The sequence below is a fragment of the Xenopus laevis genome, chromosome 7L, assembly GCF_017654675.1.
Source record: "Xenopus laevis strain J_2021 chromosome 7L, Xenopus_laevis_v10.1, whole genome shotgun sequence".
Lineage (NCBI taxonomy): Eukaryota > Metazoa > Chordata > Amphibia > Anura > Pipidae > Xenopus > Xenopus laevis.
Window position 1 is genome coordinate 14,821,141 of NC_054383.1, and position 121,896 is coordinate 14,943,036.

General features: G+C 40.8%; 4 protein-coding genes across 8 annotated transcripts; 1 reads left to right on the forward strand and 3 right to left on the reverse strand.

The window, feature by feature from the left end:
- Window positions 1-26,976: 26,976 nt before the first annotated feature.
- On the reverse strand, window positions 26,977-46,811 carry acadsb.L (acyl-CoA dehydrogenase short/branched chain L homeolog). The gene is made up of 11 exons (XM_018225138.2): window positions 46,663-46,811; window positions 40,390-40,552; window positions 38,748-38,848; window positions 38,293-38,499; window positions 36,639-36,809; window positions 34,369-34,494; window positions 34,131-34,223; window positions 32,016-32,105; window positions 30,492-30,629; window positions 28,396-28,495; window positions 26,977-27,449 (listed from the first exon to the last, which is right to left on the reverse strand). The coding sequence occupies exons 1-11, from the start codon at window positions 46,690-46,692 to the stop codon at window positions 27,379-27,381; spliced, it is 1,290 nt and encodes a 429-aa protein (XP_018080627.1). The 5' UTR covers window positions 46,693-46,811; the 3' UTR covers window positions 26,977-27,378.
- A 265-nt stretch (window positions 46,812-47,076) lies between these two features.
- Window positions 47,077-60,059, forward strand: ikzf5.L (IKAROS family zinc finger 5 L homeolog). 4 transcript variants are annotated; one of them, XM_018224453.2, is made up of 5 exons: window positions 47,077-47,266; window positions 53,560-53,727; window positions 55,042-55,224; window positions 57,342-58,265; window positions 59,620-60,055. In XM_018224453.2, the coding sequence occupies exons 2-5, from the start codon at window positions 53,595-53,597 to the stop codon at window positions 59,682-59,684; spliced, it is 1,305 nt and encodes a 434-aa protein (XP_018079942.1). In that variant the 5' UTR covers window positions 47,077-47,266; window positions 53,560-53,594; the 3' UTR covers window positions 59,685-60,055.
- Window positions 60,060-62,147: 2,088 nt separating this feature from the next.
- On the reverse strand, window positions 62,148-74,202 carry pstk.L (phosphoseryl-tRNA kinase L homeolog). The gene is given in 6 exon segments (NM_001092804.1): window positions 62,148-62,569; window positions 64,002-64,095; window positions 65,931-66,006; window positions 68,361-68,559; window positions 70,252-70,543; window positions 73,939-74,202. Coding segments are annotated over 6 exon segments (1,149 nt in total). The 5' UTR covers window positions 74,173-74,202; the 3' UTR covers window positions 62,148-62,315.
- Window positions 74,203-78,460: 4,258 nt separating this feature from the next.
- XB990656.L (provisional ortholog of ADAM metallopeptidase domain 9 L homeolog) lies at window positions 78,461-121,521 on the reverse strand. 2 transcript variants are annotated; one of them, XM_018225139.2, is made up of 22 exons: window positions 121,315-121,519; window positions 107,741-107,832; window positions 102,929-103,005; window positions 101,593-101,671; window positions 100,526-100,605; window positions 100,244-100,421; window positions 99,712-99,777; window positions 97,655-97,726; window positions 95,790-95,959; window positions 95,250-95,334; window positions 94,667-94,791; window positions 92,966-93,137; window positions 91,103-91,192; window positions 90,093-90,288; window positions 88,439-88,544; window positions 86,344-86,527; window positions 85,666-85,746; window positions 84,445-84,550; window positions 82,729-82,858; window positions 80,826-80,910; window positions 80,690-80,742; window positions 78,461-79,371 (listed from the first exon to the last, which is right to left on the reverse strand). In XM_018225139.2, exons 1-22 carry the CDS (start codon window positions 121,358-121,360, stop codon window positions 79,266-79,268), a joined length of 2,379 nt encoding a protein of 792 aa, XP_018080628.1. In that variant the 5' UTR covers window positions 121,361-121,519; the 3' UTR covers window positions 78,461-79,265. The 2 variants fall into 2 exon arrangements, with proteins under 2 accessions (XP_018080628.1, XP_018080630.1); XM_018225141.2 differs by lacking the exons at window positions 78,461-79,371; window positions 80,690-80,742; window positions 80,826-80,910 and having other exon boundaries at window positions 82,740-82,875; window positions 121,315-121,521.
- Between the last annotated feature and the right edge of the window lie 375 nt (window positions 121,522-121,896).

The following is a 121,896-nucleotide window of genomic DNA, read 5'->3' on the forward strand; positions in this document are numbered from 1 at the left end:
AGACAAATTACTTATGGGCAATAGCTGATGGGGAAATTCCAAATGTTTAGGCATTTTCCAGCTTGGTGAGTGGCCAACACTATGCTTGGTATTGCTCTCCAATCATTCCTATGGTCAAGGTCAGACTAGCGTACTAATGTGCCAGACCTAGTTAATCCAGTTCCCTAGGCACAGGGTGCCCTCTTCTCCTCTAACAATTTCTCAGTACCCAGAATCCTGGGCAAGCAGCTTAGTAAAGTAAGCAGTAAAGGCTTGACCACATTCAGCATCAGACTGGAGCACCAGGATACCAGGAGGACCCCAACCTTAGTGAGATTTGCCTCTATAGGTCCATTGGGCAGGACATTAAATGCACAGAAGATGGGGGTTTGCAGTGTTGGTGCAAGGGGCACCTGTAGTGGATTTTCAAGGGTCTCCATTCCAACACTGACAAAAGTATAGGAAAGCAGAGAGATGTTTTAGCAGCAGCAGCAGGACTTTCAAAGGTTACAGGGAAGGGAAGCAAACATTGGTGTTTCAGTCTAATAGTGCCCCTACTAGTGAGTCCCTAAATGGTTCCATTTCCTCCCTATCCCCAGTTAGGGAGATTTTATTAATGCCTTTAAGAGTAGCTTGGATAACTTATTGGACAGCACAATGTTACAGCGATCTCAGGATCTACAGTTAGATTAGATTAGTATATATAATGGGAGAGATCACATGCTAGTAGGAGGTGGTAGAGTCCTGCACGGGTCCATTTTTTGGAACCCGTACCCGACCCGCAGGTTTTTGCAGGTAACCCGCGGTGGAAGTAGGTCTTAGTACAGGAGTCTTGTTTTTAAAACCTAAGGAAGCCAACCTTTTAGTAAAGTAGGGGTACAGGGAACCTGGGGATGAAGGTCAGTCTTAAAACATCCAAAGGGTCTAAGTAAAACATGTCAGATACAGTGCTGGCCGGGCCAACTTACAGGTTGTGCCCTAGGCAGAATGCTCTCATCAGCTCCCGCTCTGGCACTCAACTCAAATGCGGGGGGGGGGGGGGCGAAGTGGGCCAGGAAGTGCCGCAAGGGAGTGAAAGTAGGTCCAAGATCCCCCTGGAGCTGCAAACTAGGAGGTAGGCGACCAGAAGAGGTATGTACCTGGTATATACCATAATATCAAAGGCTATTGTGATACTAAACTCTATAGTATAGGAGGGGTTGAACTTGATGGACTTTGTCTTTTTCAACCTGATTTAACTGTGTAACTATGGTTCTCCCACACTGTTGCACCCTAGGCACATCCCTCTTCTGCCTACCCCTAGTTCCTGGCCCTGGTCAGATAACAAGAGCAGTCCCATGCTCAACCAAGGAGAAGTAGTGGAGTTGGTACTTTAAAGCAACACCCACCTAGTGTAGGTACCACCACCTGGAAAGGGACTATATTTATCTCTGAGAAGCTTCCAGTGGAGGGGACCCATTACACCGAGGTGTGCCTGCACTGTGGTAGAGTCCAGCGCGGGTCTATTTTTTGGAACCCGTACCCGCAACCAGCACTCCGCAACACTGACCTGCAACCCGCATTCTTACCCACTATCCGACCCGCAAGTACCTTATCCGCAACCCAGACCCGCGACCCAATGACCATCAAGAATCAGGAAGTGCTGTCATTGTAAACTGGAAGTGACATCATCGGTAGTAGACGTGATCAGAAAAAAAAGAGTAAAACAGGAAGCACTGTCATTGTAAACCAGAAGTGACATCATCGGAATTCGACATGATCAGAAAAAAGGAGTAAATATCGATATCGAGAAGACCCACGGCCCAACCCGCAAACCCACAGAACCGACGACCCGCATCTATCCCCGAACCCGGAATTTCTACCTGCAACCCGCAGGGTACCGCAGGTTTTTGCGGGTTACCCGCGGGAACCCCACCACCTTACCGGACTCTACACTGTGGGATTAGACACAAACCCCCAAAAGTCATTTTAATTTTTTCGGTGTTAAGCGTTGTGGATTTTGCCACATATTTTACATAATTTCTGTAAATGGAGCACCCTGTATTTAAAGGTATATCCTTGCTGTAACTTGTAAGGATGCACCGAATCTCCTTTTTGGGATTTGGCCGAATCCCCGAATCCTTTGTGTAAGATTCGGCCGGATACCGAAACTGATCGAATCTTAAATTGCATGTGCAAAGTAGGGGCAGGAAAGGAAAAGGTGGGGAAAGAATTTTTTTACTTCCTTGTTTTGTGACGAAAAGGCACATGATTTCACTTCCCACCCCCAATTTACATAAGCAAATTCAGATTTGGTTCTACCAGGCACAAGGATTCGGCTGAATCCTGCTAAAAAAGGCTGAATCCCGAACCGAGTCCTGAATTTGGTGCATCCCTAGTAACTTGCATACTTATTGCAGTATGTAGAGGTGCTCATGCTGCCATATTAGTTTATTTTAATGTATAAAAATGCAAAAAAATGCAAGAATAATTACTAAATCAATGCTTTTATTTAACACAAACAATGACATCATTGTGAAGTCATAGAGTAATCAACCAATGGCATACATGTATCGGACCCAGTGCAGAATGCTCAGCCGTGTTGTTGATGATTATTCTGCTCTGCATTCAGTCTATAGGGAAAGGGGGGGGTGGTATAGATGTTTTTCATGATCAGAAGCCAACCCCCCACCTCTCTTTGTCCTAACTTCTACTTAACAGAAACCGAAGGGGGAAAATAATGTATGGGGGGAGTGTTAAATTATTAATTTCATAGGCCAGATATTGATTCCTCCTGTGTGAAAATGACAAATGGCGTGCACCAGTCACTGATTCCTATTAAAACGATGATGAGAATTGTAGGCTGCAGGATAGCTAAAGATTTCAGTTTAGGTATTTTTTATAGCCCGGCATCCATCACCATCTAACGGGTAAATGAAGAAAAATCTCACCCCACCAACAATTCTTTCTTCTCGACTTTTATTTGCAATCCTCAAAATAAAAAGGAGAGAGAGAGAGACTCTGATTTTCTCTCCATTCCTTGTGATTCTCTAATATCTATATATATAGCTGCACTCCCATTCAGGGCTCAGAACAGGCAATATTTTAGGTACAAATGAGAAGAGAATAATTATGCAGAGAGATATTTGTGCTGCTCTTAATTATCTGACTCTTTCTCATCCAACACATAAAATGTAAGGAATCATTTGCTTTACATATAGGGGGTTATTTATTAAAGGTTGTGAATCACAAAAATTTTGAGTGGGAAAAAAACAATTTTTCAAGATTTATTATACCTGGAAGCTGCAAAAAGCCCAGCTCTGAAAATTGTTGATCCTGTTGAGGTTTTATATAATTCAGTGGGAGAGGCACCTATCACAATTTGAAGCTTCCGTGGTCTGCACTGGGTTTAGCCCGAAAATCAGACTTTTTTGGCGGGTTTTCAGGCAAAAAGAAAATAGAATCAAACTATTCGGGGGAAAAAAGCCTGAACATTTTGAAGGATTCGGGTTTTTGCTAGATTTTATCGAGTTGTTCAGTGATCTGATTAAATCAAGTTTTTAAATTAAAAAATAATCTAAAATCGGGCATGGGAGTTTGGTCATGTTTTTTTTTTTTAGTAAAACATAAGATAAATTCGGATTTTAGTAAATAACCCAATAAAGGTGTAATGCATTATACATATAAATACATTTATATATATATATATACCTATATATATATATATATATATATATATATATATATATATATATATATATATATATATACACACACACACACACACAAATATATATTGATGCAAACACATATATACGTTGCCTTGATAAAGGTCCTTGTGTGGGACCAAAACGTTAGATCAATAAAGCTCTTTTTTAATGATATAGTTTTGCAATTGTGAGTGCTATCATTTTGGACACACTGGGGGTCATTTATCAACACTGGGCAAATTTGCCAATGGGCAGTAACCCATGGCAACCAATCAGATTGCTGCATTCATTGTTCTACTTGTAGCTGGCATTAAAAAGCTAATCACTGATTGGTTGCTATAGGTAACTGCCCATGGGCAAATTTGCCCAGTGTTGATAAATGACCCCCACTACGCATACACATATATCGATAAATACACAGCTTAACCCTTAATGACCCACCCCAACCCTTTTTTATATGTAACCTCCCTCTCAGCAAGTTCCTCACTGTGGTGAACTGAGAAAGGAATGGTGTAGTTGAACTACAAATCAAATGCTATGATTGAAGAAATAAGGGCACCAGTGTTTTTTTTAACCATGAAAGAGATCTATAAGAGGTAGTTTTAGAGCAGGAATATCAAGTAAGAGGTAGAGAGACAAGCTCAAGTACGAGAAAGTTCTCTGTAAAGTTTAATTTCACAAATAAATATACCTACTAGTGGTCCTGATCCTCTCCTGTGGAAGCCACACTGGGGTAAATTGATCCTGAGTCCCATTCCAGTCAAGTTTCTCTTTGCTTTAAGCAAGGTATTGCCTGGGAGAGTTAATGTTGGTGCCAATTGTTGCTCCTGCTAAGCTCCCTGACTATCTTACACCTCTGGGGTGTGCTATGACAGAAGCTTAACTGTGACCTCATTCTGCTCCTTGCCTTCACAAAAGGGTTGGTTCCATTTTTTGCTGGGGTCTCCTGCTCCAGGCTCCCCAGCAGCCTCCACCCAGTTAACAGGTGGAGTCCAAAAGAGAAAAGCTTACCATTATATTAAATATGGACAGGAAGGGGTGCCCACTGGAAAACCATATACCACTCCCAAACTCTCCGAATTTGTACTTTGCACACTACGCAGTGTTTGTAAATGCACTTTTGGAGCTACCGCATGTTCAGGGTGGCAATAGCTCCAGGGGACACCAGATTACACAGGCACACTTACACAAGTACAAAGGAGCACATTTGTCCCCAATTACCTTTAATGGATCTCATCAATGCGCATAACATTTGTGTCATTTATAGCTCAACCGCATTTACACCTCCAAGTCATAAATAACAGTTTTACTGTTCTTTTACTATCGTAGTAGAGGGTACATAACCTCATTTTATATACAGGGTTTGAGGGAATCTCCAACTGTTGAAGAAGAATTTTCAGTATTAGGCTGGTGTTATTCTGACATCAGTGACAACTTTATGACCCCCCCCCCCATGGTTCAAGGGCTTCAGAACTTGACAGAAATACTTGTTTGCTAAGTAACGGCAACTCTAAAAAACAAAACAGAGTAACTTAGGAGTAACTCTAGTAATGAATCCACCAGAACTATCCGTTCCTAAATACACTTTCACAATCGCCAACTCATCTGGGAGGTGGAACAGAATCTAAAATCAGGAATTTCAGTAAAAGATCATTATATCCACTGATAACTTAAAGGGACAGTATACACATATACACACATTTTCCAACATGAGCAAAACAATTACAACTTATGCTGAAACTACATTCTGCTATTTTTTCTAATGACAAAAAAGTCAAGTCCTATTTTTAATCTCAGTCCAGACCTGGTTTAGCGTTGACCTTTCTATCTAATTCATACCAAATCAACTCAACTCTTCAAATAGAGCATCTGCAGAGCTTGCCATTATTCATTATCCTGTTTCATCACAAGGGGTGCCCAGAAGGTATTATCCCAGTGTGTATGGCATGGAATATTGTGGCAACTGCTTTGATTTATAATTTATATTATGGAGGTCCCCAACTTAGTCAGGCCCTTTCATGTAAAGCTGGCCATAGACGTATAGCCATATCCTTATGTTTGACAAACGATCGTGTGGTACAATCTCCCAAATAGAGATGTGCGGGACGAGTTTCCTTCGACCCACACCCGACCGTAACCTGTCCCTCTAAACCCGAACCCGGCCTGCTCCATCCCTTTTATTTATAGACCTGCATCCACCACCCACGGTGACATCACAATAGGGGTGGGGCCAGTGTGAGTCTATAAATTCATAGAATGGAAGCTGGAAGCCGGCAGTGTGAGGTCGTGGGTGGGGAGAGCTGAAGGGAGCACTTGACCCAAACCCCCGAAGATTTTTGCAGTGGCCGGCCCAAACCTGCCTGACCCATGGGAAGTGTCGGACTGGGATGCCAGGGGCCCACCAGAAGACCTTAGGCTGAGGGTCCACTTTCCAAACTATTATTCCTCCTCTCCTCACTCAACCTCTTTATTCTCCTGGTCTCTTTTTTCTACATACTATACTCTAGTATTCCATTATTAAGCCTCTTTGTTCCCATAAAGAAATAGGGAATGACCACGATATAGGCTAAATAGTTAGAAGCAAGAGGCCAACTGATACCTGGGCCCACCAGGAGTTTTCCTGGTATCCCGGTGGGCCAGTCCAACACTGCCCGTGGGTCCCACCGGTTACGGGCCAGCATGCGTATCACTACTCCCAACCTACCACTAATCATTCAAATTATTTATATAGGTATGGGATCTGTTATCCAGAAACCTGTTATCCAGAAAGCTCCGAATTACAAAAAGGCCATCTCCCATAGACTCCATTTTATCCAAATTTTTAAAAATGATTTCCTTTTTCTCTGTAATAATAAAACAGTGGCTTGTACTTGATCCCAACTAAGATATAATTAATCCATATTGGAAGCAAAATCAGCCTATTGGGTTAATTTAATGTTTACATGATTTTCTAGTAGATTTAAGGTATGAAGATCCAAATTATGGAACAATAAATTATCTGGAAAACCCCAGGTCCGAATCATTCTGGATAACAGGTCCCATACTTGTATTTCAGGGCTTGTAAATTGGCAAACTCTCAGATTCTACATTACTGCTTTAATACAGGCATGATTCACCCATTAGCCATTATGGATAAAACATACAAAGGCAGAACTATGGTGAAGAGCCTAATTTCACTGATGAAAAGTCAATTTTTAATGACATTGTTCGGCATAAAATATAAGTCTAAAACGTTTTTTTTAAATGTATTTAGATATTGGTCTAGATATTCGTTGAAATTCTGCAAAAATTGCAAAAAAATAAATAAATAAAGTGTTCAGAAACTTTAGACTGGCAGTGTACATACCATGGGAAAGGGGTCCATGAGAAATATGCGTTCCACCCCCAGAGTTACTTAAAACTTCAAGTAAACCAAATGACAACCAATTCTATAGGAAATCAATAGGGGCAATACAATTCCTCATTGTCAGCATAAAGGAGAAGGAAAGTCCTTTTACACTTGGGGTGCCAAAAATTAGACACCACCAAGTGATCACATTTACCTGCCTGACACCCTGGGCTGCTCCTATTAGGAGAAATCTGCACCAGTCCAGGTTTCTTCCAGCGAGCACCATGGAGCGATTATATTCCGACTTCTTCTTTCTTCTCGCAGCTGTGCATGCGTAGTAGTGCGAAAAGCCAAACTTTCATCAAAATGCTGACTATTTCATTCTACTGCGCATGCGTCTGCCCTGGGAAATTTGACGAAAGAAAAAGGCGGAAAAGGATCGGTCTGTGGTGCTAGCTGGAATAACCCCGAGCCGGTGCAGTTTTTGGATGATAGGAGCACCGGCCCGGGGTGTCGGGTAATTAAATGTGATCACTTTTTTCTCCTATAAATAGATTTAAAGATACTGCGATCATTAAACAGTAAAGCTGCCCTAACATAAGGGTAATTTACAAATGGTGGGGCTGATTCACAAAGGGTCGAATATCGAGGGTTCATTAACCCTGAATATTTGACTGGGAATTAAAATCCTTCGACTTCGATTATCGAAGTCGAAGGATTTTAGCGCAAATAGTGTGGTCGAACGATCGAAGGATTATTCCTTCGATGGAACGATAAAATCCTTCGAATCGAACGATTCGAAGGATTTTAATCCAACGATCGAAGGAATGTCCTTCGATCAAAAAAAGTTAGCCAAGCCTATGGGGACCTTCCCCATAGGCTAACATTGAGTTCGGTAGCTTTTAGATGGCAAACTAGGGGGTCAAAATTTTTTCTTAAAGAGACAGTACTTCGACTATCGAATGGTCGAATGGTCGAACGATTTTTAGTTCGAATCCTTCGATTCGAAGTTATAGTCGAAGGTCGTAGTAGCCCATTCGATGGTCGAAATAGCCCAAAAAACACTTCGAAATTCGAAGTTTTTTTACTTCAAAATCCTTCACTCGAAGTTAGTGAATCGGCCCCGGTGTGTGTGGTCACGCTAAAATTGATGCAAATTTTGCATGTGCTGACACCATTCATTAATGTTACTTATGGACGAAATAGTGATGTGCGGTCAAGTTTCCCTCGATGCGCATCCAACCCTAACCCGCCCCCCGGCCCACTCTGTCCCCTTTATTTATAGACCCGCGCCTGGCTCGCCCCCACGGAAAAACTCAGGAAAAAAAAGTCTATAAATTCAGGGAAACGGAAGCCGGCAGTGTGAGGAAGATTTTTTGCGGTAGCCCACAGTCTTGTAAGAAAACACTCATGTCTGTATAGATTCAAGATTCAATGTTTTATTGTCATATGTACAGAGTATGGCGAACACACTACAGATTCTGACTTGAATGCTTTCTTTACAGACTAGATCATTAACACATACAATAATAAAATAAAGTTCTTGATGCTTGATTTAATGCTTAATGCTTGATGCTTGATTTAAATAAGAGACTGGAATATGAATAGGAGAGTTCTGGACAGAAAGATGAGTAGTAAAAAGTATCTATAACTATAAATGTGTAGCCTTACAGAACATTTGTTTTTAGATGCGGTCAGTGATTTGAAAAGCTGGAAAGAGTTAGACGAAAAAGGCAAATAATTAAAAACTACAGAAAATAAACAATGAAGACCAATTGAAACATACTAAAAGTTAGCTTAGAAGCAGGCCCGGATTTGTGGCTTGGCCACATAGGCCCGGGCCTAGGGCGGCAAAACTGTAGGGGCGGCATGCCGCCCAGCCGCCTGCATGCGCACATACGCATCTCAGGGGGAACAGGGGTTTCCGCGTGACGTTCGTGGGCACTAGGACCCATCGGTGCGCCATTGGTGGGCGCTAGGACCTTGCGGCGCAGAGCACCACCCCTTTAACTGCATAGTATAAAAAGTTTGTCTCTTAAGGGCAGAGACACGTAAAGATTCAGGGAGATTAGTCGCCCGGCGACAAATCGCCTCTTCTTCAGGCGACTAATCTCCCTGAACTGCCTTCCTGCCGGCTAGAATCTAAATCGCCTGTGGGATGGCAGTTGGAGCGATGCGTTTTCCAAAGTTGCCTGAAAACTTCGGAAAACGAAGCGCTCCAAGTGCCACCCCGCCGGCAATTTAGATTCTAGCTGCCAGGGAGGCTTTTTGGGGAGATTAGTCACTCGGAGAAGAGGCGATTTTTCGCCAGGCGATTAAATCACCCCGAATTTTCGTGTGTGTCTCTGTCCTAATAGAAAAAACCTGTATATGGGCGTGGCTCTTTTGGGATATATGTCTTTATGGATCTTGGTAGATAGCCGCATATAGATAGACAGAACAGGTGGATAGATATTTAACTTTTTCCTGTCTGACAAACCTTTTTAGGCTGCATTTGTTGTGGGTGAGGCTGAGCAGGAGTGACAAGGCTTTGTCCATCTGTCGAAACACCTTGTGTCACCCAGCGGGATGATATGTGGAAAGGGGTGTGGGAGGGCTATTCTTGAGCTGTCAGGCTAAGATATAGATATGGGCCAGGTTACAAATTGCACCAAGAGCAGCCGAGAGAGGAGCCATCAATAAGGCAATTTCCAATGTCATAACAGCTGTGCTTTTTGCAAACCACCTTTCAAAAAATTTCCTTCTGCAAATGCTAGCGCCGACCATTAGGGCTGGATTGTGAATTTAATGGATCTCGTACAAATAATATTCCACCGGAATGGAAAAGGTTGAAGCCACTGAAGACAGATGAAGCCATAAACACGTATAATTGAGAATCAAAGACCGATAAATTTTAAACTGCTATTCATTTTCCCTTTTAGATGATGATCTATGAGTTGGAGCTGCCGGGAAAATGGAGGAGATTACGCAGGGAAAATTATAACAATAAATTTTCCAAACATACACCTTGATTATGCTTCGATTTTTTGGAGGCCAGGATTGTTGAGGAGCTTTCGAGCTAAATAGGCCCATAAAGAAGAGAGTGAGCAGTGTGCTGGGAGCAGCCAGTGCCTGTAGGGAGAATCTCTCAGAGAAGCAAGGCTGTAATTTATAGCAGCGTCCAACCCAGTCAGATCAGGCCTCCATATCCCATCAAAGGGAGAACCATTCATCAAACTCTAGTTAACAGCTTGAAACGCATAAACCAGACCTGCTAATAGCTTTCCAATTTATTAGATTGATAGACTAATGTGCTCCCGGGGGAGGAATTAAAGACGCACACTCCTCTTTCCTCAATTCAGTGTCCCTCCCTGCCTCACCCTTATATCTCCCCCCCAGAAAAACAAAGATCAGGGTGCAACATACATGGGTGGGGGAGAGGGCAATCTTTTATATTACCAACAACAATATTAAAGGGTTCATTTCCAAATGCAAGTGCAAAAGATGCCATGTTTTTTTTTTCTTTTTAATTCAAACCCACCATGCTGTTTTTCCAAAAAATAAGCAGTTAGAATGTGACTTACCAGTGCAAGTGATAATTTGTGCCCACATTGTCAATCCACCGAGGCACTTAGGTATTCACCCCTTCATTCAGTGGCGTAACTAAATATTACTGGGCCCCACAGAAAATTATTTTCAGGCCCCCAAAATGTCTAGAGGTTGAACTTTTTTTACCAATATTTATTGAAATTGTATATGAATTAGGGCGTCATGGGGCCCCTATACCTCCCGGACCCCCAGTCTGCTTCCCCTGTAGTTACGCCTCTGCCTTCATTGTAACTAACATGCAAGTTGGGCAGCTCCAGTGGGCACAGACTGCCCTATACCAACACTGGATTTCTCATCTGGGCAATGGTGCAGAGCCCAGTTAGAACATCTACAGAAGCACTAAGGGCAGGGGTGATCCTGGGGCCAGGGTCGGACTGGAGCCTTGAGGGCCCACCAGGGCTGCAAATGAAGGGCCCTCCTGGCAGTCCGGGGGGGGCCCCTCCGAACTCTGACTCCCTGGCCCACTGCCTGTATACGTTGCAATGCACGCAGGCCCAAACATTTGGTGCTACGTAGTGTGCCTGCGTGAGCGCCGTTCATACCTTTATGGGGCAGCAGGAGGAGAAGGTCTGTGCAGTTTTTTTCCCGGTGTCCCGCCAGCCCAGTCCGACACCGCCTGAGGCTGCAGCAGATACCGCACCGCTACGCACTTTAGCGTCTGAGCAGGACAAAGGTGAGGCCACATTGCTAGTGCAATGAGCGCCCTGTCGCTCTCTGCACTAGCGGAGCTGAAGTTTTGTTTTAAAAAATAGAAATTGAGTTCTTGTAAATGCAAAAAAATAAAATCCCATTTTTACTTTCTTTGATGAAAATGAAATCTATCTCCATTATGCTTCAATTAAAAAATGTCTATCGTTTTTATAAGAAACCTGACTGTATGCAGTGAAATTCCCCCTTCATTTACTTGCTCTTCCCAAAACTTGAGCAGCTTTGTTTGTTTCCCTGTAGAGCAGTCGGCGACTGTGTAGAGATTCATATTGAATTTATTTTTTTCCTTTACATCCCCTTTAATGTTTCCAACTCCAGCTGCAGGGACAAAGATCACGGAGCCAGATTTAAACAGATAAACTAGGATTCTATTAAATCCATATAAGATTACATGACAACACAGGACCAGTGGCGTAACTACCGGCGGAGCAGGGGGTGCGATTGGGCCAGGGTCCACACCCCCTCAGGGCCCCCATGCAGCTCGCACGCCACTGACTCCGGCTGATTCTGGGCAGAAAATATCATACGGAGGGGGGCGCCAGTGCTGCACAGGACTCAGTGCAGTCTGTATATTCTGATTATTAATCAGTCTTGCTGTATCGGCTTCTGGCAGGTATTATTTGACTTGTGCTTTATGACGATCCCTAAGCAGCCCAGACCACACTGAGCATGTGCACAGTCTTGGTCTTGCAAATATGTTTAACAGAGTTAATAATGGTGGTGACCCCCTGTGGACAACTTTGAAAGTATAAATCATTTGTTTCATTAGGCTTGTGGTGCAGTAAGTTCATGTTTATTTTTAGTATACAAAATACAGCATTTCTAGCCTTATTCTATTTTAGACTTTAGTTCTCTTTATAGGAGGCAGCATATTTTGCCACCTCTGGTAACTGGCCATTTACTGTTGCCTGAATCAAGGTTTTCACCTTGCCTAGAGCGGCCCTTCACTTTTGCACCCTTTAGTGCTCTTGGGCTGGGTTTTTTTTATATGACTCCTCTCCTAACATCATGTTACGGTAGATGTTAATTCTAGGGCAACCATGCACCCTGTACTTTACACCTTATTCACCAATGAACCTGCATTCTGAGGCAAGGTGCAAGTCTAGAGGAGTATATATTGATTTGAGAACCTATTTAGATAAATGGATGCAATTTTGCCTGTGTTTCCATGCTTTGTACTCTCTATTGTGTCCATAAATGCCCCCTCCTGTGAGCAATGCAGAAAGCAGAGCTGCGGGGCAATCAATACAGTTGCTGCCTCTGATATATTTCATGTGTGTTAACCCCAGGCAAGTTACCTCCCTCAGGCTGAGGCATCTGCTGCTCTTGAGGTTATTATTGTATCTTTCAATTATAAAGCTTTATCTGTCTAGAGAGATACAGAGAGGAGAGAGTCTATACTTAGAGTTCATTAAGATCAACAGGGGCCCTAAACAGGGTAGTGATTTAGGGTCCAATCAGCCTCCAATGAAATGAAATATTATTACAATAACAATACTCAGCATGTAGCTTAATTGTATACTGCCCACAGTTCCAGTGCTGCTATTTCTGGGTCTCTTAACACAAGTGGGGCCCCTGCATTGGTGGGGCCCTTGGCAAAAGTCTAGGGACCCTTGTGCATATGCTCAATTTATTACTGCCGCCCACTTAATGACATTTTCATAAGTATCATCCAATTATCAGATAATCAGGACTGATCCATGGGTGGAAAATCAATCCGTTTTGCTGAATGTCCCTATTTCCACTAATATGAATATTTAAAAATGTTTCAATATTTGACTACAGCTCAACTGCATATTTGACCAACAAACGATGAAATGTATCAAAATAAATAACTGGCTTTTACATCTAAACAGGTTTTTTTTTATTACAGATATAACAGAAGAAACATGTTTTGTTTTTTTAAAAAAAAAAATCAGAATATATATTTTTTTTAGATTTCTATTTATAAAAAAAAAAAACCATAAATTATGTTTCTTCTGTGGGAGGGTTCTGCCAATGTAATAGCACATTGCAGAATGCTGGGAGGCATGGTTTCTGTGATGGAGGACTTTGCAGCAATGCCAAAAGGCAAGGATTTTTATAGAGCTTCCTCTGTTGCATGGCTTCACTGTATGCGCCCCCTAGTGACAGAACACAGAATCTGTTAATAAACAACCATCCAAGTGTCTTTATTTAGGTGGGAGGGCCTTTAAATACCCCTAAAGTGGGTGGGGTTTGGAGGATCATTCATCTTTGGCTTTTAAGTGGCCATGCAATATTTTGGGTTGCCAGCTTTTCAAAAGAAAAAAATTTGTCCTGGACTTAAATGGGGGCGGGACAGTGACAAGGGGAGTGGCCATAAGTGGACAGAAACAGTGACACAAAGGGGTCAATATTTTACCCTGAATTTTCTTTTTTTACTGACCTTCTGGTTTGGCTTTCAGGTGTATCTAGGAGAGCAACTAGGCATCCTCCCAAATCCTCACCTTTAGTGGTCTTCAGGCTGAGCCCCACCTGCCATTACTCCAGGTCCCCCAGGAAAGGCAACCCCACAGTTTGGGAATTGTAAATTGTAAAACATGATACCCTCTACCTCTTTACAACTACAATTCCCAGCATCCTCTGCGATCTCATGAGAAGAACCTGAGTAAAAAAAAAAACCTCTCTACATCAGCTATGTATCTATATTATAGATAGTAAAATTTTATATCCCATCCCAACCCCCCAACACCTTTTTAGCTTCAGCTGCTCTCCCGGCCCCTGTTGTAGATCTCTGCACTTTAAAATGATTTTCTTGATATTGGCTCGTTTGAGAACAGAATTACTGTTACCTCGCCTCCTTCTCTCTCCAGGTCTCTCATTCCCTTGATTTATATAAAGACTTTTTCTTCTCTGCCTGGATGTATTTTAGTATTATCCTTTTGCCTTTTATCGGCCTCAGTCTCCTGAAGCATTTCCCGGTAAAGGGATCCCCTGTGGGTTTCCCCAATTTATTTCAGCATTATGTTCTGAAAGCTTTTGCATGCTCAGTTACCTCTCCACTTTCCTCCGATTTAAAAACATTACTCAGGAGCAGGAGATCTCCCCATCACTATAATGGGATGCCTGATGGATGTATACTCCTAGGAGCCCCACCAGGGCTGGGTGTCTGCACCTATACTCAAGGGCATGGAGACCTTCAGGAGAGTCCTTTGTGATTATCACGGAGGGTGCAAAGTATTGAACGGGCTGTATAAATGTCACTGTGCCGGAGTTACTCAATAAATTAAGGTTTCTTTGATTTTTTTTAAGTGAAGCAATAAGCTCCTTTCCTCCCGTGTCTCTTGGCATTAGTCATGCTGTAAGGCTATATACCCAGGCCCTCAGAAGTACTTTTATTATACATTAAAGATGTGCTGCATTTAAGAGCCCCTTCAATGGGCAACTCATTGGGGGGTAGAATTTTTTAAGGTAGACTGAGGTGAATGGTAATCTGCCAGGGTAGGATAGGGAAGATATTTGCTTTGGGCGCCCAATATCACGCCCTCCCCATTAGGAAGACAATAACAATGCCATATTAGTTAATAATTTACCATGGGCAAGTCCTGCCTTGCCCAGTGCCGCATCTACTGTAATTATGACCCTGCTGAGCTAATGTTGCCTGTGGCCGCCATGTTTCTTTCCACTGAGTATCTTGAGAGTACAGCAGCACCTCGTATAACATCATGACGTCTTTATCAAAGTATCTGGTAGTTTTGGGTTTACTGAAAACACTTTCTAGGATCTCCAGCTGGACAGGACATTTAATTTACATGATTTGGGATATGCACAGAATTTATCGATGAGAATCCAAAATAAGCTCTGGCATTTCAAGTAGACCGAGGCCCGAAAAGCCCTTCACAGGCCCAAAAAATAGTGACTGTCCCTGGCATCTTACAGCAGCCCCTTTGACAGAATCAACAGATTGCCAGTCCAGGCCTGGCAACTAGTGATGGGCGAATTTATTCGCGGCGAATTTGCCCTTTTCGCCACCGGCGAATAAATTAGAGAATTTGATGCTGGCGACGGCGTCAAAGTTTTTTAGACGCAGGCGACGGTTCCGACACCGACGCTCATTTAGATCCCGCTGACAATAAACAGACGCCCATTGACTTTAATGGGCGTCGCCGTTTCGCAAGATTTTCGTCAGTTTCTCAAATTTCGCGAAATTCGTCGCGAAACGGGACAAATTCGCCCATCATGGCAACCAGACAGCTGAAACTGCAAACTGGAGATCTGCTGAATAAAAAGCTAAATCAAAAACCACAAATAATAAAAAATGAAAACCAATTGCAAATTGTCTCAGAATATCACTCTCTACATCATACTAAGGGGCAGATTTATCAAGGGTCGAAGTGAATTCGAGGGAATTTTCAAAGTAAAAAAATTCTAAATTCAAAGTAATTTTTTGGATACTCCGACCATCAAATAGGCTACTACGACTTCGACTTCAATTCGAAGTAAAAATACTTAGACTACTCGACCATTCGATAATCAGTACTGTCTCTTTAAAAAACTTCGACTTCAATACTTCGCCAAATTCGATGTAAAAAAAACTTTGATATTCGAAGTCGAAGTAATCCAATTCGATGGTCGGATTTCGAAGCTTTTTCTACTTCGAAATTTGACCCTTGATAAATCTGCCCCTAAAAGTTAACTGAAAGGTGAACAACCGCTTTAAAGGGGAGCTCCACCCAAAAAGACAACTGAGTTCTGCTACATTGTTTAAAATGTCAGAACCAGAAAACAGTAAGGGATAAATATGGATATCAATATAAATTACAGTTACAAATACCCATAAGACCACTTTACATTACTAATGAATGTGTACTGGAAAGTGGCTTAAAATGACATTTTCTTCTTTGGGGGCAAAAGAACAGTTTTGGTTGGAAATTCCATATATGTGGTTTAAGTTCCCCTAAACAAGGTACACAGGGGCGATCCTGCCCAATTTGCCACCCGAGGCGGCCTATGTTTTTGCCGCCCCCCGCCTCCCCCACGTCACTCGCCTTCAGCGCCAGACGGGGGTCCACGTCTCACAATTGCGCTCTCTGCACCAGAAGACCCGAATTTCCAGGTTCAAAAGCGGAAATTCGGCTCTTAGTTACCAGGGGCGGCATTTTTGGCAACCAGGGGGGCGCTGCCGCCTGAGGCGAGTGTCTCAACCCGCCTCATTGGCAGAATGCCCCTGAAGGTACAGGTATGAGACGTTATCCAGAATGCTCGGTATCCAGAATGCTCCGTAATTTGTATTTTCATACCTTAAATCTACTAGAAAAACATGAAATAAACCCAATAGAGCCAATAGAAGTTTTGCTTCTAAAAAGGATAAATTATATCTTAGTTGGGATAAGTGATGGGCGAATAAATTAGCCAGGCGCGAATCCGCTGGGAATTTCCCCGCTTTGCTGATGGTGAAAATCGTGAAATTGCCGCAAAAATTAGTTGACTAAAATTCACCTGCGTCAAAAAATTTTGAACGCCTGGCGGAAAAGTCGTTCGCATCACCATTATTCGGATGCCCATTGACTTTAACGCCAGTGTCAAAATTGACACGGACGTCAAAATTAGTGTTTCGCACCCCCTGGAAAATTTAGGCATTTAGAGAAAAATTTGTGAAAATCGAGAATGGACAAATTCGACGATCACTAGCTGGGATCAATTAATGTAAAGGAAATCATATTTAAAAATTTGGATTATTTGGATAAAATGTAGCCTATGGGCGATGGCCTTTCTGTAGTTTTGCGCTTTCTGGATAAGGGGTTTCCGGATAACAGATCCCATACCTATACATGACTTCATGCTACTCAGCTGAATTCCATTCCTCTCTCACTAGATAGACCAGCAAATAACTAAACACACATGTGTTCAAGGCATTAAAGCTGGAATGGCACCTTCATACTAAAAAAAAAAGAAGACAAATTGACACCTCAGAATATATTTTCTAAAATGGTAGCAGGCATTTAACGTGCGCGCAGACAAATGGAAGTGCTGGGCAGGTGTGACAGGGGCAGATTATATTTTTGATGAACAGGTTTATGAGATTTTTTTCTCTCTCTGGGAATGCTAGATCTGCAGCGATAACATAAAAATGACTGCAGGATTCAGATTCAGCACTGGGAGAATTGACCACATTCATAAGTAGCCTTTACTGCCCTTTCATTTGTATTAAAGGACCCTTACACATGGGGGCTTATTCGCAGATTTACCTGCAGTGGATTTTTTATGCATTCTAATGCACAGGAAAGCAACACTTAAAGGAACAGTGACACCAAAAAATGTATTATATTTTTATTACTTTAAAAAAAAAACTTTCATTTTTTGATGTTACTGTTCCTTAACAAATCCTGTATTTTATTGTTATGTCTGTACCCACAGCTCTGCTCTAGACCACCAAACAGAGGTGAGATGCAACCCAATAGCGTCTTACCTGCATTTGATTGTTGAGGAATACTTTCTGCTGAGGAACAGAGCAGAGAAACATCAAGAGTTTCTTCTTTTATCAGTAATATCATCCTCAGGGGCCCTCCTGTTATGCATTCAGCATATTATCAGGGTAAGAACAGCTGCTATCATGAAATCTAAAAAAGTTAGCCAATATTAATTGTCAAAGTGCCCAAATTTCAGGTTCAAGTTAGGCAACCTGTGACCCCCTCCCCCAGATGTTGTAAAAGAATCCAACTAATAACATGTAGGGCCACAAGTTGCTTATACCTTGCATGTTTAACAGAAACTTAGTTGTATGACTCCCTGGGTCTAAAACAGTATTCCAAAAAGAGGTGAGGACCTCCAATAATAAAATTTTATTAGGACATAAAAACCTAACGCGTTTCGTGCCTATTAGGGCACTTACTCATAGGCTTGGGTCCCCAAATATCTCCTGGCCTGTGTTGGTATGTCATTTCTCTTTGGTTTCCATGGAGAGCTCTATGGATAGAATCTATTCTGCCCCATTGGTCTGGGAAGCAGCTGATGTCTGCCCCCACATTACCCAGGTCCCATCTGATGCTCAGGATAGAGGGAGAGAAGAAGACCAGGGACTCGGCACGGCCAGGCTTCTCCCCTCGCCTCTCAGTCCCCCTCCGACTGGTTATTGATGGGCCCAAGACAAGGACTTTCCATTTCTCCTCAGCTGACCGGTCGGCAGAGCTCAGCTGTGTCCCGAGACTCCAATCAATAGAGGTCAGGGCCCAGTCACCGTTCCTCTCTATCAATTCCTACTTAAGGAGGTGCCGCAGTCACTGGGGGCTTTGTGCTGAACGCACTGGGGGCTGCACCCTAAAAATGAACCATTAATAACCTGTATTTATCATACTGTCAGGAAACCCTCTTTTCTTACAGAAGGGCCTAAATGGTGCCTCATGTGCACCGGTTATTATCTAATTGGCTATGATTGATCTGTACAAATAATTAGTAAATAAAGAACTACTAGCAGGGAATTCCCTATCTATCTATCTATCTATCATCTATCTTTCTATCTATTTTTATATATCTATCTATCTATTTTTATCTATCTATCTATCTTTCTATCTATTTTTATCTATCTATCTATCTTTCTATCTATTTTTATCTATCTATCTATCTATCTATCTATCTATCTATTTTTATCTATCTATCTATCTATTTTTATCTATCTATCTATCTATCTATCTATCTATCTATCTATCTATTTTTATCTATCTATCTATCTATTTTTATCTATCTATCTATCTATCTATCTATCTATCTATCTATCATCTATCTATCTATCTATCTATCTATCTATCTATCTATCTTTCTATCTATTTTTATCTATCTATCTATCTATCTATCTATCTATCTATCTATCTATCTATCTATCTATATATCTATTTTTATCTATCTATCTATCTATCTATCTATCTATCTATCTATCTATCTATCTATCTATCTATCTATCTATCTATCTATCTATCTTTCTATCTATTTTTATCTATCTATCTATCTATCTATATATCTATTTTTATCTATCTATCTATCTATCTATCTATCTATCTATCTATCTATCTATCTATCTATTTTTATCTATCTATCTATCTATCTATCTATCTATCTATCTATCTATCTATCTATCTATCTATCTATCTTTCTATCTATTTTTATCTATCTATCTATCTATCTATCTATCTATCTATCATCTAAAATAAAAGGCTCAGTTTCTCTGCTTGGCATTCCGTAAAGTAGTGAAGCCCTAGTTGTGCAGCTATTGTCACTAAGTTTCCCACAACAACTGAAGGTTTTCCTAATATGTTGGGAGTTATAGGCCAACGGTAGCTGTTAAGAAATATACCCTGGCCTGCCTGCAGATGGGAAATAAGTTCTGGGGTTCAGTTGGTACTGTCTTTGGCTGTCAAAGAATTCTGGGGGTTGTAGTTTTGCATTGGCCCTTATGGCTGAATTCCACAAGTGCTTTTGCAGGATGGTGTTGGATCTACAAAACGCATCCTACAAATTGGATTTTGCAGCCTGGGTTTAAATATAATGGGACTATAAAAATTAGATGCGTAAACTACATGTAAAACTTTCCATCCGACACAACACAAATGTTGGATGTGAACTCTGAATGCTGCGTCTTCATCCGACAAGATAAAAACGGATGGTCTCGGAAAGACTTTTTTTCCCTCATTGAAATATATTGACTGTCGGATGTAAACGCATGAACTAAAGAACTTGAATACACAGTGCACGTTCTTTAGATCTGACGCGATGAGAGGAATCGCATGCGACGAGACGGATGCGCCAAATATAATGTAAGTAATAGAAATATCGGATCTACAAGCTGCGTGCATCCTACACAACACAACTGTCGGATGAAGACACAACGTGCAGTGTTTGCATCAGTCGTGTCAGATGCACGCAGCTTGTAGGTCCGACATTTCTATTACTTACATTATATTCGGCGCATCCGTCTTGTCACATGCGATTCCTCTCATCGCGTCGGATCTGAAGAAGGCGCACCGTGTATTTCAGCCCATAGACTCCATCCAATTTATCTGATCCGACTTTACATTCTAACCTAGGGGCATCAGATTTTGTAACATGCTTGTGCTTTTGCGTGGCGTTGCGCGGCGTAGCGTGGTGTTGTGAGGTATGATCAGATAAAATCTGACCCACAAAATCTGATCTGAAGTGCTCCTGTAGTTCTACCCTTATACAAAGATACATTCCTGACTGAGTACATTATCAGAACTTTCCTTAGTAGTGAGAGACCCCCAAACCACAGCTCTGTTTAGTAAATTAGGACTCCCAGCATCCCCTGAAAACCAAAGACTCAACGAGTTCTCAACTAGGAGGCTGAATGGAGCCCCAATGCAAACCAACGCTGACATCATGTTTTATTTACTATACCCATCTTGCCTCTCTATACCCACTATCCCACAGTTACAGCTCCAATCTCTGATACCGTCTATCCTTTCCCTGGCTCACTCTTGCCTTATTATACACACAGCACCACAGCTACTGTAACAATATCTTGCCTTACTTTATACTCAAAGGGCCGTACACATTGAGATTCCCATACACCAGGCTGGCAGTTTTCCTGCTTCTACCGGCTTTTGTATGGCCACATTTTACTATACATAAAGGGGCACAGTAAGGGGCAAATTTACTAAAGGGCAAAGTGACTAACGTGGGCGAAAATTCACCAGCGAAATCATTTTGGTACTTCGTCGATTTACTAACGGTCACTGGCGTAACTTCGCTTGCGAAGCAGATAGACTCTAGCGGTACTACGCTCTCTAACGCCTGGTGAATTTGCGCTCTGGCGAATGGACGTAACTACGCAAATTCACTAAGATGAGGATTTTACTGAACGTTACCTTTTGCGCCAGACTTGCCTTCGCCACCTCAGACCAGGCGAAGTGCAATAGAGTAGATAGGACTTCCTCAAAAAATAGTTGAACATTTTTCTAAGTCCCAAAAAACGCTGGCGACTTTTCCTTTTTTCAGGGTGATAGGCTGCAAAAAGTGTAAACATTTTTTGGGGGAACCCTCTTCCCCCCTACATTTCTTAACATATGGCACCTAAACTATACATTGGGCTCATGTGTAGGGCAATATAACAACTTTATTTTATTTTATTAAGGTTTCTTGGGCTTGTGTAGTGTAATGTATTTGCTGCAACATATACATCTATTCAACTTTAACTTCCCACCATATGCAAATTAGGCAACGCTTTCGCAACTTCGATTCGCTTGGTGCAGTAACGCTAGCGCAACTTCGCCAGCGTTTGGCGTCCTGGATGCAACTTCGGATTTTAGTGAATTAGCGTTGTCCTGGGGAATCTACGCCTGTCGAGGTGTTGCGCTGTGCCTGTGAGTGAAGCCGTCGCTGGCGAATTTTCGGAGGTTAGTGAATTTGCACTTTATAGAGTCCACTCCCATGATAACATATTGGGGGTCATTTATCAACACAAATTTGCCCATGGGCAGTAACCCATGGCAACCAATCAGATTGCTGCATTCATTGTTCTACTCGCAGCTGGCTTTAAAAAGCTTATCGCTGATTGGTTGCTATAGGTAACTGCCCATGGGCAAATTTGCCCAGTGTTGATAAATGAGCCCCATTGTCTTACTACACAAACAATCCCAGAAAAGAAAAATCAATCTCTATTCCTGTTGTACTTTGGGGCCCAGGTGGATTAGCCTTGTTTGCACCCTCCGGCCATGAACAGAGAGCCCTGAGCACTTATGAAGGGTAGGTTGGGAGTTGTAGTTCCCAGACTATACAAGTTCTGGGGGGAATCAATCATACAAGGGGTGCGGATTGATACATTGAATGGAGTGGCCTAAAGAGTGATGTTCCCTGGAGCAGAGCCTTTGCAGCGTATCACTCAGCCACACTGGCTGCACTGCGGCCTCTGACAGCCCAGAGAAATACCCGCACTTTTCACGCTGTACAAATGGTAGTCGGACACAGTAAGTCAGCGGCCGACACCTCATTCAGAGTTTAAAGCGAGCTCACCACTCACCGGCGCCTCCTCAATCTTCTTTATTTGTGGAGCTGGCTTTTGTGCTGCTCGGGAATCAAATAAATACCGGCGTAATGGTTGCAAGGTGCCATTCCCACTGAAAATACGGCTAAACCCGCCAATACGTCTTTCCTCTCCTCACGCCCATAAATCCCGCCGGCCGGCAGAGTCTGTGTATCAGACAGTAACAGGATGCTTTACACATCCTCACCTTCATCCTTCATTTAGTCTTCTTCTTCCCCGCCAGCCTCTCAACGAGAAAGGTCGCCAAACTGTGTCGTTACTAAGGAAAGAAAGTTTCATGGCTCCGTCCTGTATAATAAAGTACTGGCCAGCTGTCCTTATGGGGTGCAAAGAAATGAGGTACATGGGGGTATGAACAATAAAATATAATAATAACAAATACACAGACAGTAGGGAAAGATGCCAGCACCAGGCTTCCACAGACACAGCAGATTAAAAAAAGACAGTTACATTTCTGGGCATATTTAGGAAAAACATTTTATCAGAGGGCAATGCCACAGCCCTCTATTCACTTATGAATGATTGTCGGGACATATTTATAAAACAGGGAAACCAGAGGTCACCTCCACTGTTCCCCAGAGGGGAATCCCACACAGCTCTATATATCACACGTAAATGATTTTCAGGGGTATATTTCACCTTTAAGTTGACGTTTAGTATGTTATAGAATAGCGAATTTTAAACATCTTTTCCATTAGCCTTTCAAATGGGGGTCACTGACCACATCTTAAAAACAATGCTCAGTATTGAAACTTTTTTATTACTCCTCTTGCTATTCACTCCCTCTCCTATTCATCTTACGCTCTCTTATTCATATCAATGCATGGTTGCTAGGGTAATGTGGACCCTAGAAACCAGATTGCTGAAATATTTGTTATAGTTTTCAAATGATTTGCCTTCTTCTTCTGTCTGTTTCCATCTAAAAATCAAGTGCTCTGTAAGGCTACACATTGGAGGGCACGTTTACTCATGGGGGGCGCCTATCAATATATCTGTCCAAAAATTAGCCAAGCATTAATCAGACTCATTCCCTTTGGGCGTGATGCACGTTGGTGTGTAAATGCACTCCTTGTCCAATGGGCTTCCGTAGGCCCCAGGGCCAATGATCAGGTCAGGATGAATTCTGTGCATAAGTGGCCAAACTGAGTCCAGATCTGTTCTGCGGCAAATTATCAGACATGCCAGAGTATTACGGTTATCTTTAGTGCTCAGTAGCCGTTTGCATCCAGGGCATGAGGATCCTAGTGCGTAAATAGAGGCAAAGTTCAGGCCATTGAGAAGCAAGATAGCTATGGTTACTACAGGTATAGGATCCGTTATCCGGAAACCCTTTATCCAGAAAGCTCCGATATTACGGAAAGGCAGTCTCCAATAGACTCCATTATAATCAAATAATCCAACAAATGATTTCCCTTTTTCTCTGTAATAATAAAACAGTAGCTTGTACTTGATCCCAACTAAGATATAATTAATCCTTATTGAAAGTAAAACCAGCCTATTGGGTTTATTTAATGTTTACATGATTTTTTAGTAGACTTAAGGTATGAAGATATAAATTAGGGAAAGATCCACTATCCAGAAAACCCCAGGTCCCGAGCATTCTGGATAATAGGTCCCATACCTGATATAATAAAACAGTGGCTTGTACTTGGTCCCAACTAAGATATAATTAATTCTTATTGGAAGCAAAACCAGCCTATTGGGTTTATTTAATGTTTATATGATTTTCTAGTAGACTTAAGGTATGAAGATATAAATTAGGGAAAGATCCGCTATCCGGAAACCCCAGGTCCCGAGCATTCTGGATAATAGGTCCCATACCTGTTATAATAAAACAGTGGCTTGTACTTGATCCCAACTAAGATATAATTACTCCTTATTGGAGGCAAAACCAGCCTATTGGGTATATTTAAGGTTTACATGATTTTCTAGTAGACTTAAGGTATGAAGATCCAAAATACGGAAAGATCAGTTATCTGGAAAACCCCAGGTCCCGAGCATTCTGTATAACAGGTCCCGTACCTGTATATGTCTGTATTGTTACAGGCAGCAGCCGCTGATCATAGTCTTAGAAATTGCAGGGACCCTTTTCTGTACCCCAACCCCCCGTTCGTCTTTTTACAGATAGCAAATTGTTTGGAGTTTTCAGCAGGAAATGAATGTGTAATCTGTGCATTGTCCCCAGCCTCCCCGCACTCTCATTCCTGGTTCCCCCCCGACACGCTCTTCTATTGTGCCAAATCCACTTGATAGGGGAATAATTAGAGGCGACAGACGCTGTGTTTAAAGAGAGAACCGCTTTGCTGCTGTAACGTGTGATCTGGATAATAGTATTTTCATGAAAGGCAGCAATTACATTTATTAACTGGGACAGGCCTGGCAGTGAGGAAATTAAGTAAAGGGTGAGTTTATAAAGAGAGGCACAATGAGACCCCCTCCCTAGACACACATATCCCACCGCGCGCCTTTCATCCCACTCTTCACAAGCTGCACGGCTCCTGCTGAGACATAACTTGAAAATAAATATCTGCAGCTTACCAATAAAGCCATCTTAACCTTTGGGAAAGAATGATCTGGGCTTGGGGCCTGTGGAGAAGACATGACAGGGGAGCGGGGCTAATGCACAAGGCTCTTGCTCAGTGTATTATTCGTCTCTTTATTAGATATTGCTTCCTATGTACGGCCAGCCATTTTTATTGTATTTTTATTACTTTGCAGCATTGCTTTGTGCATTGGCTTATCTCCTGCACAATGTAAAGGCCAGGCTTATCTAAAAGATCTACTGTATGAACTACAGAGTGTAGAAAAATGGTCACTTCAAAGAAGCCGGTTGCCAACCTCTTTATTCATGGGAAAGAGGGGGCAAATAAGGGCAGCCCTGCAGGCAGGAAGAGTGTCAGCAGCTCGACTACAGCAAGATGGCAGCAGCAACACTTTACATTTTATTAAAACACTTTTATTAAAGGGGACCCATCACCCAAAAAAAATATTCATAATCCTATTTTATCACATTAGTCAAGCAAAATGAACTTTAATTACACTATATAAATTAATTGAATCTTGTTTCCTTCAGTCTGGGAATTCATAATTATAGCAAGCAGGCAGCAGCCATTTTGTGGACACTTATTAAAGGGATACTGTCATGGGAAAAAAATTTTTTTCCAAAATGAATCAGTTAATAGTGCTGCTCCAGCAGAATTCTGCACTGAAATCCATTTCTCAAAAGAGCAAACAGATTTTTTTATATTCAATTTTGAAATCTGACATGGGGCTAGACATATTGTCAATTTCTCAGCTGCCCGAAGTCATTCGGGGAGATTAGTCGCCCGGCAACACATCGCCTCTTCTTCAGGGCAACTAATCTCCCCAAACTGCCTTCCCACCAGCTAAAATGTAAATCGCCAGCGGGATGGCACTTGGAGCGTTTCGTTTTCCAAAGTCGCCCGAAGTTTCCTCGTCAGGCAACTGAAAAAAAAACCGAATTCCTCGCTGTGCCATTCTGCCGGTGATTTACATTCTACCATGCGGGAGATCAGTCGCCCCGAAGAAGATGAGATGTCACTGGGCGACTAATCTCCCCGAATCCGCCTGGACCCTTAAAGCACCCACTAACACCCAAAGGATCATATGTTGTACAGCCCTTTAGATGGAAAAAGGGACCACTGCAATATGTTACCCTGGGCCCAACCAAAATTCACTCTCACACTGTAAACAACAAACAAAACAACGTTTTAGGAAACCTCAGTTGCCTTTTATTTGAATGCACCGACAGATAATTACAGACAAGAAATCACAAAATTACCTTATTGAATTAGGGTGAAAACAAGCAATTTACCAAAATCTGAAAAAAACACTGCGCTCTTTGCAGTCTTGTTGGAATCTTTTGGTAAACGGTCTGTTTACCCTTTAGATGCCCCATAAGAGCTAAATACACATAGGGGCAGATATATCAAGGGTCGAATTGAAAATTTTATTTTAGTGTAATATGACTAGGGAATAGTCCAAATTCGTTTGAGTTTAACAAAAATTCGAATTTTGGTGAAAAAGTTGAATAGAATTCGATCCTATTCCCAAGTATAAAAAAATTTGATTTTTTTTAAATAAATTTCGATTGGTCTTTTTTTGTGAATTCCGAGTTTATGCGAGTTCCATCAACTCGAAATTCGACCCTTTATAAATCTGCCCCATAGAGGCACATTTATCAAGGGTCGAATTTTGAATTCATACGAGTTTTTATTAAACTATATTAAATTAGACCACGATTATCTCGGAACGATCGTACGAATTGACCATCAACTAAAAAGACCAATTTGCCAGGAAAACAAAGGGGAGCGCCTGCTTGGCCCTGCAAACATAGATACATTGCACTGGGGCCAACAAAGATTTTTTAACCTGGCCGATCAATTTCCTGACAGATGTCGGCTGAAAAATCATAAGATGTACGATCACTTGAATCCCACTAACCGCACGATAATTTCGAAGGATTGGTCGGACTTCGCTGAAATCGGTTGTTCGGCAAGAAGAATCTTTGCGTCTATGGGGACCTTTATATATGAATTCGGCAGATTTTAGGTGGCAAATAGCCGAATTTGAAGGGCCAGAGAATGATAAATCTCGAAATTAGAATTAAAACTTGAATTGAGTTTGGATAATTCACAATTCAAATTTGAGAGTTTTCACCCAAGAAAAAATTTGATTTTCACTTCGACCCTTAATAAATCTGCCCCATAGTGTTCTATATTCACCTTGTCCCACACAGAAACGCTTCACATCTGATGGTTTCACAAACTGTAAATTGGGTTACAAAAGCAGATTCATAATGTAGACTGTAACTGTCCAGAACATCAACTCTGCTACGAATATATAAAATATATGAAGTATTCAGATACTACTAGAGTCTGAAGGAAGGATAGTAACAACATTGGCTCTACGTGGACAGGACAGGGCGCCTTATAAGGCCACAATCTGATAAAAAGTGCTACCATTTTGTTCCAATCTACTCCAGAAGATGAGACCTTATTGTACATTCCCCTGCTGTCTTCTTATTAATTCACACTGAGAGTAACAATACTCCCTCAGTACTCCTGCTCAATCATCTTGGCAATAGTAGTCAGCTGGATGTTGGACGTTCCTTCATAGATTGTACCTGGAATGGGAAAAAAAAAAAACATTGCTTAAATCTGCATATCTGGAGGAAGGTCTTCAGCATATGGGGGTGTAACTATTCCTATTTTAAAGGAGAACTAAAGTTAAACTAAAGAAGTAGCTAGAAATGTTGTACATTATGTTTTGTGCTTCTGTACCAGCCCAAGGCAACCACAGCCCTTTAGCAGTAAAGATCTGTGTCTCCAAAGATGCCCCAGTAGCTCCCCATCTTCTTTTCTGCTGATTCACTGCACATGCTCTGTGCTGCTGTCACTTACTGAGCTTAGGGACCCACTCACAATATACAGTACACATAGAATAGAAATGTCACAATATAAGGCTGATTAATAATTAATACAGATAATTACTACATGGCAGCACAGAAACCAGTGCAATTAGCATCAGAATTTAATAATCAGCCCTGTAGCATCAGTTTATATTACAGGGGAAACTCATTTTCTGCTGGATAATTAGTGACGAGCCCTAAGCTTAGCTTCTCAACAGCCAATCAGAGCCCACTGAGCATGTGAGTGTCACAGACACTTTCCAAGATGGTGACCCCCTGTGACAAATTTGAAGTCATTGCTGCTATTGACAAGCTCAAACTTTAGGCTGGTGCAATAAGTTCAGTGTATAAAATATGGCAGTTATAGCCATAATAATTTTTACGGTTTAGTTCTCCTTTAAAGGAGAAGTTGGCTTAAAATGAACGTGTAGAAGGTATGTTCATGCAGTTGCAGCTGATTAATACATTTGTATGGATGAACCTCTGAGATGTGAGAGATTTCTCAGTAGAAAAACAACAGGACTTTCTGTGGTATATCTGCAGTTAGACGTCACATCTTGGAACACATGTAATTAGATGTAATTAGCGAACACTTGGGTAACACTCCCCTACATAGTTTGCTGCTATTCAGAGAAAGACACCCATAGTGGGCTCTGCTTACCAATTTTGGAATCTCGAAAATATTTTTCGATGGGGTAGTCTTTGGTGTATCCCACTCCCCCCATCCACTCGATGCATTTGCTGGTGGTTAAGCAGGCCACCTGAAAAAAAAAAAAAAGAATTTTAATAGAAGTAACAGGTTTAGTCATTAGATCAACAGGCAATTGGAGCTTGGGCTGTTAAAGACCTACGTCAGTAAAGGAGTGTGGGAGCTCAGGCCCGTGTCATTTTAGGACTGGCAGGTTAAAGGAACAGTATCACCAAAAAATAAAAGCATTTTAAAGTAATTAAAAATATAATGTACCATTGTCCTGCATTGGTAAAAGGTATGTTTTTTGCTTTAGAAAGACTACTATAGTTTATACCAATAGGTTGCTGTGTAGCCATGGGATCAGCCTTTTAAAGGAGAAGGAAAGCTACCAAAGCAGTTTATTGTCAATAGATTAACCACAATAGTGCAAGTTAGAACACTATTTATTCTGCTGAATGCTTTACTATACCCGAGTAAACATTGCTAGAAGCGCTCTCTGTTTGTTTAGGATAGCAGCTGCCATATTAGCTTTGTGTGACATCACTTCCTGCCTGCGTCTCTCCCTGCTCACTCATAGCTCTGGGCTCATATTACAGCAGGAAGGGGGAAAGGGGAGAGAGGAGCAAACTGAGCATGCTCAAGCCCAAGCCCTGGAGGTTTAAGCTGAAAACAGGAAGTCTGATACAGAAGCCCATGTGTACACAAAATAAGAAGAAATGCTGTGTTTCTTTTGACTCAGAGCAGCATTACTTTGAGGGCAGTGGCGGAACTACCAGGGGAGCAGGGGGTGCGAGCAGGCCAGGGCCCCCCGGCAGCTCATGCGCCACTGACAAATGTGGGCAAATGCGGCTGAACGGAGGGGGGCGGGGCCCGGCTGCGCGTCACGCACCAGGGCCCGCCCCCCTCAAGTGACGCTACTGTTTGAGGGTTTACTGGTATTTATATAGACCTTTCTGATAAAGCTTACTTAATTTTAGCCTTTCCTTCTCCTTTAAGATGAAAAATGAGAAAAGGCACAGGTTACTTAGCAGATAACAGATAAGCTCTGTAATAGAATACAATGGTATTCTACACAGTGCAAACAAAACAGGGATTGTTTGTCCATATATTGCAATATATTTAAGCTGCCAACTACGTCAAAGTCATCCCATATCTGGCCAGTCCTACACTCAAATTGAATCGGATTCATCAATCCCTGTTTTATTTAAAGGGTAAGGCATTTTTAGTAGCTTAAGGTACAAAATGTCTCAATGTCCTAAATATATTGATAATGGGTTGAGTGCAGAGGACTCTTTTTTTTGCCCCCATTGCTACACAGCACCATGTTCATATAAACTATAGTAGTGTTTCTGAAGCAAACACACCAGATTTACCTGTGCAGGGCAAAAGTATACTATATTTTAATTACTTTAAAACACTTTCACTTTTTGGTATTACTGTTCCTTAAAGGGATACTGTCATGGGAAAAAACATTTTTTTCACAATGAATCAGTTAATAGTGCTGCTCAAGCAGAATTCTGCACTGAAATCCATTTCTCAAAAGAGCAATCAGATTTTTTTATATTCAATTTTGAAATCTGACATGGGGCTAGACATTTTGTCAATCTCCCAGCTGCCCCAAGTCATGTGACTTGTGCTCTAATAAACTTCAATCACTCTTTACTGCTGTACTGCAAGTTGGAGTAATATCACCCCCTCCCTTTTTCCCCCCAGAAGCCAAACAAAAGAACAGTAAAAACCCATGTCTCACTGAGACACATTCAGTTACATTGAGAAGGAAAAACAGCAGCCTGCCAGAAAGCATTTCTCTCCTAAAGTGCAGGCACAAGTCACATGACCAGGGGCAGCTGGGAAATTGACAAAATGTCTAGCCCCATGTCAGATTTCAAAATTGAATATAAAAAAATCTGTTTGCTCTTTTGAGAAATGGATTTCAGTGCAGAATTCTACTGGAACAGCACTATTAACTGATGTGTTTAGAAATGTTTTTCCATGACAGTATCCCTTTAAGTAAAGGACATTAGTGGCAGTAAATTTCATACCAGCCCTAGATTGTCCACCATTACCTCCGAGGCAAAGTACTTGGCCATGCACGCCTCCTTTTTAAAGTCCCTCCCTGCTTCCTTCAGCCTGGCCGCATTGTAGGTGAGCAAGCGAGTCGCCTCCAGCTGTGTTGCCACTTGTGAGATCTGATGCTGCATGCCCTGTGTGATAGAACAGCCATGAGATTTAGGCAAAGCATTATCATTGATAGGCGATTCCTTATATTGGTTAATATTGCTTCCTAGACAATGTTATATCATATTTAACATATATGATGTGTGGATAACAAAACCTGTGCCCTGCACCAGAACCTAGGAAACCTGCACCCATCCAAGACCCTTACTTTGAACTGAACCTATACCTACTGATGACATTAAAGGGGAACTAGCATGAAAATGAAAATTTAATATAAGCTTTAGCTTTTTAAATGCAATCAATTAATATTTCTGTACCATTTCTGAAATAATCAAGTTTATCTTCACTATTCCTCTCTCAGCATCTGTTTCTCTTCATTCTGTCTTCATTCAGAAGTTGGGCATCATATGAATGATCCAATATACCTTATAGGGGGGCTCCTTTTGCCTAGAAGATGTATTAGAGCTCACTCTATTAAAATCACCAGACATCATGTCTCTCTACATGCAGAGTTTGTGGAAAAGGCAGTTATTTTGTTAGATTTTGTTTTTACTGGAATCAGTTATTTGAGTGAGCTCTAATACATCTGCTAGGAAAGGGAGCCCCCCCTATAAGATATATTGGATTATTCATCTGACACCCAACTGCTGCATGAAGAGAGAATGAAGAGAAACAGATACTGAGAGAGGAATAGTGAATATAAACTTGATTATTTTATAAACAATGCAGAATTTTTAAATGATTGTATTTAGAAAGTTCCTTACTTCAGTACGAGGAAGCTTATATTAAATTTTCATTTTCGTGATAGTTCCCCTTAAAGGAGTGGTGAGGGGCTGCCACTGAGCTCACCAACAGGGAAGGCTTCCTAGAAGGTAATGCCCAAAACTAACAACTCCGATTTGTAGCTCAACCAGCAGATATCAGATATAGCCGCACATCACTAATTTAGGATTTTTTAGGATTGCGCCAAATCCATAATTTTTGTATTTAGCCCAATCACAAACCCTTCACAAAAAAATAGACAAATACCAAAAAATAAATAAAACTTTTTGCATATTCAAATGAATAGAAAACAGAATAATTCCAAAAATGTGTTGCTGTCCCATGCATTAAAGTTACAGGAACGATTAGGATTCAGCCAAACTGAATTCTGTGCATCCCTAATATTTTATACTCATTACATCAGAGATGTCCAACCTTTGGCCTCCAGCTGTTATTGAATTATGAGCCCCAGCCTTATCCACCTCCTTGTGCTGGTGGGTTCAATTCATCTATAGCCACAGGTCTCTAGGTTGGGTATCACAGATTGTGACTGTACACAGGTTTAACCAAATCTTTTTTTATTTGATGACACTAATAATAACCAATAATTGTGTGTGACTGATGAGCAAGAAAGTGAGAAACATTAATACCTGGAAATCAATTATTCTCTTGCCAAACTGCACCCTCTGCTTGGTATATGGGATCGTATGATCAAAACATCCCTGTGCCAGCCCTAACATCTGCAATGGAAGGAAAAGAGTGAATACATCAGCAGCACACTAAAATGAAATGCAAAGGATTATTCCTAAGAAAAGAGTATGTGTCTGGCAATTCCTTGGTTCATATGGACCTAGAGGTAGAATACAGCCGACCATTTTTCTGCCTTCCATTATAGTCAGCTCTTTAACCTGTTCTATTACCTTCCCCCGGTCCACACTACACATCAGGTTCTCTTTAAAGGAACAGTAACACTGAAAAATGGAAGCGTTTTAAAGTAATGTAAATATAATGTAGTGTTATGCTGCACTGATAAAACTGTTGTATTTACTTCATGTAAACTACTATAGTTTATATAAACAAGCTGCGGTAGGGCCATGGGGGCAGCCATTAAAAGCTGAAAAAAGGAGAAAAAGCACAGATACTTAGCAGATAACAGATAAGTGCTGTAGTATACATTGGGATTCTTCATTACTTATCGGTGTATCCTGTGCTTGAATGGCTTCCCCCATAGCAGCTTGATTATATGAACTATAATAGCATTTTCTGAAGCAAACACACCGCAAACACACCAGTTTCACCAGTGCAGACAACAGTACATTTTATTGCCATTCGTTAAAAACATTTTTATTTTTTGATGTTACTGTTCCTTTAACTCATAGGTGGATCAGCTATGAAACAGCTATAATACAGTACAGTATGTATTTTACCCTGCCAAAATTTGCACTAGGGATGCACCGAATCCACTATTTTAGATTCGGCCGAACCCCAGAATCTTTCAAGAAAGATTTGGCTGAATACCGAACCACAATTTGCATATGCAAATTAGGGGTGGGAAGGGGAAAACATTTTTTACTTCCTTGTTTTGTGACAAAAAGTCACGTATTTTTCCTCCTGCCCTAATTTTCATATGCAAATTAGGATTCGGTTCAGCTGGGCAGAAGGATTCGGCCGAATCCTGCTGAAAAAGGTTGAATCCTGGCTGAATCCCGAACTGAATCCTGGATTTGGTGCATCCCTAATTTACACCCATCCAATAACCAAATGACCTCCCAGGTACATGCAACTGCTGGGGGATACTGCAAACTGTGCAAATGTGAGTCAGTAGACTGGTTTGTGAATGTAAAAATTACTGTACACCCAAACACAAGATAAAACCCAATATATCTTGAGGGCACAACTTTCTAAATAATTTGACTGAAGATTGTGATAAGACACCAAGTTTACTAACATTGAAGATAAATATCTCTGGAGCAACTCGATTTAAACAAACAGTCGCATACAAGTTCGGGTCAGGGCACACAGGCAGATTCGAGGAGATTAGTCGGCCGGCGACAAATCTCCTCTTCTTTAGGGCGACTAATCTCCCCTAAATGCCTCCCCGTCAGCTAAAATGAAAATCGCCGGCGGGATGGCACTCGGCGCGATTCGTTTTCTGAAGTTGCCCGAAGTTTCCTCGTGAGGCAACTTTGTGCGACTTCGGAAAACGAAGCATGTTAATTGCCATCCCGCCGGCAATTTGCATTGCATAGCAGGCGGGAGGCAGTTCGGGGAGATTAGTTGCTCCGAAGAAAAGGAGATTTGTCACCAGGCTGCTAATCTCCTTGAATCTGCCTGTGTGCCCTGACCCTTAGGGTGGCCAAACACAGACAGATTAAAGCTGCCGATATCAGTCTTTAGACCGATTCGGCAGTTTATCTGCTTGTGTAAGGGGTCTCCCTGATCGATATCTGATCGGCCAGGTTTAATTTTTCTTTATGATCAAGGACCACCATGCAGTCCTCATCCCGTCGGAGCATTGTAATCCAGTCGTTTGGCCCTATGATCGAATGATCGAATTAACCCGATATCACCCGGCTTTTGATGGGCAAATCGGGTTAAATTCTGGTCGTTCCTCGACCTCGCCAAACAAGCAGATCTTATAGTGTAGGGCCACCTTTAGACAACAAAAGCAAAGACCTGATTGGTTGCTATTAACAGCATCTCCAGGGATATATATCTCCAATATTAGTCAACATGCCCCTAAATGTATTGGGTAAATCTCTCACCTGTGCTGCAATGCCAATTCGGCCTTCATTGAGCATTCCTATGGCATATTTATATCCATGACCAAGCTGCCCCAATATGCTGGACTCTGGGACCTGTTAAAGTAAGTAAAAGCCTGTAATTATCTTAATGAATCTGCCAGTTTATATCAATTTGTGAATATATCTAAAATCAACTATATACAGTTCTCCAACTTCATTCTTCTCTTTTTACAAGAAAAAAATAACTTCCCGGACATACCTTGACATTATCAAAGGTCAGTGAGCAGGTGGAAGAAGCTCTCAGTCCCAGCTTATCTTCCTTCTTTCCAATGTGAAACCCTTCAGTGTCTTTAGGGACAATGAAACATGTGATACCTTTGTACCCCTGACAAACACAAGGCAGAGTGAGTTACCAACACAAGCTGCTTAAAGGGATACTGTCATGGGAAAAAAATGTTTTTTTCAAAATGAATCAGTTAATAGTGCTGCTCCAGCAGAATTCTGCACTGAAATCCATTTCTCAAAAGAGCAAACAGATTATTTTATATTCAATTTTGAAATCTGGTATGGAGCTAGACATATTGTCAATTTCCCAGCTGCCCCAAGTCATGTGACTTGTGCTCTGATAAACTTCAATCACTCTTTACTGCTATACTGCAAGTTAGAGTGATATCACCCCCTCCCTTTTCCCCCCAGCAGCCAAACAAAAGAACAATGGGAAGGTAACCAGATAACAGCTCCCTAACACAAGATAACAGCTGCCTGGTAGATCTAAGAACAACACTAAATAGTAAAAACCCATGTCCCACTGAGACACATTCAGTTACATTGAGAAGGAAAAACAGCAGCCTGCCAGAAAGCATTTCTCTCCTAAAGTGCAGGCACAAGTCACATGACTGGGGGCAGCTGGGAAATTGACAAAATGAAAGATTTCAAAATTGGATATAAAAAAATCTGTTTGCTCTTTTGAGAAATGGATTTCAGTGCAGAATTCTGCTGGAGTAGCACTATTAACTGATGTGTTTGAAAAAAACATGTTTTCCGATGACAGGATCCCTTTAATAAACATGGAAAAACAGATTAACACGAGCTCCTGGCAGAGCTTCCTTTAGTAGTGACAGGGCCTAAGGGGGAGTTTGCAGCCCCATGAGAAATCCTGCAGAAAGCAGAAAAACATAAGAGTTGCAAAAATCTGAAAAAAAGGCTGAACTTCCCAAAATTGTAACTATCCTTTCTCATCACAAGGCAGGCCAAGAGGGGCCTTGACGTGGCACGTGAGCTTACATATTGTGGCCAAAGTGTGGTACTAACTCCTCATTTTTTGTATTAATACTTTTTAAAGACATACCGTGTGCTGGCAATCCTTCTTCTTTTTGTGTACAAATATTGGCTTTTTATCATTTATAGCAGCTCAACAACTCCAGATTTTAGGTTAGACCGATCGCTGGAGATTTCTTTCTGTGTTTCAAGAGGGGATGAACCTGCCAGCGTGGTTATATATGATATGATAGGCTGTACTGTGCCCTACTGAGCACACAAACCAAGTCATCATACTAAAGTAAGAAACTTTCTAAGTAAAAAATTCTGCATTGTTTCTGAAATAATCAAGTTTATCTTCACTATCCTTCTCACAGCTTCTGTTTCTCTTCATTCTGTCTTCATTCAGGAGTCGGGTGTCAGATAATCACTGACAGTTAGATCCAATATATCTTATAGGGGGGGGCTTCCTTCCCTAGCACATGTATTAGATTTGGTTTGTACTGGAATCAGTTATTTGAGTGAGCTCTAATGTCTCTCTACATGCAAAAGGCAGTTGTTTTGTTAGATTTGGTTTGTACTGAATCAGTTATTTGAGTGAGCGCTAACAAAACAACTGCCTTTTGCACAAATTCTGCATGTAGAGAGACATGATGTCTGGTGATTTTAAAAGAGTGAGCTCGGATACATCTTCTAGGTAAAAGGAGCCCCCATATAAGATGTATTGGATCATTCATCTGACACCCAACTCATGAATGAAGAGAGAATAAAGAGAAACAGATGCTGAGAGAGGAATAGTGAAGATATGATGAAGCTTATATTAAATTTTTGCGATAGTTCCCCTTTAAATGTTTTGTGTGCTCAGTAGGGCACAGTACAGCCTATTATATATATATGTGTGTATGTATGTGTGTATGTATGTGTGTATGTATGTATGTGTGTGTATGTGTGTGTATGTATGTGTATATATATACGCTGGCAGGTTCATCCACTGATTGTAATTAGAAAGATTCTTACTTCAGTATGCTGAAGCTAATATTACATTTTCATTTTCACAATAGTTCCCCTTTAAAGGTTCAGTGCACCCCGTTTTCAACATTTCAGTGAACAAGGCTTGTGCTGACGTTTTGACTATTCTTTTTACTTTTGTTCTTATGAGCACAATCAAAACAAATGGCAGGTCCAATAAGAAGAAGCCCTGTGTATAACATACATAACATTTGATAACATAGTTTGTGTGTTAACTATAGAAGTAAAACGAGAGTAACTCACAGCAGAGGGGTTGGCATTGGCCATTACAAGGAAGACACCAGCTTGCTCCGAGTTACTGATCCACATCTTGGAACCGTTAATGATATAATAATCCTTGTGCTTCTGGGCGTTGGTTCTCAGGGAAAAGGCATCACTTCCAGACTCGGCCTCGGAGAGGCAGAAACTGCCCAGCTACAACAGGCGCAAACAGATAATCAGGGGGTATAAAGACAATGAGAACCTCAGGTTACAATGTAAGAACCACTCATAAAGCAATCATTATTACATGGCTTATTAGTGCTCTCATCAACCTAATGTTTTTTTCCTGCTGCAACCAAAGTTGCCAGTAAATTGCTACTTTTTGCAAACTCTATTGCAATGCGATTTCTCATTAAACAGTCAAGAATAGAGATGAATTCAATACTTTTATTATAGGGAATGTTCAACTTGGTTCAGTTTTTTTCTAGCTACAGAACAGATTCATGGAGAGTGGAGAAACATGCAATACAATATATTTCCCCCACTTACAGATCAGATGACTAATGTTTTGCCTTCCTCCGATAAGTATAAATAGGATCTATGTTAGGATAAACATGTGCTCAGTGTTTTTCTTTTATTAACTTTACCTACAAAAAAATAACTATCCATTAAAGGGGGTTGTTCACCTTTCAAACACTTTTTTCAGTTCAATTGTTTTCAGATTGTTCCCCAGAAATAAAGACTTTTTTTCAATCACTTTCCTTTTTTTTTTCTTTTTTTTTTTTATACAGTTTTTCCAAAATGAAAGTTTAAAGTTGAATGTTTGTGTCTCTGGTGTTTCAGTCTGGCAGCTCAGTAATTCAGGTGCAGACTCTGAACTGTTACAATTCTGCAACATTTAGGGGCAGATTTATCAAGGGTCGAATTTTTTATGACCAAAACTGTCAAATTCGACTAGAGAATTATTCAAATTATCGGATTCAAATCAGATTTTCGAGATTTATCATACTCTGGTCCTTAAGAAACTCAAATTTGACGATTTGCCACCTAAAACCTGCTGAATTGCTGTTTAAGACATTCCAATAATAAGACATGGACCATATAATCAACATGATTAATATTGTCCAGGGATCAATTTGGAGTTGTTTGCAGCCTGACATTCGAGTTTTTTTCGGAGAAAAAACTCAAATAGAGTTTTTAAAATTCAAATCGAATTCGAATTTTCGGGGTCGATCCTATTCACCAGAGTTGAACGAATTTTTTAATAAATTTCAATTGGTCAAATTTCAGGTTCATGGGAGTTTTTAAAAACTCACATGAATTTCGAAATTTGACCCTGGATAAATCTGCCCCCTCGTGGATACACTTTTCAGGTGTATGTCTGGAATATTAGCAACTATTGTATCAATTATAACAGCTGCCTTTAATGAAACTCAGGGATTCTGCTCAGCAGGGACCAACAAGAAATGTATCAACTAAATGTATCAATTTAGAACAGTTTACAGGGTCGGCGACCCCCCCCCTCCCAGAGCTGCTTTAGAAGGTGAAAAATTAAATGTTACACTTCAATATTAGAAAATAGAAAGTAATTGGAAAAATTCTTTATTTCCGGTGAACTATCTGAAACCAACTGAACTAAAAAAAAAAAAAAGTGTTGTACCCCGGATACAAAGCAATAATCACATTGGCAGCTCACCGTGTCTCTGCAGAGCCGGGGCAGGTAGGTTTCCTTTTGCTCCTCTGTGCCTAGTCGTTGGAACAGCATGTTGATGAGAGTGTTCTGAATATCACACATGACTGATACTGATGGATCCACCTTGGCCAATTCCTCGACGACAAGAATGGAGGAAAAGAAAGAAGCCCCGGTGCCGCCGTAACTTGGGTCAACCTCAACGCCCATGAGCTAAAAGAGAAGTGACAATCTCTATACAAGTCAATGTAACCACCAAACTACGACAAGATGCAGCTATCACTTCATAGCCCCCCAAATCTTTTGTCCTTTGCATCCAATTCCATACTCGACAAAAATATTCTCTCTTGCTATTTTGAGTTATTTTATTAATAATTTATGTTTCATCTGAATCTGAGGACTTCACAAACAGTCATAATAAAATACTAGCACAAAACAGAGGCGCACATATCACTACTCACCCCTAATTCGAACAGTCCCTCAATGACGGAGTTGTCCATTTTTGAGTTGGCGTCCATAGTTTTTACCAGTGGTGCAATCCGCTCATGAGCAAATTTCTTAACTGCGGGATAGGAAGGCAAATGATTGGTTTGGGCCTGTGCCTGGCATAGACATAGAAATACCCCATGTATTTTACTTCCTGGATCATTTCCAACACAAAAGAAAGAAGACTGATACCTGTGAAGCTCTATTTACACAATATCTCTGAATGCAGGAAAGCAGGGAAAGCTCCTTCAACAGCCTTTCTTTTGAGTAGCAGAAGAACACGTATAAGCAGTGCCTATATTCATTTATTTCACATTAAATATACACTGACATGCATCCAGATATAGCTCCAAAACAGACTTGATAAATGCATATTATGAAATAAAAACAAGCAGTGCAATTGTATAAGTTTGAAAAAGAGGGAAAGGAAACCCTGGTATGTAGCCAACAAGTCTGTAACCTCACCAGTATAGATGGAGTCTGGGAGCTCATGTCACAGACCTACAGCTTAAGGTAGAGGTTTTCATCTAAAGGAGAGAAAGTTAGGCACTCGCAGATCCCGCTGACAGGCATGTAAAGCAAATGAAGACTTTATTTCAGACAAAGCGTCTCATGCACTTAATCACAGACGTGACATAACCTATGATTAATGGAGAAACAAACCCTTTACCAAAATAACCCCCTACCCCCACCCCACATAGACCCCCTCCTCCCTCCCCTAACCTAGCTGCCCCCCCGGGGAAATGCCCCTAACTTTTTACTTACCCCTTGGAGTCCCAGCATCGGAGTTCACTGCAGCCATCATCCGGGTCTTCGGTGAGCTGAGACGGAGACCAGCAAAGCGGCGCACCCGCAGTTGGAGCAATTTACCAGTTTGCGACAACGGTGCATGTGCCAAAATGGCCGGAAATTGCTGAAGCAATGGAAGAAGACATGTAGACTGGGAAGATGGCTCCCGTGAACTCCGATGCTGTGACTCTGCTCCGAGGGGTAAGTAAAAAAGTTAGGGGTATTTCAAGGGGGGGGGTAGGTTTATTTGGTAAAGGGTTTGTTTCTCCTTTAAGTGCCTAAATGCACGAAAAGCGTAAGGCTATGCGTTAGTCTACTCTTTGCCTGAAATAACGTCTTCAGTTCCTTTTAGGGATGCACCAAATCCACTATTTTGGATTTGGCCGAACCCAGAATCCTTTGCGAGAGATTTGGCTGAATACGGAACCGAAGACTAATTTGCATATGCAAATTAGGGTTGGGAAGGGGAAAAGATGTTTTACTTCCTTGTTTTGTGACAAAAAGTCACATGCTTTTCCTCCCCTAATTTGCGTATGATTCTGCCAAATCCGGCTGAAAAAAGGCAGAATCCTGGCCGAATCCCAAACCGAATCCCTTGATTTGGTGCATCCCTAGTTCCTTTACATGCCAGTCTGTGGGATCTGTGAGTACCTACCTTTCTCACCTTTAGTGTAATTGTATACACCAAAGTAAAAATAAAATTAACTCTTTTGATATACAATGCACATTCCTGGTATACGAACATCTGATCTCCATATGAAAAAGGGTGAACACCCAATCACTGTGCAGGCATGCGATTGGAAAGGAAAGGGAATAGGCCGTCATTACCCATTTCCTTTATCATGGTCTCTTCTTCGGTGTAAGTCTGCAGGGGGGCATTTATTGCACCTTCCCTGGGTACTTGAACCAATGGATCTACAGCTGAAGATTGCCATCGATGGGAGACAGCCTGAGACCCACAGACAGAGTGTGCGATTCTTCTGCCCAGCAACTGCAGAGGAAAAATCACAAGAGAAATAGACCAAGATTTTATAAGACCTTATAATCAATATGATTAATATTGTACTAGATTTATGTCAATGATCTACTAGGCCAGAGCTGTCAAGATTTTTCTTTTTAAGCGGAGGACAGTTTTACAATATAAAAGGGGTGGTTCACCTTTACGTTAATATTAGTATATTTTGAATGGCTATTGCTCAGCAACTTTTCAATTGGTCTTCAATTTTTTTTGAACTATTTGCTTTTTTTCTTCTGACTCTTTCCAGCTTTCATATAGGGGTCACTGACCCCATCTAACAACAAATGCTCTGTGAGACTACAAATGTATTGTTATTACTACTTTTTATTACTCATCTTTCTAGTCAGGACCTCTCTTATTCATACTCCTGTCTCTTATTCAAATCAGTGCATGGTTGCTAGGTTAATTTGGACCCTCACAACCAGATTGCTGAAATTGTAAACTGGAGAGCTGCTGAATAAAGAGCTTAATAACAAAAACCAAAAAAAATAAAAATGAAAAGCAATTGCAGATTGTCTCAGAATATCACTCTACATCATACTAAATGTTAACTCAAAAGGTACACAAGTTAACTTTTAGTATGTTAAAAATGGACTAATTCTTAGCAACATTGCAAGTGGTCTTAATTTTTTAAAATAGTTTTTAAATTATTTGATTTCCTCTTCTGGAGAGAAGTGACATTTGACTGTTCAAGTTGTCTTTGGAAATCCTGGTTCTGAACCGAGTTCACCTTGGCAGGTCTGGGTGTTCGGAGTAAATGTCACACACAGAACAATCTGATAACTTTCACTTTGTTTCTTATTCTTGGCCATAATGGTTACTGGGGTAAATATTAATCTTCCAACTGGCCAAAGACTGTTACCATGTGTCCAACATTCTGCATATGCAGTTTTTTTCGTTACAGAAATATAGTTCCAGGTACAGGTATGGGATGCGTTATCCGAAAAAACATTATCCAGAAAGCTCTGAATTACAGAAAGGCCATCTCCCATAGACTCCATTTTATCCAAATAATCCAAATTTTTCAAAAATGATTTCCTTTTTCTGAGTAATAATAAAACAGTAGCTTGTACTTGATATAATTAATCCTTATTGGAAGCAAAACCAGTCTATTGGGTTTATTTAATGTTTACATGATTTTCTAGTAGACTTAGGGTATGAAGATCTACATTACGGAAAGATTAATTATCCGGAAAACCCCCCGTCTGGAACATTCTGGATAACAGGTCCCATACCTGTATAACTAGAGCAGCAAATGTCCTCCCCTCCCCAAATCTGGCCCCTCTATCTAACAACCCCACCAGGAATATCTTCCATAGCACATACATTCCTAGAATGCTAGCTACAGTTGTAACCAAAATAGAAACTATCCTGTCAAATGTGCGGATGCATATATACAGGTCCCATAATACACAGGAAAAATGCCCAGATAATATACCGTATATACTCGTGTATTAGCCGACCCGAGTAGAAGCCGAGGTACCTAATTTTACCTACGAAAACTGGGAAAACTTATTGACTCTAGTATAAGCCTAGACACAACTACAGCCCTGTCTCCCAGCAGCGCACATTCTGCCAAAGCGACCCCCCCAGCGATCAACCGGGCTTCTTTGCAAAGTTGATGGTGACAGAGAATTGCCAAACGGATTCCATGTGCAGAGGGTGCTGTGTGATATTGCCATCACTGTTAATCTTTCGTATAACCAACAGAGGGCGCTGTGTGATATTGCAGTCACTGTTATTCTTTCATACAACCAACAGAGGGTGCTGTGTGATATTGCAGTCACTATTATTCTTTCATACAACCAACAGATGGCGCTGTGTGATATTGCAGTCACTGTTAATCTTTCATATAACCAACAGAGGGCGCTGTGATATTGCAGTCACTGTTATTCTTTCATACAACCAACAGATGGCTGTGTGATATTGCAGTCACTGTTATTCTTTCATACAACCAACAGATGGCGCTGTGTGATATTGCAGTCACTGTTATTCTTTCATACAACCAACAGATGGCGCTGTGTGATATTGCAGTCACTGTTATTCTTTCATATAACCAACAGAGGGCGCTGTGATATTGCAGTCACTGTTATTCTTTCATACAACCAACAGATGGCGCTGTGTGATATTGCAGTCACTGTTATTCTTTCATACAACCAACAGATGGCGCTGTGTGATATTGCAGTCACTGTTATTCTTTCATACAACCAACAGATGGCGCTGTGTGATATTGCAGTCACTGTTATTCTTTCATACAACCAACAGAGGGCGCACTGTTATTCTTTCATATAACCAACAGAGGGCATTGTGGGATATTGCAGTCTCTCCCCAAGTGTACTGTTGGTATAGGAATGATTAAAAGTGACTGCAATCTCAGCTACTCGGGTCTGGTACCGCTGACCCGAGTATAAGCCGAGGTAGACTTTTTCAGCACATTTTGGATGCTGAAAAACTCGGCGTATATACGGTACATCTCCCCCACCTGGGACATAGTCAGTACATAACTGGGCATGACCAAATACACAGATTTTGGTCCCAGAATTGTCAGTTTTGATTTACTATGCAGGAAATTTGCACCAAAACCGTCATTAGAATACTTATTCTATTAAAGGAACAGTAGCACCAATAACAAAACAGTAGATTGTACTTGATCCCAACCAAGATATTATTAATCCTTATGGGAAGCAAAACCAGCCTATTGGGCTTATTTAATGTTTAAATGATTTTCTAGTAGACTTAGGGTATGAACTTCCAAATTACGGAAATATCTATAATCCGGAAAACCCCAGGTCCTGACCATTCTGGATAGCAAGTCCCATACCTGTGCTTCAATACCCTGGTGGTGGGGGTATAAGGAACTGAGGCCGTAAGGCTCGGTAAGTACCAATACAAGGCATAAATCTTTCATTAGTTAGATTGTAAATTCCACTGGGGCAGGGACTGATGTGAATCTATGTATAATCTATGTAAAATTCTGCCGAATATATTGCTGCTATTTAAATAAAGGATAATAATGTAAAGGCTAAAAGTCATCCCATTCAGCCCAGAATAGACCATCTGGTACCTCAAGCCCAGTTATAAGGCAGAAAGTTATGCGGACCACAAAGAATTCAGTAAACGGGCACTTGGGGTGGGAGATGTGCAAATGAATGAACAGCTATAGTAACATGGTACTAGGGGTGGTAATCTCTGCTCAACCTAACGCAGGGGTGTCCAAACTTTTGGCTTCCCTGAGCCACATTGGAATAAGAAAAATGTTCTGGGGCCACACTCGAAATACACACAAACACGAACGCTAACTTTTGATTTATTTTATTGTAAACGTAAAAGAAAAGAGGGTATCGTAAACCTAGTGGGATTTTTGACATTGTGTTTGAGAAACGAATGTATCAATATCTGGTTCAATGGAAGTAGTTGCAATTGTCAGTGAATTCTCATCAGATTATTTGGTTCTAATTTTACTCTGATTTAGTGGGGCTCATTTATCAACACTGGGCAAATTTGCCCATGGGCAGCTACCTATAGCAACCAATCAGTGATCAGCTTTTTAAAGCCAGCTGCAAGTAGAACAATGAATTCAGCAATCTGATTTACTGCCCATGGGCAAATTTGCCCAGTGTTGATAAATGACCCCCTGTGTGTTCATTCTTGAAAAAAGTTGCTCACAAACATAGGCGCTACATGTATCCCTAGCATAGCGGGCGATACCTCTGAAGAATGCTTACCTGCCTTTTTAAGTAACCGAACGCTCACTTGTTAACCGCTTTTCCTGCTCTAGGAAGCCAAACATCGCACACCCCAAGTAAAATTTAAAGCACACATGCACATAATTAGGGACCGTGTACATACGCTCTCTGTGTGTGACATTGCAACATGACAATTTCCTAGATCCGGAAACCCATTATCCAGAAAGCTCCGAATTACAAAATGGCCTCCATTTTATCCAATTTGTTTTTTTTTTTAATGGATTCCCTTTTTCTCTGTAATAATAAAACAGTATCTTGTACTTCATCCCAACTAAGATATAATTAATCCTTATTGGAAGCAAAATTAGCCTCTTGAGTTTATTTAATGTTTACATGAAAAAAAACATGTTTTAGGATGACAGGATCCCTTTAAGGTATGAAGATCCAAATTACAGAAAGATCCGATATCCAGAAAACCCCAGGTCCCGAGCATTCTGGATAACAGGTCCCATACCTGAAGATTCACCTCACTGGAGAAACGTGTTAAGTGGGTAGATATAAGAATGCACTGAGGGGATTCACTAAGAGCAGAACGTCCTGATCCATATGGCAATACTAAGAGCTACATTCTGTACAGTAATATCCACAGAATGCAGCACACACACATTAATGACAGTTAATTAACACAGTTGACTGTGGCTTTTATTTTCCCACTGTATTAATGAGCACTAAGTCAATACCAGCATTGATTATTCCTTTATGTCTTTTTAAGGTTGATGGCTACTGAACAATAATCAGCACTCAATGCTAACAGCCCTAAAAGGTTTCCTTTTCTCCTGTTCATCTGCAATTCCCTGATCATTAGCGCTATCAACCAGAACTCTCCAAAATATTCAGCAGCACTGCACAGAGATTATTATTGACAGCTGCCCAGCAGAGCTTACAATCTAGAGACCCTCACACATCCGCACACAAGATAGAGTCACTTTGATCAGGATCAAAATAAACCTGCCTGTATGTTTTTGTTGTGTCTATACATAGTTAGATTGTTTTAAAGTAGAACTAAAACCTAACTAAAGAAGTAGCTAGAAATGTTGTATATTATGTTTTGTGCTTCTGTACCAGGCCAAGGAAACCACAGCCCTTTAGCAGTAAAGATCTGTGTCTCCAAAGATGCCCCAGTAGCTCCCCATCTTCTTTTCTGCCGAATCACTGCACATGCTCTGTGCTGCTGTCACTTACTGAGCTTAGGGACCCACTCACAATATACAGTACACATAGAATAGAAATGTCACAATATAAGGCTGATTAGTAAGTAATACAGATAATTACTACATGGCAGCACAGAAACCAGTGCAATTAGCATCAGAATTTAATAATCAGCAAACCTGTAGCATCAGCTTATATTACAGGGGAAGCTCATTTTCTGCTGGATAATTAGTGACGAGCCCTAAGCTTAGCTTCTCAACAGCTGCTCAGAGCCCACTGAGCATGTGAGTGTCACAGACACTTTCCAAGATGGTGACCCCCTGTGACAAGTTTGAAGTTCTGGATCATTGCTGCTATTGACAAGCTGAAACTTAAGGCTGGTGCAATAAGTTCAGTATATAAAATATGGCATTTTATGCCATATTAATTTTTAGTGTTTAGTTCTCCTTTAAAGGGACTTCAATCAGTTCTAAGCAACTTTTCAATTGGCCTTCATTATTTATTTTTTATAGGTTTATAATTATTTGCCTTGTTCTTTTGACTATGTCCATCTTTCAAACGAGGGGGGGAGGGGGTCACTGACCCCATCCAATAAACATATGCTCTGTAAGGCTACACATTAATTGTTATTGCTACTTTGTAATACTCATCCATCTATCTATGTAGGTTCTATTCTAATCATATTCCAGTCTCATATTTAAATCAATGCATAAGTAATTTGGACCCCTAGCAACCCGATTGCTGAAATTGCAAACTGGAGAGCTGCTGAATAAAAAGCTAAATAACTCAAAAACCACAAATAATAAAAACCAATTGCAAATTATCTCAGAATATCACTCTCTACGTCATACGAAAAGTTAACTCAAAGGTGAACAAGCCCTTTAAATGTTTCAGTACAAGTGTCTGGGAGTCAAAACTGTCATTTCCTATTCATGTTGCGAGTCAAGAGGTTCTGTTGCAGCTGAGGTCTGGCAGGCTTATATATAAGTATAATAAGTGCAGTGTTATAGTATTCCAAAAATACAGTGACATTCATTTGCCCCAGACAGTGCAAACAGCTCGGTGTCCGTGTGTCCTGCTGTGAGTAGATCTCGCTAGTTGTTCTTATTATACATATGTATCATTTCAGCCCATTATACCAGTGTGAACTTATGTGAATCACTTGGCAGTGGCACTGAGCCATCTTACCTGGACTCTCCGACACAGAATACCAGCCATAACAGTGGTGGCAGCTTTAGGATTGACGCAGGTCTTTGGCCGGAAGTTGCTTTAAAGAGTCAGCGCCCCCTAGTTTACACAGTGTGCCGCTACATTACTTATCCAGCGTGCGACTCCATATTGCTACACCCAGTACTACGCGCCTATAGTTTATACAGTTTTCGCCGCCATGTTGCTACTCCTAATAAACTGCGTTTGAAGCGTGGGCGGCTCCATATTACTATTCTAAATACATCAGGTTACTCTATCTAAAACTAAAAGGGTTATGGGAACAAAGCAGGTCCGTAGTGTTACAAGGAAGACGTTAAAGAGCAACTGGAGTACTTTGTTGTCACGGCAACCGTAGTTACCCAGCTAGAACTACAATCCCCACCATGCACTTCTTCCGCAGCATCAACCATAGACGGATGCGCATCCACACAGGGTGGACGTTCCAGAACGCATGCGTGTGAGGATTTTTTAGGGCCCTAGCGGTGGTAGGGCTCGGTGTTCACCGGAGGTGTCGGTGAGTGTTTCCCCTGCACCCCGCCGGCGGCATGTGGAGGTTCCACGTTGTGAGGAGCTCCCGGTGACGGTAAGTAGGGACCTGGCGGAGGCGGGGCTAGAGGGGGTGTGACGTCATAAGCGGTATGCGGGTAACAGGCTGTTCAAAAACAAAAGCTGGGCGCCCAGGTAGAATTAGTTGTGTGTCAGGGGAGTGTGTGATGTCATATATATCTCCTATAGCCGGTATAGTCCATATGGGCCTCCAGGGAATATATGGGAATCAGAGACCCGCCCCTTCTGGCTCAGTATAGAGGCATATATATATGTATGTAAGGTACCTTTCCCTCTTTACATTATCATCTCTCTCTATAGGTGGCTGACTACATAACTGCCTCCAGGGGGGATTCTTTCCATGGGCAGTGCCACTTAGATTGTAAGCTCTGCAGTCCAGGTCTTGGCCTCCTCCTGTGTCTGTTATTCACACCTGGTCACTTTAGTGTGAGTCCCCTCTATGTACTGTAGTGATGATCTTATACAAATAGCTCCATATAAAGAGAGATCTGGATTCTAAACCACTTCCCAAATATACAGTCATTAGGCATTTTCAGTGGTTTGGAAGTTGTTTGTGATTTGTATTGAAAGCAGTGTCTGCACTTTTTCTTGAATCCTTATTAGAGACAAAACAATCCTATTGGGATATCTAGTATAGGGATATCTAGTATAGGGATATCTAGTATAGGTAAATCTAAAACAACTGGACTTGCTGAGTAATCATTGAAGACGTTTCACTACTTATACGAGCAGCTTCTTCAGTTCAATTCATCCAGGTCATCCATGGATGAATGAAAATCTTCATAGTCAATCCTATTGGGATTAATTAATTTTTTAATGATATTTTAGTAGACTGAAGGTAGGGTGAGACAAATTCCGAAAAGACCCCTTATCTGGAGAATCCCAGGTCCTGAGATAACAGGTCCCATTCCTGTATATATGAAAGCAGACCTAAAGCTATGTGAACAGAGGACTACTTCATGTGGTTTCCCCATAGAAAGAAATGAAAATCTAGTTAACACGTCCCATACCTGTATCTGTACCCCTAGACAATGGCTGTGTGACCCTAACACAAAATATCCAGTATATGTCCAAATTGTAAGCTCCTTTACCTCTTCTATCTGTTAGTCATTGTTTTGTATGGACGTCTGTATGTTCAGAGTATACACCATCAACTGCCTGGTTGCCAAGTTGTAGTTCAGCAAGCACATCCACAACATTGACTTAGCACTCATAGGACTTTGTTTAAAAAATCATTTTTATTGTGCAGAATCAACATTTTCGGTCATATATTCAGACCTTAAGTGGTCATAATTCAGACATTAATGTATAATTTAGTCTGCAGCACTCCAGTATCTAAGCAACCTGTTGCAGCCTCTTACTCAAAATAAGAGAAGGTTTTCTTTTATCCTTAGTGTCAGGGCACACCGGCGACAAATCTCCTTTTCTTCGGGGCGACTAATCTCCCCGAACTGCCTCCCCTGCCTTCCCGCTGGCTAAAGTGTAAATCGCCGGCAAGACGGCACTCGGAGCAATTCGTATTCCAAAGTCGCCCAAAGATTCCTTGTGAGGCTACTCCGGGCGACTTCGGAAAACGAAGCGCTCTTAGTTCCATCCTGCTGGCGATTTACATTTTAGCCGGCTGGGAGGCAGTTGGGGGAGATTAGTCGCCCTGAAGAAGATGAGATTTGTCGCCGGGCGACTAGTCTCCCCAAATCTGAGTGTGTGCCTTGACCCTTAAAAGAGAAAGCTGAAATGTTGATATATTGTATCCTTGAAACCTTTTACATCCAAGTCTCAGTGTAAGTGGAATGTGATGATTAAAGTAAACACGTAGTTACACATTTTGTCACCTGTTTGTTGCTGCCGGAGTGATTGTTGCTGGGCAGGGGGGCCCGTAGCTTTATATGAAAGATAATAGTGGGTATGTTGTAACATGGTGAACCCACATTGGTTTAATTATTGTAACTGCTGATTAGTTGCTATGGGTGACTGGCCCTGGACAAACTTTGCCAAACCCATACAGTGTCACGAGGAAATAGCTGTCAGCTAAGTGCCTATTGAGTGTCTCGGCTGCCTTTTATTATTATTATTATGAATTCTAAAGGTGGCCATACACGGGCCGATAAAAGCTGCCGACAGACCAAGTCGGCAGCTTATTGGCCCGTGTATGGGGCCCCCCGACGGGCTTCCCCAATCGAGATCTGGCCGAAAGTCTGCCAGATCTCGACCGGATGGGACAAAAAATCCCGTTGGATCGCGGCCACATCTATTCGTTGATGCGGTCCCGCGATCCGACCCCCATTCCCATTCCTCAAGGTGGGCATATCGGGGAGAGATCCGCTCGTTTGACGACATCGCCAAATGAGCGGATCTCTCCCCCGATTTGCCCACCTTAAGAGGGCCAACATATTGTAAGCGCTGTACAATAAGTGTGCTTATACAAAGAAATCACATGAATTACATACTTGTACATAGAAAATACAGAGTCACATACATAACGACCAGTACTGGTACAAAAGGTGAGGAAGGCCCTGTGCAAAAGAGCTTACAATCTACAGGGGAAGGGAATGAGACACAAGGTGTGGGAGTGGGCAAGATCAAAAATAAGCAAGGTGAGAGATAAAGCATATTACACCTTTTTTTTGGATTGAATAAGGCAGTGCTGTTCAACTGACCCACTCCCCAGACCATTCTGCCTGTTTAATTTTTTGCTAAACTCTCTGTATATAAATGGAATTAATACACAACACGACAACTGTCATATAGAGTAATTACTCTATATGACAGTTGCTCATGTTCTCTATTCATGTAGGGCCCCACTGCCACATAATTGGCAATTATCCTTGGTGTTTAATCACTGCTCAGAGGTCCCCAAGGAGGACGAGTCAAAAGAACGTCTGGCCTTTTTGTAGTTGTTTTCTAAAGGCCCCCATACACGGACAGATAGAAGCTGCGGACAGATTAAGTCGGCAGTGTATGGGGCTCTCCAACGGGTTTCCACAATCGATTTCTGGCCAAAAGTCGGCCATGTGTTGATTGGGCATCTTTAAAAATCCCGTTGGATTGAGGACATCATCGGTTCTTTAATGCGGTTCTTGACCCGACCGTCCGTATTCTTCTCGTTGTGATCCGATCATTGGGCCCTAGTCCCCACGATAGGATCATCCTATATCGCCCACCTGATCCACTCACAGATCTCACTATGTATGGCCAGCTTCTGTCATGATTTTTGTGATGTAGTTTTTATTTCTAAATTACACTGTTCACACAAATTTAATTCCTGAACCAGCAAGTGTATTTGTTTAGTTGTAATATTGGTGTGTAGGTGCATCTCAGGTCATTTTGCCTGGTCATGTGCTTTCAGAAAGAGCCAGCACTTTAGGATGGAACTGCTTTCTGGCAGGCTGATTTTTCTCCTACTCAATGTAACTGAATGTGTCTCAGTGGGACCTGAAATTTAATACTGAGTGCTGTTAGATCTACCAGGGAGCTGTTATCTTGTGTTAGGGAGCTGTTATCTGGTTACCTTCCCATTGTTCTGTTGTTAGGCTGCTGGGTGGAAAGGGAGGGGTAATATCACTCCAACTTGCAGTAAAGAGTGAAGCTTATCAGAGCACAAGTTACATGACTGGGGGCAGTTGGGAAACTGACAATATGTCCAGCCCCATGTCAGATTTCAAAATTAAATAAAAAAAAATCTATTTACTCTTTTGAGAAACGGATTTTTCCCATGACAGTATCCCTTTAACAGCTATGGGATATGTTGGCGCTATACAATCATTATAGGATTGTAGCTGCTGTTCATGATGGGGAATTGGGTTCTGCTCAAACTATTCTAATTAGCAGAATTCTATTTTTTATATATAATGTGGCATATTCATTAGCTCTGGAAACTTGTATCACCCTGTTACATTTATACATTTGCAACTCCATCTTCTTGTGATAGCCAGAGGGTTGTATGGACTGATATCAGTGGAGAGAGCTGCTTTGCCTGACACTATATACACTGGCGTCTCTGTAACTGCAGTTCAGTATCAGCAGCTTATAGAGGAATTGTTCAGTATATAGGAATAAAGTACCCCCTGTTGTAAAATATAAGGATATTATAAGTTACCGAGGAGTTTCATGACCATATAAAAACACAAGTTTTTTTATACAGGTCATGGAACTCCGAGGTAACTTCTAATATCCTCATATTTTGCAACTGGGGGTACTTTATTTATTATAATACACAAGTTTCAGTGAGTCATGTGACCGAAATGACATCACTACTCACCGTTTATAACTGATGACATCAGAACTCACCGTTTATAAGGATATAATTTACAGGATATTCATGGCTTTTGTGTATTATATATATATAAACTGGGCAAATAGCCCATGCAAAATAAAAAAATGTTTCTAATATAGTTAATTAGCCAAAAATATAATGTATAAAAGCTGGAGTGACTGGATGTGTAACATAATAGCCAGAACACTACTTCCTGCTTTGCAGCTCTCTTGGTTTCCACTGATTGGTTACCAGGCAGTAACCAATCAGTGACTGGAGGGTGGGCCACATGGGTCATAATTGTTGCTTTTGAATCTAAGCTGCATGCTAAGGATCAATTGCAAACTCACTGAACAGTTATGTCCCATGTGGCCCCCCTTAAAGTCACTGACTAACTCAGAGTTAGAGAGCTGAAAAGCAGGAAGTAGTGTTCTGATCTTTTATATTCGACATCCAGCCACTCCAGCCTTTATACATTACATTTATTGATAACTAACTATATTAGATTTTTTTTTATTTTGCACAGCCTATTTACCCAGTTTTTATTTTTACACTGAACTGTTCCTTTAAGCATTGGGGATGAGTTGCTGTATGTTGTATATAAAGACAGAGGCTGCATTACAGACAGAGCACAAGGATATGATGGTGTGTGTGGATACACTAGGCCAGTGTCAGTGGGTGGGCTGCTGGGAGACACTGCTGGGCTTGTCAGTGCAGAAAGGATGAAGCTGTTGCTCAGAACTTGTTACTCCGACGAGCAGCCGCCTCTAACTGACTCTCCTGTGTTCTCTTCCTCCTCCAAGGCCCCCGGCTAAAAGAGCGTATTCATTCTCTCTCAGTGACGATTCTCTTTGTATCCCACCTGGGCAAAGCTGCATGTTGTCCTGGCAAGTTATTCCATCTGTACAGCAGTTGCCTAAAATGCGAATTTCAAACTTTACTGAGCGAGGATGCTGGGAAATGAAGTCTGAACTCCATAGTATAGCACCTGAAGCTGAGGCCCCGGCTGTGATATTTTATATTGACCCTGGGTTTTATGCATGGGAAAGGGGTGAGAGCAGGTTCAGTTGTGGCATTCTATCTTGGAGACAGTTGTAGAGAATTGCTGTTAGTAACTCTATATGTGCAGTATAAATACACCATTGTGCTAGAGCAGTGCATCCTACATTCCTGCGTTTGCTTTTTTTTGCCAGGGCTTGCCTTTCCTGCAGTGCTTGGCATGGATAGAACAAAAGATGCCGGGATTTAAGGGGTTACATTTTTTTCCTTTAAAAAAAAATAAATATATATATACACACACACCAATTATTCTCAGACCAGCACTCCCTGTTATAAAAATTAATTATTTTATTGTTACATCGTATCTATGCCCGACGTTTCAGTCCCTATTGGGACCTTATATATATATATATATATATATATATATATATATATATATATATATATATATATATATATATATATATATATATATATATATATATATATATATATATAAAATGTTCTCCTGATGAAGATCCCTGTGGGGGATCGAAACGTTGAGCTTTAATAAACAACTCTTTGTTTTTCAAACCTTCTACAAAACCTGTGAGTGTCGCTACTTTCGATTTTGCATATATATATATATATATATATATATATATATATATATATATATATATATATACCCCAATAGAAAGATCTGCACTCACAGGACTTAAAATTCAGATATTACTTTATTGTAGAGCAAAAGACTGACGTTTGGCCAAACCCAAGGCCTTTCTCAAAGTGAGATCGGCCTCGTGTTTTTATATGGTCATGTAACTCCTCCGTAACTTATAATATCCTTATATTTTATAAGAGGGGGTACTTTATTCACTATATATTTTACTAGAGGGGGTGCTGATCAGTTTATACTCAACATTGGCACATGTAGGAGCCCTTGGGGCACTAAGATATTTCACATATATCTTTATCATTTTACTGTAAATTCCTTTCTGACTTTTCATTAACACCTGCAATCATTGAGGACTCATGACGATGGCTCTGTGTTTGACTTGTATTTTATCTGTGTTTAGGAAGGGAGCGCTGCAAGCAGATTCCAGCACTGAATATGGGTGAAAAGAAGCCAGAAACGCTGGATTTTGTGAAAGACTTCCAGGAATATCTCACTCAGCAGACACACCACGTCAACATGATCTCTGGCTCTGTGAGCAGTGACAAAGAAGCTGAAACTTTACAAGGAGGTATGGGCTTGTGTGGCATGGGCTTTGTAAGATTGGGGGACACATTAGCTACCAGTGGCACTAGCAAATGTACCCACTGCAGTTGCTTATACAGGTATGAGACCTGTTATTCAGAATGCTCGGGACCTGCATAGCAGCTGACATATTAGCTTGGTGACATCACTTCCTGTCTGAGTCTCTCACTGCTCACTCATAGTTCTGGGCTCAGATTACAGCAGAGAGGGGAGGAAGGAGGGAGAGAGGAGCAAACTGAGCATGCTCAAGCCCTAGCCTTGGAGGTTTAAAGGGCACCAATCATAACTAAAATAATTTACTAAGTAAATACACTATGTGAAAGTCCAAAAAACCCAATTTTTAAAACGGTTAGAATCTTTTGTATAATGTAAATGATCAGCTCACTATTCCTTCTGCAAGATCTCCCCTATATCCACTGCAGTTCTAGCTGAGGCAGGCATCTTGGATTTCACTGGCTCCTCCTACCTATATCTGCCCAGCCAACTGTAGCTCTGAAATCTCGCACATGCTCAGTTGAAATTCCTTGGTTGCTTATCAACCCTTCTAAGCTATTTTCAAATCAGTCAAACCTGTGTGTTAGCTGCTGTTCAGTAGTGCTGCCACCTGTTGGAAGTTAGTGTGTGCCCTTCATTTGCATAATAACATCACCAGCAGGGGACAAGATAGGGAAATCTCATGATACGTCTAGTGGAGGAGTTTACTAAAACAAGGCATTCTGGGTAGAATACTCAAGGCAGTGTTACAATCTGAGCATGCTCCTGAAATTTGCATATTAGAGTCTCTGTTATAGTCACAGTATGGCCTCCCTCAGTGAAAGAACCCATTTGATAAAGTAAGGGATTTTTTTAAAACCGGCAGTTTTTTTCAAAAAATTATATATGTAGTTTGATTAAATGTGTTTATGTTGTACTGGTCAGATTGTTAATATGTGTTTGATTCTGGCAGTGATAGGTTCCCTTTAAGCTGAAAAGAGAAAGTCTGATACAGAAGCTCATGTGCTTTAGCGATGCACTGAATCCTGGATTTGGTTTGGGATTTGAAATACCAAACCACATACATGATAAAAGTGAAATGCGTTTTTAACCTACATGAGAGAACTTGACAAACTCAGGGTTTTTCGAACAGGCACTAAACGATTGCACCTCTGTGTAGCAGTTAACACATGAAGTTGCAGTACAATTGTGCATGATATTAAACATGTCAAGCAAACAGCTATTTACTGACTTACTTTCTGCAAATCAGGGACTCAGAACCACGATGCACTCTCCGCTAATTCTCCGTGCCTTGCTCTACCGGCAGCTGCGACTGACAGCGATCAGAATGGGCTGGACCATCCCTCCGTGGAGGTGTCTCTGGATGAAAGCGCTGGGATGCTGGTGGACGGCTTTGAGCGGACCTTTGACGGCAAACTTAAATGTCGCTATTGCAACTATGCCAGCAAAGGAACAGCCCGTCTGATCGAGCATATCCGTATACACACAGGTACGATCCCATTCTTGTCATCAGTAAGTAATGGATGTTGCTCTGTGCTGAAGTGATGGATTCTGGGACTTGAAGTCCCTCTGCTTTCCATAAAATCTGTGCTCCAGGACTGGGACTTCAAGTCCCAGAATCCATCACTTCATAATGGAGCAAGGGGAATCTGGAGTTGAATAACCTGCGGAGACCATAGACTTACAATCCTTCCTGGAAAAGATCTTTCCAGGAAAGATTGTTCATTTCAATACACACGTGTAGAGCTGAATTGTCAGATATACAGACAGAAACAATAGAATTCTACCTGTATCTGACGATTCAGCACTAACAATGGGCGATGTTCAGGTGCCTTCAAAGGTCGCTGATCAAAATTTTCTGGCCAGCCCAATCGACGAGCCCCAAAGAAACCCAAGTCTTCTGCCGATATCAGTCTGCTCGTCTTCCACCATATTCTGAGATAATTTGCAATTGGTTTTCCTTTTTTATTATTTGTGGTTATTGAGTTATTTAGCTTTTTATTCAGCAGCTCTCCAGCTTGCAATTTCAGCAATCTGGTTGCTAGGGTCCAAATTACCCCAGCAACTATACACTGATTTGAATAAGAGACTGGAATATGAATAGCAGAGGCCTGAATTAGGGATGCACCGAATCCAGGATTCGGTTCGGGATTCGGCCAGGATTTGGCCTTTTTCAGCAGGATTCAGATTCGGCCGAATCCTTCTGCCCGGCCGAACCGAATCTGAATCTTAATTTGCATATGCAAATTAGGGGCGGGGAGGGGAATCGCGTGACCTTTTGTCACAAAACAAGGAAGTAAAAATGTTTCCCCTAATTTGCATATGCAAATTAGGGTTCGGATTCGGTTCAGTATTCGGCCGAATCTTTTGCGAAGGATTCGGGGGTTCTGCCAGATCCAAAATAGTGTAGCATACCTAGCCTGAATAGAAAGACGAGTAATAAAAAGTAGCAATAACAATACATTTGTAGCCTTACAGAGCATTTGTTTTTAGATGGGGTCAGTGACTTCCATTTGAAAGCTGGGAAGGGTCAGAAGAAAAAGGCAAATAACTAAAAATGTAAAACATATCAATAATGAAGACCAATTGCAAAATTGCTAAGAATTGGATATTCTATAACATACTACAAGTTACCTTATAGTTGAACCACCCCTTTAAGGGAAGGATGGGGGTAAATGATAAATGTCAGAGACAGACTGTACTTCAAAAGGAAACATTCTAAATATACACTGATCGCATAAATATGAAGATTTACTTTAGCGGGGCAACTAGTATGGCATCTTATATACTTATATAATCATGCTTAGAAGGGACATAAACCTTACGCATAAACAGTATATTTTCTTTATATTTGGCCCCAGTTCTATACTTTGGAAGTAATGGCTGTTGCGCCGTGCTGAAGTGATGGATTCTAGGACTTGAAGTTCCTCTGCTTTCTATAAAATCTGTGCTTTTATCCATCCATCAGAATAGAGCAAAGGGGATCTGGGGTTGAATGACCTGCGGTGGCCATAGACGCTACAATTACGATCCTTCCTGGAAAATATATTTTAATAATAATATTTTTATATACATATTTAATAATATATGTTCCCAATTAAAATTATACAACCAGCCGATTGACGAGTCGGCCAATATCAGTCGGCTCGTCTCCCACCAAACACACTGAATATAGTACGAAAATTTGTTTCATATGATATTATCGGTGCGTCTATGGCCGCCTTAAGGGAAGGATGTGGGTAAATGATCCATGTCAGAGACAGACTATCGGGTTTACTGCAGGAGGAAACATTCTAAATATACACTGATCGCATCCCTAATAGCTGATCTTTTCTATGGAGAATATGAACATTTATTTTAGTAGGTGCAACTAGTATGGCATCTTATATACTTATATAATCATGCTTAGAAGGGACATAAACCTTACGCATAAACAGTATATTTTCTTTATATTTGGTCCCTGTTCTTTCAGTTTTTGCATTAAAAAGATACCACACTATGATACTGCATGCCAGTTGGGCCAGAGAATTAGCCGCATAAATTTGGTCAATGGAGGAAAGCTGGATGCGACATGAACGTAACTTATTATATGAACATATTTTGCAGGTGAGAAGCCACACCGTTGCCACTTATGCCCATTTGCATCTGCCTACGAGCGCCACCTAGAGGCTCACATGCGCTCGCACACCGGGGAGAAGCCATACAAGTGTGAGCTGTGTTCCTTCCGCTGCAGCGATCGAAGCAACCTCTCTCATCACCGCCGGCGCAAACACAAGATGCTGCCAATCAAAGGCACCCGGCCATCACTCGGCAATAAGAAAATGTGGGGGGTCCTTCAGAAGAAAGTTAGCAGCCTGGGTTACACCCGCCGGACTCTCATTAATCTCAGTCCGCCTTCCATGGTGGTGCACAAAGCAGACTATCTCAGCGACTTCGCCCATGAGATTCCCAGCATCCAGAGCGAGGCTTATGAACACTTGGCCAAGGCCTCACATTCAGTGGGTCTCTCTCGGGATCCCCAAGAGCTCATGGTGGACAACCCCTTAAACCAGCTGTCCACTTTGGCAGGGCAACTCTCTAGCCTTCCACCGGACACTCAGAATCCTGCTTCCCCAGACACCGGGCCCTGTCCAGATGAAAAACCCTTTATGATCCAGCAGCCTCCACCTCCAGCCTGTAGCTCAGCTGTCTCCACCAGTGTAGCTCAGAGTTCCTCACCTGCCAGCCCTGAAGGGCGTCCGACCCACAATCACAGGAACTGTAGCCCTATGGCGGGGCCAAGTAGTGAGCGTAGTGGGCGCACCAGCACCCCTAGCATTAGCAACAGCCAACCCAGCACCCCTGCACCCGCCCTTCCAGTCCAGGACCCTCAGCTCCTGCACCACTGCCAGCACTGTGACATGTACTTTGCAGACAACATATTATACACCATCCACATGGGCTGCCACGGCTTTGAAAATCCTTTTCAGTGCAACATTTGTGGTTGCAAGTGCAAAAACAAGTATGACTTTGCCTGCCATTTTGCTCGAGGTCAGCATACCCAGCACTGACTCTAGAGACCCTTCACTCACTCTTTTATTTTTTTACTTTTCACCTTAACAGACAATGCGTGTATACATTTCCTATCTGTTTAGAACCTGTAAATAGATTTCTGTGTGCCTCATTAGATCACATGACTTGAATCTCTCAAGTAATAACAGCGTGTGAGAGATAATTTACCAACAGTATTTGTGTGTGTGGAAAGGGTGGGTAGGAGTGTTAAAGGGACACTAAACTAAAAATAAGGCTTGATGTAACTAGGGCACCGCAAAGCATCACTTTCTCTTCTACCTTTCTGCATTGTCTCCCCTTACCCAGATCTGTCCTTTTCGGCTGATTTTGGCTGACCACACCTTCAGTTGCTTGTCCACTCTGATAGGATTTTCACAATTGCCCAAGAATAATGGCGTTTGGGATGAGTTGAAGATTATGGGAATATACAAGAACAATGGGGATCATTTATAAACACTGGCAGTTACCCATGGCAACCAATCAGATGTTTGCTTTTATTGTTCTCCTTGCAGAAGGAGAAAAAAAATCTAATCATTGATTGGTTGCTATGGGTTACTGGCCTAAAGCCCCAATGTCTCTTTAGGGCAGTGCTAGCCAAACTGTGGGGTTGGCCCTGCTAGGGGATACTGAAACAGTGTCAGGCAAACTTCCACCAGTCAGTTGAAAGTAGAAGGAGTTAATTGTGTTCACAGCCTTACGCATTTCGTGTTAACAAACGCTTAATCATTGCCTATGATTGTTTGTTAAGATGAAACGCGTAAGGCTGTGGACACAATAAACTCCTTTTACTTTCAACTGACTGCCTGGTGGAAGTTTGCCTTCATTGAGTGCCTGTTTAAAAGAAATTCTCGATTTGTCCGCTCCCCGTGCTGAGGGCTCATGGCGGTGCACCTGGGCCACTTCTCTTATGTGGTGAGTAATCACTTTCAACTTGAAACCCCCAACTACAGATTTATTTAAAATCTAAAGATCCCTATTCACTTACCACTACTTTCCATGGTACTGCACAAAGCGCAATTGGTGGCGTTTCTAAAAAAATGGTCTGCGCTTTGCCACGGAAAGCAGTGAAACTTGGACAGAGGTTTTTTTTGATGCCCATGTATTTTTCTCATCTGTCTACAGAAGTGATCACCATGCCCTGTGTGCCTTGTATACATGAAGCCAAATACAAACAATAATGTTTAGTGTGCCTTTAATGAGGGGCTGTCTGGGTATCCATCATTGCTTTCTGGCTTGGGCATATATTCTAAAGGCTTTAAATAAGTAATTAAGTAAGTGAGGGTGTGAATCTTGTGGGTTGGATAAGGCATCTAATGTTTAGCTGTCTTCCCAGGTGCCTGCTGTCAACACTCATCACGATGTGCATTTAGGAGGACCGACGATCATGTGACGAAATAACGATATTGCGTTGGTCTCTTCCGTCTTTGTATTTGTTCTGTTGAATGGAGAGAGTGTTTCTGGATGTGTTCGTGAAGACCCAAATAGGTAACATCATGGCAAGGACTTTATTGTTTTATTCCTTTTTTTTTTTTTTAATTTGGATCATGCATCTAATTTTGTACACGACTTTATGGCCACAAGCTGAAAGGCACGAGAAGGAACTCACCAGATGTCTAACTTTTAAGGTTACGAAACCCAATGTACGTCTACTTATTTCTCCAAACTGGGTGTTCGGAAAAGATTTTATCACTGTGTGTTAATTATTTCTCCAAAGATTCTAATGTTCCATGAACTGTCACTGAGTCTAATAAATCTGTATTGTCTATTCACATACTTTATGTTCATGACCAGTGATGTGACGCTGCTCAAATCTAAGGCAATTTACATTAAAGGAAAACTATACCTCTTAAACAATGTAGATCTCTATAAAAAGATATTGCATAAAACAGCTCATATGTAAAACCCTGCTTCATGTAAATAAACCATTTTCATAAAAATATACTTTTTTAGTAGTATGTGCCATTGGGTAATCATAAATAGAAAATTGCCATTTTTAAAAATAAGGGCCGCCCCCTGGGATCATAGGATTTACTTAAATATATATTCCAGTTTGATAAGATTCTTTAATATGTCGCTTAATATAATATAAACTATCTGTTGCTCAAGTATTCATTTTGGGGGTATAGTTTTCCTTTAATTAATAGTGTATATAACACTTTTAAAAGAGTGATTCACCTTTACGTTAACTTTAAGTATGTTATAGAATGGCTAATTCTAAGCAACTTTTCAATTAGCCTTCATTTTTTCTTTTATTATAGTTTTTGGGCTATTTGCCTTCTTCGTCTGACTCTTTCCATCTTTCAAATGGGGGTCACTGACCCCATCTAAAAAACAAATGCTCTGTAAGGATACAAATGTATTGTTATTGCTACTTTGTATAACTCATCTTTCTATTCAGCCCTCTCCTATTGATATTCCAGTTTCTTAATCAAATCAATGCACGGTTGCTAGGGGAATTTGAACTCTAGTGACCTGATTGCTGAAATTGCAAACTGGAGAGCTGCTGAATAAAATGCTAAATAACTCAAAAAACACAAATAATTAAAAATTGCAAATTTTCTAAGAATATTACTCTCTGCATCATACTAAAATGAATTTAAAGGTGAACACCTCCTTTAAGCAAGCAACTACATTATGTGCTGGCACCAAGGAAACCATTTAATATCTACTGGATACAGTTTCGGACTGGCCCACTGGGAAACCAAGGAAACTCCCGGTGGCACCTCCTATTTCTAAACATTTGGCCTATTTCACGGTCATTCCATATTTCTATGAGAACAATTAGGCTAAATAGATGGGATTATAGTATGTAAAGAAAAGAGACTAGGAGAAGAGGTTGAGTGAGGAGAGAAATAAAATAGTACCAAGAGTGGGCCCCTGGTGTCCCAGTCCGACACTGACTGGATATGAATGACAGGTCATTGCACTAGTGATGCACAGGTTGACTCTAACCCAACCTGAAACCAACCCAACCAGGCTGTTTGTGTCTCACCTTTTAACTGCCAAACAAGGGAAAGTTGTGCTCACCACTAATTTTTAAAACCATTAGGCGGGGGTGCAATGAGGCCGTGACCACAAAATACATATAGACAAATACAAGAGTCCTCTGCACTCAACCCATTATCAATATATTTAAGACATTGAGACATTTTGTGCATACTGCTACTGAAAAATGCCTTACCCTTTAAACAAAACAGGGATTGTTTATCCATATATTGCAATATATTTAAGCTGGCCAACTACGTCAAAGTCATCCCATATTTTAACAAAGGGACTAAGTTTTACCTGCAACTTACTTGCTGCTTTCAAAGTAAAACTCCCAAACTTGGCTGCCCTTTTATTAGACACCAGTGGGATCACCTGACTATAGCTGGGAAGGGTGGGAGCTACAACATGGAGCTGGTCACTGCTCCTGTATAACTATAACAAACAAGGGAAAGTTGTGCTCACCACTAATATTTAAAACCATTAGGCGGGGGTGCAATGAGGGTGTGACCACAAAATACATATAGACAAATACAAGAGTCCTCTGCACTCAATCCATTATCAATATATTTAAGACATAGACATTTTGTGCATACTGCTACTAAGAATATATTGATAATGGGTTGAGTGCAGAGGACTCTTCAATTTGTCTATCACCTTTTAACTGCAACATATGGAGACCATTAATGAGATATTTTGTATAACATGTAACCCCCATTTTAATTGAGATTACGCTAATTACTGCCATCAAACGCAATGATTACCCTGCTTGATCAAGTTGTTCTTCTTAGACTGCCAATCAGTCTTGTTGAGTGAAATGAATATACGGTAACTTCTATACATTTCATTAGCAGCATTTATAGGCTGGTGGCCATGTTGTCTTGAGGGGGTTGAGAACCAAGTTTTAATCATTACTTTCCGCTTTGACAAAGTACGACAGTCTTATCGGTATTTACAGCCCAGGTGAAGCTGCAGAAATGTCACCTCTTAATGGGGACCATGTATATGTGTTGCAGTGGTGCACAGATTTCCACTGTCACAGCACTAGGAGATGCCAGAAGCTCTATCATTACAGTCTAGATTTGGCTCCAGGCAGCAGCTCTGCTCTGTGGCCAGAAATGGCTGAACAATGTGGTCAGTCTGCTCTTTAAATAAGGACACTATAGTAGTAGCGTTGCAGGCAGTCATAGGCTGAATCCCCTTTTCACATAAACGTTCCCTCAAGTCTTCCAAAAATTGTGATTTTGCCGACTGAAGCTCCTGAGCAGCAACTTTCATTTCATGGGCTGAAGCTGTACCTGCGAACAATATAAAGGCTCAGTCATTGAAAACAGGACCAGAGGGATTTTTTTTTTTTTCACAAATGATCCAATGGATGATCGTTCCTCTATTTTGGCGCCTCCCATTTACTTCACTTTTGCCAAAAAATCCAAATACTGGCACAGTTCTGTATATGCTAAATAAGGGCATTGCCTCCTTTTCTATTTAAGTGGATAAATGACAGTATTACAGGTACACGATTTGTTTTTTACTGACATTTGTCAGCTGGAAAGCCTCCATGCTTAGTCTACATTTTTAATCTACATTATTGGTACTGGTATCCCGTTATCCAGAAAGCCATTATCCAGAAATCTCTGAATTACAGAAAAGCCATCTCCCATAGACTCCATTATAATCAAATAACCCAAATTTTTAAAAAATGATTTCCTTTTTCTATTTAAGTGGATAAATTACAGTATTAAAGGTACACTATTTGTGTTTTACTGGCAGTTTTCAGCCGGAAAGTCTCCATGTGACATCAGTTTAAGATTTTTTTTTGTACGGGATCCCGTTATCCGGAGAGCCATTATCCAGAGTCCCATAGACTCCATTATTATAAAATAAACCAAATTTTTAAAAATGATTTCCTTTTTCTATTTAAGTGGATAGTGGAAGTTGCTATAGGTTACTGTCTGAAAGTATATATCTGATTGGTTGCTATAGGCTACTCTCTGAAAGTATATATCTGATTGGTTGCTATAGGCTACTGTCTGAAAGTATATATCTGATTGGTTGCTATAGGCTACTGTCTGAAAGTATATATCTGATTGGTTGCTATAGGCTACTTTCTGAAAGTATATATCTGATTGGTTGCTATAGGCTACTGTCTGAAAGTATATATCTGATTGGTTGCTATAAGCTACTGTCTGAAAGTATATATCTGATTGGTTGCTATAGGCTACCAGACCTGGAGCAAATGTTTCACCTGTTTTTGGATCTCCATTGGTGCTATCTTAAGGAGAGGTCTGCTCGTTTAGCGATGTGACCAAACGAGTAGATCTCTCTCCGATATACCCACCTTGATGTGGATCCTAACGATTGGATCCTAGGGAACAGGCGGTCGGATCGTGGGACCGCATCAACGAACAGATGCGGCCGCGATCCGACGGGTTTTTTTGTCCCATCCGATGGAGATCTGGACGATTTTCGGCCAGATCTCGATCGGGGAAGCCCCTCGGGGGGCCCCATACACGGGCCAATAAGCTGCCGACTCGGTCTGTCTGCAGCTTTTATCGGCCCGTGTATGGCCACCTTTACACTTATCTTCATGCCTGTGAACATTTAGCACTTTGCCTTACTAGCACTTACCTTTTTTTCATATACCGAGTTACAAACACATATGATGTTTACAAGTTAGTACAGAAACGTGTGTTTACCTGGAAGCTCAAGTAAAAGCTTAAAGTCGTGTACCTTTAACTCTCCTCATGGTCTCGGAGATGCAACGCCTTATGCTTTGGTCAGCTTGATGGAGAATACTGGCTGCAGTAATGGCACGATCCTTATCCTGTCCAGAATTATATATATTTTGTTAAAGATGGAAAATTATATGTTTTAATAGAAAAGAGTTAGAACTGAAGGAAGAAGGATCCTTTGTAATAACAGAATTTAAAGGGGTGGTTCACCTTTAACCTAACTTTTAGTATGTTATAGAATCACTCATTCCAAGCAAAGTTTCAATTAGTATTAATTTTTTATTTCTTTGTTTTTTAAAGGAGAACTATCACAAAAATTTCAATTTAATATAAGCTTCATCATTTAGCTTCTAAATACAATCAATTAAAAATTCTGCATGTTTCTGACATAATCAAGTTTATCTTCACTATTCCTCTCTCAGCATCTGTTTCTCTTCATTCTCTCTTCATGCAGCAGTTGCGTGTCAGATGAATAATCCAATATATCTTATATTGGGGCTTTCTTTCCTAGCAGATGTATTAGAGCTCACTCAACTGATTCCAGTACAAACAAAATCTAACAAAATAACTGCCTTTTGCACAAACTCTGCATGTAGAGAGACATGATGTCTCTCGATTTTAATAGAGTGAGCTCTAATACATCTTCTAGGCAAAAATATAATATATTGGATCATTTATCTGACACCCAACTCCTGAATGAAGACAGAATGAAGAGAAACAGATTCTGAGAGAGGAATAGTGAACATAAACTTGATTTATTCAGAAATGGTACAGCATTTTTAATTGATTGTATTTAGAAAGTTTCTTATTTCAGTATGATGAAGCTTATATTACATTTTCATTATCGTGATAGCTCCCCTTTAATTATTTTCCGCTTCCTTCTGACTCATTCCAGCTTTCAAACTGGGGTCACTGACCCCATCTAAAAAAAACAAATACTCTGTGAGGCTATAAATGTATAGTTATTGCTACTTTTTATTACTCATCTTTCTATTCAGGCCTCTCCAATTCGTATTCCGGTCCCTTATTCAAATCAATGCATGGTTGCTAGGGTAATTTGGACCCTAGCAACCAGATTGCTCAAATGGCAAACTGGAGAGCTGCTGAATAAAAAAGCTAAATAACTCAAAAAATCCAAATAATAAAAAATGAAAACCAATTGCAAATTGTCTCAGAATATTACCCTCTACATCATAATAAATGTTAATTATAGGTGAACAACCCCTTTCATTTTACCAGGGTGCAGCAGAGTATTAGAGCAAATGTCCTCCCTTCATATTCAGTCCATCAATCCATTCAATAGCATTATAATTTAGGTTCCTAACAATAACTGTTCTCTTGCCAATAAACACAGAAATCAATATGATAACAGCTAAATGTACTGTAACTGCGGCTGCTTATGCTGCCATCTTTGTATGAGAGATAACATGGCAGCCAACACTTGAAATTTAGGGCAGGTAGAGTTAATGACTTTGTGGTAACCTTCCTTATGTACTTAGCTATACAGGTATGGGATCAGTTATCCAGAAAGCTCCGAATTACGGAAAGGCCGTCTGCCATAGACTCCATTTTATCTAAATAATCCAAATTTTTAAAAATGATTTCCTTTTTCTGTGTAATAATAAAACAGTACCTTGTACTTGATCCCAACTAAGATATAATTAATCCTTATTGGAGGCAAAACCAGCCTATTGGGTTTATTTAATGTTTATGTGATTTTCTAGTAGACTTAAGGTATGAAGATCCAAATTACAGAAAGATCGGTTATCTGGAAAACCCCAGGTTCTGAGCATTCTGGATAACAGGTCCCATACCTGTACAGTGAAAAGCCTGTTTTCTTTCCCTATAGACAGAAGTACGCAGCATTATGTTGCATGTGACCTTAGCATTAGTCATTGAAAGCTGATACATAATAAAATGACTGAACCTTAATCTCCAGATTTTCCTGCAGCGGTCTCAAAGGGTTAGCCATAGCCTGATTTACCAGATTGACTATTCTGTGACTGAAAAAAAAGGACAATAAAAAACACATGAAGGTTAGCTTGGTTCTTTGCCAGAAAGGAAAAAGGAAATAAAGAAAAATATTTGGGTTGGAAGCTGAAGCCCCTACATTGTGCATCCAAATATCCCCCGAGTAGCTCCCCATATTCATTCCTGCTGATTCTCTGGGCTGCCGTCATTTACCTGAACTTAGGGGACTGACTGTATATGTATAATGTAAAGGTCATGGCTAAATAGTAATTAATGGGGAAACTATCGTGAAAATGAAAATTTAATATGCGATTCAGCATACTGAAATAAGAAACTTTCTAAATACAATCACTTAAATATTCTGCATCATTTCTGAAATAATCAAGTTTATGTTCACTATTCCTCTCTCAGGGAGTCACATATTCATTGACAGTTAGAGCCAATATATCTTATAGCAAGGCTCCTTTTGCCTAGAAGATGTATTAGAGCTCACTCTATAAAAATCACCAGACATCATGTCTCTCTACATGCAGAATTTGTGCAAAAGGCAGTTATTTTGTTAGATTTTGTTTGTACTGGAATTAGTTATTTAAATGGCTTCTAATACATCTGCTAGGAAAGGAGTCCCCCCATAAGATATATTGGATCTAACTGTCAATGAATATGTGACACCCAACTGCTGAATGAAGAGAGAATGAAGAGAAACAGATGCTGCGAGAGGAATAGTGAATATAAACTTGATTATTTCAGAAATGATGCAGAATATTTAAAGGGGACCTGTCACCCAAAAAAATTATTCAAAATCCTATTTTATCACATTAGTCAAGCAAAATGAACTTTAATTACACTATATACATTATTTGAATCTTGTTTCCATCAGTCTGGGATTTCAAAATGATAGCAAGCAGGCAGGAGCCATTTTGTGGACACTGTTATTAAGACAAGTCTTGTATCATCTCAGAATCTTATTTGTGCACCAGAATAGGGGACCTGATGTCCATCCCGATGCCCTGGTTACACAATTAAATCGTAAAGAGAATGGGGGAATGTGGGGAGAGCAGTGAAGTGCTGAATGGAAAGTGAAAGTAATTGTCTGCCCCGCCTCTATGCCACTGGCATAGAGGAGTGGCAGACAATATTTGATTGACAGCTGAGATTTTTAAATGAGCTTACAACAGCTATGAATGCTTTAATAAAAAATAGAAATTGGATTTCATGTTTAGTTTGAAAAGGAATTTTATTATACAGATTTTTGTGTCTGGATGACAGGTCCACTTTAATTGATTGTATTTACAAAGTTTCAGTATGCTGAAAGGGGAACTCCACACAAACATATTAAGCTTTTTGAAAAGTAAATATGATTTCAAGCAACTTACAATATACATCAATAAAAAATATGCAGACTTGATGATTTTTAATGGTTTCTGACAATTTCCTAAGCCTAGCCCCCGCTCTCCTGCTGATCTGTCTGACTACTTTGCGGAGCTGTCTGACTACTGTTACTTTGTATCAACAGCCATCTGTCCTCAGCCTGCATCCTCCAAACCCCACAATTCCCTGCACCTGTGATTTCAATAAGGAATGGAACATCACAGTGCAATGCATTGTGGGTTATGTAGTTCCTGCATGCTGTCTGTAAGCTGTGGAGAAGTTGTTACAATTTGTAACATCAGTGTTTAGTCCCTCCTTCCCTGCCAGGATTTCAAATGATGCAGAAAGAGAAGAACTGTTAAACAGCTGGATCTCAGCATAGAAAATGCCATTTATTCATACTTTTTGAAGAAACTGTGCTGGGTATATTAGGGGTTTCTGAGTTATGTGGGCCTCTTTATAAAATTTTGGTTTGGAAGCCGGAGTTCCCCTTGAAGCTTATATTAAATTTAAATTTTTGCGATACTTCCCCTTTATTACATGGCAGCTCAGAAACCAGTGTGAACTGCTTGAGAATTGTATAATCAACCCTGTAGCGCCAGCTTCCTTGACAGGCAATTCTCATTTTCTCCTTGATTTATAACATGCTCGAAGCTTTGCCCAGAGTACACTGAGCATGTGCATTGTCACTGACACTCCTAAACAAAATGCAACATGGGGAGCTCCTGTCCTGAATCATTACTGTTATAGAGAGGCTGAACCTTTAGGCTGGTGCAGCATGTTCAGAATATAAAATACAGCATTTCTAGCCATATTCATTTTTAGAGTTTAGTTCTCCTTTAAAGCATGCTTTGTGAACTTTAGGGTTATAATATATATTCAGCTCCTTACAGTGCAGCAAACAAACAGGAGGAGAGCTCATTCAGTTGGGCTTTCATTATCACTCATTATCACTGTCATACTCCATCCTTTATGACTATGTTATGATCATACGTAACTTTTCTTTGTCACTTACTCGTCTGCTTTAATCAGCTGTGAGCTGTCCAGGACCAGGCTGTTTTGCTCCCATGAGTTTTTCTCAGGATTAGGCTTTTGTATTTTTTTATCCATGAGCCGGATTGTATCCTCCGCTATAGAAACAGGCCTCCCTTTATTTCTCAGCACGCAGCTCTCAACTGGGCAGTGCAAATAGATCTGGCAGAAACCCGAGGAATCTAGATAGATACAGAAGGGATGAGTATGTTTGTTCTAGAGCAATGGTGGACACACCTGTATCTCTTTAAATTAGGGATGCACTATTTTGGATTCGGCCGAACCCCCGAATCCATGAAAGATTCGGCCGAATACTGAACCAAATCCTAATTTGCATATGCAAATTAGGGGTGGGAAGGGTAAAATTTTTACTTCCTTATTTTGTGACAAAAAGTCACGCGATTTCTCTCTATATATAAAAAAAATTACCCTTTCGGTATATACTTTTTTTTTTTTGTTTGTTTACCCAGTATTGTATTTTAAAATATATGTAGTTCTCTAGACAATCCTCTATGCATTATGCATAGGGATGCACCGAATCAACTATTTTGGATGCGGCAGAATCCTTGGTGAAAAATTCGGCCGAATACCAAACCAAATTTGCATATGCAAATTAGGGGTGGGGAGAGAAATTGTGTGACTTTTTGTCACAAAACAAGGAAGTAAAAAAATTTTCCCCATCCCTAATTTGCATATGCAAATTCGGTTCGGTATTCTGCCAAATCTTTCGCAAAGGATTCAGGGAATCTGCCAAATTCAAAATAGTGGATTCGGTGCATCCCTATGCATAATGCATAGAGGATTGTCTAGAGAACTACATATATTTTAAAATACAATACTGGGTAAACAAAAAAAAAAAGTATATACCGAAAGGGTAATTTTTTCTATAGCCCCATCTCCCCTTTAAAGGTGAACTAAAGCTTAACTAAAGAAGTAGCTAGAAATGTTGTACATTATGTTTTGAGCTTCTGTACCAGCCCAAGGCAACCACAGCCCTTTAGCAGTAAAGATCTGTGTCTCCAAAGATGCCCCAGTAGCTCCCCATCTTCTTTTCTGCTGATTCACTGCACATGCTCTGTGCTGCTGTCACTTACTGAGCTTAGGGACCCACTCACAATATACAGTACACATAGAATAGAAATGTCACAATATAAGGCTGATTAGTAATTAATACAGATAATTACTACATGGCAGCACAGAAACCAGTGCAATTAGCATCAGAATTTAATAATCAGCAAACCTGTAGCATCAGCTTATATTACAGGGGAAGCTCATTTTCTGCTGGATAATTAGTGACGAGCCCTAAGCTTAGCTTCTCAACAGCCAATCAGAGCCCACTGAGCATGTGAGTGTCACAGACACTTTCCAAGATGGTGACCCCCTGTGACAAGTTTGAAGTCCTGGATCATTGCTGCTATTGACAAGCTCAAACTTTAGGCTGGTGCAATAAGTTCAGTATATAAAATATGGCATTTTTAGCCACATTCATTTTTAGGGTTTATTTCTCCTTTAAGAAAAAAAAAAATGAGCCAATGATTTACAAGCAGCATTAAATAAATAAAAACATGGTTGTCTGGACACATTTACCCCGATCATGTTAAAACTGACTCGAGTGATCCTCTCAGCACTTTTGCAATCTAGAAAATTTTTTCTATTTTTAGTGGTTTCAAACAAAGAGTGCAGACTATCTGACTTTTGAGCTAAAAGCCCAGTATTGGCAGTCTAAAACTGCTGATGTCTCAGAGAATGCTAAAAACAGAAAATGAATGTAAATAGCAAAAGTGCTCATTCCATTTTTTTTAAATCTATGTTTGAGGTATAGATCCCCTTTAAATCATGTCTGTACTTGAATATATAACAAAAGCTGCTCTTACACTTGCGCGCCAGCTGATACACCTCATAGCGCATGCTCTGGTAGTAGAAATTATCATCCAGCACAAGACAGACCTCGTCGTTTTCTGAGATGATCACAGAATGAGTCCCTTTCTCCGTGCTGGATCCAGCGGAAGATATTAAGCCTTGTTCTTCCAAGCAGTCAACAAAACGATACCAGGTTCCATCACATTTACCCTCTGGAGGCCTTAATTCTGAGGTGTTAAGCAGAGCCACTAGAAGATGCTCCAGGTATTCCAAGAGATACTGGCGATGCTGCTTCCAGTGAGATGTCTACAAAAAGGACAGGTAAATCAATATTAGGGATGCACCGAATCCAGGATTCGGTTCGGGATTCGGCCTTTTTCAGCAGGATTCGGATTCGGCCGAATCCTTCTGCCCAGCCGAACCGAATCCTAATTTGCATATGCAAATTAGGGGCAGGGAGGGAAATTGCGTGACTTTTTGTCAGAAAACAAGGAAGTAAAAAATGTTTTCCCCTTCCCACCCCTAATTTGCATATGCAAATTAGGGTTCGGTTCGGTATTCGGCCGAATCCTTTGTGAAGGATTCGGGGGTTCGGCCGAATCCAAAAAAGTGGATTCGGTGCATCCCTAATCAATATCCATGCACTGAATTCTAGGGATGCACCGAATCCAGGATTTGTTTCAGGATTCGGCCCAGCCGAACGAAATCCTGATTTGCATATGTAAATTAGGGGTGGGGAGGGAAATTGCGGGACTTTTTGTCACAAAACAAAGAAGTAAATAAATGCTTCCCCCTTCCCATTCCTAATTTGCATATGCAAATTCAGTTTGGTATTCGGCCTAATCCAGAATAGTGTATTCATACATCCCTACTGACTTCAGACATTTATTTTAGCATTGAGCCTGATCTTCACATTCACATGTTCTTCTTCATTCTGTGAGTTATAAATCCAACTTCTTTGTCTCTTTCTGTCACTAAACAACACAGAAACGCACACATGTATTTCTATTCAGTTGAACCAGGAATTTCAGGCCATTGTACTGCTGATGAATTGCATATCTCCCAACTGTCCTGTTTTCTATGGGACAGTCTCATTTTGAGACAGTTCCGGTTTTCTTACTGAAATGTCCCGACTTTCTCTTTGATCTCCTGCACTGACACCAGAAAAAGATACAATGTTTCAAATTAATTTAATCAAAATGAGAGGCTTTTTTTGCCAGAGAGCCCAGAACACTCAGCAGCTGCTCTTGGATACTTTTATAACAATTTAAGATAAGCAAAGATACAATTTTAACTATTTTAGATAAACAGGTCTCTTGAGGAAACTGTCATTTGCAGCTTAAAGGGGTTGATCACCTTCACAACACTTTTTTCAGTTCAATTGTTTTCAGATTGCTCACCAGAAATAAAGACTTTTTTTCAATTATTTCTTTACCATTTTTCAAAATCAAAGTTGAATGTTGGTGTCTCTGGTGTTTGAGTCTGGCAGCTCAGTAATTCAGGTGTAGATTCTGAACTGTTACAATTTTGCAACATTTAGTTGATCCATTTCTCAGCAGCATCTCAGGAGTATTAGCAACTATTGTATCAATTCTAACAGATGCCTGTAATGAAACCCAGAAATTCTGCTCAGCAGGGACAAAGGTAAGAAATGTATCAACTAAATGTATCCACTTAGAACAGTTTACAATTTAAAGGGTCGGCGACCCCCTGCAAAATTGTTAGAACACACAAATTTTTGTCCCTCCCATTTTTTGAATGTAGGTAGGTTTGGAATGGGGACATGAGACTGGTGCCAATGGCTCACACACTTCACTATGTAACTAGAGATACAGTAGGACTAGGCCATTGCAAGAGTTATTTTATGAAACTCCCCCATCCCTGCACTTGAGTTATGTTACATTTTCTTTTCTGCTTTATCAGCATAGTTTGGGACCGAGGAATGAAGTGAATGAATGAAGTGAATCAAGAGAACTTTTCTGGGTTACTCTAGGCTTTTGTTACCAGGTGCTTTTGAGATGATTTACATAATCGACATTTTAATGAATATTCTATTCCTGCATTACCTTAGCACTTGTCATTCATATATTCACTGCATAAAGTGATCATTCAGAAAACGGTGTTTTGTTTTTTGATTGATTCTTAGAAGCCTATGCAGCGTGATGCTACTAAGATAGGGCACCGCTCATTAGTAAGTGCAGGTTAGAAGATGCGGAAGGAATGTTCTTGGACAGTGATCCCAAACTAGTGGCTCGCGAACAACGTGTTGCTCACCAACCCTTTAGATGTTGCTCCCAGTGGCCGTAAAGCAGCTACTTATTTATTAATTCCAACTGTTGGTTGCATAAAAAACAGATGTACTGCCAAACAGGCGTCCTATAGGCTGCCAGTTCACATAGGGGCCACAAATAGCCAATCTCAGACCTTATTTGGCACCCTAGACACTTTTTTCATGCTTGTCTTGCTCCCTATCTCTTTTTACATTTGAATGTGGCTCATGAGTAAGAAAGGTTGGGAACCCCTGTTCTCATAGAACAATCTACAATGTTGTCATTTACTTCTAATATGAATTAACAAATGATTAACACTACTTCTAAATAGGGTTGCCAACTTTTCTGGAAAAAAATACCGGCCTTCCTATATATTTTTTTCCCCTATTAATAACATTGGGATCAACCATCATTTTTACCAGCCAGGCCGGTAAAATACCGGCCAGGTGGCAACCCTTCTTCCAAATAGGGTTGCCGGCTTTTCTAAAAAGAAATATTTGCCTTTCTATTATTTTTTGCTTTTTGCCCTATTAACAACATTGGCATGAAGAATCATTTTTATCAGCCATGTGACACCCCTACTTTGCAAATGGTTTCTATGTCCCTTTAATTCATATAACCGCAGAATAAGTTCCTTAAAGGGCAGCACACCCTTCTGTATCTTAAAGGAAAATTCACCTTTACATTAAATATTAGGATTTTAATGTGTTGTCCCATCTAAAGTGTAATTGTCTTAATTTATTCTAAATTTGGAATGATTAGACTTCCTGTTCTGCCATTATCAGCGCTGCTTGTCAGAGCCAGTGACCCCTCACTAGGGTTGCCACCAGGCCTGGCCAGTAAAAATGATGGTTGATCCCAATGTTATTAATAGGGAAAAAAGATAAATATATAGGAAAGCCGGTATTTTTATCCACAAAAGGTGGATACACCAGGCAAAGATGGTTGTTACTGAGCAGTCATTTTGTTTATGTAACAACCAAACCACCCAAGGGTCCTGTTTTTTTACAGGAAAGTCCCGATTTTGACAGCTCAACTAGCAGTCACAGATTGTTAGTGAAATCTCCTGACTCTCTTTGATCTGAACAACCAGAAAAAGATATAGTTTCTGAAATTTAATTAAATAAGAGGCTCTTGGCAGAGAGCACAGCACTTGCACTTTAATACTTTTGTAACAATTTCAGATAAGAAAATGTACAATTGAAACTATTTAAGATAAGTAAGTCTCTTGACTGGAGGTTTGGTAACACCATCAAACATTGCCTCTGCCTCTCACTTTATTGTGTCCTCAGAACTCTTCTCATTCAGTATTGGAACAGCTGCTAGAGGATGCTGGGAATTATAAAGCCTATAGCTACTCATCAGTCAAAAAAACGTTATTTCCGGGGTCATGTGATATCAGCTCCCAATGTGATTGGTTTATATACTTACTTCCTGAGTCTTGAGTAACGCGGAACTGGGGGGGATCTCGCGAGATTGGTCGAGCTCATCCTGGAGTGCAAGCTGAAAGGTTTCCGCAGTGATAATCTTGTCATAAGAAATCACGGCGAAGCGCTGGCGCAGTGTTGTTGAGCTCAACGACCAACCTAGCGTAGATTTTCCCGCACCAGGGAGGCCGCATAGCAAACAAATACCGACTTGTCTTCTCTTTGCCTCCTCACACATTGCGAGTGGTATCGCTTTCCTTCAGCTGCGCATGCGCCTAAATCACTGACTCCCTACCAATGGCTGGTTTGAGATCTGCAACCTTGGCACGTGACACAACTACAATAACCATCGTCCCCCTGACAGCAATGGCGGGAAATGTAGTTGTGGCGCTACGAGTTGTATTATATTACACAAATGTGTATTTGTACTGAAAAATAATAGGCAGGAAGTAATTTCATCTGTGATGCACTATTTGCAGATGTCACTCAGCCCCCAGGGGCAAGTGATTTGTAAAGGGGCTGTTCCCCTTTAAATTAACTGTTAGTATTACTTAGAGAGTGACATTCTGATACAGTTTGCCATTAGTTTTTATTTCATGTTTTTTTTTTAGTTATTTAGCTTTTTATTCAGCAGTCTGCAGATTCAGAAATCTGGTTGCTATGGTTTAAATTACTAAATCTACACGTTTGCACACTCAAAACAAAAACAATTAAACATAAGGGTGGTTTGAAAAAATAATTTTTACTATTGTTCAAAAAACATTTTACATAGATGATGCCATACAACACATGGCGCAATTTATACAATGTTAAAAAAGTAGCATAGAAAATTAACCACCCATTAGTTATATGCAGCAAGCAAGAAATCAGCAAGGGAGCGGATACACCTACCAGACAAATGAGAATGGCCCCAACGTTTCGGCACCAAGGCCTTTGCCAAGGGGATTCTCCCCTTGTGAATCCCCTTGATTGAGTGGGAAGAGGAGTAATAAAAAGTAGCAATAACAATACATTTGTAGCCTTACAGAGCATTTGTGGTTTTTTTATATGGGGTCAGTGACCCCCATTTCAAAACTTGATAAAGTCAGTAGAAAACTATAAAAAAAAGGTGGGAAGAGGAGTAATAAAAAGTAGCAATAACAATACATTTGTAGGCTTGCAGAGCATTTGTGTTTTTTTTATATGGGGTCAGTGACCCCCATTTCAAAACTTGATAAAGTCAGTAGAAAACTATAAAAAAAAAAGGTGGGAAGAGGAGTAATAAAAAGTAGCAATAACAATACATTTGTAGCCTTACAGAGCATGTGTGGTTTTTTTTTATATGGGGTCAGTGACCCCCATTTCAAAACTTGATAAAGTCAGTAGAAAACTATAAAAAAAATCAAGTCAGATTGAAAAATTGCTTAGAATTAGCAAATCTACATCATACTAAACATTAACTTAAAGGTGATCCAAGGTCCACCAAGACAATAAAATGTACTGGTGCCCTGCACTGGTAAAACTGATGTGTTTGCTTCAGAAACACTACTATAGTTTATATAAACAAGCTGCTGTGTAGCCATGGGGGCAGCCATTCAAGCACAGGATACACAGTAGATAACAGATAAGTACTACTATAGTTTATATAAACAAGCTGCTGTGTAGCCATGGGGGCAGCCATTCAAGCACAGGATACACAGTAGATAACAGATAAGTACTACTATAGTTTATATAAACAAGCTGCTGTGTAGCCATGGGGGCAGCCATTCAAGCACAGGATACACAGTAGATAACAGATAAGTACTACTATAGTTTATATAAACAAGCTGCTGTGTAGCCATGGGGGCAGTCATTCAAGCACAGGATACACAGTAGATAACAGATAAGTACTACTATAGTTTATATAAACAAGCTGCTGTGTAGCCATGGGGGCAGCCATTCAAGCACAGGATACACAGTAGATAAGATGAATGAACCAATCACATTGTTCCCAGCTATGTGAGACCTGATAATGCATTAAGTGGTGCAAATGGGCACTTTCACACGTTTGCACTGCTCATCAGCTACTCCAGATTGCACTGTGATCAGTGGTTCTGGCAGCACACAGTACAGGTATGGTACCCGTTATCCAGAAAGCTCTGAATTATAGGAAGGCCATATCCCATATAGTCCATTATATCCAATTAATCCAATTTTATAAAAAAAATATTTCCTTTTTCTCTGTAATAACAAAACAGTACCTTGTACAGGTATGAGACCTGTTATCCAGAATGCTTGGGGTCGGGGGTTTTCCATATAATAACCAAGCCTTACATAATTTGGATCTTCATACCTTAAGTCTACTTAAAATCATGTAAACATTAATTAAACCCAATAGGCTGGTTTTGCTTCCAATAAGGATTAATTATATCTTAGTTGGGATCAAGTTTTATAATTACACAGAAAAGGGAAATATTTTTTTAGAATCTGGATTATTTGGATAAAATGGAGTCTATGGAAGATGGCCTTTCTGTAATTCTGAGCTTTCTGGATAATACGTTTCCGGTATGGATGGACCGAATCCACTATTTTTGATTTTGCCGAACCCCTGAATACTTTGCAAAACTTTTTTTACTTCCTTGTTTTGTGACAAAAAGTCATGCGATTTCCCTGCCCGCCCCTAATTTGCATATGCTAATTAGGATTTGGTTTGACCAGGCAGAAGGATTCAGCCAGGATTTTTCCATAACCAAATCCTAGATTCGGTGCATCCCTATTTTCCGGATAACAAATCCCATACCTGTACTGTGTTACAAGAGAATAGAAGGGCTTTACAAAGTCCAATAACAAAAATATACCTGGAAACATCTATGTAGCCTCCTGATGTTTTTCTTCATTCCTGAGTCACAGTAATTGCTGTGTGGGCTCAATCGCTCCTGATGTGTGGATTTTGTGATCACACCCTACCATGCTGTGACAGCTGGATCATTGACCAACTGAGAAGTTCTTTATTAATTCACTAATCACTGGAGCAATTCATTACTCACTCGAGCAATTCACTACTCACTGGAGTAATTACTCACTGGAGCAATTCACTACTCACTGGAGAAATTCCCTACTCACAGGAGTAATTACTCACTGGAGCAATTCACTACTCACTGGAGTAATTACTCGCTGGAGCAATTCACTACTCACTGGAGTAATTACTCACTGGAGCAATTCCCTACTCAATGGAGTAATTACTCACTGGAGCAATTCACTACTCACTGGAGTAATTACTCACTGGAGCAATTCACTACTCACTGGAGTAATTACTCACTGGAGCAATTCACTACTCATTGGAGTAATTACTCATTGGAGCAATTTACTTCTCACTGGAGTAATTATTCACTGGAGCAATTCACTACTCACTGGAGTAATTACTCACTGGAGCAATTCACTACTCATTGGAGTAATTACTCATTGGAGCAATTTACTTCTCACTGGAGCAATTCACTACACACTGGAGCAATTCACTACGCAGTGGAGCAATTCACTACACACTGGAGCAATTCACTACTCAGTGGAGTAATTGGATTAATTACACTGCACTTTAGCAATACACTAATATATGATAAATACAGACAGCTGTTGAATTTCTCGACCACTGAGTGGTAATTATTTATTTTCACTACTCACTGGCAGAGATTTTTGAAGGTGGGCATCTCATTAGGGCAGTGCCACATGCACACAGTGCAGAGCAGGCCCCATTAGTTTCATGTGTCAGAGCCAACAATTATAAGTGAAACAATAAAGCAATAGTATTGGGGCAGTAGTAAGAGGTTTAGCAAGAGTGGGGCCTCAGTATTGTGACAAATAATCAGAACATTTTGCACAGGGGACCCACTTCTCTAGCGCAGGTCCCAGGGCAGATAACTGGCATGTAAATGGCATAGAAACATCTCTGTACATTGAAACAGGGTTAATACCGTCATGATATTCTTGTTATTAACACTTGCATTAAACAAACAATACAACCCCAGCAACACTTTACAAAAGACTAAAGAGTTACTTTGCTTTTCCTTGGATACATACATCAGACCCCCTTTAAAACATATACAGGTATGGGACCTGTTATCCAGAATGCTCGGGACCTGGGGTTTTCCGGAAAAGGGATCTCTCCATAATTTGGATCTTCATACCTTAAGTCTACTAGAAATTCATTTAAACATTAAATAAACCCAATAGGCTGGTTTTGCCTCCAATGAGGATTAATTATATCTTAGTTGGGATCCAGTACAAGCTGCTGTTTTATTATTACTTGGGATTATTTTGGATTCGGCTGAACCCCCGGAAAGATTCGGCTGAATACCGAACCGAATGAGAATCCTAATTTGCATATGCAAATTAGGGATGGGAAGGGGAAAACAGTTTTTTACTTCCATGTTTTGTGACACAAAGTCACGCATTTTCCTCCCCGCCCCTAATTTGCATATGTAAATTAGGGGTTGGATTCGGTTTGGTTGGGCAGAAGGATCCCTAGTTATTACAGAGGAAAACAAAATTATTTGTAAAATTTTGATAAAATGGAGTCTATGGGAGACAGCCGTTCTGTAATTTGGAGCTTTCTGGATAATGCGTTTCCGGATAACGGATCCTATACCTGTAGTAGTAAATACATGATCACGTTTATTCATATTAAAATCCAGCTGTATGACATGGCATGACCTTTATACACAATACTTCTTACATCAAGGTCATTTAAGTGCATTGAAAATGTCACCACGGAGCTTCCATTGTTTCTCCCTATTAATTGTGTCGCTCCTTCCTCTGGGCTCTTGGCCTGAATTTCAGTTGTTGCTTTGGATGCATTGGGGAACCTTTTGTTCTTGGTGAGACGCCCCAGAGGCTCATGGGTATTTATCTATTGGTTCAGACCCTGGTGTATCTCAGAAATACAGTATTAGCATACCTCCCAACTGTCCCTTTTTCGGAGGGACAGTCCCTCTTTTGACAGCTCAACCCGCAGTCCCTCATTTGTACTGGAAAGTCCCTCTTTTCTCTGCACTGAACAGCCAGAAAAAGAAACAAAGTTTCTCACTTAATTGGCTTTTAGCAGAGAGCCCAGAACAACTAACAGGTGCAAATAAGATACTTTGTAATAATTTTGAGACACAAAAAAAAACAGTTTAGATAAGGAGAAATATTTCCAAACTTTCATAACCTGCCAAATTTTGTAAAATAAACATGGTAATTAGGGGGTGTGGCCACAGAAAGGGGTCTGTCCAAAACATTTCGCTGTTCTACGTGCGAAATCATTTTTTGTCCTTCTTTTTATTTCCAAAATGTTGGGAGGTATGTATTAGGCACAAGAGCTTCAGTGTGTGAGTATGTTCAGGCGTCAGGATTCTGAATGGGCGGTGGTCGGGGAGGAGGAGGACGGAGTGGTGGTGGATTCGGCCAAGCAGGTGGTACTGATCCCATGTTGGGCATCGGCTGCCTGTTAGTGGGAAAATAAAGTTGAATATTGAAATTAAACAGATCCGTGAGGGTCCAAAAAGAAAAACATAGGAAAGGAAATCAAATTTAAATGACATTCAGTAAATGGCCAATCACTCTGGAGTAGAGATGTGTGGGCCGACCAGAGGCCTGTGCATTTATAGGCTTCCGCCTGCCCTGCCCCTTTTGTGACATCACCGCGGGGGCAGGCGTGGATCTATAAATAAATGGGAGCATCGGTGCCGGGTCGGATGTGGGTAGGGAGCGGGCGGGTTAGGGTCGGGTGCAGGTCGAGAAATTCTCCACCACACATCACTACTCTGGAGCCTTGTGTCTTCTACTGGGCAATTTATGTAGAACCATCTATGATCCACAGAAGCTTCATCACAGCAGTCGGTTCATGTTTTAAAGGGGCGATTCACCTTTCAGTTAACTTTTAGTATATTATAGAATGGACAATTCTAAGCAACTTTTCAACTGGTCTTCATTATTTATTTTTTTATCGTTTTTGAACGATTTGCCTTTTTCTTCGGACTCTTTCCAGCTTTCAAATGGGGGGGTCACTGACCCCATATAAAAACAAAAGCTCTGTAAGGCTACAAATGTAGTTATTGCTACTTTTTATTATTCGTCTTTCTATTCAGACCCTCTCCTATTTATATTCCAGTCTCATTTAAATCAATGCATGGTTGCTAGGACAGTGGAGACCCTAGCAACCAGATTGCTTAAATTGCAATCTGGAGAGCTGTCGAATATAAAGCTAAACAACTCAAAAACCACAAATAATAAACAATTAAAACCAATTGCAAATTGTCTCAGAATATTGCTCATTGCATCATACTAAAAGTTTACTCAAAGGTGAACCACCCCTTTAAAGGGGTGGTTCACCTTTACATTAACTTTTGGCATATTATAGAATGGCTAATTCTAAGCAACTTTTCAACTGGCCTTTATTTATTTATTTTTTTTATAGTTTTTAATTATCTGCCTTCTTCTGGCTGTTTCCAGCTTTCAATTGAGGGTCACTGACCCCATCTAAAAAACTCAAATAACTCCAAAGTTATCGCTATTGCTGCTATTTATTACTCATCTTTCTATTCAGGCCTCTCCTATTCATATTCCAGTCTGTTATTCAAATTAATGAATGGTTGCTAGGGGAATTTGGACCCTAGAAACCTGATTGCTGAAATTGCAAATTGCAGAGCTGCTGAATTTACAAGCAAATAAATGAGGGTCTCTGGGCAGAATAAGTGCATTTTAGTGAATAATAACAGAATATAAAGCACATGGTTACAATAGGGACTATGTAGGTGACACACCTTTGTGGCAGATTGTGTGATATATTGAAGACATCGGAGAGGACGGTCACAGGCTGTAAGGAAAAAAACAGTCAGTCAAACGGGCCGATGAATACAAGATGGAATCAGTAGATAAGGGAAACACAGGGGACCCTACCTTATTGCTGGCAGTGCTTGGGGGAACGTTGCGGTTGGTGTTATTGCTCTGTTGCTGCTGCTCCCTCCTTCTTTCATTTTCCCTTCTATGGAAATAAAGAGAGAAATCTCACCAGAATGCCAAAAACTAGAGATGAAAGGAGAACTAAAGCCGAACTAAAGGAGTAGCTAGAAATGTTGTACATTACGTTTTGTGCTTCTGTACCAGACCAAGGCAACCACAGCCCTTTAGCAGTAAAGATCTGTGTCTCCAAAGATGCCCCAGTAGCTCCCCATCTTCTTTTCTGCTGATTCACTGCACATGCTCTGTGCTGCTGTCACTTACTGAGCTTAGGGACCCACTCACAATATACAGTACACATAGAATAGAACTGTCACAATATAAGGCTGATTAGTAATTAATACAGATAATTACTACATGGCAGCACAGAAACCAGTGCAATTAGCATCAGAATTTAATAATCAGCAAACCTGTAGCATCAGCTTATATCACAGGGAAAGCTCATTTTCTGCTGGATAATTAGTGACGAGCCCTAAGCTTAGCTTCTCAACAGCCAATCAGAGCCCACTGAGCATGTGAGTGTCACAGACACTTTCCAAGATGGTGACCCCCTGTGACAAGTTTGAAGTCCTGGATCATTGCTGCTATTGACAAGCTGAAACTTTAGCCTCGTGCAATAAGTTCATTATTATACGGAATTGTTAGCCCCATTCATTCAAGTTTAGCTCTCCTTTAAGGAACCTGCCCAAAGTTTTGAGCAGTGGACAATGGATGTAACCTCGGGGGTTTCCAGATAATGGATCTGTAATTCTGTAATTTGGATCTAATTTGGATCTTCATACCTTAAGTCTACTAGAAAATCATATAAACATTAAATAAACCCAATAGGCTGGTTTTGCTTCCAATAAGGATTAATTATATCTTAGTTGGGATCAAGTACAAGTTACTGTTTTATTACTACAGAGAAAAAGGAAATCATTTTTAAACTTTAAAAATTTGGATTATTTGGATAAAATGGAGTCTTTCCATAATTTGGAGCTTTCTGGATAATGGGTTTCTGGATACCGAACTCCAAACCTGTACAACCAAGGACTAGTGCAGTAAATGAGTTGTATGCACCTTGCACTGTTTCTACCTTTGTAGCGCAGAGAATATTGATCCTAAAAGGTCCCGAAAACATTTTAACCTCTACCTCGTGTTTTTTATTCCACTTCTGAATCCCAAATTACCATTTTATATCCTCAATTAACAGTTTATCTTATTTCTCTAATAGCAGACAGTTACACGTGAAGGCCGAAATGAGAGGGGACATGTGCTCTGCATTTTAGGAGTTCAACTTTGGTAATGAGCAACTGGTAAGTTGTGGCCATATGTATGCGGCTGTCAGTATGGAGGCCAGACAGAGCAACTATATGATATACACCTCTGGGTGACCAGCTGACACAAGGGCTCCCATTTAGAAGAAAAGAGGTTCCGGCTAAATATTGGGAAGGGGTTTGTTACAGTGAGAGCTGTGAAGATGTGGAATTCTCCCCCTGAATCAGTGGTACAGGCTGATACATTAGATAGCTTTAAGAAGGGGTTGGATGGTGTTTAGCAAGTGAGGGAATACAGGGTTATGGGAGATAGCTCATAGTACAAGTTCATCCAAGGTCTAGACCGACTGGCATTTTGGAGTCAGGAAGAAATTTTTTCCTTCCTTGATGCAAATTGGAGAGGCTTCAGATGGGGTTTTTTGCCTTCCTCTGGATCAACTGACAGTTAGGCAGATTATATATAGCGTTAAATGGTTGAACTTGATGGATGTGTGTCTTTTTTCAACCCAATTTGCTACTATGATACTATATGCATTTAAAGCATTTTCAAGTAAGTACCATTATATTTAGGCTATCACACAACATACCTTTGCCTGTTCCTCCTTTTGCAGAACCTTCTCTGGAGCTCATCGCGTTTAATGTAGGCCACAACTATTACAATCAGGATTGGCAGAACCAGCAGGAAGAAGATGAGCAATCCGTCTCGCAAAGAGGTGTCTAAATGCAGAAATAAACTGACAGTTGAGGACGAGGCCCATTTACTGGATCTGGGACATAACAATGGGAATTTACAATGCTCCATGCAGTGTGCAGAATGCAAAAACAGTTACAATCAACCATTTTTGTGCACTTTGCCCACTGCACGGCCGATTGTGTGAATAGCCCCAAGTCTCTGCACTCCGTTACAGATAGAAACAACCCTGGGGAGTGCAAGTCCTGTTATATGAACACATTTGCTCCCCTTAGTGCTCTTACACCCTAATCTCTTTTAGAAAGAGGGGCTAATAATGACAAGCCTCAATATGCTACTAAACAAGGCCTGGGTCATGGAGCATATAAGATGGATAACAAATGGTGTGCCAAAAGTGAAAGAGAGGAACAACAGGGGCACATAGAGTGTCTACTCAACAGTCTACGCTTTCTGTTCAGAACCTGGTAGACATGTTATTATACCAGTGGTTCCCAAACTGTGGAGATAGGCCTATGGGTGTGCTTGGAACAGTAACTAGTCCACCCAGGGAGCTTGCCTCTGGAGCCAGAAGGTCATTTATAGTAGGAATAATTGCCATTTACTCTCCTGAATGCCCAGGTTTTAGGCCGGTTAGATTTATATTTACCAATATATGTACTAGTGATGTGCAGGCCGGCCTGATATCCGCAGGTGGGTCGGGTTTGGGCCGACCTCGCACCCCCATTTGCAGTGGTGGGCGGGTCCGGGTCAAGCTCTTCTTCCTGCTCTCCCTGCCAGCCACCTTATACTTCCGGTTTATAGCCACACACCTGCTTTCCCCGCCCCTTTTGTGATGTCATTGGCAGGGTAGGTCTATAAAAGGAACCCAGAAGTCGGACATACGTGGGTGGAGGGCAACTTGGGTCAGGTGCGGGTCAGGTAAAACCTGACCCACACATCACTAATATGTACTTATTTCATGAGCTAAGGGGAGCCCTGAGCAAAGGCTGGACCTTTAGGAGATGCTCTGACCAAAGGTTGGAGCTTGAACTGAAAAACTTTGACAATTCCTGCTTTAGACCATGACATTTATTTACCACTTCACTTGACCATTATACTTTTATGTGACTGATCTGAATGGTTTCTTATTGAGTGTAGGGGGAGTCAGTAGGTGTGGCCTGGACACATTTTTTGACCCCTGAAGGGAAGTTTTGCCTCTACACAAGGGGATGCTTTTAGCAAGAAATCAGCAACATTTCCATTGTGTTTGGATTCACTTACTTACACATCACTTGTGTTACTCTTTCCCTCTCCCACAAGACTGCTCCCATGTTTCTCATAACCATGACATAAACTGTTAGCCCTCTACTAACCCTACCAGACTTCAAACACTTCCAGGTGTGCCGCTGCCATATACTGACCCCTGATACTGCCAACACCTGGGAAACTTTACTGAAACATGTCATATATATATATATATATTTCCTCTACATGACAGGCTACTAGCCACGGGCATAATGCTGGGGAAACATATGTCAATTGGAATATTTATTGGAAATCTTCTTTATCTATCACCTTGTTTTAAAAAACAAATAAAAAGCTTTTAATAGAAATAATACATTTAAATACTTACCAATGTGAGCAGGGCCACTATCAATGCTGCCACCATAGCCGGACCGGTCACAGTATGGGGGGGCCCAACCGTCGTTGCAGTGGCAATTGCCATTATTGTTGCACACCTGGAACAATATGACATCAGCTGTGGGCACATTGAAACTAGCCCAGGGCAAGGCAGGAAGGCTGGGGCCTCTAACGTATTATCAGTTAGGGATGTCCGACCAGCGGTGCTAATAACAACTCCCAGAACCCCACTAACATTATTCAGTGACATTCTTTTGAAGCACTGCCTTACCATTACTTTTTACAATATTACTCATTATTGGGATTCATTATTGTATGCTAATGTCAGCTGGAAGTCAGAGTGTGTAGTTATGATGTCACTCAATCTGGTGACTGGATGTGTAAGTAAAATGTCAGCCTGGTGCTTGGATGTGAAAATATGATGTCACTCAACCTGGTTATTGGAAGTATAAGTACAATGTCCCTCAATCTGGTGATTGGATGTTAAAATATGACATCACTCAACCTTGTGATTGGATGTGTACGAATGATGTCACTCAACCTGGTGATTGGATGTTAAAATATGATGTCACTCAACCTGGTTATTGGAAGTATAAGCGCAATGTCAGTCAATCTGGTGATTGGATGTTAAAATATGATGTCACTCAATCTGATTATTGGAAGTATAAGTACAATGTCACTCAACCTGGTGATTGGTTGTTAAAATATGATGTCACTCAACCTAGTGATTGGAAGTGTAAGTACAATGTCACTCAATCTGGTGATTGGATGTTAAAATATGATGTCACTCAACCTTGTGATTGGTTGTTAAAATATGATGTCACTCAACCTAGTGATTGGAAGTGTAAGTACAATGTCACTCAATATGGTGATTGGATGTTAAAATATGAAGTCACTCAACCTTGTGATTGGAAGTGTAAGTACAATGTCACTCAATATGGTGATTGGATGTTAAAATATGACATCACTTAACCTGGTGATTGGATATGTATATATGATGTAACTCAACCTGGTGATTAGGTGTGTACATATGTCACTCAGCCTGGTGCTTGGATGTGTAAGTATGATGACACTCAAACTTGTGTTGACATTATGATGTCACTCAACCTGGTGATGTAAGAATATCCCTCATTTTGGTGCTTGAATGATGTAACAGTTGTAAGAGTGGGCTTTCCTGTAGGACAGAACATTGACACAACTCCATTTAACTTACCCCACGGTCGTTGCACTTGGCTTTCACATCGCAGTTGTATCCCATCTTGGTGGCACTCACACAACTGTAGTTGGCACAGGCCTGAGCATAAAGAGTAACAAGTTGGGTCGGGTATTTGCATTCAAAAGTAATGTACCAACAGGGTGAGGGATAATTATATAAAATAGGTTTCTCTGCCTCCCTCCTACCTGTGCCTTGTTTGTTAGAGAATGTACTGACAATCACACAAAATACAATCAGGCACATTCAATAAGTGACGACTAGTGATGGACGAATTTATTCGCCAGACATGGATTTGCGGCAAATGTTTTCGGGAAAATGTAGCGAAAAATTGCAGTGACAAAAAAAAAGTTGAGCATCAAAATTGTTGCGCGCATAAAAATTGTGGCGTGTCATGATTATTTGGACGTCCAATGACTTTAATGCACTGGGACAATATAGTCGCACGTATAAAAATTGTCGCTTGCGTAAAAATTGTCACGCGTCAAAGTAATTTTGATGCCCATTAACTTCAATGCGCTTCGCGAATGTTTCAGGAGCGAATGTTTCGGGACAGATCCGCCCATCACTAGTGACTACAACTGCGTTACTTGGACAACAGGCAGTTTTTATTGATCATTTCAGGTGTAATGTTCTAAAAATTTGATTTTACTGTTTTCTTTAACCTTGGTGACTTACCATGCCATCCCCGCAGCTTGTTCCCTGATGGACTAATCCTGGGTCGGGGACATCGGTGCCCAGATCAAATTCCGCTGTCACACACAGAAAATTTTGGCTCTGATTCACATAGAATGACTGGACGTTTGCATTCAGGATGGGTTTGGGGTTTCCTGTGCACTGCAGTTTCCCACACAGACTGTCACTGTGAAGAAAGATAATCCCAATGTAACAGCCAATAGTATCTCAGGATTTCCATTCTTTACATTTATGTCACTGAAGCACAGATCATCACTTTAATGGGGTCAAAGTCAGGGTCGGACAGGGCCAGTGTTCAGTAGCAGACCCATACTTTAGTCTTGTTTGTTGCACTTACAGCATATTTGGGGGGTTTAAAGGGCAAATAAAACACACAGGTGTAAGGAGCGGCCGGTGACAATCCTCTCCATGCCGGCGCTCCCGGCAAGATGGCAGCACCCAGAGGCATCAAAACATGTGCGGTGTCATGACTTCAGCGCGTCAAAAACGCGCAACATTATTGCATCCGTTTTTGGAGCAAAATTGTCCCTTTACATAGACGCCAGTAGCAATAGATCTACTCTGTGTGTTCCTGGGTGCATTTATTACTATTTGACTTTGATTTCCTGATCTTGACTTCGACCTTTAGGGGTTATGTAATAAAAGGCACTAAGTCTGCCCATGGGCAGTAACCCATAGCAACCAATCAGCAAGTAGCATTTACTGGTCACCTGTTTAAAAGCAACCATCTTATTGGTTGCTATGGGTTACCGCTCCTGGGCAAACTTAGTTCCTTTTAGTACATTAGGGGGTTACAATCTCGCTGCCAGAACTGACCTTTGCCTGGACTTGACTTCACTAACTTCTCAAACCCTTGGATACCGTGGGGCTCATTTATCAACATTGACAAATTTGCCCATGGGCAGTTACCTATAGCAACCAATCACTGATTAGCTTTTTAAAGCCAGCTGCAAGTAGAACAATGCATGCAGCAATCTGATTGGTTGCCTTGGGTTACTGCCCATGGTCAAATTTGCCCAGTGTTGATAAATGACCCCCCGTGATCTGTGTTTGGTGCCTGCTGCTTCCTCCTTGGTCTGTAAATCCCAACCAGAGCCCTCAGGCCCTGACAACAGGTTTTCTAACAGTTTGGCACAGAGCAGCTCTGTCACTTCATAACACCATATGCCATAGAGGTCAAAACTCCACTGAGGAGGCGTTCACCTTTGGATTAACTCTTAATATGACCTAGAGATTGATATTGTGAGACAATTTGCAATTGTTTTTCTTTTTTTATTATTTGTGGTTTTTGAGTTATTTAGCTTTTTATATCAGTTTGCAATGCTCAGCAATTTCTGGTTGCTGTGTTCCAAATTCCCCTAGCAACCATGCACTGATTCTAATAAGAAACTAGAATATGAGTAGGAGAGGCCTGAATAGAAAGATGAATAATAAAAAGTAGCAATAACAATACATGTGTAGCCTTACAGAGCATTTGTTTTTAGATGGGGTCAGTGACCTCCACTTGAAGAGAGTCAGAAGAAAAAGGCAAATAATTAAAAACTACAAAAAATGAAAGCCAGTTGAAAGGTTGATTAGAATTAGTCGTCCTATAATATACTACAAGTTAACTTAAAGGCAAACTGCCCCTTCAATCGCTATACATTCACCATCTGTAACGTCCAGTTACCCCTCTATACATTATGTAGGCAGTGAATGATATAAATGGCAGTAACTTCCTTGTCCATTATCACATTTATATCCTTATAAACAGTGAGTTCTGATGTCATCAGTTATAAACGGTGAGTTCTGATGTCATTTCTGTCACATGACTCACTGAAACTTGTGTATTATAATAAATAAAGTACCCCCAGTTGCAAAATATTAGGATATTAGAAGTTACCTCTGAGTTCCATGACCTGTATAAAAACACTCGGCCTTCGGCCTCGTGTTTTTATATGGTCATGAAACTCCTCAGTAACTTATAATATCCTTATATTTTACAAGAGGGGGTACTTTATTCACTATATTATGATCAATAGACAAAGGCATTTGTGCGAGTGTTGCTTGATCTCATTGCTGGGACTGTTTTACTTACGCTATTGAGCATTTCTTATAGTTGTCCCCATTGATTCCGCAGTTTCCAAACTTATCGCCTTTCAGGTTTGCTTGCTGGAAGCACTGATCCACAGCTTTTCTGGTATCTGCAGAGTAAATACATTATTATCATCCCATGCTTTATAATGGTCCCTGGCCCCTTCCCTAGAGAGGAGAATTCTATGCTGAAGCCCACAGCTCCTCTCATATGGGCTAATGGTCAGGCAATGTAGCCAGATGTCAGATTCTGGGTTTTTCAGATATATAGGGGCAAATTCACTAAAGTGCGAAGCGCCTAACGCTAGCGCAAATTCCCCAGCGTGACGTCATTTCGTTACTTTGCCGATTTACTAACGGGCGTTGGCGTAAATACGCTAGCGAAGTGGACCTACTCTATCGCAAGTTCGCACCCTTACGCTAGGCAACGTTGCGCTATGGCGAAGGGACGTAACTACGCTAATTCACTAACTTGCGCATTTTACTGAACTTTACCTCTTGCGCCAGACTTTACTTGCCACCTCAGACCAGGCGAAGTGCAATAGAGTAGATAGGGATTTTTTCGGGGGTACCCTCCTTCCCCCCTACATTTCCTAACATATGGCACCTAAACTATACACTGGGCACATCTGTAGAGCAAAATAACAACTCTATTTTATTTTTCCCAGGCTTGTGTAGTGTAATGTATTTACTGCTACATATACGTCCATTGTACTTTAACTTGGCACCGTATGCAAATTAGGCATCACTAGCATAACTTTGCTTTGGTTGACGAATTAACGCTAGCGCAACTTCGCTACCGTTTGCCTCCCTGAGCTCAACTTCGGATTTTAGTGAATTAGCGGCACCCTGGCAAAACTTCGCCTGGCGAAGTGTGGCGAAGCCTTCGCTAGCGCAACTTCGCAGATTTGTGAATTTGCCCCATAGACTCCAACCTATTCCATATCATTAGTGAGATCATAATCAAACACTAGAGAGTTGTGTATGATGGAATAAGGTCTTCAAAGAGCAGTAACCCTGATACTTTGGCTGCAAACCAAATGCCTATGTCACTGGCCACACAGCTCTTACTGATAGAATTTTCCAAGGCAATTTTTTATTGCAGTTTCGCGAAAACATTTGTGGGCGGCGAAATTCGGAAATTTGCCGCAAATCCATGCCTGGCAAATAGATTAGCCCATTACTACACGTGGCAATTAAAGGACATGTAAAGCCTATTTCACGGCAGGGGAGGGGATCGTTAGGCACCCGTAAAAGTTTTTCCTTGGGCTGGTGCTCCTATTCATTGTAAAATAGAGTAGACTTTACATTTATTTATTATAATACTTGTTCTGCCAGCTTTGTGCAATGCTGCTTATCCTGTATAAATAAATTCATATACAGTGTATATACGTACATAACAGGAAAAATCCTGGTCCATGGAGTTGACTGGGGCCCCTGAAAGAGATTTTATTTATGGGCACTGTGGCACCACCCGATGAATCTCAGCGCCCCCATGAGAACCGTGCCCCCTTATTCATGCTGCTACAGGCTTGTTCCCTTTAAGTTCACTTTGTAGGTACTCAGCAGGGATCCATGAGGTCAAGTTCTCCGCCAGGGAATTGGATACTGCAGTCCAACACTGAATAGTCTTGTGCCATTTTTACAGACAAACTCACCTTTGCCAAAGAGATCTCGGCACTGGGCATCGTAGTTTTGGCACACGCCGCTGTAGCAGTAGTTTCTGGAGCTGTTACAAGGGAAGCCATTCATGATATAGAAATCTGCTGGGCACAGGGCGTGGGATCCATTGCAGTACTCGGGCAGGTCACAGGTATCAGCTACAGTGCGACAAGGTGTGCCTGCGACTTTAAACTAGAAATGGAAGGTGCACGGTCAGTGATGGAGGTGAGTGAGACATAGAGGCGGCTGATAAAGTTACCTGGGATTCTCTAAACATTGTCTTATGCTTCCAACTATTTATTAGTATGTATTGGGGATACTGCTTGGGCTGCTGAGTGTAAAGGCAACATCACATGAAGAACTGCGCCTCTGCTGGGATTCTTGTCCTGTGTTTTTCTATGGTGGAACCCATTTTTACCTAATAAAACTACAAGAAAAAAACACCCATATATAAAGTCCCAAAAGCACTGGAACCCAATTTCTATGACAAAATAAACAAACCCTAAGGTGTAGTTATTTTAGCCATCAAATTCTTTACAGTCTAAGTCTCCCTTTTACTGTATATTCAGTATGGGAGCTATTTATTAGAGTCCGAATGACAAAAACTCAAAAAATTTGAGCTTTTTAATATAAAATCAGAATTTTGTTGTGGAAAAAAACTCAACTTTTTCGAGATTAATTATACCCTGAGGATGAAAAAAGTCTGAATCCAAAAACCTGGCATCTCGGACCTGCCGAGTTTGTATATAAGTCAATGGGAAAGTTTCTGTGGTCTGTGCTGGAATTAGTCTGAAAAATTTGGGCTTTTCGAGGAAAAAGCCTGAAAAATTGAGTGATTCATGGAAAAAACTCGTACGATGCGGATTTTCACTGTGGATTTCTTTGGGTTTGTCCCCAATACGATTAAATCATGGGTTTTTTTTTTTATAATAAATAAGCCCCAATCGGGAATTCTAGTTTGGTAGGACTTTTTAAATTAAATTACTTAAGTGTTTGTGCCTCTCACCTTGCAGCTTTCACAACATAAACCCTGGGCACATTGTGAGCCGCTAGTCAGCCTGCAGGTGGCAGCATTGCAGCAAGGATTTTGGCATTCCTGAAATAAAATGAAATTTAAGTGAGAACAAGTTGTGTTTGCAAATGATGTCACAGACTAAGTATCACCATAAACAGCTTAGATACAGGCACACATTTGGGAAATACAGGTATGGGATCCGTTATCCGGAAACCCCGTTATTCAGAAACATCTGACATAGACAACATTTTAATCGAATCATTCTCAGATCTAAAAAATATTAACTTTTTCTCTGTAATAATAAAACAATACTTAGTATTTGATCTCAACTAAGATATAATTAATCCTTATTAGGGATGCACCGAATCCACTATTTGGGATTCGGCCAAATCCCTGAATCCTTGTTGAAAAATTTGGCCGAATACCGAACCGAATCCGAATTTGCATATGCAGGAAAAAAAAAACTGGAAAACATTCTTCTTTCGTGACGAAAAGTCACGTGATTTCCCTACCAACCCCTAATTTACACATGCAAATTAGGATTTGGATTGGGTTTGGCCAGACACGGGGATTCGGCTGAATCCTGCTGAAAAAGGCTGAATCTCTAACCAAATCCTGGATTCGGTGCATCCCTAACCATTATTGGAAACAAAACCAGCCTATTGGTTTTGATTAATGTTTAAATATTTTTTTAGTAGACTAAAAGTATGAAGATCCAAATTACAGAAAGATCCCTTATTTGAAAAGATAAGGATAACAGGTCCCATACCTGTATATCATTTTTTTTATAGAACTGAAATGAAATATGCCATATTCTGTTAATAAATAATCTCCATTGTCTATTTACCCATATTGTACATTTAGCTGAAACTTTAGGGAATGGGCCCTGGGCCAAAGCAAGTAGACTGGCACCTCCCAACTAGTGGGTAAATTAGGGATGTCCTGTCAGGAACCCCTCCCCCTTAACTATTGATGATGCTTAAGGAATGCTAGAATTTGTACAGGTATGGGACCTATTATCCAGAATGCTTGGAACCTTGGGTTTTCCGGATAACTGATCTTTCTGGAATTGGTTCTCCATACCTTACGTCTTCTTAAATTAATTTAAACATTTAATAAACCCAATAGGTTGGTTTTGCCTCCAATAAGGATTAATTATATCTTAGTTGGGATCAAGTACAAGATACTGTTTTATTATTACAGAGAAAAGGTGATGATTTTTAAAAAAAAATTAAATTATGGATGACAGGTTTCCGGATAATGGATCCCATACATGTAGTTCAGCAGTTTTGTGGCATCTTCTCAAAGACTTTACTGTTGCCATTAAGAAGGGGTTGTATGTTAAAGTGCGTGTGATTAAATGATCAGTATAAGGTGCAGCATAAGATTTTGTCCCAACATTGACAAGCCTGCAATTATCTGCTATTCTTTTCCTGTATCCCACAGCACCATTCAGATGGGTTCTTTTATTAAAGGGGCTGTTCACCTCTAAATTAGTGTTAAATTAGAATTATTTAACTTTTTATTCAGCAACTCTCCAGATTGCAATATCAACAATCTCATTGCTAGGGTCCAAATTCCCCTAGCAACCATGCAATGATTTGAATGAGAGACTGGAATATGAATAGGAGAGGCCTGATTAGAAAGAGGAGTAATAAAAAGTAGCAATAACAATACATTTGTAGCCTTACAGAGCATTTATTTTTTTAGAATCTGAAAGGACGTAAAAAATGCTTTCCCCTTCTCACCACTAATTTGCATATGCATATTCGGCCGAATCTTTCCAAAATAGTGGATTTGGCGCATCCCTACTATGACTGCTACACGGCCCTGCTGGTAATTAAATCATCTCACCTGGGGCGACCCACAGTCACACTCCTCTCCAGCTTCCACAATGTTGTTGCCGCACGTAGGGATACTCAGCACTTGGTTGGGATCGGGAAAATTCTTCAGGCAGGTGCCGCCACCTCTCAGGATAAGTGATTCAAAATCATTGGCGCTGCAGCTGCTGAAACTCTGTGCTCCACTAGGGAAAGGAAAAGAACTGCATGTGGCACAGGGACTTACTGGGGCTCATTCATTGGTTGCTATGGGTTACTGCCCAGGTGCAAATTTGCCCAGTGTTTATAAATGAGCCCCACTTTGTGTGTATGTCATAAATAACACTGACATTATAAAGGCAAAGAGAGGGGTTATACTGTATATTCATAAGTAGGGCTAGCTTCCTTTTATTTGCACTTAAAAGGATGAACCTTAAATAAATGAATGCTACGGGGCAATTAACTGGGTGAGCAAAATGCTAATGTCTGCCCCATGCCTGGGTTACTCTACTAAGAAAAAAACAGCAGCGGCGGGTGTTTGAGGAGGAGGATGGAGAAAGAGAGAAGAGCTGTCAGTGGGAGAGTTTTCCTGGGAGGGATGCCGATGGGGCCGGGGGCTTGCCTTGCCTTGTTTTGGCCCTGCTCTGACCCCCCCCCAGTAATATTTAAGCTTGGTAAGTGGTAAATTGCTGTCCTGAGTGAGGGAACTTCTCTTAGGGCTCTTACTCACGAGCGGTTGAAGCTGCGCTCCCCTGCGTTCCGTTTTTCTGCGTTCAGCTGCAGGGGAGCGCAGGAATAGACGCATTACATTTTTTCCAAAGGGGCTGTACTCACACAGGCGCGTGTCAGCGCCAAACGCAGGTTGAGACGCAACATGCTGCATTTTTCTTGCGTTCGGCACCTACACGTGCCTGTGTGAGTACAGCCCCATTGGTAAAAATGTAATGCGTCTATTCCTGGGCTCCCCTGCGGCTGAACGCAGAAAAACGGAACGCAGGGGAGCGCAGCTACAACCGCCTGTGAGTAAGAGCCCTTAAACAAAATCAGTGCCCCATGATGTCAAAATGTTATCCCTGTCTATCTGGAACAATCTAATAGCGTAAGCAAGGAAAAACCTGGGAGGCAGAAGGTATCTGCTCAAGTGATTTTATTGGTATTTAACACTACATTTTTCGAGCCTCCTAGAAACCGACTACTGCACGCACCAGGGTCAAGGTCAACAGTCACCTGTGTTTATCCCTGTCTATGTAGTGGTGAAGGGGAAGTAAAGGCTCCCCACAAATTTAAAAGGATTCTATTAGGATTCTCTAAAAGAAGCAAGTTTGTACTATTGATGTTTTGTTTAATTTATTGTTGTCATTACTTTGCTATAGCCTCTGGGGGGCCAGGCAGCCTCTGATTAGTGATATTAATCTTAAAATAACTCCGTTGTGCATTGCTTGTTTGCTTTTAAAACTTGCCTGTGATTAAAACATACGCACGTCTCCTGTATATGCCACTGACGGTTTTAAAAGCGCTCTATTTCTACAGGCTGAGCAAAAGCAACTTAACTTGCCCTTTATCCCATCCTGCTGTTTTCTCATAGGCAGCGGCAGTATGAAAGGAATCAGTACATAGGACAAGATGTTCAGATTTAAAGATGATGCATTAGACTTGGACTGTCCCAATGAAAACCATTTGACAGAGTAGGTCCCTTCCATTTGTAATTGCCCTCTCGTGTACCCTCGGTACTTACATATCAGTTGAATGCATTATATAGGCACCTGGGCATGTGGAGTCATCATGGCTCATCCCAAGGTTGTGTCCCAGCTCGTGGGCAACTACTGGAGCATGTGCCAGCAGGGATTTACCTACAGAGAACTTTAGAGAGCAGCATTCAGTCAGTCTCCCATAATCATCTGGGAACAAATACGTTATAGGATAAGTAAACCTTATAAATAAGTTGATGTAAAATCGATGAGGGAGCTATTCTAAGAACTTATGCAATGTACATTAATTATTTATTTATTTTTAATTCCAAGATATTAAAGGATTCACGTACTGTTAATAGGAATGAATTGTGTTACAACAGCACCACCTGCTGGTCATTTTCTGACCAGTCTGACCACCAAGTAGTCAAGGAAGTTGTCAGGAGAAAGAAAGAGGCTGCTCTGATGTTCTTCTGCTTAGGAAAAAAATAGAAATCTTTCTCAAATCTTTCCTAAGCAGAAGAACATCAGAGCAGCCTCTTTCTTTCTCCTGACAACTTCCTTGACTACTTTTATAAATGAAATGGTGCTATTCTCCTCAGTAATTTATATTTAATTAACCTTACTTACTGTACTGATTGAAGCACCAATAGAGGGTGAACACACAGTTCCAACAAAGGCCATCCCAATGACTCCGTTGTATGTGCCCCGACCTCTGAATGAGAAGAAAAACACAGATATTGTACCTACATCTTTTACATGGATCTGATATTTTAATGATACTGCTGAGACACATAAGTTGCTAGTCCAAAAAACAGTAAAGGGTGCATTACAACAATGCATAGCACCCTAGGCCGACATAGAAAGTGAATATGCTCTAGGGTTCTCCTGATTCCTCCTGATTGCCATTATTTTTGTGTCTGGTCTGCATGTTGTTGACTATATGAACAAGACACAACTACAGGTAAGACATGAGCATGGTGTAAGTAGAAAGTTACAAAATCTATACATATGCCCCACATCCCCAAAATAGAAACTGCTAACTGGATACCAGCCAACCCCACCAGCAGACCCCCAATACTTCTGGGCCTCTCCATAGTCCACTATCTCTACTATATCAAAAGAGAAGACTGGAGAGACCAGAAGAAGATGATGTCTTGGAACACTTACATCAATAGGTGAGAGATGTCACTTCTTTTCAACCCTTTATTTATATCCTTCCAGTAAGAAAACCTTCCAAGTACATCTCCCGCAGTTCCACTTTGCACATCGAATGGATTACTCTGGTCGAATATGGTCAGACTGGTCAGGACGATTCTGATGTTCAGATAACGAAACATCTGTTGGAAATATGAGAGGGGTCATCAGTAGGGTTACCACCTTTATTAAAAAATTTTACCGGCCAGTGGGGGGCGGGCACCAAAAGGGGGTGGTCCGTGATGCTAAAAGGGGCGGAGCTACTCTGTGCGCCGTAAAAGGGGCGGAGCAACATCACACAGCGCTGGAAAAAAGGTAAGTTCTTTTCGAATTGGGGGCAGGCCAGGGCCTTTTTTTAAAGGGTATTTCAAATTACCGACAATTGCATTACCGGTAAATTTGCAATACCGGCCCCGGCCTTGGCAGGCCGGGTGGCAACTCTAGTCATCAGACAAGAATACTTATAGAGCACCTACTAGACTGTTTAGTAAATAAGCAGATGTACTATTTGTACTACAGAAATGGGATCCATTATCTGGAAATTCAGAAAACTTCAAAATACAGGGAGGCCCTCTTCCATAGATTCCATTTTAACCAAATAATAATAAATAATATCACATTTCCTTTTTCTCTGTAATAATAAAACAGCTCCTTGTACTTGATCCCAACTAAGATATAATTAATCCTTATTGGAAGCAACACCAGCCTATTGGGTGTATTTAATATTTACATGATTTATTGGTAGCCTTAAAGTATGTAGATCCAAAATAAGGAAAAATCCCCTATTCGGAAAGCCCCAGGTCACGAACATTCTGAATAACAGGTCAAATACCTGTAATTGTTTCATAATACTATTCAAATGATAGTGTGCCTTTTTAAAAAAAATATTTTCCTATTTTTAATTAGCTGTTTTTGTATTCCGTGCCATTAAAATCCAGTGCTCTGTCCATGAAACATATTATATTGCTCTTGCTGCTAGGGATGTACCGAATCCAGGATTCGGTTTGGGATTCGGCCAGGATTCGGCCTTTTTCAGCAGGATTCGGATTCGGCCGAATCCTTGTGCCTGGCCGAACCGAATCCAAATCCTAATTTGCATACGTAAATTAGGGGCAGGTAGGGAAATCACATGACTTTTCGTCACAAAAGAAGATTTTTTTCCACTTTTTCCTTTCCTACCCCTAATTTACATATGCAAATTAGGGTTCGGATTTGGTATTCGGCCGAATCTTTCACAAAGGATTCGGGGATTCGGCCGAATCCCAAATAGTGGATTCGGTGCATCCCTACTTGCTGCCATGGTAAAAGCTAATGCCCATCTTCAAAATGAATATTTCCAAAATACTAACCTATAAGTGGCCAAGTTAAAGGACCAGTAACATCAAAAAATGAAATTGTTTTAAAGTAATACAAATATAATGCAGTGTTGCCCTGCACTGGTAAAACTGGTGTGTTTGCTTCAGAAACACTACTATTGTTTATATAAATAAGCTGCTGTGTAGCAATAGGGGCAGCCATTCAAAGGAGCAAAGGCTCAGGTTACACAGCAGATAAGCTCTGTAGAACATAATGGTGTTATCTGTTATCCACTATTTAACCTGTGCCATATAGACTTTTTTCAGTTTCCACCATTGCTACTCAGCAGCTTGTTTATATAAACTATAGTAATGTTTCTGAAGCAAACACATCCGTTTTACCAGCGCAGGGCAACTGTACATGATATTTTCATTGCTTTAAAACACTTTCATTTTTTGATGTTACTGGTCCTTTAAGGAGGACATGGATGTGGACAACTGATTTCAAGAAAACCGAATGGAAACACATCAAACCGTATTTACCGAATCCACAATGTTTATTAAGCGAATTGTTTCCTCTTCCACTGCTGTCGCATTTGACTTGTCCGCTTGGTACTAGAGAAAGAAAGAACAATATTTATTGAGAATGAGAAATCAGGAGGCAAGAAGGATAAGTTCTTAGAAAGCATCACGAGAAATAATTCCATGTACTGGTAAATAGACGTACAGGAATCATAGTGTGACTAAAATCGACATGGAAATATGTTGTAACATGAATATTTATAACAATATCTATGGCCTTTTCTTAAAGCTGTTTAAGGCCAGCACATTGTTTGGTGCAATATGATTATTGGATGGAATTATAGGGAGAATTAAGAAGAAACCATGATCAAAAATGGTCTTTGTACACCAGCAGACAGAGAGTGACATGGGTATTGGTGTGGTCGTAGCTGTAGATATTCCAACCAGATGAATAGCAAAAGATGTGAGTATTTTCAAAAACCATAAACCAAAAAAGTGGTTAAAAGTCCCCCCCCCCAGATCCCCCAATAAGAATGGAGCCTGCACACTGGATGGGAGGGAAGCCTGAAGGGCAGATGGGTAATATTTGAGGTTGAATGTGGTTTAATGTCTTGGCTATTCCTGGAACCATAGGAAGAGCAGATACAATGATTATGTTTCTTAGTTTTGTAATATTGAACCTTAAACGGGGGCCTGATCAAATGTTGTACCAGAAATGGAAAGCCTCAACTACAAATGTCTGAAAACCACTTTTATTTAAAACTAAGTCTATTTACATTAGCCTCAGCTGAAACCTCCATGACAGGTTAATTTAAGCTTTACCCACAACATACCAGTACTTTACCCACAACCATTGTCGGACTGGGATGCCAGGGGCCCACCAGAAAACCTTAGGATGAGGGCCCACTTTCCAAACAATTATACCTCCTCTCCTCGCTCAACTTCTTTGTTCTTCTAGTCTTTTCTCTCTACATACTAAACTCTATTATTCCATTATTAAGCCTCTTTGTTCCCATAAAGAAATAGGGAATGGCGATGAAATAGGCCAAATGGTTAGAAGCAAGAGGCCCACTGGCACCTGGGCCCACCGGGAGTCCTGGTATTCCGGTGGGCCAGTCCGACACTGCCCACAACATACCCTACTTACTCCTATTGGGCAGCACTTTTGCAGCTCAAACAGAGGCTGGGACTGGTCCCTAGAAAAGGCTCTTTGGTTTTTCAGTGATTTTTCCATGAAACTAATCCCTAGGAACCATTTCAACATGGGAATAAATTGTAAAGCAGTCTAAAGGAGCAGCTGTGAGTCTAAGGGGCACATTTACTTAGCTCGAGTGAAGGATTAGAATAAAAAATACTTCGAATTTCAAAGTATTTTTTTTTGGCTACTTCGACCTTCGAATTGGCTACTTCGACTACGACTTTGAATCGAACGATTCGAACTAAAAACCGTTCTACTATTCGACCATTCGATAGTCGAAGTACTATCTCTTTAAAAAAAACTTCGACCACCTACTTTGCCACCTAAAACCTACCGAGCATCAATGTTAGCCTATGGGGAAGGTCCCCATAGGCTTTCCAGCCAATTTGGGATCGAAGGAAAATCGTTCGATCGATGAATTAAAATCCTTTGAATCATTCGATCGGAAGATTATTCCTTCGATCATTCGATCAAACGAATTGCGCTAAATCCTTCAATTTTGATATTCGAAGTCGAAGGATTTAACTTCGAGGGTCGAATATCGAGGGTTAATTAACTCTCGATATTCGACCAATAGTAAATGTGCCCCTAAGTAAATAAAAAAGTCTGTTGAAGGTTGTCTGCACAGAGTTCTGTAGATGATAAGGTTTAGATTTAATGATATTTTATGGCTAAATGAGTAACTAGATATAATTTCTCATATACCACTAAGACTTTACTACATGAGACAAACTCACAGACAAAACAGAGAGACAAAGGGGTTCATAGATGCCCATTGCTGAATGATTTTTTTACATTTTGATGACTTCACAGCTCACTGACTTATGAAAATGTGTATATAGTGAAAGCAGATTAAGGAAGCGAATTGTGTTGTTGTTACCCTGAGATTATCCACCACGACCCCCAGCTCCACATAACTGGTTGTTGTAAGGACAGCTCGTTTTGTCTGCAAAGAGAGATGCAATTACCTGTTAAAATCGGTATAAAACACAGACAGCACTAGGGTTCAAGGTATAAATCTCATCACTGTCCATATAAAAAAGGGAGCAATAAAAAGTAGGGATGCACCGAATCCAGGATTCGGTTTGGGATTTGGTCAGGATTCGACCTTTTTCAGCAGGATTCAGATTCAGCCGAATCCTTGTGACTGGCCAAACCGAATCTGAATCCTAATTTCCATATGCAAATTATGGGCGGGGAGGGAAATCACTTGAATTTTTGTCAACAAGGAAGTAAAAAAAAATGTTCCCTTCCCACCCCTAATTTGCATATGCAAATTAGGATTCGGATTCAGTTTGGTATTCAGCCGAATCTTTCTCAAATCTTTCGGCCAAATCCAAAATAGTGGATTCGGTGCATCCCTAGAAAAAAGAATAAGAAATCTGGAACCAACACATATTGGTTACACGTACCCTTTGCAGCCTAAAGTGTACAGGCAGAGGTGGGTTTGAACCGTCTGTATGAAGGTCCCCAACACCACAGATAGATGGCGAACTGGGTTCGGGTATCTGGAACAGACGGTGCTCTCCATTGGTTGCATTTTCAACAGGCTCTATCCCATAATGCACTTCTGCCATGTACATGACACCCCTGCAAAAAAAATTATAGCTGCATAATCCGTGTACCAGCAGAGCATGGAAAGGTGGAAATTGTGAATTCTGGTATGTGAGATTTAGACCATCAAATAGACCGACCTTAGGCCATCACATGTGCTGAATGCCAAAACTGTGCCATTCATTCCTTCCACTTCCCCATGGTAATAACAGTGGTGACTCTGAAATAGAAAGAACACAAAAGCACAGCAGGTTTATATATTATAAATAATAAATTAAATATATTATGTCTTACTTTATTACATGGACTAGTTTCATAGGTGGGTTCACTAAGAGGCAATGGTGCATCTTCTGGAGGGTCCAAAACTAGAGCACTACCCAAGGTCCAATGTAATGTTTATCTATATCAGTATAGCTCTTCATTTGAGCCAACTGTCCTATGACAGCTCCAGTCCTTAGTGCCACTGGCATTGCACATGCTCAGTGTGCCCTTTGCTGCAGCAGGTGTGGCACAAATGTTTGCTGAGTCATGTCACCAGAAGTGCTGAGTCCCAAAAAAACGATGAAGTTTTGGGAGACAACTTTGTTGCTATGCTTTACCTGCACCTGTCTCTCCTGTTTGACACAATAGCCAAATGTATAAGGTACATCATTTCTAGCCTATTGCCAATAAGCCTGTCGGTATGTGGACATTCTACTTTGTAGACCGATCATTTTGGGCAGGGGTCCCCAACCTTTTTTACCCATGAACCACATTCAATTGTAAAAAGGGGTGGGGAGCAACAAAAGCATGGAAAAATGTCCTGGGGTGCCAAATAAGGGCTGTGATTGGCTATTTGGTAGCCCCTATGTGGACTGGCAGCCTACAGGAGGCTCTTTTTGCCAGTACACCTGGTTTTAATGCAACCAGAACTTGTCTCCAACCCTGGAATTCAAAAATAAGCTCCTGTTTTGAAGCCACTGGGAGCAACATCCAAGGGGTTGCTGAGCAACATGTTGCTTGTGAGCTATTGGTTGGGGATCACTTATTTTGGGCATTGATTCTTACACAAGTCACCTTTCAGAATATGAATTTACAGGACTTAATGCAACAACAGGCCTCCTGTCTGAAGCATAAACATGATAACTCCTTTCAGATAGTACCTATCAGCTGAGTATGACCAAAGGTATTTATCAGCTATGAACAACATGTGTAAACTTGTACTTACCAGCTGAGTGCGGTTGAAGACCTGAAATCCGGCCTCTTTACTGTAAGTGAATCTCTCAAATCCAGGGCTCACAAGCCCCCTAAAGACAAGCAATGGCACATTCAGATATTTATATTTGTGTTATTAACCCTCTCTACCATGCAGTTATACTTATGGGGTCACATCCATTGTCTCCTGCTGCCATGTACGAAACTGGACACAGAAAGCTTATATTCTGTAGACATGCAGTTCATATTTTTGCATACTGCAAATTATACGCATATTATTTACATACATTTATGGTTGCAAGAAGCCATTTCCTCTTTGCATATTTTGGAGCAGTTATATTTCTTGCATAGGCAGAGGCAACCCTGAATTGTAATAATAATTATTATTATTATTATTATTAACATGTGTTTTTAGAGTGCCAACATATTGAATACATTAATAGTAGTTACGTTCAGTATGCAAAACAGACTCAGGCCTTTCTCCTGTATTAAATGTTTAGCAACTTGGTACATATGTTCCCTGGCTCACTTGCCTACATTCCTCCCCTGCCTACATTCCTCATGAGTCTAGGTCTGGCAAGTAATGGGGTTAGGTTTTAACAGTAGCTCAAGGGCTGCACCTTGCGCAATCCTGACTAAAGTTGCCCATTCACAGGCCGACAGATCAGCATTTCCAACCAAGCCCCATGGGTGTTGGGCTTCTTGGATTGTATTTGGACAATTAATCACTTAAGTCCAAAATGGAAGGGGTCAACTCTTGACCCATGTTGATGTGTGAATTGAGTCACAAGCCAACTTAAAATTGCTGGACCTTATAGCCCCACAATCTGACTGATGAGTATGGGACTGATTCGCTTTTGAAATGGAGTGTGATGACCAAGAGACCTGTGCTTCTCAGGAACAACATGTGGGCACAAATGTCCAATCGGCTATCAGCCTTCCTTGTATAACCCCCCTTCCTTTGATCATAAGCATGTCCATGCTGGCTATTTCATATAAATCCAAGCAACAATGCAGCACGGTGATTAGCATTGCCTTTCAGCACTGGGTTCAATTCCAGCCAGAGCACTGTCTATCTTCTCCCCATATCTATGTGGGTTTCTCTAGTTTCCTTCTCAACAGGACCACTTTAAGGTACCAGTGGGCAAAGATCTAATTGGTGGTCCCCCACTGCCCCAAATGTTTGATAGCACCCTCAGATGAGTAAGCATCAACAGAATAAGCCAAGCAATGAAGACATGGTCTATGCTTACTGTAGAATACATGATACCAGACAGCCAGCAGAACAAATAGCTTGCAGTAGACAACCACAGATAAAGTCACATCCTCTTCCTTATTTATCAGTTTACCTGTTCCTCTGGAGTTTCAGGAGAAGTTTATGCTTGAGAGTTTGGACAGAGTAGAGCAGGTTGTCATTCCATTGCTCCTGCAAACACAATAATTTGTAATACATGATCTCTGCAAACCCATTCCAACATGGTGCCTGCATCATACAACGTCTGATAAACTCATATAAGAAATGGTTCCCCCCTCATACAGTTCTAGAGAGTTGCATGTTGTGCCACTCCTATGATTGGAAGTGTTCTCTTTAAGGGCTGTCCAATATTACAAGGTATCATATGAGAGACAGATTTATCCACCTCTCTCATGTCTGCTCTGAGGACATAAAGGTGGGATAGTGAGTATGTTTTTCTTTTACTGGCACAATGAAGAGCATTCGGACCTGCATAGAGTGGACTATGTGTATAAATAGACGTGTGTAGTTAGAACGTGACATTGGCAGGGGTCATACTCCCCAAGGTGAAAGAGTCATTATATTAACTCCTATAAAGTAGACTGTTTTTCATGCAGTAGTAACATAAAGCAATATATAATATGTTTGTGGGACAGGTTGGATTAAAAGTTTTAACTTATAATACAAAGAAGAACATGGGCAATAAAATGGTTTATCTGATACACAAAAGCTGAAGAGATCTGCTCTAGTTTCAGGGACAGATGTATAACTGGTTATGATCAAAAATAAAGAAGAAGGGTTGCACACTCTGCATCAGAAAAGTCAAAGTGTTATTACCGTATATACTCGAGTATAAGCCGTCCCGAGTATAAGCCGAGGTACCTAATATTACCTCCAAAAACTGGGAAAGCTTATTGACTCGAGTATAAGCCTAGGGTGAGAAATGCAGCAGCTTCTGGTAAGTTTCAATCAAAAAATTGAGGGTTTCTGCTCCCATTGGAGGTGCCGGCGTCTCGTTTTTGAATGCCGCGACCATTCTTGGACGCTGCCGAATATTCTTGAGACTATTCTTGGACGCCGGCGACTATTCTTGGACACCGGCGACTATTCTTAGGCGCCCGCGACTATTCTTAGGCGCCCGCGACCGTTTTTGCGCTTGACCCGAGTATAAGCCGAGGTAGAGTTTTTCAACATATTTTGTAGGCTGAAAAACTCGGCTTATACTCGAGTATACATGGTACATCCAAACGTTACATGAAAAACTATCTAGCCCTACGCGTTTCGACCATCAAGTGTTCTTCATCAGGGGAAAAATACAATACAAAAGGCAGCATAACTGGTTATGGACAGAGTGATATGACCTGGTGACTTGCTCTGGCCGATATTTAGTAAGGGCTTGGGCAGATAATTATGAGGCTGACTGGAAATCCTATTAAGTAATCAATGTATTGAGCCAGAGATATGGGCTCCTCCTGCACAGGCCTCACCCACTGTGTGATCTCATCTCTGCCATTTGTTGCCCTTTCAATGTATTTACATTATTTTTAGGACCACATTGTACTCTGTATATGCCTGAAACTGTGTTAAGGGGTGGAAAATTCCGTTCTTAAGGGAACAGTAACATCAAAAAATTAAAGTGTTTTAATAGAAATGCAAAATAATGTACTGGTGCCCTGCACTGGCAAAACTGATGTATTTGCTCCAGATTAACAACTATATTTTATATAAACAAGTTGCAGTGTAGCCATAGGGGTAGCCATTCAAGCACAGGATATACAGTAGATAACAGATAAGCTCTAAAGAATCCCATTGTAAACTACAGAGCTTATCTGTTATCTGCTATGTATACTGTGCCTTTTCTCGTTTTTCAGCTTTGAATGGTTGCCCCCATGGCTACACAGCAGCTTGTTTATATAAACTATAGTAGTACTTGTCTGTTACCTACTGTGTATCCTGTGCTTGAATGGCTGCTCCCATGGCTATACACCAGCTTGTTTATATAAACTATAGTAGTACTTATCTGTTATCTATTGCGTATCCTGTGCTTGAATGGCTGCCCCCATGGCTACACAGCAGCTTGTTTATATAAACTATAGTAGTACTTATCTGTTATCTACTGTGTATCCTGTGCTTGAATGGCTGCCCCATGGCTACACAGCAGCTTGTTTATATAAACTATAGTAGTACTTGTCTGTTACCTACTGTGTATCCTGTGCTTGAATGGCTGCCCCCATGGCTACACACCAGCTTATTTATATAAACTATAGTAGTACTTATCTGTTATGTACTGTGTATCCTGTGCTTGAATGGCTGCCCCCATGGCTACATAGCAGCTTATTTATATAAACTATAGTAGTACTTATCTGTTATCTACTGTGTATCCTGTGCTTGAATGGCTGCCCCCATGGCTACACAGCAGCTTGTTTATATAAACTATAGTAGAGTTTCTGAAGCAAACACACTTTCATTTTTTGGTGTTACTGTAAACCTCAGGCCTGGTCTCTACACTCATATGATGCTGCTAGTAACATTACTTAACAAGCTGGGTTGTGTTCTTCCCTAGACAGTGCTGTCCAACTTATTACATGTACTACACTGATTATTTCTCATACAACATGTTCAATGGTCAGATTATATTAAAATGGAGAGGTCATACAGTTAAGTCTATGGAGCCCTTAATCAGACTGGGGGTCATAAAAATCCTTGGGAAGGTCCACCTGTCCACTTTGTCGCTAGTTGAACAGCCCTGCTCTAGAGCAATCATATTCCCCATGCATTAACAGTAGCATTAGTCTCACCGGTGCAAGGACACAGAATAGGCTGAGATGAAGAACATGTGCAGCATTCATTTGTATTTAATTAAATTCGTTTTTTCCTATAGCTGATCCAGGCTACATTGCAATATGTAACAGTGGTCGATTAGATTATATGTGCTTAATGGTTTTGCAGAAAATCCAAAAAGAAAGTACTGCATGCAGGCCCGGACTGGCAATCTGTGGGTTCTGGCAAATGCCAGAGGGGCTGCTATAAGGTCCCATTGAAAGTCAGTATTTAGTGGGCTGGTGGGGGCTGTTTGGGCCTCTGTGTGGGCTGATTGGGCCTCTGTGTGCCTTAAATGCCAGGGCCTATTTTAATTCTCAGTCCGGACCTGACTGCATGCACCTGGCATAGTGAGTCCTTTCCCCTTGTGACCTAAATGATTTCACTTGATAAAGTAGGAGCAAATGCAGTCTCACAGGTTTGGCAGCTCTGCAAGGTGTTGGCTGTGCTAACCTTAGAAATTGTGCCATTAATGCATTCTAACAAATAGTAATAACTACATATAGGGAATAATTAACGCCTATTATAAAATATAAGAATATCTTAGGTCACAGAGGAATTCTATGACCTTTGTGCAGAGATTCTAGGTTTGGCCTCATCAGGTGGAACCTTAGCAGAAGAAGTTAAGAAGGTTAAAACATGTATTAGCTGTACCCAACACTTCTGAAACCATAGCAGGGGGTGCTGGTAAAACAGAGTTTTCATACAGCTGTAATATTTGTAGAAGTTAAGGTGGGTTTAGACAAAAGCTGAACCAGTGGCTGGGATTGAACCCACGATATTTAAGACTTTTAGTGCCGTCAGGACTTGTCATGGGGTCGCTATAAAGAAAAGTGTCACTAGGGGTCGCTCTAGAGAATGGAGTCAGTCTGAAATGATCTATTGCCCTGATGTTCCTATTTCCTGCACTGCTCTTCTGTCATCAGGAAAGAGAATTAGGCTTAATGCTAATTATTATGATGAGGACATGGGAACATTAGCTTAAGCACCTTTATTTAGCTTTGGGGAGCCACAATGGGAAGCTAATAAGCACAGTTTCATAAAGTTCTAACATTAAAACAATGACAATATGAAAACCATTAAATCTGAAACCAAACAACAAACGTCTAAATGGTAGTACAGTCTTTCATTTTTGGGGTGCATGGCTATCTGTTAGTGACTGTACGGCTTAGGCAGAACAAACTTTAGGGGCCCTGTTACTTATATAGAGTTGGACTGTCTGACCTCCATCTGTTGATAAAGTCCATTAGTGAGATTTAGGACAGTTGCACCATAAAAGCAGTTTAAGCTTTATCTAAAACAGGTATGGGACCTTTTATCCAGAATGCTCGGGACCTGGGGGTTTCCAGATAATGGATCTTTCTGTAATTTAGATCATCCTACCTTTAGGGGCCGATTCACTAACTTCGAGTGAAGGATTCAAAGTAAAAAAACTTTGAATTTCGAAGTGTTTTTTGAGCTACTTCGACCATCGAATGGGCTACTACGACCTTCGACTACGACTACAAATCGAACGATTCGAACTAAAAATCGTTCGACCATTCGATAGTCGAAGTACTGTCTCTTTAAGAACCCCTAGTTCGCCATCTAAAAGCTACCGACCTCAATGTTAGCCTATGGGGAAGGTCCTTCCTTCGATCGTTGGATTAAAATCCTTCGAATCGTTCGATTCAAAGGATTTTATCGTTCGATCAAAGGAATAATCTTTCGATCGTTCGATCGAACTATTTGCGCTAAAATTCTTCGACTTCGATATTTGAAGTCGAAGGATTTTAATTCCCAGTCGAATATCGAGGGTTAATTAACCCTCGATATTCGACCCTTTGTGAATCGGCCCCTTAGTCTACCAAAAAAACATGTAGACATTAAATAAACCCAAGAGGCTGGTTTTGCTTCCAATAAGGATTAATTATATCTTAGTTGGGATCAAGTACAAGCTGCTGTTTTATTATTATAGAGAAAAAGGAAATCATTTTTAAAAATCTGGATTACTTTGGATAAAATGGAGTCTATGGGAGACGACCATTCTGTAATTCAGGACTTTCTGGATAATGGTTTTGCGGATAATGGATCCCATACCTGTACTGTTTCTTGGGAGCTGCCATACCTCATAGTGCTGATGTAAGTGCCTTCTCTCCCGGCTCCCCACAAGCTGCGGGAATACAACCTCATATTCGTCAAACCCGGAAACAATACGCCCTGTTGGGAATAAAATAATAGTTTAGAGCCAGCAGCACCCAGCAAATCAATATATCTCCAGTTATCAGTTCTGGCAACACCCCATTCCATTCCATTGCTGGTTCATGAGCCATTTCAATGGGTGCAGCTGGAAATGTGACTTTTAATGCAGTTTATTATAACCTGAACATTATATCAGGAATTTCACTTGTGAAAATTTCTGGCATTCTTTTTGGGCATTTAAAGTTCAGCAGGAAGGTTGGTCTTTATACATTGATTTGTTCCACCTTATGATGTTCCATTGCATTGTATTTATTGTTTTGCGTGGGTTAAAGGGATGTATCATGCTGGTTGCCTATAAATGTTATTCTTTTTGCCTATAAATGTTATTCTTTTTAACCACATCAATGTATCTATTAATTACGTTTTTAATCTAATAATTTTTTTAGTGTCTGTGTTTATTTACTTTACGTATGTTTATTACAGATGGGTGCCTCTGTGACACCTGGAGCTACCTGAGCAGTTAAGCTGGCCATAGACACAACGATCCGATCGTACGAATCGTGGATTCGTACGATTTTTGGACCGTGTGTGGAGAGTCCCCACATTTTTCGTCCGGTGGAGATTGGTCGTTTGGTCGATCAGACAGGTTAAAAGATTTCTGTCGGCTGCTGATAATATCTCTGCGTGTATTGCCGATCATACGATTTTTAGTGGGAAACTGTCACCATCTTTGTCAGACATAACTATCGTACGATTGCTGTCAGGGGCAGAACATCGGCTGATCTGTTCTTTTGTACTTTATTTGATCGGAATGGTAAGACTTTGATCTGAATGGTTAGTGGCAGGTCAGGAGATGGGAAAGTCCAATCGTACATTGATTTGTACGATCGGATCTTTGCGTCTATGACCAGCTTTAGTCTGTATGAGTCACTTCTCACTGACAGCCCTTCCTTTAGCAAAACAATTGACTTGATCCTGAAAATGCTGAATTCCAGCAGTCATCCCCTTATGTATCTTCTTTAATGGCATAGTGTCACCTACAAGGTTAATCAGTTCTTATTCAAAAGGCAAACTGCAAGGAGACTGAGCTGGCTCATGCTGTCTGTCTTTGGTGCTATTCAGTTGCCTGTAGGGAGTTACACTACAATGTGTAGTAATTTTATATCGGGCCCAAAGCCACATTTAATTTGTTGCTCATGTGGTGCTTCTCATACTGGAGAGTCTCTGCCAGCAGCAATGAGCTGGGCTGAAAAATGCCGCTTTAAACTGGCCATAGACGCACAGATCCTACCGTACAAAATCGAGGATTCGTACGATTTCCGGATCGTGTGTGGTGAGTGACGACATCTTTCGTCCAGCGGAGATCGTCGTTTGGCTGATCGGAGAGGTTTGATTTTGACCCGACCGATCCCGCTGGAGCCCATAGCGCATCGTAATCTGAACGTTCGGCCCTATGGCCGAACGTTCAGATTACCCCCTATATAGCCATGCTCATTAATGGCATATCGGGGGAAAGATCCGCTCATTTGGCGATGTCGCCAAACGAGCGGATCTTTGCGTCTATGGCCACCTTTAGTGTTGCACAGAGCAGGTGGTTTGGGGCAACTTATTCCAGTCAGGGGTAGGCCAAACTGATAACAAGACCCTGCCCTGCTTGTGACATCCCTACATTCACAGCCTTTTATTTGATACTGGAGAGCATGTCCCTCTTTGAAGTCTTTAGGGAGTACAGGTCGGATGGGTTCTTAAGTCCCTTGTCGACCTCGGGCTGGGTTGGGCCTACTGTGAGAAAGGAAGGAAGTGGTTTGGGAATTTCCCGACCTGATAAAATAAAAAAAAGCTTGACCAAACTCCCATGCCTGATTTTGCCTTATTTAATAATAAATTAACTTGGTTTAATCGGATTGGTAAAAAACGAAAAGAATCGAGCAATCCAGAAAATTTGTTTCGTACGATATTATCTGTGGATCTATGGCCACTTTACAGGACCTCGACAGATCTGTGATGGGAGATTTTTGGATTCTGCCCTTTTTGCAGCATTGGTATATAATAAATCTCGAAAAATTTTAGTTTGTATCCAATAAAAGGAGGCCCGGATTTGTGGAGAGGCCAACAAGGCCCTGGGCCTAGGGCAGCAGGATTTTAGGGGCGGCATGCTGCCCAACCACATCCACATTGGTTCAGAAACACTGGGAAATATGATCATTTTTTAAATTTCCTGTGCGCCAATCCCCATTGCTCCAGTCCTTTCCTGATGATGAAAATTTGAGCGAATAAAAGACGACGAACGACAGCAGGCCTAGGGGCACCTGCTATGTAAATTCGGTCCTAACTAAAAGTGGAAAGTTGTTGCCCCAAAAAGCTCGATCAGAAAAAAGAGTTTTAGTAAATAAGCCCCTGAATGTGCTCTTGGCCACTTTTATTGCCATAACCATGGCTAAAACAGACTGAATAGTTAAAGAGGGTATGAAAGTCTATTTTATACAAAATCTTCATTTACTGTATGGTTGCCTGGGGAGGGCTTTCTCTAGTTAAATAATGAAATTAGGGTTGCCATCTGGCCTGGCCGGTAAAAATGATGGTTGATCCCAATGTTATTAATATGGAAAAAAGATATATAGGTAGGCCGGTATTTTTTTCCAGAAAAGGTGGCAACCCTAAGTGGAATAGAACAGACCTCGATACAACTGAGGTGCAACAATTTAGGAATACTCTTTAAGAACTCAAATTTGACTATTTGCCACCTAAAGCCTGCAAAGTTCATGTATAAGTCAATGGGAGACATCCAGGGAGCAATTTGGACATTTTAGTAATCTCCTGACATTCAATTTTTGTTTCGGGGGAAAAAACTAGAATTGAGTTTATCTGGTTATCTGGTTGCTAGGGACTGATTTACACTAGCAAGAGAGTAGGAATGAGAGTAGGAATGGGCTTGAATAGAAAGATACATAATACAATAATAATAATAAGTAATAATTAGATGAAAATAAATAAACATAATAACATTCAAATTGTAGCAATAGGTTTTTGCTGACAGAGTCAGGCAGAAGAAGGCAAAAATAAAAAAAAAATCAATATGAAATAAAGAACAAAGGTGAACTGTGTGTTTAATGTACTGTGGTGAGTACTGGTCTGATGAGTTGTGCAGATATAACATTGTGTAATGTTCAGCTGTATAAGGAAGAACTACAAACTCTCTGTGTAACTTCAAGGCTATTCCAGTGCCAACCAGTTTAATACATAGAGATTAGTCACCGATCAGGAAATCCGCAAGCAGTTCTAAATAAGTTCCATAGATACTGTATGTTATAGAAACAAGCTGCAGGGCTGGATTTAGGGAAGGGCGTCAAGTCAACTTCCACAGAAGGGGCCAGTGGCATCAAAACCACCTTTGTAAATATGGAAAATAATGTCACCTCGTTGTATAATATTAGGATGTCATAATATATAATATATTGTATGTATAATATAAGGACGTCACCTCATAACAAGTTCCATTACCATCCTGCTTCTATGTAGTCATGGCACAAATAATATCTAATATCTATATATTTCACAAACTGTGTGTTTAGTTCTTTATTCTTATGACCTCACTGAGCACCGATTATAACTGATGACATCATCAAAGCTTTGTTTATAAGGAGATATTTGAGAGTTGATGCCTGGCTCTTGTGTATTGTATGCAGCTCATTGCAGTGAATATTTAGCCTACAGTTGTTCTAGAAAAGTACAACTCCCAGCATTCCCAGGTTCAGGTTTCTGGAGGGGTGTAGAATAGACTATGTATTTTTATTCAGTTTTAATTTTAAGGGCCCAGCCTTCCTGCCTTCTTCTTGGTCCCTCTTCTATAACCCAGGCTCTAGCCAGTGACAGACAGGCACTACCAGGATCTGTTTGGCACCACGAACAGTAAGCAGACAGATCGGGGCTCATTTATTAACACTGGCCAAGTATGCAGTAACCTGGGCAGGAACCCATGGCAACCAATCAGATGATTGCTTTCACTGCTCAACCTGCAGCTGGCTGAACAAAGCTAATCACTGATTGGCTGCTATGGTGTGAATTTGCCCAGTGTTTATAAATGAACCCCATTGATGCTAATCAATAAGTAGCCATTAGGGATGAGCGAAGCCATTTTTCGCCAGCCATGGATTTTCACCACAATTCAACATTTTTCCATCTGTAAATTTTTCCACAGGACTGCGGAAAATTTTGCAGCGACATAGAAGTCGCCATAAGAAAAACACCCGTTGACTTAAATGCATTTGGACAAAAAAGTCACCGCTACAAAAAAACGTTGCAGCAAGTAAAATGACACATTGACTTAAATGCATTTGGAGCAAGCGATTTTGATGACTATGGACTCTGCGATTTTTTCGCCGCCGAAAAGGAACAGATTAGCTCATCACTAGTAGCCATGTTTCAGTGTAGGATCAGGCCCGGATTTGTGGCGAGGCCACAAAGGCCCGGGCCGGCAAAATTTTAGGAGTGGCATGCCGCCCAGCCGCATCCTCAAGTGTATGGGGAACACAGCGTTCCCCATCGATATGACACGCACTTGCTCGGGGAGGGGGAATGGTGCACGCCGATATCGGGCGCTAGGACCCAGAGGCTTTGTGGCGCCGGGGAGAGAAATCTGGTGTTGTGTAGGATGCTGCATTGTCACAGTTTTGTACAGAAAATATTGGAGACCTGAGACGTCATTTACTATGAGCCCAGATGCAAAATACTAAGTGGGGCAATAGTGCACCTGCTGTTGCATCCAGGGTCTGACTGCGTTCTGCACCTCGGGGTGGATTCGAATCCTGCACAAGGTACAGAACACCGTGTCCTTACTGCTTGCCATAGTCAGCCAACCTTTTGGTTAGACACATTTAAAGAATTTAAAAAAAAAAACATTTCCACCAGCCCAGCATTTTCAATTTGAAGGAGAACTAAACCCTAAAAATGAATATGGATAAAAACATACCATATTTTATATAGTGAACTAAGTTTCAGCTTGTCAATAGCAGCAATGATCCAGGACTTCAAACTTGTCACAGGGGGTCACCATCTTGGAAAGTGTCTGTGACACTCACATGCTCAGTGGACTCTGATTGGCTGTTGAGAAGCTAAGCTTAGGGCTCGTCACTAATTATCCAGCAGAAAATGAGGTTGGCACCCAGCTGGCTCAATCAAACCTCTACTTCTCTACACTGTGTGCATTCTGTAACACTTCAGTGACATGGTTGTTGGGGCATTTCCATATCTATTTATTTCAAAACAAATATAGGCGTGACATAAGAAATAGCACTAATACGGTACAATGGTATGTCACATAGGTGTGGATGAACTGCACACACCTTTCCTGCAACTAACATTACAAACCTCAACACATAAAACTCACATGACATTTGCTGGTTGACGTAACAATTCCATAAGCAACATCTGGTGCCTGAGAGGCATGAACAGTGATGCATGCTGGGTCACTAGAAATTCCATTCTCTTTGTAATTAGAGTACAATGCCTTATAGGAGAACTAAAACCTAAATAAAGAAGTAGCTAGAAATGGTGCACATTACGTTTTGGGCTTCTGTACCAGCCCAAGGCAACCACAGCCCTTTAGCAGTAAAGATCTGTGTCTCCAAAGATGCCCCAGTAGCTCCCCATCTTCTTTTCCCTTTCTGCTGATTCACTGCACATGCTCTGTGCTGCTGTCACTTACTGAGCTTAGGGACTCACTCACAATATACAGTACACATAGAAAAGAAATGTCACAATATAAGGCTGATTAGTAATTAATACAGATAATTACTACATGGCAACACAGAAACCAGTGCAATTAGCATCAGAATTTAATAATCAGCCCTGTAGCATCAGCTTATATTACAGGGAAGCTCATTTTCTGCTGGATAATTAGTGACGAGCCCTAAGCTTAGCTTCTCAACAGCCAATCAGAGCCCACTGAGCATGTGAGTGTCACAGACACTTTCCAAGATGGTGACCCCCTGTGACAAGTTTGAAGTCCTGGACAAGTTTGAAGTCCTGGATCATTGCTGCTATTGACAAGCTGAAACTTTAGGCTGGTGCAATACGTTCACTATATAAAATATGGCATTTTTAGCCATATTCATTTTTACGGTTAAGTTCCCCTTTAATGTTTACATGATTTTCTAGTAGAGGTATGAAGATCCAAATTATGGAAAGATCCCTTATCTGAAAAACCCCAGATCCCGAGCATTCTGGATAACAAGTCCCATATCTGTAATAGAAGCGGCTGCTGCACGACTGATGAAGCACAATGCTCTGATTTCTACATGAATTTAAACAAACAGCCTTGTAATCTGACTTTTATATTGTATATATTGTGAATGGGACGCTAAGCCCAGGTAAGTGACAGCAGCCCAGAGAATCAGCAGAAAAGAAGATGAGGAGCTACTGGGGCATCTTTGGAGACACAGATATTCCCTACTAATTGGCTGTGGTTGCCTTGGGCTGGTACAAAAGCCCAAATCTCTAAGGCTGGAGATTTAGTGCACAGAAAATATTTCTCCTGTAAATACAGGTGCCTTTGTATTCGTTTGCCGTACCCACAGTAATTATACTTCTATAAATAGATATTATAATTTCACTTTTGCACCTTCAGCTGATCCTGAATATTACAGGCACTATACAAACAGCCCTGTAATGACAAGACAGAAGTGAGATCCCGGCATTTTTATAGGGATTTACAGCTCTCATAATAGGCTCCCTCATTGTCATGCAACTACGGCTGATCAGAAGACAAATCTCTAATACGATGGCTCCAAGGAACGTTCTTTGTGCATTTTTGTATCTTGGAGTTTTGTGGATTATGACTATAGTAACAATGCTAAGCAACGGGAAGTAACAGGATCAAATCAGAAGATATAGATTGGTTGTTATCGTTTAAAGGAGTTAATCCCCTTAAACATTAACTTTTAGTATTACGTAGGCAGGGATCCCCAACCTTTAGAACCCGTGAGCAACATTCAGAAGTAAAAGGAGTTGGGGAGCAACACCAGCATAAAAAATGTTCTTGGGGTGCCAAATAAATGCTGTGATTGGTCATTTAGTAGCCCCTATGTGGATTGTCAACCTACATTGAGGCTCTGTTTTGCAGTACAACTGGTTTTTATACAACTAAAACTTGCCTCCAAGGCTGAAATTCAAAAATAAGCACCTGCTTTGATGCCACTGGGAGCAACATCCAAGGGGTTGGAGAGCAACATGTTGCTCGCGAGCTACTGGTTGGGGATCACTGACGTAGAGAGTGATATTCTTCGATTTTCATACAGCTCTCCGGTTTGCAATTTTAGCACATCTGGTTGCTAGGGACATTACCGATACAGAAGAATGACCAAAGATCATGATAATAACTATTGCGCCCTGCCTACACTTGGGAGTCGGGACAATGTGACAGCATCCAATAGGAGTGAGCCTTCCCAAAAATACTGCAGTGACATCCCACCCGTCTAATCTGCAGAGAAGTTTACATTGCATGGCACCCAGTTGTTGAACATGACTTATGCTTGGCTATCTCTAAGCAATGGTAAGCGGGTGCTGAGGGTGAAAGGAAGAGAAGCACCGATACAGTCCTTTTCTCTAGAGCAAGGGTGTCCAACCTTTTGGCATCCCTGGGCTACATTGGAAAAAGAAAAATTGTCTGGGGCCACACATAAAATAAACAAACACTTTTGATTTGTAAAAGTAAAGAAAATACACAGAAAAGAACTACAATACCAGTCTGATAACCAGATGGAGCTATACACTGGAATATGGGACACCTGGATATTAAATAGACTTATTATTATATTATTATGACGTTTCCTCGGGAACTAAGCATTTCAAGATGGGCCACATTCATATTTATCCTGGGCCGCATGCGGCCCGCGGGCCGCAGTGTTTATATTTTTTATATTTGGAACGGTCTATTTCCTTTGACGGACGAATGGCTAGTGTCAGAGGGTCTATATCTATTATCTGAAACCCCCCATACTCTCTGCCACAACAACACCAATGGCCCAAGACAGGATGGACTATAAGGGCAAATGGTCAACTGTGGAAAGTGGTCACTCATATAATTGATACTAGGCCATTGTAATAAATGACATTTCAGCATGTCTCTTATGCCCTTTTGCAGAAGTGTTGCTCAAATAGCTGATTCAAATTCAGCATCCTGTCTAAAATTAGTAGACATTAGGTCAGGCATTTGGGACCAGAAAACTCTTATGTTGCAAAACTGCACATCTTACAGCAATGTATAAATGTATATGCCAGTAAGTCTCCTCGCCAGAACATGTATGGTATTTCCGTGTACCCCTTGTCACAATGACTGTAAATGCCTTATAAAAGCTATATAACGCTTGGACCAAGAGGTGGGTCTTTGGTAAGTCCTTGGGTGACATTCCGTGTGTTACTCCAAAAGCTCACCCAGACAAAACTGATATGTTATGTTGTACTGAATATATTGCCTGACTATTACTAAAGGTTTTCCTTTACTGAGTTTTGTCTTACACAAGGTCAAAATGGTATTACTAAAAATATCATCATATGGTGACCCGCCGATTGTGCACCAGTTTTTTCCAGTCGTTTATTCAGGCAAGTTGAGGACTCCGGTCGCTACAGTCTCTACAGACTCTATTCCCGGACGGTTGTTCCCGTGGAGCTTTACTCCCGGACGGATGATGCACTCGCGGAAAGGCTCCGAGGTTGTGAACATACATGTTTTCTTCCAACTTCTTCTTTTTGCCTATTGTTTTGTTAATTGTTGTGTTAGGGCTGGGACCCACTGGGCGATTTGGGGAGATTTAGTCGCCTGGCGACTAATCGCCGCGACTTTCCGCGACCAATCTTCCCCGAATGCCTCCCCTCGCTCTGCGCCTGGCTAAAATGAAAAATCGCCTGCGCTAATCACACGCGGCGATTCGTTTTCCGAAGTCGCCCGAAGTTTCCTCGTGAGGCAACTTCGGGCGACTTCGGAAAACGAATCGCCGCGTGTGATTAGCGCAGGCGATTTTTCATTTTAGCCAGGCACAGAGCGAGGGGAGGCATTCGGGGAGAAAAGTCGCTGCGATTAGTCGCCAGGTGACTAAATCTCCCCAAATCGCCCAGTGTGTCCCAGCCCTTAATCAGCTGAAATTATCTGCCATTCATGATAGGAATCCGCAATTTCCTTCCTGTTTTTGTATTTTGTATGTATCTTATTCCTTATGGTGAAGTGTAGTCTAAAACATCTTGAAATAGAAATTCCACGTGTATGTTGCTTGATGAGTGCAAAAGGATACGTGAATGTTGTATGTTTGCCTAGCCAAGTGCGTGAATAACTTTAGCGTAATTGTAATCTGTGTGATAGTGTACATGAGGGAATTCGTGAATATATATCTGTTTAGGAGTTTTTCTGCGTTTCCTTTTTATGGGGCGACCTAGCAGGCCAGAAATACGGAAAACGAGTATTTCTGAAGGAAATTCTTTAGAGTGTCCCTTTGAATTGGCAGATGAAAAACGAGAGGCGACATCCATCTGCGACTTCAAACCTATTTTCTCCCTTTCCACTCAATTGTAAGCCCCTTCTAAATTACAGAGCAAAGTATAACATCATTTTTTCCTGCAGGTGACTCGAGTTTATATGTATGTTTGTCTCCCCTGTTTGTTTTTATAAACAAATGTTAATAGCTCGCTGCTAAGCTTCTTTGCATCCTTACATTGTTATATAGGTTGTAACCGGTGTGTTTCTAAAGGTCTGTTAGAGCATATTTTAAATGTAATACTTGTGTGTATGTTATAAAGATTTAAAGGACTTGACTTGATTTCACGGTTATATGAATTTGATGTGTCTGTAATGAATACATTTCCCTTATTGTTTTTGGTTGAATGTTGTTTACATGTTTTAATAGGTACCAATTGTAATATTTCTTCTATGTGTCTGTCACTATTATACATATGAGAAAATATTGTCCTTTTGTCTTTGACTATCATGTCACTATTCTTATCTTATCCTAACATTGTCTGCTTTGTTATTATTCTCATAATAATATTAGTTCTCTTTTGTATTTCCGTTTGTCAATGGGTTACTCGTGCATAAGGTTAATACACTCCAATTGTCTTTATAGTGTTAAAAGAAATAGACGTATTGTCTCTTTAACTGTTCTCTGTTATAGTTCTTTGTCTCAAACTAACTTTTATTTTTGTCTTTACGGGTCAGATTGCTAACTCTTTCTCTAAGGGGCCCATTTACTTAGCTCGAGTGAAGGAATAGAGGAAAAAAACTTTGAATTTCAAATGTTTTTTTTGGCTACTTCGACCATCGAATGGGCTACTTCGACCTCGACTACGACTTTGAATCGAATGATTCGAACTAAAAATCGTTCGACTATTTGATAGTCAAAGTACTGTCTCTTTAAGAAAAAACTTCGACCCCCTAGTTTGCCACCTTAAAGCTACCGAGGTCAATGTTAGCCTATGGGGAAGGTCCCCATAGGCTTCCTAAGCATATTTTGGTTGAACAAAAATCGTTTGATCGATGGATTAAAATCCTTTGAATCGAAACAATTAAAAGAATTTAATCGATCGAACGATTTTTTTGTTCGATCGAACGAATAGCGCTAAATCCTTCAATTTCCCAGCTGCCCCAAGTCATGTGACTTGTGCTGTGATAAACTTCAATCACTCTTTACTGCTGTTATCACCCCTCCCTTTCCCCCCCCCCAGCAGCCATACAAAAGAACAATGGGAAGGTAACCGGATAACAGCTCCCTAACACAAGTTAACAGCTGCCTGGTAGAACAACACTCAATAGTAAAAACCCATGTCCCACTGAGACACATTCAGTTACATTGAGAAGGAAAAACAGCAGCCTGCCAGAAAGCATTTCTCTCCTAAAGTGCAGGCACAAGTCACATGACCAGGGGCAGCTTGGAAATTGACATAATGTCTAGCCCCATGTCAGATTTCAAAATTAAATATAAAAAAATCTGTTTGCTCTTTTGAGAAATGGATTTCAGTGCAGAATTCTGCTGGAGCAGCACTATTAACTGATTCATTTTGAAAAAAAAAAATTTTCTCATGACAGTATCCCTTTAACTTCTCTCACTGTTTTGTAACTTCCTCTTTTGTCAGCCCGCTGGCTCAGGATCTTTTAACCACAGCTAATATTTTTTAACTTTGCCGTTTCATATTCATCTGTATTTTTTCTGTATCTCCTGAATCTGGATCTTTTCACCCACATGAAGCTAAACTTGATGCAGTGTGGACCCATACCCGATTCACTCATTGGTACAGGTTAAGCTCTTTTCATTATTCTCTAGACAGGTGTGAATCTATTATTTCATATATTATGGTACTGCATTTGCAGTACAACAAGAGGGGAGTATTATATTGTGGGTTCTGTTGTTGTTACTATTTTTTCTAATTAAATAAGCTTCAGTTCATAAAAATGCAGCTTATGTGCTTGTGCCGCTGCTATAGAAACATTCTCCAGTATCATTGCTCTTGTGTATATTGCATCATGAGTCTGCAAGTGTAAGAATAGGCAGAAGTGACTTAGGGGCCGATTCACTAACTTCGAGTGAAGGATTCGAAGTTAAAAAACTTCGAATTTCGAAGGTTTTTTTGGGCTACTTCGACCATCGAATGGGCTACTTCGACCTTCGACTACGAATCGAAGGATTCGAAGTAAAAATCGTTCGACTATTCGACCATTCGATAGTCGAAGTACTGTCTCTTTAAAAAAAACTTCGACCCCCTAGTTCGCCATCTAAAAGCTACCGAAGTCAATGTTAGCCTATGGGGAAGGTCCCCATAGCCTTGGCTAACTTTTTTTGATCGAAGGATAATTCCTTCGATTGTTGGATTTAAATCATTCGAATCGTTCGATTCGAAGGATTTAATCGTTCGATCGAAGGAATTATCCTTTGATCGTTCGATCGAACTATCTGCGCTAAATCCTTCGACTTCGATATTCGAAGTTTTAGGATTTTAATTCCTAGTCGAATATCGAGGGTTAATTAACCCTCGATATTCGACCCTTAGTGAATCGGCCCCTTAGTGAATGTATTGTTGATTTCATCTGATCATTACCAAATTTGTAGAAATAAATGATGCTACTAAAATGGGTCTATGTCATTCTCATTTAGGCTAAATATATAAAGGTACAAGAAGGAACGTGTTAAATGTTTTTCCTAGTTATGATTAATCAATAATTGTTTTGTTATAAGAAGCAAACAGTACAGGTTGTATTTGACAGTTTACACAATGAAATTTTCCCCAGACACGGTATTCCCCGTTCCTTGTCTCAGACAATGGAAGTCAAACAGTTTTTCAATTCTGTTAGAAATTTGCAAATTACACTGATATTAAGTGGAGTTACTGGCAGCATTTGGTTGGATTTACTCCCAGCTGCCCTGTAAATTCTCTGCAACAATCCTATCAGGCGTTGTGGACTTTCTCCATTTGCATTTTACACAATGTACCCAATCCAGACAACCTTCACACACACACCCCCACACGGCAAATCAGTGACTTCTCATAGGGTGACAAAGAGTTGCCATGGGGGTGTCAAAGGCGGATCACTCAAACAAACACTCAAGTATAAGTAATATATTTCCACCCAGAATGCCTGAACTACATCATCACTCTCGGGTGCAACCCTCAATCACCTACAGGCCTATAGCCATTGGAAAAAAGGCTAGATTGCTGGCCGAAATGTTAGTCTCCCAGTAATAAATAAATATATTTTTTGTTTTTTGAGAATTGTGTGTGCGGACTTCATTTTGTCTTGAATATTTCTGCTGCGATATATATATATATATATATATATATATATATATATATATATATATATATACTGTATATATAGAACATGGAGGAGCACTCACCAAACAAAAACACAGCATGCCTGGGTGCAGGTAAACTGTGTACAAAATACAGAAAACATACCGCACTCAACAGGCTCAATTAGAGTAACTGATTTTAATAGAAAAACAAAAGAAAGTCCAACATTTCGATCACATCATAGTGATCTTCCTCAGGGAAGGTTTTTTTTTTTTGTTTGTTTTTTTTCCCTGAGGAAAATCACTATGATGTGATGGAAACGTTGGACTTTCTTTTGTTTTTCTATTAAAATCAGTTACTCTTAGCCTGTTGAGTGCTGTATTTTTTCACTATATATATATATATTCCATATGAACACAGAGATCAAGCAGTCGTTTCAGATATGAAAAGCTGTCATGTCTAATTATCATTGTATTACAGTGAGAAAGAGACTTTCCTGTGATTGTATCTATACCCTCGCAGCCCCTCAACCCACCTCATTCCTGCCCAACCAACCTGCCCAGCACTGTGCCACTTATTCATTTGTTTCTATCATCTCCAGTTGGTAAAGTGAAACAGGGAGACTTATGGTATGTATCAGTGAGCAGGTAGTACATACGAATCTCCCTGTGGGACACAACCAGTAATTACCCCGTCCAATAAATGCCAACATTTTCATGCCAGGTAACTCACCCCAGAAGAAGAGCCCAAGGAAGGGTAGAAGTGCCCGCTCCCACATGCCTGGAGACTGCCTCAGCTCTGCCTGCTACTGGCACAACCTGCCGCATTCTACTGCACTTACTCAACTCAATCAGGAAGAACATGATCCTAGCACTCCCCTGCACTCTCCTGCAATCTGATGGCTGCAATGAGCACAGGCTCCCGGCTCTCTTGCGCTTTCAACTCAGCTACACAGTTAAACCAGTTCCTCCAGTCATTTTGCATAAGAACAGACTATTTAGCCCTATTTACATTTAACTCCAGTGAAATAGCTGGACAGTAGGTTTGGTTTATTGACATACACAACAGAATGGTAGAAATGCCCAGAGGGAGAGATATCCAAGGAAAGAAATGTTATTGTAATCTCTTTGTATGCTTGCACCCTCAGCGTAAGGGCACATGGGGAGATCCTGGCAACTAATCGCCTCTTCTTCTGGGCGACAATCTCCCCGATTTGCCTTCCCCTAACTTCCGGCTATAATGAAAAATCGCCCAGCGGTATGGCACTCGCGGTGATTCCTTTTCCGAAGTCGCCCGAAGTTTCGGGGATCAGGG

Coding starts and splice junctions, on each gene's coding strand:
- acadsb.L (XM_018225138.2), bottom strand. CDS start 46,692: ATGGCTGGTATTCTGTGTCGGAGAGTCCAG. Junction 38,849..40,389: donor GACCATGATAAAGGAAATGG/GTAATGACGGCC, acceptor CCTATCCCGCAG/TTAAGAAATTTGCTCATGAG. Junction 28,496..30,491: donor CCAAGTACTTTGCCTCGGAG/GTAATGGTGGAC, acceptor TTTTTTTTTCAG/GTGGCCTGCTTAACCACCAG.
- ikzf5.L (XM_041568465.1), top strand. CDS start 53,595: ATGGGTGAAAAGAAGCCAGAAACGCTGGATTTTGTGAAAGACTTCCAG. Junction 53,728..54,984: donor AGCTGAAACTTTACAAGGAG/GTATGGGCTTGT, acceptor TCTGCAAATCAG/GGACTCAGAACCACGATGCA. Junction 55,225..57,341: donor GCATATCCGTATACACACAG/GTACGATCCCAT, acceptor CATATTTTGCAG/GTGAGAAGCCACACCGTTGC.
- XB990656.L (XM_018225139.2), bottom strand. CDS start 121,360: ATGTGGGAGCGGGCACTTCTACCCTTCCTTGGGCTCTTCTTCTGGG. Junction 94,792..95,249: donor TTGGTGCTTCAATCAGTACA/GTAAGTAAGGTT, acceptor TGCTCTCTAAAG/TTCTCTGTAGGTAAATCCCT. Junction 82,859..84,444: donor TAGTGGCCCTGCTCACATTG/GTAAGTATTTAA, acceptor TTCTGCATTTAG/ACACCTCTTTGCGAGACGGA.